The 141,848-nt window shown below is 41.1% G+C and overlaps 10 protein-coding genes across 20 annotated transcripts; 5 read left to right on the forward strand and 5 right to left on the reverse strand.

Moving 5' to 3' along the window:
- Window positions 1-4,362: 4,362 nt before the first annotated feature.
- mpv17l2 (MPV17 mitochondrial inner membrane protein like 2) lies at window positions 4,363-7,640 on the reverse strand. 3 transcript variants are annotated; one of them, XM_031563318.2, is made up of 6 exons: window positions 7,509-7,640; window positions 6,865-7,127; window positions 6,526-6,687; window positions 6,094-6,170; window positions 5,873-5,999; window positions 4,363-5,362 (listed from the first exon to the last, which is right to left on the reverse strand). In XM_031563318.2, the coding sequence occupies exons 2-6, from the start codon at window positions 7,052-7,054 to the stop codon at window positions 5,265-5,267; spliced, it is 654 nt and encodes a 217-aa protein (XP_031419178.1). In that variant the 5' UTR covers window positions 7,055-7,127; window positions 7,509-7,640; the 3' UTR covers window positions 4,363-5,264. The 3 variants fall into 3 exon arrangements, with proteins under 3 accessions (XP_031419178.1, XP_031419176.1, XP_012683398.2); XM_031563316.2 differs by having other exon boundaries at window positions 7,301-7,640; XM_012827944.3 differs by having other exon boundaries at window positions 7,295-7,640.
- A 1,173-nt stretch (window positions 7,641-8,813) lies between these two features.
- On the reverse strand, window positions 8,814-10,999 carry ifi30 (IFI30 lysosomal thiol reductase). The gene is made up of 7 exons (XM_012827943.3): window positions 10,794-10,999; window positions 10,240-10,422; window positions 9,965-10,039; window positions 9,758-9,850; window positions 9,479-9,631; window positions 9,323-9,391; window positions 8,814-9,211 (listed from the first exon to the last, which is right to left on the reverse strand). Exons 1-7 carry the CDS (start codon window positions 10,914-10,916, stop codon window positions 9,146-9,148), a joined length of 762 nt encoding a protein of 253 aa, XP_012683397.1. The 5' UTR covers window positions 10,917-10,999; the 3' UTR covers window positions 8,814-9,145.
- A 1,258-nt stretch (window positions 11,000-12,257) lies between these two features.
- On the reverse strand, window positions 12,258-35,949 carry pik3r2 (phosphoinositide-3-kinase, regulatory subunit 2 (beta)). 5 transcript variants are annotated; one of them, XM_012827942.3, is made up of 16 exons: window positions 35,752-35,949; window positions 30,562-31,327; window positions 23,837-23,929; window positions 23,033-23,116; window positions 22,287-22,427; window positions 21,700-21,898; window positions 21,051-21,136; window positions 20,829-20,934; window positions 20,487-20,585; window positions 20,127-20,307; window positions 19,675-19,800; window positions 19,173-19,315; window positions 18,758-18,934; window positions 18,280-18,351; window positions 17,392-17,565; window positions 12,258-15,328 (listed from the first exon to the last, which is right to left on the reverse strand). In XM_012827942.3, the coding sequence occupies exons 2-16, from the start codon at window positions 30,884-30,886 to the stop codon at window positions 15,139-15,141; spliced, it is 2,196 nt and encodes a 731-aa protein (XP_012683396.1). In that variant the 5' UTR covers window positions 30,887-31,327; window positions 35,752-35,949; the 3' UTR covers window positions 12,258-15,138. The 5 variants fall into 5 exon arrangements, with proteins under 5 accessions (XP_012683396.1, XP_012683393.1, XP_031418743.1 ...); XM_012827939.3 differs by having other exon boundaries at window positions 22,287-22,499; XM_031562883.2 differs by lacking the exon at window positions 35,752-35,949 and adding an exon at window positions 32,404-33,396 and having other exon boundaries at window positions 22,287-22,499.
- Window positions 35,950-37,532: 1,583 nt separating this feature from the next.
- Window positions 37,533-61,069, reverse strand: mast3a (microtubule associated serine/threonine kinase 3a). 3 transcript variants are annotated; one of them, XM_031563006.2, is made up of 28 exons: window positions 60,833-61,068; window positions 58,918-58,949; window positions 57,485-57,851; window positions 56,106-56,188; window positions 55,807-55,879; window positions 53,244-53,319; window positions 52,177-52,328; window positions 51,578-51,653; window positions 50,975-51,184; window positions 48,641-48,742; window positions 48,410-48,542; window positions 47,996-48,060; window positions 47,734-47,819; window positions 47,175-47,383; window positions 46,891-47,029; window positions 46,646-46,778; window positions 46,360-46,525; window positions 46,090-46,191; window positions 45,818-45,940; window positions 45,590-45,708; window positions 45,133-45,311; window positions 44,362-44,483; window positions 42,662-42,859; window positions 41,759-41,979; window positions 41,487-41,609; window positions 41,233-41,369; window positions 40,897-41,084; window positions 37,533-40,365 (listed from the first exon to the last, which is right to left on the reverse strand). In XM_031563006.2, exons 3-28 carry the CDS (start codon window positions 57,565-57,567, stop codon window positions 39,566-39,568), a joined length of 4,098 nt encoding a protein of 1,365 aa, XP_031418866.1. In that variant the 5' UTR covers window positions 57,568-57,851; window positions 58,918-58,949; window positions 60,833-61,068; the 3' UTR covers window positions 37,533-39,565. The 3 variants fall into 3 exon arrangements, with proteins under 3 accessions (XP_031418866.1, XP_031418868.1, XP_031418867.1); XM_031563008.2 differs by lacking the exon at window positions 57,485-57,851 and having other exon boundaries at window positions 60,833-61,069; XM_031563007.2 differs by lacking the exons at window positions 58,918-58,949; window positions 60,833-61,068 and having other exon boundaries at window positions 57,485-58,291.
- A 3,333-nt stretch (window positions 61,070-64,402) lies between these two features.
- Window positions 64,403-66,153, forward strand: LOC105900456 (inhibin beta C chain). The gene is made up of 2 exons (XM_031562797.2): window positions 64,403-64,835; window positions 65,231-66,153. The coding sequence occupies exons 1-2, from the start codon at window positions 64,439-64,441 to the stop codon at window positions 66,019-66,021; spliced, it is 1,188 nt and encodes a 395-aa protein (XP_031418657.2). The 5' UTR covers window positions 64,403-64,438; the 3' UTR covers window positions 66,022-66,153.
- Window positions 66,154-70,082: 3,929 nt separating this feature from the next.
- crtc1a (CREB regulated transcription coactivator 1a) lies at window positions 70,083-83,707 on the forward strand. 3 transcript variants are annotated; one of them, XM_031563081.2, is made up of 14 exons: window positions 70,083-70,322; window positions 73,344-73,460; window positions 73,702-73,839; window positions 74,011-74,072; window positions 74,545-74,639; window positions 74,854-74,939; window positions 75,023-75,066; window positions 75,653-75,858; window positions 77,079-77,218; window positions 77,508-77,738; window positions 78,458-78,562; window positions 80,036-80,122; window positions 82,190-82,370; window positions 82,524-83,707. In XM_031563081.2, exons 1-14 carry the CDS (start codon window positions 70,197-70,199, stop codon window positions 82,739-82,741), a joined length of 1,836 nt encoding a protein of 611 aa, XP_031418941.1. In that variant the 5' UTR covers window positions 70,083-70,196; the 3' UTR covers window positions 82,742-83,707. The 3 variants fall into 3 exon arrangements, with proteins under 3 accessions (XP_031418941.1, XP_031418942.1, XP_031418943.1); XM_031563082.2 differs by having other exon boundaries at window positions 82,551-83,707; XM_031563083.2 differs by lacking the exon at window positions 78,458-78,562 and having other exon boundaries at window positions 70,085-70,322.
- Window positions 83,708-92,410: 8,703 nt separating this feature from the next.
- Window positions 92,411-105,575, forward strand: crsp7 (cofactor required for Sp1 transcriptional activation, subunit 7). The gene is made up of 3 exons (XM_012827909.3): window positions 92,411-92,732; window positions 103,252-103,326; window positions 103,417-105,575. The coding sequence occupies exons 1-3, from the start codon at window positions 92,661-92,663 to the stop codon at window positions 105,100-105,102; spliced, it is 1,833 nt and encodes a 610-aa protein (XP_012683363.1). The 5' UTR covers window positions 92,411-92,660; the 3' UTR covers window positions 105,103-105,575.
- Window positions 105,576-108,023: 2,448 nt separating this feature from the next.
- On the forward strand, window positions 108,024-110,832 carry cnn2 (calponin 2). Its single transcript, XM_012827910.3, has 7 exons — window positions 108,024-108,205; window positions 109,176-109,297; window positions 109,386-109,452; window positions 109,623-109,760; window positions 109,919-110,035; window positions 110,145-110,291; window positions 110,450-110,832. Exons 1-7 carry the CDS (start codon window positions 108,143-108,145, stop codon window positions 110,726-110,728), a joined length of 933 nt encoding a protein of 310 aa, XP_012683364.1. The 5' UTR covers window positions 108,024-108,142; the 3' UTR covers window positions 110,729-110,832.
- A 2,276-nt stretch (window positions 110,833-113,108) lies between these two features.
- Window positions 113,109-118,807, forward strand: LOC105900583 (NADH-quinone oxidoreductase subunit B 2-like). The gene is made up of 8 exons (XM_012827911.3): window positions 113,109-113,181; window positions 113,618-113,651; window positions 113,741-113,797; window positions 113,884-114,001; window positions 116,631-116,810; window positions 117,022-117,068; window positions 118,393-118,481; window positions 118,595-118,807. Exons 1-8 carry the CDS (start codon window positions 113,169-113,171, stop codon window positions 118,690-118,692), a joined length of 636 nt encoding a protein of 211 aa, XP_012683365.1. The 5' UTR covers window positions 113,109-113,168; the 3' UTR covers window positions 118,693-118,807.
- Window positions 118,808-121,732: 2,925 nt separating this feature from the next.
- angptl4 (angiopoietin-like 4) lies at window positions 121,733-127,990 on the reverse strand. Its single transcript, XM_012827988.3, has 7 exons — window positions 127,411-127,990; window positions 126,592-126,702; window positions 126,395-126,482; window positions 124,149-124,262; window positions 123,884-123,979; window positions 123,195-123,476; window positions 121,733-123,068 (listed from the first exon to the last, which is right to left on the reverse strand). Exons 1-7 carry the CDS (start codon window positions 127,915-127,917, stop codon window positions 122,884-122,886), a joined length of 1,383 nt encoding a protein of 460 aa, XP_012683442.2. The 5' UTR covers window positions 127,918-127,990; the 3' UTR covers window positions 121,733-122,883.
- Window positions 127,991-141,848: the final 13,858 nt, after the last annotated feature.

Here is a 141,848-nt window from a genome sequence, read left to right on the forward strand (position 1 = left end):
ATATAGTTATAGAATTGGATCTTGGATCAAAGGAACATTTTATCTTATTTTGATCAATTTTCAATAAAAAAAAAATCATCTCTAACGCTATGTGTTTTTGCTCATGAGAGGATGAAAGTTGTCACACCCACCCCAAACACCACATTGCAAAGACTGAGACGCTCATATAACCTGTTACCTATTCGATAGTCTTTCTAAAACATTGTTTCTGCATTTGAGCAGTCAAACATTTTCAATTTCATTTAATTTAATCAGTTACACTTAAATATTTTATCAGATCAGAGCTCTTGTTTTAAACGGATCAAATCTGATTAGATCCAAAATGATTTTATGGTTGGCTGTGTATCAGTCCATTCTTTAGATCGGTTCATGTTGGGCACATGTCTGTTGTTTTAATAGACTAGCCATACCTTCTAACATATCGGCTTAACCATATAATGACCATATAATATAAGTACAAATTAGTTTATAAACTCACCACCAGGTCAGTTAGTTACAGGCTATTCTGCTGTAGAGCACTGCCATACTTAATCTGAACAGACGTAGGTTGTTTTGGGGTCTTGTTCCGTTTTTCGCCCTCGCCCCTTGCTCTAATTCAGGGGTTTAGTGAAATGAAAGCAAAATGTTTTTCAAGGATAACAATGTCACTCCTCAGCGACATCCCATCTGTCTCATAATTTAGCCAGTAAACATTTGACATGAAAGCATTATAAATGTTAAAAAAACGAATATGAGGGACTGACTTTTCTGAATCGCAGAAACAAGACTTGTGTCTTTCTCTCCAGAAAGAAGAAGAAAAAAGTGTTACACCTACTAACACAGATGGTAGATGATCCATCCCACCAAATCATAAGGGAATTCTGTCTGCTGTCCCTCTACCAGGAGAAGGCTTATCATACCCTACTGAAATCCTTCATGACTAGTGGTGATGAGTGTATGTTTTGAATGAGAACACCCCAGATTATATGGCTGGTGCGCCGACAACACCTTTTAAATCGAGTCACTTAAACGAATGTGAGTTGTATAAAGAGACTTCTAGTCGCTTAAACGAATGTGAGTTGTATAAAGAGACTTCTAGTCACTTAAACGAATGTGAGTTGTATAAAGAGACTTGGGACGTGTGTCCTTGATGTACCCTGATGATGACTGATGGCTTACCATGGGTCCTGTGGACAGTCTGTGCAGGTGTCCTGGCCCTCTTCTACCGCAATGTAGAAGGTTGGTGTACAGGACAGTGCCTTTAGTAGACCCTCCAGTCTGTTCTTAGCATACTGTGCAGTGGTTCGGCAGGTCAGACGAGGAAGCTGCAGGGGTCCAGAGAAGGTTCTCCTCACCTCACATCGCTGGTTGGGCTCGATATGGCACCTCTCTTTAGAATCCCATTGCCTCTGGATCAGACAGGACACAGACTGAGCTGAGCCAAGGGCCTGCTGGCAGCCGCTCTCCAACTGTGTATGTTTGTTTAGTGAATTGTCGAGTTGCACAACCATTCATCTGAATCAAATGTCACCCGAAGTTACATAGGAGAAGCAGATCTAATGTGTTACTGATTAAATATACTGAGGTTCCATCATACCACTATTCAGGATAAGATTGTGGTTTGTAAGAATGAGCCAGCAAAAATGTACCTTTGGCCACACAATGACACTGGGTAATGTCTTCGGTGCCATTGGGCAACATGCTACTGTTTGCTGATAGTGGATATCTAAACCAGCGATCTGTTGAAGGATGATCATACTTCATTCCTAAGATTGTTCAGTGACAACACACAGCTAGTCTGTCACAATGGTTCCTTTCCATATGGGCTGAAGTAAAAACCAAAGATGGCTGACATCTAAGGGCTAATCTACCCTCTTACATTTTTATTTTATTTAAATTTTTTGGTTGCAAGACAAAATCAATTATGCAGGCAGTTATGTTTGCCTTTGGATTTTGTTATGGTGGGGAACTTCTTTAAATAAAAGTATACAACAGTTACCTTTCTCTTTGAAATTTGAAATACGTTTTACAACAACCTATGGTTACCACCACAATAAATCCTACTCTAGTAATTGTACTGCTCACAACCTTAAATGTGACTATTTTGGCAACAGTATATTTCTCTTGGGCTTGGCCTTGTTATGACTTTGTCATTACTTTAATAATTAAATAATTACAGAATGAGGAGTTATGACATATTCTGTTACCCAAAAGAAATACCTTGTAAAAGCACAATTTAGCCTTTAGTATAATAGTCCTTACCTCTTTGACAGATTCCTTCTCAGGTCAGAAAAAAAAATGAATTGGATTCAAGTCGGGCAACATACCTGACCAGGTCACCTATTGCACTCATTCAGCTCAATAAACATCACACTCCCACCTCCATGCTTCACTGTCAGGACTATGCATTCCCTGCGGTAGTCCTGGCCAGGTTCACGCCAAACACGCTGGACCCCATCTGAGCTGAACACATTTATCTTGGTCTCATTTGACCAAAGAATATACGCTCCAGAAATTCATCAGGCTTCTTTTCATGTTCTTTAGCAAAGTTTAATCTTGCCGTTTTGTGCTGAAGAGCTGTTTGGCTCAGATGGGGTCAAACATGTTTGCCGTGACTACCAGAGTGAATGCAACAGTGAAGCACGGAGGTGGGAGTGTGAGGATACGGGGCTGCATGAGTGCACACATTTGTATAGATGGCACCATGAATGCCTGTGGAGATAGTGGCTGACAAGATGACTTCCAGTCTCCAGGAGGCTGGTAGAACAGGAATATACCAGCATGACGACAATTAAAAGCACACTGCCAAAATCACGCAAGAGTTTTTAAAAGAAGGAAAAAGTGAAAACTATGGCCTGGCCAAGTATGTTTCCTGACCTGAATCCAATAGAACACCTTTGGGGTATCTTAAAGAGAAGGCTAGCGCAACACAACCCCTCCAGCAAAGAGCATCTGTTTCTGAAGAGACATTCTACAAATAACCTACTGTTCAACTTAGAATGCAATTACTGCAAGGTGATACCATTTTGAATCATTTGACATTGCATAGGGGTGTACTCATGTCTGGCGTATACTGTATATCACCATTAAAGATGACTCAACTCTGACAATGACAACCAATTGATTACAATGCATTACACTGTACCTCTGCAACCCCAAAGAGTTTTGATAGAGAACAGCTTTGCTTCATCTTCCTGGACTCAGATGTGATCCTGTCTGAAATAAACATTCACATGAAATACAGACCGACTATGACAGGACATGGACCATTTACATTTTACAACAACTTATGGTTACCACCACAATAAATCCTACTATAGTATTTGTACTGCTCACAACCTTAAATGTGACTATTTTGGCAACAGTATATTTCTCTTGGGCTTGGACTTGTTATGACTGTCATTACTTTAATACATTTACATTTACATTTAGTCATTTAGCAGACGCTTTTGTCCAAAGCGACGTACAAGGGAGAGAACAGTCAAGCTAAGAGCAATAAAAAAGCATGGTGTAACAATAAATACTACTTTACATGAGAATTAGAAAAACAACAACCTAGAAAAGAGGAAAAAGAAGTGCAGGAATGTAACTGCTGAAGTGCAAGTTAAGCGCTAGTCAGGTGCCAGTTAGGAGGGGAGGTGCTCTCTGAAGAGTTGGGTCTTCAAAAGCTTCTTGAAGGTAGAGAGGGACGCCCCTGCTCTGGTAGTACTAGGCAGTTCGTTCCACCAACGTGGAACTATAAATGAAAATAGTCTGGATTGCCGTGCTTGCACGGACGGCAGTGCCAAACGACGCTCACTAGACGAGCGCAGCGTCCTGGGTGTAACATTTGCCCTTACAAGAGCATTTAGGTAGGTGGGAGCAGAACCAGTAAGCACTCTGTAGGCAAGCATAATAATGAAATAACTGAAGAATAAGGAGTTATGACCTATTCTGTTACCCAAAAGAAATACCTTGTAAAAGTACAATTTAGCCTTTAGTATAATAGTCCTTACCTCTTTGACAGATTCCTCCTCAGGTCAGAAAAAAAATGACAAATGAAATCCTGAAAGCAGTTAATGAAATACCCACACATACGGCATACACATACGGTCAGCACAACTCCCAAAGAAATTGCTGATGTACCAAAAGAACTTCTCTCACGGTCTGCTGTGGTGGCAGGTCTACACATGAGTAAACTGTGTATCTTTACATACCGAGAGCAACAGTGTCAGCTCACCTAACAGGCTCGACAAGAGACAATCGGTCATGAGTAGCCTACGTCTATAAAGTTCAGAGCAATGCAAGATGGAGCATTCTAAGTAAACACAACACTTTCAGTTCATATTGTTTTTTGTTTTATCACACTAAAAAAAAAGAAGGAACACCAAAGGGCAGCATGAAAACATTTTCCTGAGTTTTTTTTTTCAGTTTGTTCATTAAAAACAAAACACTTCATATGCTTGAAGAACTCATTTACAACTTGGTCACGGAGTGTTTAATTGGTAATAAGGCAATCATTGGCTATCAAGCAGTGGTTTACACAGGATGGTACAATTCATTCTCAACATTTCAATAGGTGCTAATACATTTCACAAGGTGGAGAAAACTGGAGTCATTTTAATAAAATAATTTCTTGGAGCTCATTGAAAAATATTAAAATCTTCTAAATCACACAGTTACCTGTCACATCATTAATAAATTAGGAAATAAATACAAAATTACAAATAAATAATAAACCTAAAGTTATATTAAAAATAAGACTGATGAATGTCAACACTGTTGTTCTTTCTGGAGCGATGCATAGGAGTGAGGGACTTTGATAAAACACTGCATCAGACATTCATCTACATCAGAGGTAGCCAACACGGTGCCTACGGGCACCTGGTCGCCCGCAGGGACCACGTGAGTCGCCCGCAAGGCATGATTTAAAAACACTAATCGCAGATGATAACACCAAGAAGCACTTCTTTAACAACTAGGCCTAACCCAACAGCTTTAAACAAAGACTCTTTCAGCTTCTCATCATCTAATTTGAGACTAATCGAATAGTGATCTGTGCAACTTTTTTATTCAGGAAATTTGTATCAAACAAGTAGCCCTTCATACTACTCAGTACCCTTGAAGGAGCTCTCAGTTTCAAAAAGGTTGGTGACCCCTGATCTACATTATGGAGGGTTGAAACATTGAAACACAAACTGAAATACAGACACACAGAGAATGTCATACTTTGCAGCGATAACATTCTACCCGCAAGGAAATGTTTGCCGAACTTCATAACTGATAAGAAACACTACTAGGTCCAGCTAAAGCTCTTCAGGTTTCACAGGAGACAAAGAGCCGTCATCCACTGTCCTCTCTTGTGTCTCCTCACTTGTATCTAAAGCTGCTGGGACCGAGTCTCCTGAAAAAGAACACACCAGGAATTTGTTCGTGTTGGCACTCTGCACAGTATGTTTGCCAATATTCTAAATTCAAGTCAATCCTAGTGGCATCTACATTCAGCTGTTTTAGAGATGCTTCCCAAATGCTGGACAGACTTTGAAGAAATGTTGTGCAATTTCACAATAAATATGGGACTTTGATATCTAAACTGGACAGCTGCGTCGATAGCACTCCACCATCTTGCAACATTAACAATCTTTATGGTTGTCTGGCTGACTTATTCCTTCACAAGTTCAACTGCATTTTTGGTGATAATCAGAATAATGAACTCAATCATCACTTCAGTCAATATAAACTGACTCATATCTTATCTTGTTTTGTGGTATTCAGAATTACGTGTGACTGATGTACTGATTCTCTGCATCTACTGGGAGTTCTTGTCAAGTTAACATGAGTGTACTAACCACAGCAGTGAATACCATAATCTGTTGCACCAAATGAGAGAGGAAGTTAGGGTAAAAGAACTTACTATGTTTCAGGTAAGAAAGGTAGGTGTCCCATCCCAGTGTCAGAATGTTTACGTAGACCACACGGTATTTAGGAGGCAGGAAGTAGAAATTTATCATCTGAGCAGCTGGCCAAACACACCAATCTGCCTTTGAAGCAAAAAAGGACACTGTCATGCATATTATAGTTTATAATGCAAAAGATGTATACATTTAGAGGGGGTGCTTTCAGTGTGTCACTAACCTTGTAGAACTCCCAGAACTTCCCTTTGAATTCTTTTAATCCCTCTAACGGAGTATGACCCTCCATCACTCCCATACCTGAAAATTAAGATTAGAGAGAGTTCAATGCACAACAAACAGTTGATGATAGAGGTAGTTATCCTATAGGAGCCTCAAAAGGGTCATGGTGATGATTTTTTTCTGATCTACATTTGCGTTCCCTCTCAATAGTTTTGCGTTCCCTCGCAATACTTTGAATGCAAAAATCACCACCATGAACCTTAGGCAGCTCCGTTTTAGCACAATAATTCAACCTAACATATTTTGAAACCCACCCATTTATCACCCATTATCTGACAAGAAAACCGATCTCAGCTTGCCCTTTAAAAAAATATTTCAACTGTAACCTACCAAGGTTACGTCGGACTTTATTCCTTATATAATATTGTCTTACCTACAAAATACCATAAACCCATAGTAGGGGATGCCACCAGCTGGTCGGTCAGAACTTTCTTGATGACAGCGGGTAAAGCGTTGCCCACGAAGACCTTGTCTAACCACCCGTACCAGAAATGCAAGAACGGTCCCATCGAGCATCCCACCGCAAACATACAACCTGTGTGTGTGTGTGTAGGGGGGATTTGAAAACTGGGTAAACATTCGTAACAAATAGGCCTACACTAGACATATAAATGTTAGCACTCGTATTACGTTCGCTGATCATGCTCACTTCCAGAGGTATGATCATGAGGGCTCATGGCTCACTGAACTAAGTTCGATGGTGTGTTCTCACCAGTGCGAGTCCAGTCGCGAGGTCTGTCAGGGATCCCCCTTCTTTCCCTTGATTGTTGAATGAAGTCCCCAGCACCGAGCATTGCCCCACAGCTCACTGTGTTGGTAACTATGAGAAATCTGCCTTTGAAAAGAGGTTTCCAATACCCGGCGATCCGGATAAGGAATTGCCTACTGGACTGGTAGATCATAGTCACTTAACTAACTAGCTTCTCCACGAACAATGTTGACCCGTGGGCTGAAAGTAGATTCTGTGTACATCAGCTGGAAATGAAAGTTACATTGGGGAATTAGATTTAATTTAGTTGATTGAGAAGGCTAACGTTAGCGATTCTGCTAACATTGGCTGGATACAATTCTAGACATGTTTCCTTGACATATGACAACGTCAGTTTTGAATTTGAGCCTTCCAGTAGGTTTTTCAAACTTACCCATACCATGAATAAATCCAACGTTATGTATTTTATCCATGCCCTGTCATTGAAACCAATGCTGTCATAGCCGGTACGTACGTAGCTGACTAGGCTGTGTTAAAATCGTCACTGATGCTGTAAACTGCGCAGAAAACTGAATGCGAATGAAAGAACCAAGTCAGTGGATACTCATGTCTACTGTCAGAAATAAAATCACTGGAGAATAACTTACAGTACACAAAGTTAGATAATCTCCCGTCCTCGACAGTTGGTAGTACCGGTCTTTAAACGATTAATGGCCAGATGATGATGTGGCATACACGATGTCATCATAAACCTAGTGTCAAAGGTCATTTTTAATGATGATATTAGACCAAGGGGGTAAATGTGTAAACTAATTTGTTTCATCCTGTCTGGAGTTCCTCACGTCAGTGTAAAGGTTGGATTTCATGTGTGCAAACACAGTGAGAGAATGTCCTTAGTAGCCTATGTTGAAAAAGGAAGGAATAATGAGAAGTAGTGGTGGTGATTCTAGATAAACCGGATCATGTACAGACGGTACTTTCAAGATGACTGAGCTACAGTTTCAGTATCCTAAAAAAAACTACAGAGCACTCCAACTTCCCTAATGTTTGTCATTATCAGGAAAATGGTCTAAGCCCAGTGTTCCTCTTTCATACTGCAGGGGCAACCCCAGAACTGCATGTTATCACCTTGATTCACCTCTTTTGTTAAAGCAGCAATACGGAGTTCTGTTGCAAAACTCGTAAGCTAACTACCTAAAAGGCATGCAAAAACCTTGCTAACACCACCAACAGCCCTGCTGACACTGACAGAAGCTTGCCAACACACTAACTTGTGTCTTTTGGCAGTATCCTATAGCTTGCAATGTCATGCGTGGGAAAGCTTTTCTTCCATTTTTGCAAGGGGTTCCAGCCCGTTACACAGAACTACAATGGGCATGTCTTTGGGTGTTTAGTGGGGAAGAGCACCTTCACATGACCATATGCTATCAAAATGAATTTGAGGATGGTACCAAAACTAGTTGTCTATAAAACCATAACTCAAAATAGTGTAACATTTTTGCAGTGTTACTTTAACATACCTGGATGAACTTTTGATTAGACTTCTGATGTAGCGATGAAGAAGCATTACGCCATGTATTTAAATAGGGATGGGTGAGTCGGGAAAACGTGAAACACAGAGCAAAGCTTTGAGAAGGATCGGGAAACACTATCTGACTACAACTGATAAGGGGTTGATTATTCTCCTACAAGACCAGCAAAACCAATGTTCAGCACAAACACACACAGTGAACGGTTGAGCACCTAATACTTCACCACTGTTTCAGAGGCAGTTCCTCTGGATATCTGAGGACCTAAGGTAGTAACAGGTAATGCAATTTCCAAACAATACTGACCTAACATGAATGATTACAGACATGTATACACCATTCCAGTTCCTTTTCATTTAAATTATGTATTTTATATATTTTTCAAAGTCTTTAACAAGGTGAAACTCAATGAATTACACCATATGTATGAAAACTTTATTTATTGTTATTTTCAATGGTATAAAAACACCCAAATTATCAGCATAACAAATTGTTCAAATGTCATTACTAGTGTTTCAAAAACTGATGCAATGGTTTGCGACAGTGTAGCAATCAGAAAATATCAATACAGTGTCCTGTGCGCCTTTAATACAATTCATTTAGCCACCGCCACCATTTAAACAGTGTTTAACTAAAAAACATGGGAAGTAATTAAAATATTCAGAATATCTTCCTGGTAGACATTTAAAAAAAACGTGCGAAATGTGTACATATATGTGTGACACAGTACTTCATAATCAAGTCTCACAACCGGACTAGTTGAAACAGTAACTTCTGCTTTTGTCCTTCGCTGCCAGGGTACAGGCCGGTGGCTTCTCGCCCTAAAGACACAAGGGGGGGAAACATGAAGAGAGTGAATCAAACGTGGCTGTTGAGGTTTTGGTTTGTGTCAGCAAATCACACCATATCCTAGACCACAGACTGTGACTGACCTTGTACAGGCTGCAAACCAGATTGAAAAGGGATTGCATTGCCGTTTCCTGCATGGCATCAGTGTGCTCCTGAAAACAAGCAAGCCCATTAGAGAATAACCATCAAAGAAATGTTCAGTCAAAGATCGCATCATTACGGCTTTATTTCATGCTTACTCCATTGATGGTCACCCAGGGCACGTATTCATGAGGTGGTTTCAGTGCGCCAGTCTTGAGCGCATTCTCATGCATCAGCTTGTTCCCTTCGTCTCCCTTCACACAGGTCATGATGGTCTCCCATTTTACTGATGGAGCGTGCAGCTCGACACACTGACATGCAGGAAGGAGAAACATGGAGGATTACACTGCTATGTTCATTTACGGTTCACTAGAGTTGCTCTTGTCTTACACAAGCCTCAAACACTACAGAATGGTCTTACTGAATAAAATACTTACCGCCTGGCCAGCTTTCACCACATCAGCAGAGGCCTCCATGCAGAAGAGTATAAGAAAAGCATTTGCAGGGGGCACTCCATTCAGTATGCATGTCTAGGAGAATAAGGAATGCAACAGTCTCAAGTCTTGGGAATTCCAAACATTAAGAAGTTATTACTGTATTTTGCCATTTCAGCAGAGTGAGGCAGTCAATGACCTCAATCTTACCTCAATCATGTTGCCAAGGCACTCTTTCTCCCCATGTTGGCAAGTGAACTTATACTGCTTTCCATCATAGGACTCCTGAGATTTTATTTAAGGAAAAAAAAAAAATAACATAACAACAAAGTCCAGAACCAAGTAATTGACCGATTCAGCAAAATGTACCTGTGCCCTGAAAACATAACCTACACGTTCCACTGCAAGCCAAAGTTACTGCACACATAACATAATTGAATTTAAATAATAATAATAAAAAAAGACTAAGCATGTTTTCACCATACCTGTGCATTCCCATAAGGGACAAGTGTAACGTTCATGATGTCGCTTAACATGACCCATGTGGGAAACAGCTGACTAGTTAGGAACTGTCTGCAACCAGGGCACAGAGATTCATAGTAAAGAGCCACTCCCACTGAAGATGGGTCTGACTTTGTGTTATTGAAGTCCGGACACTGCCGAAGAACCTGGAATATGAGGGGAGAAAAAAATGATTTGCCTATATCCGTGCACTGATTTAAAATAACCATAATATAATTGACATAACGCTAAATCTTGGGGAGACTTGTCAGACTCCATGCAGACTAAAAAAAAAAGTAGCCTACTACTTCCTGTGTGATCACAATCTAATCCTGGTATCATTGTGTCGGTAAAACAAGATAATTGGGAGTCTCTAAAATAAATACGTTTTAAGCCTAATACATACGTCATTCTTACTCGATTCGGGGCCATCGGGAAAAAGCACACACCGGCATAACTAACTGCGTTATCATTAGTCATACTGTAGACAACGTTAGTGCTAAGTTACATACATCAATGTAACATTATGGTCACTTACCCCACATTCAGTCGCAATTTCAAGTGAAGAGCACCAAACGGATGGCGGATACTTGCAGGATAAGCTAAAACTTGCTCCGACCGCCAAGCAGGCAGCGAAAATCAATAGCGTAACTCCCTTCATGATTGACCGAAATACCGACAGTGCACTGATGGACCGGTATGGAACTTAAATGAGTCAGTTCATGCTCTTCCTACAAATTTATTCGGAAATATTTGTTTTGGAGGTCTATTTTATGATTGGGCGAGAAACCACGTGACATGTCTAGCGTCATTAAAATCCGGCAAGATCGTGCTTTCTTGTAGTCACTCATCACGAGCTTTAGAAATTATTACATGATCATAAGATATATCTCCCTGTGAAAAAACAGGTGTTCCCGGGAAGTTTTGTTCTCTTTTAGCAGATTCTGTAGATGTTACATTGTAGGCTAAGGTACGAGTAGGAGATCATTAGCTTTCTGTTCATTTCAATATACTATTTGCAAATTGATCCAAAAATCCTTTAATGAAGTCTTTATAATTGCATCTGCTGATTAAGTAAACGTCGTGCGGTTAGGCACAGTCCTGGTATATATATTTAGCTCCTTTAATACAGCATACCCAACTACACACGGGTAAATAAAACGTGGTTGGCCTGTACCTACTTTAAGGAAGCATTTTTCACAAATCCTGATTTACTTCGTACTAACTGTATTTGTTATAGGCCTAGTTAAATGACAAAGTGAAGATCACTAGAATACACCACGTGGGCCTATTCAGATTTACTCATGGGCCACCAGGCCCTCCTTTTAAGAGACAGGTGTTTATGCCTGAAGCATGTGACTACACAGTTTCCCATCGGCAGTCATATGAGCACTCATACACACAATACATGCTGACTGTTCCCTTTTTTAGCAGCGTTGCCACGATTGTTCGAACCCTTGCACTGTGACTGATGCAATATCAACTTCCAGCTATTGTGAGGGTTATATCCGCAGATTCAACTTTTTCAGACAGGTAGACCAACAAAATCTCACAATCTCTGAAAGGAGTCAGGTCATAGGCACGACTTGACTGATGTTCAAGTGCAGTATCAAGTATCAAGACCAGTAAAAATACTAAAACTTAAAATAATTAAAAAAGACCTCAATACAAGACAAAAATGGCCAAAAACATAAAAACAACTGGCAGAAATATAAAGATTGTGGTTACCCCACAGAGCCACGCGAGATTCACTGGTCCTCGGGATTAGCTCGGATATCAAGCTGGCCCAATAATAATATATATATATATATTTTTAAATCTCATAAAGACAATACATTAGAATGTAGGTGTGCATTAGTCAACATTATTGAGTGCATTAGTCAACATTATTGAGTGCATACTTCATAATTATTGAGTGCATACTTCTTGCACAGTTCTCAACTCAGTTATAGTCAGTTTTCAGGTAAGGACACTTGCAAGAAACAAATCACAGACCACTTTGCCCGGATAGTTTGTTGTTTAATTTTGTTGTTTCACTTTATAAGTTCATACAGACACATCAGTTCTTTTTTCCAATGTTTTACTATGCCAAAGGGTGGCATCACGGGAACACTGAGAACACAGACAAGATTAAAAAAAGAAAGTTCAAGTTTAATAAAACAAAGACACCAGAATCGTCAAACAATTTGTATCTCAACAGGTAAACTGACTTTGAAACACATCTGCTATTTGGTTCTTTAGATGTAAACATTTTGTAATTGTACAAGTGGGAGAAAAAAACATATCAAGCTAGCTTATTTTAGGATCTGTAGAGATTTCAGTAAAACACAGATGTAAGAAGCTGACTTTTCCATTTGAGATCCTTCCTGGTGCCATCCACGGAGAAAAAAAAAACTATTCTGATATATTCATCTTATGATAAAGAGCTGTTGGTTAGCCAAACCACCTAAATGTGTCTCTCAAGGATACTGAGCATGTTATACTGTACATATAAGTAAAAAAGAAACCTCTACACTTCAGTTAGTTAAAACTGTGCTTTGTAGTGCATTCAAAGGATTCACTGCTTAAACTCTTTCCAAGTACAAATCAACAACCTTCCAAAACGATTTCCTTTCAAATCACACATGCAGAAAGAGTGAGAGGCTTACTGTAGATTCCTTACCAATGCTTAAGTGCTTTCCTATTCTTTTAGCAAGGCAGCTGTATTCTGTTTTATGTTAAAACAAAAATGAATTGCTTTTATTGCTTAAATTTCTATTATTTTAATAATTATAGGTTATAAGGAAAGGGAATATTAGTGTGGTTAGGTATATGTATTTGGCTTCATATATGCTTGTGAACAACCATGTGTGCCCTGTATAAGTCTCCTGATTGTTTCAAATAGGCTTTGAATTCCATCAAAAATATATGTTTACATTTATAGTAATAAGGCTTTGGGTCGTTAGTTCACATTTATAGTTTTTCAGGAGGATGTTTTCATGAAGGAAACTGATCATGGTGATTAAGTCAGCCATGCCAATCCCATGACATTAGCTCATGTCTTCCGCAATATGAAGGGCAACTTGGTACTGTCAGTAATGAGTAACAGTGACCATAGCAACACCAATATCACACCAAAATCCCTTCAGAAATCTCTGAAACAAAATCCACATACAAAGTCATGATCTACGCCTCTTAGACTGTCCAAAGGCTCAAGGCACTTTTAGAATATCTCACGTTCACTCAGCACAACTCACTTGCTCAGGCCTCCAGGCTACTAAAATGACCAAATTCTGTTTGAAGTTCAGTCTGTTTATTACCATCATACTAAATTAAATGGCCATTTATTTACCAAAAGTGCTGCAATGTTTCAGAATAAATCTTAAAATGAACAGATTTAGCATACATTTTAGAGGGCAAGCATTTCTAACACATGTCCTGTATTAAGTATGGTCATTAGATGACAGATTTTCTATCCAAACTTTCACATATCACTTATATGAACCTTAATGAATCCATATATTGATGTTCTCTATTTTTATATAATTAAACATTTAGATAAATATATCTACTGCAACAGTACGTCAAGACCAACCTATGTGGTGTACCCTCTTTGTGAGAGCGAAACTACACTTTCCTGGCCGCAATAATAAAGGTGCTACTTATGGATGCTTACTCAAAATACTGTATACAACCGTTTTCAACTATCTATTGCCTAAGGTGAACACAAATGCACTCCGAGGAGATTGGATAACATCTGAAAATAGGCACAGCACGCTTTCTTTCAGGGAGTCTTTGACCACAGTGGTAATGCTTATTGTCCTTCTGCAAAACGGGGAAAAAAAGATCAACTCCTGAAGACAGCAGGGTTTAGAACAATTTCCTTTGTGCGGGACAATGATGGCCGTTTCTTGTGCCCGCTAAACAGGTTTCAGCAGGCGGCTTTTAGATTTTCAGTTTTAGAGAGCTTAATGTATCAGTGGCCCCGGACAGGATGATACTACCCATGATGTTTCAAAGACTGCCTGTGGTCATGAAAAGCTACTAGGCGGTAGACCTAAAGGATTGAAAAACTATCCTCTGTGACTATAAAAACACATACATGAATGGACATCTACAAAATATGGCAGCATCTCTTCTGAGTAGCACTCGATTACACGCATATAAAAAAGAAAGGGGGGGGGGGGGGGGGGGTTGTTGGTCGAGACTATGCTCCACATGTGAAACTGCCATCATTCATTCTTTTCACATCTTCAGAAAATCACATGAAAGGAGTCCACCAATCAGGTGAACTAAAATACATCACATGGTATCAACTTGTGCGCACACATACATGCGCACGCAAGAACCCACAGCAGTGTCAGAGTTCAAATATACATTTCATTCTAAAGCTGCAGCATTCTCTTCTCCACCGTCTCATCCGTTCACCAAACTCTCCCATTCCTATCCATTCAATTCACATAGGAAGTCAAGTCTAGCTTAATGGCACTTAATCAAGCTTTTGCGGAATAGGAAAAACAAAAATTGCTCCACGACAGAGCACAAAAGACATAAAAACTCTCTCTGTCTTTTGGAAGTAACATACTGCATCACTACAGTTTCCTCTCTGTAAGAAAAACAAATGCCTGCAACTGTATTTTCTATGACACAACAGAGTACCTCAGCCAGGACACTTGCAGCTGTGGCTGATTTTGTCTAATATAGAACACGTTGGGCTGGAATAAAAGCCACACATTTATCTTCACATTCTTTCACTCTCTCTTTCTGTCTACAGATAACCTATATCAGCTTTTTTGTGCTTTGTCACTTTTTTTTTCTTCTTCTTCTAACATAAACAAGAGATTTTGCTACAACTAGAACTGGTGAATGATGTGGGCCATCTCCACAGCTGCTGGGTACCGCGTTCATCTTGGCTGCTGAGCAAGCACCGGGTAGGCGAGGGTTACATTCAGCGAGTCGTTGTGCTGGACAAGGGAGGTGTGCCGGTAGTGAAGCACCAAGGTTCGGAGGGAGCTGTAAAGGTTGTAAGGCTCTGCGAACCCATAGCCTGTGGCGGTCTTGAAAATCACGCAGTGCTTCACCTCGCCATCCATCCTGCAGGAGGGAAAGCAAACATTGCAGGGTCAGCTCAGGTCAGGTCATGCATTTGTGTGTGTGTGTGTACATACGCTTGAGGGGTGGTGCAGTCTCTGGCCAGACTGGTTGCATTTCTCTGATTGTCAGCCGTGTTCAAGCAGCAAAATGTGTTACATTTCTATTGGCTTCCTGGTGGAATTCCCCTCAATTGCACCAGGAAGTGTAATCTTGGGTATGAATCTTGAAAACCCAAAAGTAGTGTGGTTTGTGCCCGAAGTACTAGGGACCAGGGAAGTTTAATAAAGTACCGTCAGAGGTGGAAACTCCCGGCTTCAGAAAGTAAAAGTCCTACCGTGTATTGGTTCTGCCTGTGCACCGTTTCATTAATGAGCTCATCTACCTGGCTAAAGAGTTGTGCTAAGAATCAGCTGGTTTAGTAAATGGATGGAACAAAGTGGTAGGACTTTTACTTTCTGAAGCCGGGAGTTTCTACCTGTGGTTGTGCCCAACAACTCCATTAATCTCCACTTGTATTATAAGCCGATGCCACTGTGACATTGCGTTTAATATGACCCGAAGAAGTGCGGTCGGTCCGACAAACCTCACTCTGCCATATATATGATTGTTGTAAAATTGTGTCATTTTAGCAATAATTTCATCATAGTCTGAGAGATGAGTCACAATCAGGCCATTTCTAAGAAATCCCACCCAGTTGCAGCTATTGGAAGTAAGCTTTCCCAAAAAAAAACAGGATACAAAGAGGGCCGGAATCCTATAGTTCTTCTGATTGGTAATATAGAGGTAAAAGCTTTAGGAAAAGCAATCCAATAGGGGTTATCATTTTCTATGCATGCGGAGAAGAGGGTCATATCGCAGGACACTGCCAAGACAGAAGGGGGAGAGGAACTGTCTGTCATTCATGTGGAGAAGAGGGACACATAACAAAGAATTGCAAGGACAACAGATCAGAAAAGAAGAACTTTGTTTGTTTTTCATGTGGAAAGGGGGGACACAAAGCTAGAAGGTGTAACTTGGCTCTTGGCTCTCAGCTCGTTCCTAGCACTACCAGAGCAGGGGCGTCCCTCTCTACCTTTAAGAAGCTCTGGAAGACCCAACTTTTCAGAGAGCACCTCCTTTCCTAACTTGCACTTCCTCTCAATAGAGAGACACACTCAATAGAGTGCATGGACAAAAGACCAAGAGAGAATCAGTGAGCAACCTCTAGGGGATTTAAGGAAGTGATTCCCCCAGAGACATATATGCATATCCACAACCGGTGTACACACCCTAACCCACACAAACCAACTGTCAAACACACACACACACACACACACATAATGTGTCAGGGCTGAAACATGGAACACACACATGGATGGATGAAAAGAAGATGCATGCTCTGATGTTCTATGACAATTATGGCCCATTTTTATTTACTTATGTTTTAGATGTCAGATGCCCTTATGTTTCAATTATCTCAGACTGTCTCCTTGGCTGTGCTGGTTCTCAAATGCTTCTCCCAAACCTGGGAAAATGTATCAAATTACAGAGGGACCCTATATAGAGGCCAGTATATATGAGTTGGAGATTTTTGTGGTTCAGATACACACCACTGAATCCAATCCAGCTGAATCGCAAAACACGGTTCGCAGGGGATGTTTGACGAAATAGAGAACACGGAGGATGGGCCCTATGAGGGGACTGGGTCCCGGTTCGAGAATTTGCTTTGATCAACAAAAGTGATTCCTAGACTCACACTGCCATGTATATGATTGTGATTCATCTCTCAGACTACGATGAAATTATTGCTACACAATATTACAATAATCAGGCCACTTCTAAGAGATCCCACCCAGTTGCAGCTTTATGAAGTAAACTTTCCCAACAAAAACAGGAGACAAAGAGGGCCGGAATCCGCTGAGTAAGACTGATTGCTGTATCAAACACAAGACAAACATAATTTTTCCTACAATCTTGGGTACAACAATACATTTTTTTTTTTTTAAAGTGATCGCCATAAATCCCCTGATCAGATCCGTTTATAGATCAAATAATTGACAGGTGTGTTTTGGTGCTCGACTTACACAACTGAGCAAGCGAGCGAGCCCTTCTGCGTTTGACTCTCGCGGATCAGAAAGGTTCCGTCACATTTGTCCCGCAGCAGCTCCTCGGCATGCGAGCGCTTGATGTTGCCCACATACCAGGTGCGCTCGTCCTGGTGAGGCTGGTCCTCCTCGTCATCCACCAATGAGTAAAAGCTGAGAGCACAACAAGGAGAAGGGGTTAGCTGATCATGTGTGTCAACCAACCTGACAATAATTAAGCAATATGACGTCAGTGAGAGTGGTCCTGGTTAAGGATATCCCAACGGTAAAGGTTTCCCTTACTCTTACTATACATTTTTCAACCAGAACTGTTGCATAATGTTCATGTCAGACGACCGCGACCATTGCTAAGCACTGTTTTGAAGTTTCTAGTGTTGATGTTCTCAGGTTTGCTAATGTCCTCAATATTGCAGCTTATAATGGAAACAGAAGACCGAGGCTGTTCACCGGTGCTTAAAGCAGCACAAACCTAGCGAAACCTGTTGAAATTTGCTTACTTTGACACTATGACAAACTAGTGAGTCAACAACTTTCCTAACACAGTCAAATATCAAGCAAGTGCAACACAAGACAAAGCAAGACGGCAAATAAGTTACTTACTAGTCCGACAGAGAGTAGTACTCAGGCGGCTTCCAGAAACTTACATATCTAAGTAATATGCCTACGGACCCTGGTATGGCAATGGCACAGAGGCCATTCTCCATATTAAACGTCATTGTAGCGCCCCACTTTTTTTAAGCTGTTATTTTAAGGTAAAATTGCAAATCCTAACCCTAAAGTACAATTGCTACATAATGTTACTTTAAGCCTGAGAGAAAGCCTCGGGTTGGTGCCGGGCAAAAGCCAACAGAGCGAAAAGGCACTTACTCCTCAGTTTCATTCTTGATCCCAAGCCACTCGTTGATCCTCCTCTGTCTCGCACCTTTCTGCGTGAGCCAACTATGAGACCAAAAGAACAGTATCAGCATCCATAGGAAATTATCTAACCTGTACATGTAGACCAACTCGTAAAGCTTGTGCAACGATAGGGTCATGCTATATGCTATGCATGCATGCTAGGGTCATGCTATATGCTATGCATGCATGCTAGGGTCATGCTATATGCTATGCATGCATGGTAGGGTCATGATATATGCTATGTATACATGCTAGGGTTATACTATGCTATGCATACATGCATACATTCAATTCCTATAAGGTTTGCATACTGAGCCCATTGGTTGCTCTGAAAATAGCTTTAAAAAGGTCTGGTAAATGGTTTATATGAATATACATGAATCTCAGATTGCCCCCCCATTTACATCGCTCTGTCAGGGTGAGGGTCAAAAGGTGAAGTTCATCTTACACCAGGTACTGGTCCCTCAGCTTCCTCAGCTGCATCAGGTCAGGCTTCAGGCTGTTCATCTTCTTGTCAATCTCTCGGTTGTCCGTCGCCTGTAGCTTCAGGTCCTGCTCCATCTTCTTCTTGCTCTCGTGAATCTCCGTCACTCGTGACTTCAGCTTTTCAGAGTTGCTCTGAATTCTGAACAAAAAACAACAATGTTCCTAAAACTTTACCTGAGGGGTATATGACAGCAAACAATTGGTGTTTGTAAGATACGCAAATCCAATGGGAACCCAGAGGCACACATACAACGCAGTGTCACTAGCTTCTGTCAAGAAGATGAACTCAATTGAAAGTGTTGTATTGTAACAGGCCAGTGCACCATTATTATTATTATTATTATTATTAATATATCAATAATATTAGTTGAGCCCACCTTTGGATCTCCTTGTCGTTGCCCTCACACTTCAGCTTCTCGATGGTCTCTCTGCTAAAGCGCTCTTGAGTCTCACACTGTTCCTCAAAGATTTTGATGGTTTCGTTGAAGGCCTCAATGGCTGTGCGCTTCATCTGAAGCTCCTGGAGGAAGGAGATGAACAGCGTCCCGTTACTCCCTCTGTGTTCAGTGTCCAATGTCTTATTTTGCCATCTACGTTTAACCTGCTATTCCTGTTTTTTAAACTAATGATTAAGACGGGCTCATTTGGCCCTACATGGGAGCAAAACATAGACTCATATTGACTCTCTGAGCTCAGGGTTTGTATATCATACACTGAATTTCTAAGGCCAGGTCTTTGACATTCATTTCCTCTCCATGTCTTGGTTGTAAATGTGTGTGTGTGTGTGTGTGTGTGTGTGTGTGTGTGTGTGTGTGTGTGTGTGTGTGTGTGTGTGTGTGTGTGTGTGTGTGTGTGTGTGAGTGTGTGTGCGTGCAGTACCTGTGAGGTGCGTGTGTATTCCTCATACAGCCCGTCGTACTCGCGGCTCTTCTCCTGATACTGCTCATGATACACCTTCAGCTGCTCGCCCACGGCCTCCACGCTGTCCTCCTTCACTAACTGCTCCTGAGAAACAAGGCAAGCCTGGCCTCAACGTCATTCACCACACATCCACATGGGGGCAGTGTTTTACACACTCACTCAGCTTTAACAGCGTTATGGAAGGCTACTCATGGAGTAAAATGTAGCATGTGACAAAACCGGTTTATTTATTTATAAAAAAATATATATATAAAAAAGGAGAAAACTTTCGGAACTTTCATTTAAATTGTGAATTTAAATAAAGATTACTTCCAGTCCTATATTTTAGGGTTAATTGAACTGTTTATCAACAAGCCAAAAAAACTGTAGAAAAAGCAGACGAAGAGGACCACATGAGCTGTTTGGCATACCTGCTGGTATTTTGATATGGGAAATAGCAGCCGTGAATCCAGTTTGGCATTGTACTGAGCTAGAGACTCGTGGCGATAGTGGTTGATGAGTTCCCCCACTGAGTTGAAGGTGAGTGGCTCAGAAAAGCCGTACTTCCCTGCTCGGTGGAATATCTTGATCAGCTTATTGTTTCCCCCTTTCCTGCAAGACCCCAAAAAATTGACTCACTAATTCTGTGAATGAGTTTAAAATTCAGATACTGAATAATGAGTTAAAAAGTATATGGTATATAGCAGGTATATTTTTTGGCAGTAACTAAGCAATTGGTTTGATTCAGAGCCACAAAACTTTTGCTGATTGAGTTCAGAACCATCCCTCACCTTAGGGTAAGCGTGTATTCTCCTTTCACTTTGCTCGATGCATCTCGAACTAAAAACGTACCATCAGGAGTGTCTCTCATCGTGTCGTTCACCTCCTCCCTGAAGGACAGCAACAGAATGAAAAGGCGTCTTTCAAAACACAATGTCCATTTTTTTTTTTTTTTTTACCTTACAATTATTTGACTTTTTTAATCTAATGTTTTGTACATAACAAAAACTAAATCAGGTAATCACTTTGTTTTGAAATGTATGGCACTATGGCATTCATTGTTGGACTGTACAGGCTTTTAGTTGTCTTGGCTTTCATTATGACAAATGCTGAACTTGCAACAAAATATCTACCTGGAGATGTCTCCCCAGTACCATTCGGCATCACCTAAAGAAATGTTGTTTCCATTTACAACAGGGGTAGAGGCACTTTTGGCTTTGGCAGGTTTGGGGGGAAGAGCTGTTCATAGAAGACACCAAATCAATATGTTGTTGTTTTAAAAAATATATATTATTATATAAGAAGAACAAAGTTCTGTGCAGACTGAAACCAAAACTACAGGTAGACATGCGTACCTGGGGGAAGTGGCTCCTGCTCCCAAACTCCCTCCAAAAGAAGTCTCTCCAGCACCAGTGCAAAGAGTTCTGGGTCTGTGTCCGGCCTGCCAATCCAAGTACAAGCAGTAGGACATTACTTGCACACAGAACTTGTTAAGGGTTAAATGCATTTACTGACAATTAGCATTTCCCCAGAATTCCGTTTATGATAATTGATTTAATAAGTAGAAAGCTAATATAATGCTTACTAGAGATCACTGCTTTGAAATGTTTCTTAATATAACATACCCTTAACACTAATTGTGTGACTGCATTTCCCCCATATATTCATTATTTTGCTGAATATACATGCACACATATGTCAATTCAGTTGCAGAAATACAGTGCTCTGAGCCTACAGCAAATGCCCATGTAAGGAATGCATTTGAGGGGAATGTAAGGGAAATTCCTGCACGGTTTTGCATCAAGGAAAATTCCAAAGAGCAAGCCAAGTTCCGGGGATGAGCCCTTTAAGCGTGAAAAATTCAGTGATTGCGGAAAACCGAAAAGCTCCACCTAGTCATTAGACCAGGGGCAATTTCATTCAAGACTCGCTTTTATACCAAAATGTACACATACCGTTTCTCAAAAAAGACAAAAATTTGAAGACAAAAAAAGCACTACTCACAGAATGTCTGAACCTCTGATGAGCAGAGGGCCGAAGATCTGGCCAAGCGTGTGAGGACCTAGACCGTTGCTTTCGGAGAACTGGCCAACCTTCTCCAGGTGCCGGAGCAGATAGTGCAGAGTCAAGCGGTTCTGCAGGGGGACCGATGGGCCTCCCAAAACCTCCCTCAATGGCCCCCTCCCCTCTGCTGAAGCGGTGTCTGTGAAAGGGGGATTTCGTCACTGACAGATGTGTCAAGAGGTACTGTGGCGCACACACACATACCAACACACGCACGCGCACACACACACACAAAGAGACGCATGCACACACACACAAACGCATGCACACACAGGCATGCACACACAAACGAATGCACACACACACAAACGAATGCACTCACACACACACACACACACACACACACACACACAACTAGCCATTTATCCAAAGGCCTTACGCAGCCTGTTAAGTGATTTATCGCAGTAATTGTGTTTACTTTCTGGAGCCTCTGCACTAAAGTGTGAGAATGTGAGTGAGGATGAATGACTGCGAGAAAAGGGAGTGCGGTTGAGATGACGCAAGTGAGGCAGTGACACACGCCATACCTGCTCCAGGCTGCACCGCTGCCAGAAGCTCAGCGTGGACCGCCGAGGGCACGACCGGGGACGGAAGCTCCTGCAGGTACCGAATCACAGCCGCCGAGAGAGCATCCGTGTCCCACTGCCCCATGTCCAACTCCAGCGACTCTGCAGGGACAGAGAGTGTAGAGTCACAGAGAGCACCCGTGTCCCACTGTCCCATGTCCAACTCCAGCGACTCTGCAGGGACAGAAAGTCTAGAGTCAGACCACTGTCCCTCCCTCCCTCACGCTGGGGCAAATGCCAAAAATGCCTTGCTGGGCAGCAGGGTGTTGGTGCTTGCAGCGTCTTAGCTGCACAGTAGTTCACTGTTGTTATATTTTGCCAGTGTTTATTTCACACCTTGACTGACGACTAAGTTGCAGACTGAGGGTGTTACACAAGCAGTGTGACACAAGCAGCAACAGTGAATACTTTATGGTCAGACACTAGTACTGAAGATAGAGCATTCTAAATACACGAGATCCAACCGTGAATTAGTCTACTAGAGATATTACAACATTTGCATGCAATGAAATACAGCACAAACCCCTGTCCTACAGCATCCTAGTCAACACTGAGGTTACAATAAGCACCACGTGCAAGACAGGGTATCATCTCTAGGGAAGGATTCCAGCTCTAGTGACAAATACAATTTTCTGTTTTGTTTATGGTGCATGATTGATCACATGTTGCCTTAGGAGCTGTGGCAACTGGAGCTGATGAGCACTTACCACTGGTGAGGCTGGCCGTAGGAGCGGACTGGCTGTCGGGGGTCGAAGAAGTTGAAGTCCTGTACAGTGTCTTGCAGTCCAAACCTGTGAGGCAAATCAAGGCATTAAAGGTGCAGTCCGCGATTCCATTTTGTGGAAGGTTGTTGATATTTGGGCTCAACAGCTTATCAAATTATGCCCTTACATGCTCCCAAAGCACGTGTTGATTGGCTACGATTGTTTACGGCTTGGTCCGAGCCACTATGTCTGTTTCCCATTTACAGAGCCAGCACTGTGTACGAACACCAGAGTCTTTTTGACCGCAGGCACAAAATGGAAAGCTAGAGGACTGTGACAAGCAAAAGCAAATAGTCCCCCCCCCTCTCCACATGCAAGCTTAGATAAACCGAGCGGTCACATCTAAAACATTAAAAGCAGTGTGTCTGTCAATATTACTACCCGCAGACGCGCTAAACACAGAGCTGGACATCCACATCAAGTCACCCATGCCACCGGAGTCCATGCGCCCTGATTTAGACTGCTGACTGTGTGAAAGGTTCCCATGTGCTGGGACGGACGGATGGAGTCTCACTGAGCACGGGGGTGGGGGAGTGCAGCTGAGACGGGCATGCAAGGGGAGCTTTCTGCACCAGGAAATGAGAATGTCCCCACACATCTGTCCCATCCCACCTGGTGGAATGTACGAGACTGTACCCAGATGACATTATCCATTATCCGACAGCTCATCTCACATGCCTTGAGGTGGACGACACAGGGTTTACACAGTGAAGGTAACATGCTGTATAGAGAATAAAATCTTCTTACCTGTCCTTTCGATGGCTTCCACCAGCTTTATTAGAATGGGAGGAGCAATGTCTGGAGGTGCAAACTGTCCAGTCAAGTCTTGTGTAGGGGGCGCTGCATAGAGAAAAAGATTTTACATGTCAGTTTAAGTTTTTGCACATGATTACGGAGAAGTCTGCAAATGAAGTAACTTGATCACGACATTTTGAATGCAATCGAGAGTTGGCTCCAACCTGATGCAAATATAGAGCTGGATGATATTCAAAGAGCCATAACTGTCTACTTGAAGGAGCGGTGTTGTGAAGACCGTATTGTTAAATAGTTTTAGAACTAGTTTAAGAAGTGCATCTGCTACAATGTTTTAAAAACGTAATCCTAACCTGCTGATTCTCGATCACTCCTCTGCAGAGCTGGTCTTTTTGCAGGGAGATTTGTTGTTCTCTGTGCACTGAAACTCGCCCTAGAGTTCTTGGCACGTCTCAGACAGTGCACTGTTTGCTTTGCTGGGTTAAGTGCTGCCTTGAGAGCTGGTTGATCTCAGATTCTTGGGATTTCACTGCTGAAGGGAGTTTTCTCTCTCTCTCTCTCTCTCTCTCTCTCTCTCTCTCTCTCTCTCTCTCTCTCTCTCTCTCTCTCTCTCTCTCTCTCTCTCTCTCTCTCTCTCTCTCTCTCTCTCTCTCTCTCTCTCTCTCTCTCTCTCTCTCAACTCCATGCTGGCTTTTGGGGAGGCATCTGTGCCTCTCTCTTTAGTGAGCACAAACTAGAATGAAGTTGTCCAAACCTTTCTCTCACTATTTAAAAAGCAACAACAGTATCTGGGGGAGGAAAAAAAAGACGACAACACATCTTGTTGCATGTTTAGAAATTCTTCAGCAGAAAAGTGCCTCGTATCCTTCCAGTCCTTTGGTCTCAGCTGCAGGAGCAGGAGCTGCAGCCGAGATCGCCCCAGCCCCTTGCGTGAGCGGAACACAATAAAGGATTTAATAAAAAATCCTGAACAAGCAAAAAGCCCTGATGGCTGTGTGCCAAGGCCTCCTTTTCAGGCTCACCACAAAGAGCCCAGGGCTTGGCAGCCAGAAGCCTCCTAGCAGTGCAAGGCTAAACCGCGTCTGATTATTAATTTTGGAGTTCAGACGAAAAGCCTCGTCAGCACATTCTACTTTTCCACTGCACATTAAACATGGAAACTTTGCTTGCTTTTTCTGCCTTGACACAAACACAAACCCAGTCTCTTCCGCTGCCTTTCCCCCCCCGGCTTCATGCTGTGCACTCATCACTGGTCTATACAGTGTGCATTTGCTTTTCCAGGGTGTAATTCAGGAACTAGCTTCCAAAAGAGGATCAAATCGTTGAGCAAAAAAGTTAAAATTATTGGCATCAGATAGACCAAATCAATAACTATTTTTATTCCAGATTTATTTATTCAATATTTTGTGTACATTTTGCCCACACAAACACATGCCTGCCTAGCTGGGAAAACTTGCAAGTTGAGAGACAGATGGGGACATTGACGTACACATTTTGTAATGGCACAACAGAACAGCCTTTACTCTCTAATAATCTGTAATATTGCATTTAACAGGAACCATCAAGAACAATCATATCTCTAAACTGTGTTGCTATGCTGGTACATTTTACTGGTAAACAACAGAAAAAGAGTTCAATATACACCCTGCAGAGTTAACATACATGAAGTGTTCTACTGAATTCTGTGTAATTACCTTTACTGGCTGTATAACATTTAGCCGCTAAACAAATACATATCAGATGGGACTATTCTAGAAGCGTTTTTCCATTTCAGGAAGACACCCTGTCTCAACACGCGAACACACCAAATGTGGGAGCAGGCTTTCGTGCAAAGGAATAAACTTTTGGGAAAAACAGCTGTGGCCCTGAAGTCATCCCTAGTTTTTTGGAGAGAGAACCAACTAATCATTACCCAATTATGGCTGCCTCGGCAGACTGCATCTTGGCTGGCCTGCAACTGTGCATGCCCTGGGAAGAAACAACTATGGGCATTATAATCATGTGATCACGGCAGTAAACTCTATTCCCAGAGAGCCAGGCTGTCTGTGGGGGTTTATAGGTCGGAGGCCTGGCTGGGCTAAATCAGTCAGACAGAAGAACACTCCTGATATCGAAGCATATATGCAATACTTTTCAAAAAGGCTCAACTTGAGTCCAAATTCTAATTGCATTCAATGCTACTAGGGCAGTCTTTTCTCTAATGTTACTAAGGTTCTCTAATGATCTCTAAGGTTCCTTTTAACATTCCCACAAATGGCTCGTACCGAGATTACACCCAGACATAAAACAAAACATGAATCAAGATTCATTGCAACCAATAAAAAGACAGATGTGTGGTAACTGTGATTTAGCCTAATTCAATAAATAGTTTTGTCTTGGTATGACAAAGTATTTTAAAGTCACTGGTATTTACTCATGTGGAGCCAATGTTGACAAATTGATTTACACTGAAACTATTTTTATTGGTTCATGATACAAATCTCTATTCCAATGTAAATTACTTTATTTGGTTTAACTGTCACTTATTCTTGTTCATTTCATCTTGCAGTCAACTTGATCTAAAGCTAAGGACATGTCCAAATACAGCATCATCTGATGTTCAAACAAGTGTGGATGACAAGCGACTGCTAACTACAAATCCTTGGCACCTCGTTAGCTAGCTTTTTTATTTTTGTTTGGCTTATTTGCACTGCCATTACCACACCAAGATAATGCAATTGAGGCAGCAATGCTCACTTGTGTTGAGTGGAAAACATACATGACAATTCTGGTTAGTGCTGTATACCAACACAAAGTTATTCAAGAAGCTAAATAACCGGAATCATAGCCCTGCTTAATTTAAAGAGAAACTATGATGACAGTATTTTTATAGTCTCAACCCTTTTTTGAAGCCCTGTGTCCTTTGCTTCGCTTACATCTCTATTCACAGTAAGTTGAAAACTTTTTTGGGCCTAATATCATTTCTTCACGTGTCCATATAGTCTACACCAAGATGAGTGGCCAGGTGCATCATGGCTCACTTGTGAGCTCTTAGTGGCCTCCCAGTGAGTACATTATTCCAGTAGGTTCTTCAAATGCTGTTATTTAAATTTGTTCAGATGCACTAAAAATCAAATAATAAAATGACATATGGTAGAAAATGTTGTTGTTAGTCAGCTACTAACATAAATTAAAAATATATATTTTAAGATTATTTTGCACAGCAATCTAAACTCCAGGTGGTAATGTGCATACAAATCATTGCTACACACACTTGTAGTATACACCCGAAAAACAAGACACAACCTAAATATTAGGGGTGGGAATCTCTTGGCACCTCACGATTCGATTCGATTCCGATTCAGAGGTCAATGATTCGATTCTAAACCGATTCTCGATTCTAAACCGATTATCGATTCTAAACCGATTATCGATTATCAATTCTAAACCGATAAAAACGATTATCGATGCATCTCGATTTTTAAAACATTTGAGTTTGCTACTCAGTCTCAAATCACTTCCTACTTTGTGATAATTAAAGAAAATCAACAGATCTATTTTTTTATTAGAGAAAAAGTGTGTCCTTGTCACAATTATGACTTTCTATGAACAATGCAATAATCGATGCAGCTTGCATTTCAACACAAAATGAATGTGTAAAAAAAAAAAAAAAAAAAAAAAAAAAAAATATTATTTTTTTATTTTATTAAAAAATCGATTATGAACTTTTCTGAATCGAGACAGAATCGTTCTAGAGAGAATCGAGAGAAATCGAAAAATCTATTTTTCCCCCCACCCCTACTAAATATGTCAATAACAAAAGTAAGCCTGAAAATAGTCTGGAGGAGCTGGAAAGGCCAGAGCCCTAGCATAGTGTCCAACAAATTCTGTGAATGCAGCTTCCCAGTAAAGGAACAAATTCAAGAGGCCTCTCCTTTCTGAGAACTCCAGCGAGTGGATAGTTTATAGCTGCCTGGAGACAGTATCAGAAGTGCATGTGAAACAGACGAGGAGGAGGAGGAGGAGGAGGAGGAGGAGGAGTGGAAGTAGAGGAAGGCAGGGGAGGGGTTTAAAAAATGCCAAGGCATGGTTCACTTCAGGCAGTAAAAGGAAGGCTAGAAAAGGAGGGGAGAAAACACAGTTCTTCTGGCTTTTCTGCTGCAGGCTATGACACCTCTTTTTTTACTTGTTTCAATATCTGAGCAAGTCTGTCATCATCTCTGAATCTCACCACTTAAGCAGTAATATAAGTGTGTGTGTGTGTGTGTGTGTGTGTGTGTGTGTGTGTGTGTGTGTGTGTGAACACATCTGTCCTTAAACAAAAAGAATAAAGCATAATGTACACAGTGCCACAGGAGCAAACAGCAAGTTAGCTTAGAACTTTAAAATTATCCATTACGCTTGACATAATGGTGCCTAGAAAAGGCAAACAAAAACCCTTGGTTAACTTTATCTTAATTTTTCCTGCTTGCAATCTGGAGCTGGAACTGGAACAGCAACTGGAAGCTTACTGCAATAACTTTGACAAACTGCTGATCATACAAAGGAGGCAATGGATGCACTGCTGCTCAGACTAGTCAGTTGAGCTAGCAATAAAGAGTCCCTTTTAGCACGCTCAGAAACTTTAGAGCCTCACTCTTTGACCACATTCGTTCCTATCATTCAGTAGAAGTAGGGGTTGCTGTAAAGCTTTTTCCTCCCACTTTCAACAGGGAGGGAGAATTACTTATCAGACCCATTCCTCAATTCTATGATTCATGACTCGGAGAAATAGGTAGTTGTGCTCTAAACAAATTCAACAAATACAAAAGCGTATTCTCAAGTATGGGTGAATGAATAGGTGAATCAATCCAAATGTCAAGAACAAGGATGGTGCTGATTCCTCATACCTTGTCCGTTTTTCCCAGAAGCTGTAAAACACTTGGTGATTAAGTCCAACAGTGCAACATCAGACCATCGTTGAGCCATAAAGTCAATAGCTTTGATGACTGATGATAGTGGATAATTTGACCAAGGTAAATATACTTTGGAGAAAGAAGGAAAATTTACTGCGAAAATTAACACCCACCAAGCGAAAATGGTGTGTAGATTTCTGTGTTGGCGGGTGAATGATGGCAGTTACTGCGATCATCTTGGAAAAACACTTTGTTTTGTCAGTAACACTAGCTACGAGTTCTAACATTTTGCATAACATGGAGGTTTATTCCTGGAGTGACGCCTCTCCCTGAATTCAAAGAACTTCTGCTACAGCTACCATGGATGTTGTCGATCACAGCAGATTAAGATTTTTTAACCTGGGCCCTATTGTCCCATCTTGTTTGGGTCCAAATTTTTACTAGGGACAAAAAACGATCAAAATCAGTCCAGTACTGAGTTAGAACACTAAAACCGGCAACTGCAAAATGGCTATACAATGTAATCCTGTGGGGCAAGCCTCCACATCAAAGGAACACGGAGAGGCTCATAATTTAATTCTGACTACACGAAAAGAGCACAGAGATAGACCTGTGTCTGTTTACTGCAATAACTGGACAGAACCTATAGAAAAACGACTGTTTCTACAGTCTCTAATTTAATTTCTGTTTCTTTAGTTATTGAGGTAAACAGGCACAAGTCTATTTCTGTAGGGATCCTTTCCATGTTGTCATGGAAATGGACCCCTGTCGGCGTGCCTCAGTGACATTCAAATTACTGACCACAATCAATTAAATACCAGTGGGGAAGAACGGGAAGCAAACCCTGGACTCCTGTTCGGAAGTCAGCAGCGCCATTCACTGTGCCACCAATGCTGAGGTCATAATAGGGTGCCTTCTATTAAGGAACTCCTGAAGATTCGTAGGAGTAGTGCCAATCTTATCACCAAGGAATTCCGTACCATTAGTCATTTCATATTTATTCCTGAAGTATACATAGTGCACAGAATGGCACTATAGTAATGAATACTTACGTACCCTGTCTATTCCCATCATTCAAATTTCCCATCATAAAAATCCTGGTGCAGGGATTTCCCATCATTAAAATCCCGGGACTACTCAGCATTTAAAGCAGAAGATTTATGAAGTATTATGAAGAATAATGCAATAAGAGCACTTCACTAGCATTCGAATATAATTTGGATATAAGAGCACCCGAGACTACAACTTTCTCTTATTAAGAAAACAGTGCATCTTTCCATATCATGGAAAAAAGCTTCTTTTGTAGGCAAGTTCAGTTTGCAGTTCACAGTACTTAACGAACAGCTAGACTGAGAGATCATCTTGTATAATAACACTTTCCAAAGGCTAGCATCATGTGAGCCAAGCTGCTAAGGAGCATTAAAAGAGCTTTTTATTCAGTGGAACCTGTTCGTGAGTCATTGCATAACGCAGCCAATGTGACACACTTGATTCAGCTGAACCGGGAGCAGTGCAGCTAGTGTTAACACATTGAGAAGGAATCCTAATGTGTAGTGCATGCAACAGGCCTTAATAACCTAGTGTTGGATAAGAATCGATAAGATTGATTTGGTTTTTGTGATAAATATTACAATATTTGGGGAAAGACACACACAGAGAGTGTCATATTTCCTGAAATGGAGCGAATTTCCATTTAGTTGCCTAGGCTAGGCCTAGTTCAGCATTCTACCTAAATCCATTCTCACACTCTTACAACCAGTAGCTAAATTATGCACATTTTGTACAAAATATTCATTTCAGCAGGCACCATAGAACACTGTTCAAGTCTGCCCACTTGAGCCTTACCTGGTGGTGTGTGGTGTGGCTCAGGTGTGGGGGCAGGTGGGAGAGGCCTCTGGGAGCGTGGATGGCTGGGGGGCAGAGTCACCTTCACAGGTCCGTCGTACTGCACATAGGTCCCGGGGAAATCCCCTCTCTGCTTGGTGCGCTCGTTGTACCCCAGGATCCAGCCGATCCCCTCGGGATGCTGTTCATCGCCCTCTTGGACGCCGAGCGACAGCAGAGAGGCCTTGTCCACAGTCAGGATGTCACCGGGCTCCAGCTCAATGTCTTCTTCCCGCTCTTTCTTGTACATGTACAGACAACGGTACTGGATCCCATCTGCCTCCATTTTGTTTTCACCGTGTGGGCTTGCTTGCGTTTGTTAAATACAACAACTTATCAAAACAACCAACGTGACAAAACAATGGCAAAGGCACAGGAGCCACAGGAGCCCGAGCTCTTGAGCTGTAGGTGATGGTGATGCAGTCTGGCGGTGTTTTCCTATCAGCCGAAGCTCAGGAGCATTGTGGCCGGTGCTGAGGCAGGGCGGGCGGCTAGCAGGAAGCAACTAGTTTAGATCTGGCCAGTGTTGGCAACGCAAAGGACTTTCCTCAGCTTGAAACCCCGGTTCAACCAAATGATGGAGCAGAGAGACAGAAATGGAAACATGCTCGTTTAAGCAGGAAACAAAAAAAAGAAAAAGAAAAAAAAAGGAAAAGAGGAGTCCTGAACACACGTCTGAAAAGGCCGGTCTTGTCCTGTTGGCAGCTCCTTTTCAACGCAGCATAACCTGGAGTGGAAATAAAAGTAAGAGATCTCAGAGATCTATACGTAGTTACATGATAAAACATTCCATGATGAGGGTGAATCATCCTCGGTCCTGTGTGCATTGCTAAGTACCCGTCATCTATTATTCCTGCATCAGAAATCAGCTAGGTACAACACGGAGGGAGAAGTGCCATAACAACACTAGAAGAATTACATGACAAGTGTTTAGATAATCCAGAGCTAATGCTGCAAAACATTTTGTGTATTCAACTAAAAGCCACGGCCTCACTGCGAAACCAGGTTTAGGTTTTTAAATGTGCTTCTGCAGTAAATCAAGGACAAATGTTTATGCACTAGTTGGATGTTTATAGCAACTACATTGTTGTTAGTGTACTGTTACAAGATGCCAAACCATTAGGTCACCACTTACGTGCAGGAGCACCACAAATGCATGAACAGTTTTTGCTTTTTCTGCAGTGGCTATAGCTAAACGGCTATGCTACCCGAGAGAGAGTTCACATTTGACATCAAGCCTCACAAAATTTTCGTCAGTTAGGGTTTATATACGCCATCACCCATTTAAAGATTACAAGCCATCACAGTAGATAAAATGGTTGCATTTCAGAGCAAGGATACCCTTAAAACTGAGGAAAGTAAAAATACTGACTACTTACAGAACAGTATTTTCAAATAATATTAGGCCAAATCTCAATGTCAATAAACTTAATCCCCACAAATCATGCTTACGTATCCCTCCACCCCCTAGATGGCATTAGAAGATACTGGAATTTTCCACAAATTTGAGGCTTTGGACGGACAGCAGCGGCTTAACTGGTATTGCGTATTTCAGAATGACAAAAAAATACACCTATTCATCTAACTGGATACAGAACAGTGTCACATCGCCTGGGCTACATTACAATAAATAAAAATCAGTAAAGGACTGTCAATGGTTAAGAAAGTATTAGCCATACCCTTGCGACTCAAACAGCGCTCAGCAATTGAGGTTGGCTCAAAACTCATCACTAGCAGTAGAAAAAAATGTATCAACTGGTCATCACAGCAGGGTAACACATCACAGGGCAGCACTCACCCCACCTTTGGCCCGGGGAACTGAACAGGCACACCAGGCTCTCAATTCCACATTCTCTGTGCGAACAGCAGCTCTGCCAACGTGGATACGGGCATACCCAACCACAGCCCGCAATCCTCACACCACCCAAACAACCCCCCACCCTGCAAGCTCCCGCCCCCATCTTCTCCTGCACACCACCCTCTCATCCGCTGCCAAAAAAATTAAATATCCTCCTTTTCCGTCTCATAAAAAGTATCAGGATGCCAGTTTGCAGCAGTAGTCATACTTCTACGCAGTTGTGTTTAAGTCCTAAGAATGATAAGTGTATTCCAAGTGTGAAAAAGTGTGCGAAAAAAAGAAAAGATTAGTCATAGTCGCCGTCCCAAACGGAAGAATACTGAGCCTCTTTTTTTTTGTGTGGAGGCAGCTGGCGAGCTAACAGACGCCGGGAGCATCCTCTCTCCAGCTACTCTTTTATTCCGTCTGAATCTGAGCCCTTTGCTTGCTGTCTGCAACACCAAACCAGCAAAGAGAGACCACAGAAATAATTAATGAAGGAGTGCAGGAAAGGTCGCTGTTGCTACAGAGGGGAAAGGTAATCCTGCATTCCTATTGGGCGGCCTTCAGCCACGTGCTTAAGAATCACCAGAGAAGCTGGGGCAAATCAAGATATCCTTCTAATATTAGTAAATGTATCTAGGCAGTGATCAAGACAGTGACCCTTTTCACTTAACCTCCATTAAAATATCGAGAAAATCTCGTATTTCTTCCCATGTAATTTGCAAATCCCAAAACCGAGAAAAGCATTATTAATTGAAAATAATGCTTTAGATTATGTTGTGAAATAAGAAACCCACAAAAAAGAAGTTTCCTTCATTTCTACACAGATTAAAAGGTGGAAATATTAAATACAAAAAATACAACACTGGTTTTCATCTTAACAACATCACTATTGCATTTTCTTTGCACACTACATTTGTCAGATCCTGAATAGACAGTGGTGGTGCTAGGACCGAGATGAATGTCACTGCTTAATAAACGGGCTCATTCAGTTCCACACTGAACGAACACCAGCATAAGAACTAAACTAAAAAGTTTGGAAATTTGTGTTTGGTCGATTATTTCTCTGTTGTTACAATGCTAATTGTATATGGTTGTAAAGCCTGTTTATATACCTTTACAATGATGTCCAACTTGTAAGGATCATGCATTTGTGTGATGAGCAGCACAGCTGATTATGTGGGTAGCGCCCAAGTAAAATTTGCCAAAATGTTAACGTTATAACAGCAAGTTAACTCCAGACCTTAGCAAATAAACATGATTCTCAAAAAGACAGAAGGCAAGTAAGACCAGCTACGATATCTTTATGATTGTGAAATTAATCTCTGGTTTCGTCCAACGCACTTGCAGTGGTGTTTATTGTAGGCAATACCTTTTTATTGCTATCTGGGGACAAAACGAAAGCAATCTAGTGCTTGTCTACTGCATATTCTGTCAGTGGTTGGGTGAATTAGTGTTGGACGGCAGATTATAATCACATTGGGTTATATTTACATATCTTTTTCACAGTATACTATATCACTTGGTGGTACTGTCAAGAGATTTTCTTCTTTCTGCTCTTTCTGAAAATGTTGCCCTCTTCGAGGAAGATACGATATATATTGTGTACCGGTATTCAGCATAAAAATACCAGGATATGATTTTTGGCCTACATCACCAGGCCCTACTTACTACGCCGAATGCACTATTGCATTGCACTTCAATGTACTTACAATGGCCACTGACCTACCAAACCAATAATTCCAATTTAATGGTTGATTTCCGACATAATCTGTCATATGATCAGTATTGCTAAACAATACTGTGATTTATTGACTTTACTGGCTACCAAGTATGTCCCCAAACCAATGCATTTGACACTTGAGTACATCTGTCAATACTATGACAAATCCCCATCCCCCACCCTTCGCTAGAGCTAATGCAATATTAAGTAAATATCAGCTTAAGTAAATATGCATACTTTTACATAGCACAGCACATCTAGTACCAAGATGCTCCAAGATATGCCATATATAATGCCATATCATATATCATATATTAACCTCTTTTGAGCTGCTCCTGAAGCTATTTCCCTGGCACATTTAAGATGACAATTCTGATGTGGATAGAAGGTTTGTCTTATTGATAAGATGATATGCCACATACTTCTTTCAGCTCTTTATGAATGGATTAGTGGTTGACATATCTCAGACGTTTTTGGTAACAGGAGGGGATTGTCTTACCATACAGAGTCCTAAAGAAAATATATTGTATGGGCCTCTCTACCCGTTTGGAGTAATCACAAAATATGTGTCAGTCTAGGCATACTATATCCAAAGTTTCGCGTTACAGAAACCTTTAAACTTTAGGCCAACAACTTTTAGCATTGCTGTATCAGCTGTCTTGAACATGTTAAGACAACAATTTCTCTCTGAAAACACTGGTGAAAAAAACTCAATGAATTCAAAAGTTACAACTAGCAATGTAAGTAACAACATCTCGAAACTGCAAATCAAGTTCTCTTAACATTGATTTTATCACTGGCGTATCGAAGAGAAGTCACAAGTCTCACAAAAAACATAACTACGAAATATGAAGTTGGAATTGTGAGATATGAACACGACTGCAAAATAGTTCAATTCACGGTGACGGTAATTTCACTTGCTACCAACGTTAATGTCTTCATATATTAATGTCTGTCAAATTATATTTGGCCAATAATGTTTTGTGGTATCTTGTCACACTGTTGAACCCAACATGCAAACCCAACACGTTCTGGGACTAGTTAACGTTAACCTCCCACATGTTAACCGAGACTTAACAACCACTGTAAAAATGTAATCACTGACCAGTGATAAAATAAACAATACAAGATGCTAAATACGTTTGCGCATGCAGTCGTGTGAAAACTCAGTAACTTAATGCTTGCCAGTTTCTGATTTTAATTAACTTCGTGTCGTGCGCAATATGCAGCCTCACTGCAACGTTCACGTTAGCTTGCAGGCTAAGCAATATCTCTCCGCTCGAGCCAGGTAAAGATACTAACAAAATCCTTGTCGCACTTTGAGTGAACATTAACTATTTCTGCAATGCCTTCTGTAATTTAGGCTCAAGTTACCCATTACATTTCTATTTTTTCCATTACATCATAAACTGCCTAAAGCACTAAATGTTGTTAATATGCAAGAGTCGGAGAACACCACTGCAACTGAGGATAGCCATGTTGAATGCGTGGAACACATATTTAAGTCTGCAGTAGTCTCAGATGATAGCTACAGTAACATTACTGTAGCTATCATTAGCTAGTTTTGAGAGGACCAGGCTAAACTTACCCGTGTACAATCTGCTCTCTGTTAAATTTTGACTACTTGTTGTTTTTCTCTGATGCCAGTACTTAAGGTCCCTTGGTGGTAAGCTTACTACTAGCAAAGTCGTTATTTCTACACACTTTGAGTCTAACTTTTCCCTTTCCCCAGCGCAGCACACTTTCCCAACCCTACCAACGGCACTGTCCGCCGCTCTGCAGGGAGAGGATCTGTAAAGTGATCACTCAGTAGCCTACTGGAAGTCGTTTCAAAATAAAAGTCACAGTTTACAGTTCCACCCAAAGTTAATCTTTAAAACTTAAACGAGAATTCAGGCTATGAAACCTATATATAATTTGATATAAACTGGGTGGTTTAAAAGAATAAACTGTGGGTTACAAAATAATTTGATAGAATGTCTGGCACCACCAGTCTTAAACAAACACACACATATATACACATATCCACACAAACAAATGTAGCTGATTATGGGGACCTCAAGTTAGACAAGAGCCTGGACATGGCAGACTCCAGAGTAATCATACTTTGGAAAGTTGTATTAGTTTAAGTTAATTGATTAGGTTATGTCTGTTCCCACTGTGCGCTGTTTTCTATTTTGTTGCACCTTGCTGATTATGTTGTTAAACTCAACTATATCAACAAAACCCACATCAAACACATCTCTGCATGCACTTTCTAGATGGACCCCCTGCGCCTGAGAGATATGCAACATACTGAATCTTGGTCTAAAACTACGGGGTGCGGCACTGAGTTAACCTGTTCCCACATCCATTTTCATCCATTGAAATGTACCTGTCTCAAAAGTCCTGTAAAAGCATTGAGGAAGAGCTTTTATAAACCAGTGCTGCCCAGGATGCTGCCCATCTTGGCTCACCCTTTCAGATATGCCCCTGGTCTCAGTCTAAGACAGCCTGCCCACAATATGCCACACAACATCAGATGGCATACAAATCACTCACAAAACTGGCATCACTGAATATGCTAGTCCCATTCAGTATAGCAGGAGTGTCTGCGTATGAGCAATTGAACCAAGTTAAGGCACAGTAGGCCTGACTTCGTGCTAATAGACCAAAGTCTGACTTATGAGATCAGCACAAAGGTGTATTAGAGCCACAGGGACAACTGTAATGTGTTGACAGTGAGAAAAAGACTAGAGAAATACTTCATTATCATATTCCATAAGTTATGCCTTTTCTTTGCACACTGAGGTATATTTAGTGTCCAGTCTATAGGTAGCCCTGTTTGGGAAGCCTTGTGTTTTATGTTGAACTTCTTTGGTCATTTATCAAAAAAAGAACATGAATCTTTGAGATCCTGTTGTTTTAGTTTGGTTTCAAATAGTAAGATAGTACCATGCAATAACGACAAAATGTTTTACATTTCAATGTACTTCCTAATACCATGTAGTGGTTTGCGAAAACAACCATCAGGTTCAAAGGTATAAAATGCAGTAACATTCAGGGATCATGTCACAACACTAAGCGTGGTCCTCCTGCATGTGAGAGTCTCAGATTGAACCGGAGTGACAAAATAGCACAAGTTAGGAGACCAAGTTTCCAGTATGCCTTCCTTCCCTTGCGGGTTTTGATTGATCATGATTTGATCATCATCATTTGATTGATTGAGCAATTGATCATCCACGCTGCTGTATACTAAACAAACTTCAGTTACAATATACATTTCGATTATTGTTTATTGCAGAGAGCAAAACAAGGCGATGGAGGTGGGGTATTTCAGAAAACTGGCTGCTCTGCATTGTAAATAAAGTGAATAGTAGAGGAATGATCTTGGGGTAGTTTGTTTATTGTCAGCGCTGTTCAGACGAGGGGACAGGGGATCACATCACCTTTCATCAGGGCACAAAAAACCTACAAAGGCTAGAGTATGAGACTGACGTAAACATTATACAAATCTACTAGTGGTGGATAAATATTTCACACAGGAGCAGGTGAGCCTGGTTGCTATAACCATAGTCAGACAGAGTGTACTGCAGTACTTGAAGCATTAACAACAGTATGTGTAAAAACCATTTCCATTTGTGAATCGTAACAAACCCAGAACCTACAGACATGATATACAACTTAAAGGTGATTAAACCAACATTCATTGTTCACTCGACTGACCCCAGAATTACATTAGGCATACTTCTATATGGTGACACTACGTCTGTGTATGTTTTCTAGAATGTTCCAAACAGTGAACCACAGAAAGTGGAGTCTTCACCACTACACTTAACAACATGGGTAACCCAAATCTGCAGAGTGAAATAGTTACTGCCAAACAAAACATACTAGTTCTATATTCCATTTCCAGATGGACAGAAATGACAGAAAATGGGAGTGTCTGATATTTTCAAATCGTAGCCTTATAAATAATGCATAGTTCTCACACAGGCAGTGAATCCATTCTAATGCTGGTGGATCAGTTCTGCATGTCCTACTCAGTCCTAAGATCTGTAGATAAGTGGACATTTTTCTAGTGAACAAAATTGCAAAAAAAACCTCAGAGGGCATCAATAAATGCATCAACACATTTGCTTTAAAAAAAAAGAGCAGAGTGCATATTCAGGTCACAAATTCAATGACCTTGCCCAATAATAAACATAATTATTTCATACCCTATCCCCTAAAATAGTTTTGTTACGTATTCTTCATGTTAAGCAAAACCATTTAAAATACCCTTAAAAATAAAAATAAACATTAAGTCCTTGCTAACATTTTCAAGGTAAAATTATTAGCATCACATTTTACACTAGAATGTAAACATTTACTGACACCCAGTTGTTAAATAGCTAAAAGGACAGTCATGCATGTCTTGTTCTAAATCGCTAGATGCAGAGGGAAGATGCGTTGAAACATGGGAGATCATTAAATGACAGATATCATCACTACAGCAAACAGAAAGTGAGTTTTATCTTCCATTTTGCCACCTAGAATTTTTGATGGCCACGACAATGTTCTCGAAACTGTGTTTGTGCCAACAAAACATTTGCGAGTTATAAAGCACATCTGATTGAATGAATCATATGCTGAGGGACTGGTGATGTCATGTTGGGTTTGGCTCAGACATGGAATTTCTTGTTCTTCATTTTCACCTAATTTAACATTCTGGTACATTTGGAGCATTTTGTATGGGCAGACATCACAATATCACACCATATTTAAGAGGCACTGGATTTAACAGTTAGAGATGAGATGCATACAGAAAACCTACAAAAAAAAAGAAATGTTAACAGCAACACTAGGAGGGTAGACAGTTTATTTTCTAACGCATACCACCATAATAAGAGTGGAAATGGATGGAAGACATACCTTCAAACCAAGCTATTGGTATTAAGTCGAAAAACCTTTCCTTTGTGTTTTGTTGTTCCTGTCGTTTCGATGAAAGTTAATGTTAAAGACAGAATGCACATGTCAACATCATAACAAGCTAATGTAGTCATGAAAACATGAATCGAGTGACCTATCAGCAGGACCATGGGCATGTGTGTGCAAAATTATCAACAAGAGATCCACATCACTTTCATTTCCCTCCTTTAACGAGCAGATATTAAAGAGAGTAATAAATAAATTCTGTTTTTTTTTTCTAAAGTAGGGAAATACAAAAACTATGTGCTACACTTGTACTAATCCAAACAAAGAGAACCCAATTATGGCACATCTTCCATTCACTGTGTTGTAACGAACGTTCATAATGACCCCTTCCTCCCTAGTATCGCCTCAAACTAGGCTTTCATCGACAGTTCTAATCTAATGTGGAAGCCCCTGATTTAGTGTGTGTGTGCGAATCTCTCTGTGGGGTGTCCCCCACGCTCTGAGCTCTACCGTCCATCCTCCTTTTGTCCCTTTATTACACCCTTTTGGAGTTTTGTACCACGGTTTGGGATTTTCTCTTTACTGGTTTCTACAGGTGGGCCTGAGGTGATCCATGCTGCCGCGTACCGGGGCAGACTGCTTGGAAGGGTGGAGGGCGTAGTGATCATTTCTTCTTCTTCCTCTTCCTCATTGGGGTAGTCGTAGCAGACCTCCCGAACAGCCTCCTGTTTCTTAAAGGAGTCCCGGCGATCGGACAGGTTCAGTTTTTTCATGACCACCACGTCACTGGAGCGCAGCCTCTGGCCGCCCAGGAATCCTCCCTGTCGGGCGTGGTCCCCCACGCAGACGAACCCGGAGGCCACGTCGCCACCGCAGTCACTCAGGCTGTCGCCATCCATAGTGTGGCGCCGCGTGGAGTAGGCCTTCTTGTCTCCATAGTAAGCACCGGAGAGTTTCTCAGCCGACTGAACCCTGTTGAGCAGCGGCGAGCGGGGGGGCTCCGCGCTGCGAGGCCGCACCGACTGCCTGGGGATGGTTGGTGGGGAGAGGGTCTTTCCGTGGTAGGAGTGGAGACTTTTGGGGAGCCCCGGGAGAGACGACGGAGAGCACTGAGGGGAGGGAGGCTGCGTGGCCGCTGGGTTGCAGGCCAACGGTGACGGGGGGATGCTGCTGGTTGATTTGCAGCGGCCAGCTTTGGAGAAGCGGATCTTGGAGCCGAGGACATGCAGGGAGCTCGGCCGGTTCTGAGGTATTGGTGAGTTGGGGGAGCTGGAGCCCGGAGAGGAGCTCTGAGGAGAATTGGAGTCTGCAAGAGAACCAGAAACAACACTGGCACTCAGAACCACAGACAACACTGACACTCAGAACCACAGACAACAATGAGACTCAGAACCACAGACAACAATGACACTCAGAACCACAGACAACACTGGCACTCAGAACCACAGACAACAATGACACTCAGAACCACAGACAACAATGACACTCAGAACCACAGACAACACTGGCACTCAGAACCACAGACAACACTGGCACTCAGAACCACAGACAACACTGGCACTCAGAACCACAGACAACACTGGCACTCAGAACCACATGCTGAATACTGGCAGACTAACTTTGTAGTCACACAAACATTCAATGCACACAGTGAAACTCAACATAACATAAATCAAATACAACAGTTGAGGGACTCTGGCAAATGACTACACCACTATAGAAACTGCTACACTGCTGCTTTTTTTTTTTTTTCAACGTGTACTCTTTTCCCACCACATTAGTCATACTTGCACACTCCACATCTAATGCAGCACCTCAAGATCTGTCATCCTCTTACCAGCTGAGTAGTCAGGTGCTGGACTCCTGCAGGGTGTATTGGGTCCCGGAGACAGGCTTTGCGTGGGAGAGTCCGACATGCTGTCGCTGGGTGACGCAGAGTGATGGAGACCAAAGGAGAAGCTGCGGCTGTTCTGAAGGGTGGGGTTGTTGTGTTTTGGGAGCTTTTTCAAGAGGCTCCGGCGTTTGCTAACCCACACACACACACACACACAGAAAAAAAACAGGTGCGTTAATAAAATGTTAAATACATTCTGCATGAATGATTAACGATCATTTCACAGAGCTATGATTGCAAAAGATAGCAAGGAAAATGTGAAGGCATTCTTAAAAGTACCTTTCTTTATCTTCCTTCCGCTTACTCTTCTTGCTGCGCCTCGCCATCTTGCCTTTGTAGCTGGCCTTTCTGGCTGGTCCGACCTTGATTGAGGTGTTCTCCAGAGCAGTCGTCTGCAGGGCAACTCTACTCCCACTCTGCATCCAGATAAGTAAAGATGTTTTTTTTTGTGCTAATGCTTCACAGAACCAGTCAGTTGAATTATGTCAGTCAAGTCAGGCTACACTTTCGTTGTGGATACTTAGCTCACTCACCTTCAGCAGAAGCTCCACCACATCCGTATGCACCAGACCTTGGATGCATTCCCCATTCACATGGGTAATGAGGTCCCCAGCCTTCAGTCCCGCTTCGTGGGCTGGGCTGCCTTCTTCCACACTCTGTGGCACCACAATGCAGAAAAAGCAAGACACAACCTCAGGCGGGGGGGGACTAAAATATACCCAGTTGAAAAAGAACACATTGTACGGGATGCATCTTCCCCAACAATAGCGGCGTTGTTCCCCCGCTGCACTCTGAGGACACTCACCCAGACCATGTGGTGGACTGTGTACACATCAGAGTCTCCCATGTAGACCCGGATGGCCCGCAGAGCGAAGCCATACTTCCTGCCGGAGCTGTGGATGATGATGGGCGGGCGGAGGCAGGCGGCACTCAGGTCCCTGCTGGGAGAGGAGTCCCGTGACGAGGGGTTGGAGGACAGCGAGTGGGAGGACATGGGGCTCTTCTGGAGGCCACCTGCTGTGTCGTCTGAGGGGAGAAGCGGGACACAAGAAGAGCATGAATAACATGAGCAGATGGGTCCAACCTTACAGCGGGACTGCATGCCAACATTACATTTTTTACATTTACATTTAGTCATTTAGCAGACGCTTTTATCCAAAGCGACTTACATATGTGTGACTTACAATGTATACACATTTTACATTTACACTGATGGCACACTGCACATCAGGAGCAATTAGGGGTTCAGTGTCTTGCTCAAGGACGCTTCAACAGGGAATCGAACTAGCAACCTTCTGATTACTAAACGACTTCTCTACCACTGTACCACTGTCGCCCCCGTCACATCCCGACAGACACCAGAGACAGAGATCAGGAAGGCAAGCATAGTCTGACTCACGGTCACCATTTTTGTGTTTTTGTTTTTATTTTACATCACTTGATAGCAGTGTTAAATTTAATGCATTTATACATACATCACACCTTCGCTTGCTTTGTTTTGTTTCTCTTTGGTGCGTTTTCATTCCATGCACAACCATTCTGAGACATAAATCCATGTGGTGCAAAGCTCATTCACTAAACCCTAAACATCCGTACCAGTGATGCTTTTAGTTGCTATAGTACTTAGCCTCAGTGGTGGGACCCAGCTCCTATGCCTGAGACCCGGGTTAATGCCCAGGGGAGCATGTGACACAAACAACATGCCTACCTGGTGTGACAATGAGAGAGAGGCCAGATGCTGAAGCTGACTTGGGAAGTTTGCATCCAGGAGGGAGTCTTGGTTTTTCAGGGGTCTCCAGTTGCTGGCCGAGGCGACGAGGGCCCCTATTGTCTCTACGAGGTGGGGGCCTAGTACCGGTTGAATTGCTACGTAGACGGATGCGGCGTAGGTTGGTGACAAGACCCTCTGGTAGACAAAACACAAACATACACAAGACAAAAAGGAAAAACCAAGACCATTATACAGTGGCTGGACTGGGCAAAACAAATCAGACTGTTTCCTGGGGGTAACCATGTTAACCATGTTTTGTCCACTTCGTGGAAACCATTTTAGCCAGTTGGACTGCTTTTGTTATTCCTGTGGGAAGTGTTTACATTTTTTTTTTTTTTAAAGAGACTGACCAGATGGAAGAACGAGATGCAAATATGGTTTTCCGTCACAAACTCCATTCACTTTACCCCCGCAAAACAGTTTGAGTGAGAAAAAGGTCAGCAACAAGCACTTCCTATGTATTGTACCTATCCTTTCCGTTTTATTCACCACTCATTTTGTTTCTGGAGTGGTAAAAGCTTTCACAAATGTTAATTTGTTTTGCCCTTCTGGGACACCGTACTATTAGCATGTCAGGCTAATAACACCAGAAGCACTCTACCACTTTATGATGCACGAGGATGATTTTTTATGACACTCCAGCCTGTCTCACTTTGACTTGCATCACTTGAGGCATAGACACAACTATTTTAAATTTTACCAAACATTTCCAAACATTTGGAATTACAAGGCTAACCTAGCAACAACTGTGCTGTCAGCTACATCCAATCAGACCAATCAGACTCAGCTAAAATCACAGTCCTGCAGAACCATTCGATTGTAAAATCTGTTGTGTAAGAATTCAGCTGTAACTAAATCCTGTGAAGGGGCGATTGTGAGGGGGAGGGGGTTCCCACTGCTGCACACACACACACACACACACCATATTACTTCAGGCTCCATGCAGACAGGCACAGCTTATATAATCCCTCTCTCCCTCTCCCTCATCTAGATTTTGGTCAGTTAAGTGACTTACAATGAACATTTAGTCTGTTAAGACTATGCACCTGTCTACAGTGCTGGTGCATGCTCTTTTTATGGGGAAACCAGAATTGGAACAGGAAAGGTAGCTTCTGCTAATTAGACTTGCTCCACAACTTTTAAAAAAGTGAGAACATTTGAACACTTTGCCTTATGAAGAAGAACCACACGTAATCTATTCTTTTCATGATAAAGACACCATTAAACAGTATCCATTTGGCATGTTTCTTAGTGAAACAAAGTAAGGTAAGGTGAGGGCAAGACTTGGTTTTATCCATCAGGTTAATTCAATCAAATTATATTATTTTTCATCATTTGTTGCGCTTTGGTTGTGCAATCTATGTATGAGAGATGAAAAACATTTTGATGAATAATGGATTACTTTTGATAACTTCGTAATAATAAAAAAAACAGCAGGTCATCTGCAGAATCAAGCATGAAATGTCCAGGACCATACAGTAAATCAGTAATGAAGTAACATTTTCCATTTATGTTATCTTTACAGTAGCATAAAACCAAATGTGTAAGCAAATACTGGCACCTCAGAATAGGCCACGCCTGTGCACACTTCAAGTAAATATTGTTCACACTGTATAGTAGAGATACTGGACTCTGACCTTCATCCTCAGTTGAAAGGGCCAGGCGTGGCATGGTCTCCAGACTCTGAGTGCTGTTCATCACCTGTGGACTGCCACTCCTCTCTGACGGAGAGGAACTCGACGACGCTCTGGGACGAGGGCTGACGAGACAGGTGGGATGTACGCAAAAGCAAACGGTTTGTGAAAACGTAACATTCAAATGCAACCGTTTTAAAATGGTGAAGGGACAAAAGACTCATTCCGACTGCTAGTGTGGACAAACAAAACATTGTATACCTCTGTGTGACGGTCGGGGTGCAACCATACATGAAAGTGTACACATTTATGTACCCCCCTTTTCTCGTAAATGGTGCTGGCCACCTTCCTATATGTTCACTTGTCCTGTCTAGTGGGGGAGTCTTTTGTCAGGTATGTACATGTGAGTGGACCCTGAGGCTGCTGCATTTTGTCCTCTGTTAATTAGAGGCTTAGCAGACTTTTTGAATTGGTATTTTTCCTTTATACCTTTTTTGTACTGGATCTTTAATGTGGGTTCCCTAATCTGCATTTTTATGGATTATGGTTTGCTTGATCCTTTTCAAGCGTTAATAAACCCGTACGACTTTGAACCCTCACTATAGACGGTAACCCGACACTCCGGCCGTCACACTCTCTACTTCTGTGGCCATTACAAACCCATATCTACTAGCGAATCTAGAATCAGAATTGCAGTAGAAAATCAGAATGCGAGCGATTGTATAAATCCTTCATAACCTTGAGCTCTTGAGATCCCTGTGGTGTAGCCCTTACCTTCCTGCTTTGGCTCCACCCTGATAGGGGTCACTGGAGTGGCCCAGCAGAGACGCGTCCCCTCTGTAAGGAGAGGGGTGGCCATCCCACCGGTCTTCCTTTTCCTCACTGCAGCTGCGCTCAGAGGAGGACAGGCTCAGGTTGGATGGGGAGGCCAGGTACTCCGAGCTGCTGTACACCTGAGAAACACACACACACACACACACACACACACACACACACACACACACACACACACACACACACACACACACACACACACACACACACACCACACACACACACAGTCGAGTTACAGCTATGGCTCAGAACTCACAAAACATGCTCGCTGAGCTGTGTGGACTCAAAGCACCAGCTGAATTGCAAACTGAAAATAATAGTGGTTCTGTCATTGAGGAATAATTATGTGGAATGGTGACGACCAGGATGAGAGACTGGTGTGTCGCAGATGACTCACCTTGAAGCGATGGGAACATGAGGAGAACTTCTTGATCTCCTGGGAGGACTCTTCGTCATTGGTTTCATCATCGTCGTCATCGTCGTCTGAGCCTGTGTGCTGGTACCGATCAGAGCGAGCTGTGGAATGGCACAGGCAAACAGTGTTACTCAAGCTAGAAGCAATTCCACAGCACCTACAACTGCTCACACACTCACACACAACTGAATGCTGAATAGCGCCACCTACTGTCAAAGTAGCTCGTGTCGTCTTCGGTCTCTAGCTGTGGAACAAACTCCGCTTTCTGCCGCAGCAGTCCGTTCCAGTCCAGACCCCGGAAGAATATGTGATGCTTCACCTCCACTGCTCCGCCTGCCGGCCACACACAGACACACAGGACGCTCAATCAGGAGCCACACACACACACACACACACACACACACACACTGACGTGCGGACACACCACTGTGGCATTCAAGTGTAGTCTGTGGGGGCTGCCGACTTCGACAGTGAAAACTCACTGGTTCCCAGGCGATCCAGGGGGCTCTGCTTAAGCAGTTTGGTGATCAGATCTTGGGAGTCGGCGAGAAGAGCATCGTCTCCTTCTGGCCACATGATGTCATCTGTGTGCAAAAGACGGCACAGCGATAACTGCATCTAGGTCACTGGTAGAAGCCTTGACCATAATCAGGTTAACAACATGACCGCCAATGTGAGGGTGGGGAGGTTGGCGGTGGGATGGTTGGTGAATGGGGTTTACGATGGAATATTAGAATGTAGGTAACACTCACCACTGACAACCTGTCCAAACAGTTCCTCTGGTGTGTCCCCGAAGAAAGGGACACAGCCCACCAGGAACTCATACAAGATAATGCCCATTGCCCACCAGTCCACTGGCTTGCCGTAGCCTTGTCTAAGAATCACCTCGGGAGCAATGTACTCTGGAGTGCCACAGACCTGCCGTGTTTACGCAGGGAGAGAGAGAGAGAGAGAGAAAAAGAGAGAGAGAGCACGATCAGACACACTTTTCTCCGCTGTGTTTCTGAAACACTGAGCAGGCACAAGGCAGAATCTCACCTGTTTATCAATGAACTCCCTCGTGTCCTTCTCGATATGTCCTTCATACAGGTTTGTGGTCATGTTCATCAGACCAATTTTTGACAAACCAAAGTCAGTAAGCTTGATGTGCCCCATCGACGTGATCAGGCAGCTGAGAACAGAGGGCCGAGGCATCAGTGAAGAGCACAAATAGCATCACAAACAAAACAAAACTGTAGCTATAATCTGCCACGGCCATGTCACAGGATCAGCTCAGAACTCACTTGTCAGGTTTTAGGTCTCTGTGCACTATGCCATAGTTGTGAAGATATTCCAGGGCTAGAACAGTCTCCGCAAAGTACATTCTAGCCATGTCCACAGGCAGAGGCCCCATGTTCTTCAGCAGATTGGCACAGTCCCCGCCTGCAAACGCACGGAGACAACATGACAACATGAGGGACAAAGCAATTGAAAGTAAAACAAAATCACTGAACTTGTACCCCTGAGACGGCACAGAGAAAGGGTGACGTGAGGTTGCCACTGAGGAGAACGAAACCCCTCGACTTGCCTTCCACATACTCCATGACCAGGCAGAGGTGGCGCCGCGTCTCAAAGGAGCAGAACATGCTGACCACGAACGGGTTCTCGGCGAACGTCAGGATGTCTCGCTCCACAAACACCTGCTGGATCTGGTTCCTCAGGATCAGGTTCTGCCGGTTGATTTTCTTCATGGCGAACCTCTGCCGGGTCTCCCGGTGCCGCACCAAGTACACAGCCCTGTTAAAAGAAAAAAAATATTCCAGACACCAGCTCGTTTTTCAGAGAGTAGAGAGAAAATATTCATCATAAGAGAGCACAAGTGAGGGCAAAAGGAATTGAATCCAAAGGATGGAACAGGTGAAGTGCTACACACACCGCATAGGTTATTCATATTTTTGTGATAAACATTTCGACTGTAAGCAGCCCTACATAGAACACTGCTTTGTGCGCTCTTGATACTTTGCATCAATGTATTGCATCAAGAAGCTTTATTCAAATCTTTATTCTTTATTCAAAACAAGATTTAGAACAGTGCTAGCCGTTTCTGGATTTCCATTAGGCACGCATGTACAGTATTGTCTTCCTACCCGTAGGCCCCGTTACTGATGAGCTTTATGGTCTCAAAGTCCCTCTCCAGCGGTTTTCTTCTGGGAGGGGTACAGCCAAGCCGGTTCTGAGGCGCCAAACAGGAAACAAAAGAGCCCCTTATAGTGAGTGGTGCATCACTACAAATAGCCTGGCCTACAAATAGCCTGATATCTGAACAAGAGTCTGTCTTCATGTTGAGTCTTTGCCTGTCATTCTGAATTTCAGACACATGACTCATGTCTTTGTGACTGCTCCCCTTACCTCCGCGGTGTCACTGGACTCTTTCACAGCGCCCCCTGCAGTGCTCTGTTGAAGCTGCACCATGTCTAGAACAAGACCAACAGCACATCATGAGGAAAGTGCACCTGCTTCACATTGAGGGGTAGAAGTCACCACAAACCTCATGATTCGATATATAACTGTAATCTTGATTCTTACTCTCCGACTCTCCAAAACACCAAATCAAGATTAAATTATATATATATATATATATAGATTCAAAAATGAATAGGTGGCCCTTCGTGAAACTGCTGACTGTCATGACAGTTTCAAAAAGGGTTCCCTGCAGATCAGAAACACTAATAATTAAATAATACAACACGGACTCTTGGAGTCTGGCTGTAAATAAACAGTCATATCAGGCATGACGGCGTGCTAGGAGAGAAACCCCTCTACCTTCCAGCGGGTCCCTGTTCAGCCCAAGCTGGCTGATGATGTAGCGGGGGATGTCTGTCTTTACACCCTGGCCCTCTTTGGCATGGTCTTCAGCAGCCTCCAGACGCTGGTAGAACTCTTCCGGGTCAAACTCCTGTCAGAGAGTGGGTTAAATGATGTCACAATATCGTACACAACTGACAAACAAATCCACAGTGGATGTGATGACACCTTCAGACCATTTTCACCTACCAGACACTCTAATAATCTTGCAGGTCTCGATATGATGATGAGAATCTTCTTCACAAGTTTGCTAATGATGGCCACCTCTTCACTTTCAGAACGTTCATATGCCTGATGAGAAACAGGAAAAATCCAGACAATCAGCTCTAAACCATGTTGAATGCTTAAGGATTTGTAATTCAGTAACTTAACTCATTGTGTCCAGATAAACCATAAAGAAGTTCTTGAACAGTGACGTCAATCTACATAAATCCAGGGTTTATGTTTTGACTTCTTTACCGCAGTCACAACATGAGTTACCATGAGAAATTACAGATTTAAATACAAAGAAACCTGTCTGTATGTCAGTTGACTTGAAAGACCGCTTTTACCAGATACCATGAACTTAACTGCCACCCTTCTTGCAAACACTACAAGAACTTTAAAAGGAAGTTACATTCAAGAGAAGTTGAAGAGTTACTAACAAGACTGACAGGAAACAATTAAGGATATAGTTCTCTCAGGAAACTACAATAAGGGGGGGCATTCCAAAGTAAACATTTGAAAACAACAAAGTATGTCTGGATATGTGAATCTGCCTTAAAGCTGCAGTAGGGAACCCTTATAAAAATAAGTTGTCGTATTTGCTAAAACTGTCACTATGTCCTGACAGTAGTACACGAGAGATGAAATCAGGCTCCTCTGGCTGCACCCTGCACTCCTAATGGCGTTTGCAAAAATCCACGGCAACCGAATTAAAACAACCAATCAGAGTCAGGAGGAGTGTCAATCACTGCCTGTGCACAAGCTTCAGGCAGTCCCCCTCGACATATGCTCTCATTTGGTCAAGTTCAATATCTTCAGTAAGCAGCTGCAGGGACCTACAGGACCTGAAAGGAATCAAAACTGATGCAGATTTCTGCTGACAGGTAGATACCCCTGCTTGATTTATGTTTGATTTGATTTTCAGAAAGAAACATCATGTAAATACGAAGCTGCACAGGCACCCAGAGGGTTTCTCCCTATCGCTGCTTTTTAACCATCTTCACCATCTCGTGCTTAGGGAACTATCTTCACAGTTGGCAGCTGCTAGCGTGTTTTAATATGAACTCATGTTAATATAAACTTGTGTTAAGGGTTTCTACCATTCCTATTATAGGAGGAGACTGTAACATCAGCTAGATAACTAGCCATCATGTCATGCAAATGGTCTCTGCCACTAAAACAGTTTTAAGGTTATTTCAAAGTTTCCTTAGCTAGTAAAGTAACTAGGCAACCATAGCTATCAAGTAAGACCATTTGCTGCATAACCTAAAGCAAAGTTTAATTTCTCAAAATCAGCATGAAAATGTAAAACATTTTTTATAATAAATAAAGAAATTCACAGCACATAATCACCAACTATATCGTCAAAAGACATGAGTTAACAGGCTACTACAGAACTACTTACAGCTGCTTTAAATCCTGAATTAATCAGGACACAAATGTGTCAAATGTAAAGACCACTTTTATCTTTAAGGGCAGCTTAATATAATTCAAAATAATACACCCATCCAACACACCCTCCCAGATGTACTAACAAACACTCACACACACACAAAGACAGGCAGATCCAAAGCCTTCCCTGACCATTCACAGTGACAATGCTTTCTTTGAGAACCATCTTCACAGTAACTCATGTTAATATAAACTCGTGTTAAAAGCTGCACATGCACCCTGAGGGTTTCTATTATAGGAGGAGACTAACATCAGCTAGATAACTAGCCATCGTGTCATGCAAATGGACTCTGCCACTTAAACCGTTTTAAGGTTATATAAAAGTTTCCTTAAGCTAGTTAGCTAGTATAGTAACTAGGCAAAAATAGCAACCAAGTAACACTGTTTGCTGCATAAACTAAAGCAAAGTTTAATTTCTCAAAATCAGCATGAAAACGTAAAAAATAAAAAAGAGAAATTACAGCATATAAATCACCAACTATATCGTCAAAAGACATGATTTAACAGGCTACTACAGAACTACTTACAGCTGCTTTAAATCCTGAATTAATCAGGACACAAATGTGTCCAATGTAAAGACCACTTTTATCTTTAAGGCCAGCTTAATATAATTTAAAATAATACACACATCCAACACACCCTCCCAGATGTACTAACACACACACACACACACACACACACACACACACACACACACACACACACACACACACACACACACACACACACACACACACACACACACACACACACACACACACACACACACACACACACACACACAGCCTTCCCTGACCATTGACAGTGACAATGCTTTCTTTGAGAATGTCAATCCCCTGCAGGGGGGAATCGGGCAGGCTCACCCACCTCATGCAAGAGCCTCTCCAGCTTCTCCTGCAGCTCCACGAAGTAGCTAGAGGTGATGAGCGCCTCCTGGGACTTCTGCAGGCAGTCCCTCACCAGCTCCACCAGCTGGTGCTGAATGAAGCCCAGCACGCCGTCGGCCAGGGGCAGAGAGCTGTCTGGGCAGCAGTCTGCGATGACGGCCAGCAGGCGACCCTCCATCTGAGCAGTGGCCTGAGGGAGAGGGACCGCACTCATGTGAGAACATCATGCTGCAGTCCCACCAATTACACAACAGCACCACCAACAACAACAACAACAACAACAACTACTACTCATGTGCTAGGCATGAGTGTACATGTAAACTGGATCATTAAAACTATACTGCTATTCTGCATTCATCCAAAATAATCCCTTTAACAATTATAATATTGCAGAAATGTAGCTGACCCATCACATTGCCACAGATTATATGCATCTACTCTTACTTTTGCATTTTGAATTTAAACCTTTACCAGGGCACTTTCAGCTTTAGATTGTTGATTAGAATGGGGAATTAACCAATTAATGAATTGGTCAGGGTACAACATTTCCCCTCACAACCATTCTGGTGTGGTAGCCCTTTACCTTTGGGAAGCGCTCCTTGTAAACATGATTCATCATGACGATCTCATTATCAAAAGACCCGCATGTGCGTCCAGGGCTGCAGGGAAGACAAAAACATTTCAAGCAGGAAACAACTCAATATAATTCTGAAATGATGTACAGGAGGAGCAACATCTGCTTGTTTATTTCCTTCTCAGGTGTGTTAACCTACACGTAATAATAATAATAAAAAAGGGTATTAGGTTAAGAGGAGGTGGCCTTAGGCTTGTTGTGATGGATGTGTGTGTGTGTGCTTCTCAAACAGAAATGTTGGTAGAAATAACTAGTCAATACTCCTCACCACACCTCCTCCTACACCACACTGTGGCCTCATCTCTCATTTATCAAATCACAGGTGCAGGCAAAAACAATCTAACCTATCAGAAACCTTTTTAAAAGTTTTTTTCCCCCAGTTCTGACTATCCTCCAGGTGCTGTTACTGCAAGAAAGCAGGACGCCTGCGAAATCATGCTGAACCTGATATTCCTGATGTAATACGCCAATACCAACAAACTATGTGTGCCTACCCGTATATGGTACGTTTTTCTATCGAAAGTTACCATGTCCCTGAACACACCAACCTGAGACTGCGGGAGCGGCGCAAGGGAGGGGGGTGCGGAGCCTCCTCATCGGCCACACTCTCATTACTGAAGTGCTTGGAGAGGAAGCGCAGCTCATCCAGAGTGGGCTGAGAAGGGAACTGGTGCAGCAGTTCCTGTGAGGAAGACAGGGACTGGAAGAGAAGAAAGAGGGGTGGGGTGTGGGGGGGTAGAATGCATCAATAACGGCAACCACTCTTGTCAAATTTCGTTTCACGAAACTATGATGCCTCCAGAGAGTTTGCTAAGCCCTTGGAGGCATTGGATGCTTGACTGCTTTTGAGATGTGTCATTGAATGGTTACAGAAACCCACATTCAGTCAGAGTTCTTTTGTGTTATTTGCGGAGAACCATTTGGCACCAGAACAATTTTTAAATAACTTGGCAACTTTAAGGTCTTCATTGCTGTGTTTCATTAACAAGTCTAAAGAGGCAGACATGGCCGAGCTTAAAACATAGTTGCAACACGCTAAACCTTCCCCTGTATAGATGGTTATTGTTTTGTGGGAACAGCGACTCAATACGCCTGAGATCATAGTTCTATCCATAACTGCCTCAGGTCCCATGAGACGCCTGTTACATAGACTGGAATTTCAAAACAACTTCTCAGACCCAAGCTCAGATATCAGCAGAGGAGAATGAGAGGCAGTGCATATGACAGGAGAACAGCTTGAAGGAGGAAACTAGAGAAGCTTCTGTGCTTCCCGCTACATAAAGACTTTACTGACAACAGCTCAATGGCACATTGTTGAGAGATGGTGACCTCATTGTGGGCTCCATGCATTGCGATATAAAACAGCAAAGAGAAAGCGCTTGTTTTCGGTCAACTTTCGCTACACTGTGAACCATCACATTTCACTGCTGTTTAGCATATGGGTCTTTGTTTCAGCTGGAAAATTGAGAGGAAAAAAAAAAATAAAAAAAAGTTCTGAATTCATCCTAATAGTAAACAGTCTAAGAGTAAGGGGGACTATTCCACAATATGTCTCACAAACACAGAGATCATGGAATAGGAATCATGGAATTCCTCATGGAATGATTCCACTCACAGAAACAGAGGAGTTGGTGGGGTTAGTTCCATAACCCGAGGACAGGGAGGCCACTGACCATCTCCTCGCGTCCGCTCTATAAGAAACCACATAAAGAAAAAAAAAAAAAAAAGTTCAGCCTTCAAGCACTGGGCCTTATGGTCAACTTGAGAAACTTTAACATCGCCAACAAAAGACAACCGAACAAATACACATTCAAACAGAGGAAAATCCACTTTAATAGAAAACTTGCTAGTTGGTTATTATTAATGGGTCAGAGAACAGGAAAGACCAGTCTGAGTCACCTAAATGGAAGTGAACAATTATGGTGAACCACTTAAAAAAAAAAAAAAAAAAGACACGCCTTTCTGTTAGCATAGTACATGTGGACAAAGTACAATAAAAAGACACAAAGGAGGTGAGAAAGAAAGAAAAACAGGGAAAGATAATAATTATTCAGTGAGTCATGGCAAACAGAGCACACCTGTGTACCCTCTAATCTTTGTTGTGTGCCAAGAACAGTGTTTTCCTACAGGCAGCGTCCATGCTAATGGATTTGTGGTTACGTTCCTCTAATGCACCCTATTTAGTTAAAGTGTGGACGGTAAGTGGCATGCATCCCGCAACAGTGGCATGTGTAATATATTCAGAAGTGATACTTCCCACTAACATTTCTACAATAAAATGAAAGATAATGAATTCAGTATAAGTAGAAAAGATAAGCTTCTGTACCAGTTATGTAACGTCATTGACATAAAAGGACAGTTTAACATTACTTGTGTCCAATGTACAGTGGCAAGCAAAGGTTTGGGGACTCCTGGTCAAAATGCATGTTACTATGAATAGTTAAACAAGTAGAAGATTAAACTGATCTCCAAAAAAACATTATTTTCAACATTTTAAACAGCATTAGTGTATTATTATTGTTTTGTACAGTTTTAGAGTGGAAAAAAGGAAAGGAGCATGCAAACATCTCAGATAACTTTCACCAACATCTCAGACCTTAATTAGCTTCTTATGGCAATGGCTTACAAACAGCAATCGCTACGAACGGCCAGGCGATGCAAATGTCTAAGCTTTATAAATATCCAGACTCCTCAAACCATGTCCCAACGATCAGAAGCCCTGGGCTCCTCTAAGAAGCTGCCTAGCGCTCTGGAAATGAAAATAATAGATGCCCACAGAGCAGGAGAGGCTATAAGATGATATCAAAGCGATTGCAGGCCCTTTCCTCAGTTAGTAATGCAATCAAGTAATGGCAGTTAACGGTGAAGGTCAACTTGAGGTGTGAAAGACTAAGAAAACTTTCAGAGATAACCACTCGTAGCAAATCAAAATCCCTGTTTGAGTGTAAAAGACCTTCAGGAAGATTTAGCAGACTCTAGAGTGGTGGTGCACTGTTCTACTGTGCAGCGACACATGCACAAATATGACCTTCATGGAAAAGCCATCAGAAAGAAATCTTTCTTGCATCCTCACCACAAAATTCAGCCCCAGAAGTATGCAAAGGTACATCTAAACAAGCATGATGCGTTTTTTGAAACAAGTCATGTGCACTGTTTAAGTTCAAATACAACTTTTTTTGGCCGCAATGAGCAAAGGTAAGTTTGGAGAAAAAAAGGATGCAGAATTGTACTGTTAATAAGCACGGGGGGTGAATTGCTTATGCTTTGGGCTTGTTTAAAAAGCAGACAAATAAAAATACGGAGCAGTCAAAACATTGTCTGCATTCCTTCTGTCAATCTAACAGGAAAGAAATGCATGACAGATATCGGCAGTCCAGGAGTATTTCCTTATAAACAAAATGGAACTCAGGTTGCCATTTATTTAGAGGCACAAAGTCAGATAGATTCAATACCATCAACAAATATGTAGACTTTTCTCTCATCTAGTTCTTGACCATTTGCATCGCTGTGTTGTAGTACCAAAACGTGTCTTGTTTTCTATGGAGATTTAGCATTTAATTTGTGTTGTATAATCACAAAGCCTTCATTACGTGCTAGTTATGCTGTGGTCCAACATTTCTTGAGCGGTTATGTTTGTATATTGACAGGTTAGGGGATTAACCAACCTCAAATCTCAGTGATCTTTGACAGCAAGAGCCTGAGGACTGCTGCAGTTTCCCGTTACATGGAACTGATAAGAAGTCCTCGTCCCATAATCACTGCAGCCTTGAGTAAGTAGGCTGTGCACGGATTTCTGGGTAATTGCTACAACAAATATCAAGTCCCTAGGTCCTCAGGGTAACGCAGTGGCCTGCTTCAGTTTAAGATGCAAAAATTAAAAGAGAGGATGTTCCTGTTGCCCTGCTGACCTTCAGAAAAGAGCAGCACACACCTCAGGATAATGCCACACTTACCGTGAGGGGAAAGGCCTCCTCGAAAATGCACACTGTAGTCCTAACAGCACGTCACGTTGGGCGATTGTGGACATTTAACATCAGTATGAAATAATTCATTTTAAGCGAGAGCAATAGTACAACAAGGAAGGACTCAAACACAGAAAACAAAAAGAAAAGTAAAAAAAATGTCAGGCGCAGCCCAATCATCAAGCGCAATTAGTATTTAGTAAAAACACATCTTACTTCCGTATGAAGGGGAAGTTGACTGAAGCGCTGCTGGAAACATTTCTGGGACTCTCCGATGGACTACCACCAGCTGGGGGAAAATAACACACACACATTCTGTGAACAATGCACTTACAGATTCACACTTCTTTTGTGAGCCTAATTTGTTCCTTGTCATGTCTGAGACAGTTGCAATGATCAGTTAAAGGCGCGCACACACACACACACACACACACACCTCAATTTTAAAACATTTCAGTGAAAGAATTCCAGTGTCTTACTTTCCATCCTGACTGAGAAGCATGATCATTACATACCCGTTTGGAAAGGTAGAGGAGATAGCGGCCGTGAAAGCGTTGGAGAAGGGGTCCCAACTGCCAGGCTTTTCCTCTTGTTCTTACTGTTGGACCATAAAAGTACACACTTTAGGATAGCTTGTAATGTCTTACATGTCTATGTCTAATCCCAGATATGTGCAAATTATACAGATTACGGGGAGTCGCTGTAGAAAATCTGTACACTGTGCTGAGCAATCTTTTGAAACATGCAAGTAATATCAAAGGGAAGGACATAAGACAGGGAATAGGAGATCTGACACAGCTTGACATTTTTAGGTCGGCATAAAACATACCAAACAAGCAAACTCTGCTAAAGAAGTCTAAAATCATCCTGAAATGGGGGAGCTTGGAATAGGATTTGAAGATCTCAAACTAATAGCCTGGCTAGTGAGCTATTAAATGGACTGATTAGAAATCGACAATATATGTGGTTAATATAGCCTACTTGGTGCAAGTCTACAAAACGTATGAGCAGCATGAACCAAAGGAAAGACAGGGATACTGGGAAGATTAGAAAACAATTCCAAGAAGCCCCTTCTTATGGTATGACTATGATGAATACAGCTAGGTAGGCTACTACACCGATTTTAAACATCTGCTTTCTCTTGCCATGTAAAACAGTGGCAGGACAGACATTTTCGCTCATCCAAGATGATCCTAGAGCTCTGTAATGACAAGCCAACAAAATATTGCTCCGAAAGAAATATACCAGAAAGGATGTTTTAAGTGCGGTGTAGCCTACAACATAAGGCAAAGGCAAAATGATCAATCAATAAAGCAAAATCAATAGAGCAAAATAAAGTCATCATCAGTATTTAGATAAGGTATGAACTCCCTGTTCAGCATTAGAGGCGCATTCAAAATCATTCTTACGTGCAGTGAGGGCGGCCTACGAGCTTGTCAGATACAAACTACCATAAGAAGCGTTGAAATTGAGCATTTGGTTTATTAACTCTTTAGAATAAACGTGAAGCTGTTTTTTTTGAGGAAGGGGGAGAAATTTGCCACCCCAAGACGATGCACACAAAAGCGCGTGTGGTTTGCAATGGCCACGTTTACTCTTTCGGAAACAAAACAGGGCGGATGTAAAAGAGCCCTTGGCATAGCGCACAAAGAACGTCCACTCGATGAGAAAATTGTTGTTTCAACTTACATTTGCGATGAATAAACATCATCTCGTCAGTACAAACTTTGGTCAGCAATTGTCCTAATCTACTTTGTTTTCTACCAAGAACAAACTTTATGGTCTAAACGCTAGCTAGCCTGCATAGCTAAAAGCAAAATCAACCTTTCAGTTCTCAGAATAGAATGACTGGTAGCCTACATGGTATTAAACTAATAAAATGTTGATGAATTACCCTTTATTCCGTTTAAGTAACGCTCCCGTCACAAGCTGACTTTTATAACTGGAACACACTGTCCAATAATTTCGATCGGACATGCTGTCGACTGGGAAGAAGCGACACTTCTTCCAACGATTTCATAAAAAATGCAATTAAGTATCCAGGTCTAAGATGATTAAATCCAGACAGAAGAAAAGAGTTTCGTGGTCGGAGTTCCAGAACTCGGGCGAGTAGACTCCATCACGCAGGAAATTTGAGTCGATAGGCGACTTGTGGCAAGAGATGCCATCATCGCGTTATTTCTTTCCAGTGACACATAGAAACCATCCTCCAAAAGAAGTCCTAAATGGTTTGTCGCCCGTCTGTCGCTCTAAAAAGAATCCTGTGAAAAGTTATTGAAAACTGTATTACGTTTGGCAGCCACAACATTGCTGCATGACTATTACTGTACAAACGAGACCATTTAACCAGCTAACACTAGACAAACATGTAGGAGGAAGTTGTCACCGAAGGATGTGACTGTTGCCTTTGAAAGGAGATCGTAGAGTTCATTCGGATAGCCCTACGTCACATGCCAAATTTCTGCATGCTCTTATTCTATCAGTATCACTAATGTTGTTGTTTGGACTATGTGCATGCTGGTTCCGTAGCCTATTGTGTCAAGAGTCAATGCTTTTTCTACTTTTTGAATTTAATTTTCCATGTGTTCCCTGTGACTATTTCAGATAGTAAGACAGAATAAATACAATTTTAAATGATCAGTTGTACACACAGACACACACAGACACACAGACACACACACACACACACACACACACACACACACACACAGTATGTAGTTAGTTGTTATTGTTACTGTGTAAGACATAAATACTGACAAGCGTGTGTGGTTTGCAATGGGCAGATTTACTCTTTTGGAAACAATACCATGCAGATGTAAAAGAGCCATGTGTATGCTCAGTATTTACATGGCATATCTCACCCTAGAAATGCAACCATAAACAAATCACATGGTTTCACCCTCTATAAAAATTTGAACTTGCTTTCAAATTCGCATTGTCTATTTGGGGTTTATCCATTACACTCTGCTAAGACCTACCACTAATACCTTGTGACTCTGTAGTTAGCATACATGCAACTGCAATTCAAGGTTGAAAATAAAAATGGTACTCTTACAGAAAACAGGATGTCTAGGCTAGTCCCTATAGGCCCCTTTATGGTCGTACAGGCAATGCTTAGAGGTTCCTCAAGGGGTTTTGTAGCCTGAGAAGACTTCAAGGGTTAATTATAGAAATAAATATGAAGACCCCCTAATAGGTCTAGTTCACACTTTTAAAAGGTGTTTTGGAATACCTTGTCCTAACCCTGATGGCCAAAGGGATTTTTCACACAGCCCATCATCGGAGGGACCTTAGTAAGACAATTTATACATAATGTAATGTACTTACATATTTCCTCTTCGTGGGAGACTTAACTCCTTCTGAAATGATAAGAAACATGAATTGAACCCATTATTTTCCCTACATAATGTCAAACAAATAATAATAAACAGATCTAGAATTGTTATGCTTTGTCTCTTAACAATTCAGTGGAAGAAATATATTGTGAGTACATATTTGCATGTTATTTTTCTTGTTTTTTTGCCTATGTGGGGTATGTATATACTGAGCAGCTGCCAAACAGGGAGCATATCTGAAACTTGTTCTATTCTAAATTCAATAGTCAAAAGTCAATTGCCAGTTGTACAAATCATGTTGAGCCAGATACTAGGCCAAGCTGATTGCATTATTAAGTTTATGTGCAGCTAATCCTGTCCAACTTCATTTTCTGTAAATAACACCTCCTCAAAATGTTCAGTCAAAGATGCCTTTAGAAGATCAACATAGGTGAGCAGTACAGGAAGTGACCTTCTCTTTATAAAGTACAGGCAGTGATACAGCCAAAGATAGTGTTGCAAACATGATCCCAACCTCTCAATGACATTAGTAAATGGTGCCTAGAGCCAATTACCTCAATCACCCATTAGTCCATATTAAAGTTGAAGCTTAATTATTCATATTGTGGTGTTACAGTGGTGTTTGTCTACTTTCTATCACAATGGAATCAGAAACAATCAACAGACTGACATGATTAGCCCACTGCATTAAAATCGTGCACTATCAATGTATTTGTGAACCAGACAGGTAGCTTTTGGAAACTACAGGTGGTTGTTTCTTGCAAATTAATGCACAATAGAACAGGGTGGTATTCCTCAGAGTAAGTAGTAAACCTCCTAATAAAAGAGCCCCATGGCTTAATTTTCCTAGCAAAACAAAGCCATAGGGGTCTTCATGTAGGAGGCTTACCTTTTACTCAGAGTCAACAACAACAACAACAACAACAACACAGAGATACACAGTGACTAAGTGACTAAGTAAGTGAGCTATACACAGAGAGAGACTGAGAGTGCGTGTGTGTGTGTGTGTTTTGAATTTCTCACTACAGGTAGTTTAAACACCTTAATAGGCGGCGACTCTCCTGCATTATTCAAGTCCTTGCGACATTTGGTTCTTGAAGCCTACTTTCTGTTCATTTCTGCATTTCAAAAATGAACATTACCATTGTGAACATCTCACCAACAGGAGGCTATAGGCTCCAAAGGGCAAAATAGGTAGGTTAATCAGATGGGAGGACCATACATAAAAAAACAATCTCCGTTCATTTAAATAAGATGCCGTAGGTTATCTAGCCTAGTTAATAAAAATCTAACTCAGACAAAACAAGTCTGCAAATGAAAAGGGGACAAAAATTCCCATATCACCATGGCAACTGGAAATGGGAACATAGGCTATAATTTGTGAACAAACTGTCCTACATGTGCGATTTGTAGGTCAATCTTATGAATCATCTAAGTCAATCGCTCAAGAGGTATACATATTTTAATTGAATTAATTGTGTGTTCCCGAACGTAGCCTACCTAGTCTGCCCGCTGACACATCACATCGAATTGGCTCCTTGTTGCCGCCGCCTTGCGCTTGTCTATGAGTAGGCTATCAGTAGCCTAGAATTTCATTAGCTGGGGCCATAATATGAGAGACAATCTGAAATATTGCTCAGTTACACAGACCAGAATTCCACAAAGAAGCCCCGATGCATCTGCGCTTGTATTATTTCTGTAGATGAAGCAGCCTAGTCTATCCTCCTAGACACAGTGGCCAACAGCGTTAACAAGCAACAGAGGGTGGAGGCTGGCAGCAACATCTTAAGGAGCAAAACATTATTATAAGCAGGGGTCTAAAGATCGCGATGTTAAATGGTAGCAACCTGCGGTAAAAATGATTTAAAGGCCGTTTAACCACAATTGGGCGAATGTTTGTCACCTACCTGGAGTCCACGGCGTCTGAGTATATTTGGTTCGTCCATTGTGAAAGGCAACCAATATTTGTCTCCATTCAAAATTTAGTCCATTGTCTTAAATGTTCCTCATCAATTTGGCTAAAAGCGATTCACAGTTCACTGCACAGCATCTCTAGGCTACCTAACGAAGAGGTTGTCGTTATTTCGAACATGCCGGAGTCACCTGACCTGATGAGGATTTAAGCAATTGGTAGACCCATTCAGACAATTCGTCCAATAGCGACCAAGCAAAATGATTTGTGCAATGGTGTATTGAGCATGAACATGCATACAATGTAGGCCTAATGCACATCTTATTAACAGTGAATTGTTGTACGTCAGGGTGTGTGTTATGCTCGAAGGGAACCTGTCATATAACCACGGTCACCCTAACTGCTAACTGGGGCATTGCATTTGGTATCTCTGTTTCCCAAAATATACTCTGTGACATTCTGTGACATTATTCAGCTGCTGTCACTACAAATAGACATTCCATAGACGTTTTCTTATTTATTTTTATTTTTTACTAAGGCAGACTTAACGACATACGTAATTTTTTTTATGACGTGAATGTAGTCCTATAGAAAAGAGGCCAGTGCCTTTGGAGATGTTTTGATTTAAAGGAATGGCATCTCATTTGTTCGTTTTATTCATTCTTATCTTGTTGCAGACGTTTGTCTTTCATATAAAATACATCAACAAAGCCGTATAGAGACCAGAAACCGGTCACATGATGTAAACAATGGCCTGGTACTGATAGTCATGGGGCAGAATGGCCCAATTGATTATTGCTTGTCTCCAAGTGGCACCACAACGCTTTGATGTAACAATGGAACATTGATTTAGCAACATTGTAACACTGAAATGAGCCTCTGGCTTTGTCTCTCTCAAGTTTAGACTGCTGTTTTGAAACCATTCCGAACCTGCTTCCATCTCTGTATGTACACACACAGTTGAGGAAGGGAGACTAAACCTTAGTGAATGAACAGTGTGTTTTATTCTGTCATTAAAGAATCTCTGTTATGTTCTTCACACGGTTTAGTCTAGTGCCAATATTTTTTTTCTCTCTCACACATACAAACAATCCATCCACCATACCACCCCCTTGATCTGATTATGTATATTGGATTACTGAGTATTGAGGAATGCATAAATCACAGTTCACTGCATTTTAGACCTCTTGTGTTATGCGCTGTGAGTTGCTCCAGGGCTGACCCAGTAGAGTACGAACAGCACTGTTAACATGGATCACTTGAGTATGAAAACTGTAGCTGAAGTGTTTGCTATTCTGCAGTGTATTCCCTCTGTATATATATATACTCTCTTAGGGAAGTGAGAGTAGGGGATTCACCTAAATTCTTTCCATCCTCTCAGTGCCATTAAGACTGTTTTGCACAAATTAACACCAACAAGAAATACATGCTGAAACTTGCAAGACAATACAGCCGTGCATCGAAAGCTGGAACTCAGCCGGGAATTATTCCCATTTTAATGAAGTGTTTTGTATGCACTCTAGATGTATTTGTTGGAAATGAAAGCATCTACTTAACCCTTCAGCGGTTATGTCACACCCGTGTGTTAGAATGCTGTAAAATGAACATTCTATAGAATATCTGTGATGTCTGCAGAAACATCCAAGATATCATGGAGTTTTGATGAATGCAGTTTTTTAATGGGATGTTCAAAAGTAAAACCGCTGAAGTGGGACGACTTGAAAGGGCTGCAAAGCGATAAAAAATGTACAAGCATTTATCGTGTACCACTAGGGGGACCTACATGGCCACTGTACCAGAGCAAACATGCAGGCAGCTGCCCCAAGTACATGGGGTTTTTCCTACGATTCTAATCCTAAGTAACAGATAGTTGGCAGTTGGCACATTCAGATAAATCCAGTTTAGCCATTGAACATGGCTGTATAAAGCTTAGAAAAATAGGATAGGGGAAACACCAGTAATATTTCCTGTCGGCAAGCATACATATGATTAATGTAATTTGGAGCAATGAATGCCACAAATGGCAAAGACATGTGTTGAGGTATGTGATAGGTGAAAATTCACCCTAGTTACCTCAGGACTCCGGAGCTGCATATAAGTATATTTATTAGACAGACAACAATTGCAATCGGGCTCACTCCCAGCACAAGGCTGAAAGTGAAGCAATGATAAACACATCGCACAAGGTTTATATAGACAGAAGTTGAGCGTTCAGCAGGGATAATCACGTGGTGGATTTCTCACGTCCGAGGCAAGGATGGAAGTTTTGCAAGCTTGGAAGAAGCACAGTTCGACCCTTCTTATCACTTCTGGTCTAAACATGCTCTTGTACATATGCAGACTAAGTGGCACCTAATAATCTTAGTTACACACACACACAGAAAAGCCATTTCATAAGCACATGATTCATACATTCTTAAGTAATTAACAGTGTTTGCAAATTATCTCCATCAGTATGTGTTAGGAAAGTTGTACAAGAGTGTGACACTGACTGCAGGCTTTGTTTGCACCCCAAAAGAATTCCTCATGGGTGTGGTTAGCACTTTATCTTTTGTCATGTGATAATTTTTTTCAAAGTTAGCTTGAGGCTTTAAATTGTCATTCTGACAAAGCCAGTTTACTCAGTATGTCCTGTCATAATAGTGAAAAACAAAAGGTCACATTCAGGCTTGAAGTGAATCATCACACTGTACCTTTGACACACTCTCACTTAGGATTCTCGTGGTCATTATTTGATGACTCATACTTGTACTGACAATTATATACAGGCCTTCCAGGATTGTCTTTGAACAATGATATGGGAAGGGACAGGGTTTTCCCTATACTTAGGTGTTATAATGAGGCTGAGATCAAGTTAGGGAAATATCTTTAATATTTGTAAGGGGCAGTAATTAATAGCCCTGCTACAAGCAATAGAAACTATCAGGAAAATTCTATTGGTCTTAGTGGTGATAATGGGAATTGTATTTGTCTCTGTAATGGTCTCTGTTGATCTCTTTTATAAGGGGTTTGGTATTTCATACATAGTGGATACAATTAACATTGTCAAGGGAAACCAATGGACTAGCTTTTTATGGTATTTTTCCAGTCAAGGTGAAGGTCTGCTTTTTTATCAGTCTACTGAAGGTTAGGAAAACCCGAGTGAATCACCAGCACCACTCCAGGAGTGATGTCAAAGATTGCAATTGTATGGGTGGAGACACCAAATTCCTGTAATATTGCACCATACTTACATAAAAGGAAGAATGAGAACAGCAACTAGATACAATTATTCAAAAGTCAGCTTTACATGTTATAATAATGCTACAGTACTATTAGAAAAAGTATGGTCAGATTGTATTTATACTATACATTTTTCAATCTCATACGGTATGTGTGTGCTGACCCTGGACCCCATCCTTGGTGTGATAGCTGGTCAGTGTTTACACACAGGTGCCTGCCTGCTACTTACTGACCTCTGGGCATGAAGATGTTAGTATTCTAGTTAGGAAACGAGCCCAGAATAGATTCATTCAGGAGAGCAAACACCTTGTGGCCACTGTGGTTTGGTAAGCAGGTGAAAAAAAACAACAGTCAAAAGGGGTGTGTCCAGCACCTATAAATGAAAAAGCATGCGTGGAATTTCATTTATACTCCCAGCACACACACAGAGAGAGCCACACGCGACAACCCTGCCATGCTCAGCTCAGCAACCCAGTACATCCTGTTATCCCTTGGAACCCTCACTCTCTGTTTTGGCCTGGTTGAGTGCGGGGCCCACAGGCAGCTTGGAGACACACACAGGGCCCTGCGGCTAGATGCTCTGAAGGCCAGTATCCTTAGCTACCTGGGAATGGACCGGCCGCCAGAGCTCATGGCCAGAAAGTCTGAGCAGGAGCTGGACAGGATGTCTCAGCAGTACAGAAAGATGCTGCAGCAGCTCAGGGGCAACTCCACTCAAGAGGAGAAACTCACGCAGGGCACACAGAGAGTCTCAGTGACCATCCTTCCCGTCTCTGGTAAGCTTTATTTGCCAGTGAAGTAGTGTCGGTAGGATCTGTTCTGAGTCTCGTTTACTGTTCTCTGGTTTTTTTTTGTGTGTGATTCCATGATTTTTTTTTCAAGGTTTAATAATTGGTATAATATCCTGTGCATCACATGTAAACTATCTAAATCAAATAATTGAAAAATCCTCAGTGTAGTTATGTGCACATGTAACATGAATATTACTAATTGGGAAACTCACCTTGATGGGTTATTTATTTATTTTCTTACAAGCTGGTACATTATTCTTTCAAATTCAGGGCCATAGACTGTGGATTTGCAGTATTTTCTGACAATTTTCAAGGAATGGCCATGTGAGGGATCATTACTTAATTACTTGAAACATAAAAATGCCAAATTCATTTCAAAACTTTCTGTTTTCTTCCAGTGGTGCCAGTAAGTGTGCAGAAGAGTGAACATCACATACATCCCACGGCTCACTGGTACAGGGCAGAATTCCACAGAGCCTCCTCTATGGGACCAGAGCAGGCACTGGTTCAGGCCCAACTGAAGCTTCACAGCGCTGACCCTGGTGGCTCACGCACCAATCAGAAGATTCAGATCGACATATATGAATCTCGAGGAGGAAACATACTGCTCCACCACGTGGAAAAATTTGTTATAAAAAGGCGATTTTCCAGCAAAAATGTGACACTGGACATAAGAGCTGCGGTTGAGAAATGGAGGGTGAGGTCTGGTAATAGCACTTTAACCATTGATGTCGGTTTTAGCATGGGAGAGAGGACAGATCAGACTATCCCTAAGATAACCTTAGAGCTGGACATAATATCACACGATGGAGAGGGAAAACCAAGGCAGGTCCGGTCCACGAAGGAAGAAGGCTGCGAAGAAGGAAACAAGTGCTGCCGAAAGTCGTTGAATGTGTCTTTCAAAGAGATAGGCTGGTCTGACTGGGTTGTGGCACCCAGCAGTTACAACATGTACTTCTGTGATGGCTCCTGCCCCCACAACTACAAGCCGGCTAGCATGCACACGCAGGTGAAGTCACGCATGCATCACATGACCAAAGGGGCCACACCCCGGCCTTGCTGTGTGCCGGCAGCCTATGAACCTATGATCCTCATGCACTATGACAGTCGAGGAAAGCTGAAGCTCTCACCCTTCAATGATTTGATCGTTAGCAAATGCCACTGTGCCTGACCCACTTTGACTGAACAAGACTGAGAGAAAAAAATTAGTATTTATTATAGCAGTTTAACCCCTTAAATGGGTGGCTTTCTTTTTTTTTAACAATAGATGAAGAAAAAACAATGTAACCAGTTTGGTAACATTCCATTTTTTTTATTTTGTGTTGTTATAGTTGATATGGTAAAATATCATTGTCAACATACTTGCAAACTGCTATAAGCCATTGATGTTCAAACATCTTTAAAGGATAGATATGAATTATTTATTGTTAATTTATTGCATTAACCTATTTCCTGTAATATTTGCTGTGTTAACTCTGTTACAAAAGAACATATAATTTATATTTACAAACTTTAGGGTAACTAAGGTATTGTTTGTCCCTTGTCATTTCAAAATTATAATGTGTATATTAAAATGACATTGTATATAGTCTGCTTTAATAAAAAATAACATTTTGCAATATGTTCTTGTCTTACATGCGTATTAACATGTGCTTAATGACATAAATGTAAAGGCCTTTTCAAATGACAACTAACAACGCTGCACACATTTTTCTTTAGTTACCCTCGTGGGACATGACAGAACTTAGTCAAATATATATTTCACAGTCCTGGACTGCAAATTGCCATAAATTACGATATCATATTTCAAAGAGGACATACTGAAATGAAACATGTGGATGAATTAACTACAATTACAATAAAGAACTTGGCTCAAATTCACAACAGAATTCAAATTTCGGTTCGGTTCCTTAAAAATCTTAGAGATTCAACCTTGACACATTTAATGCATATTGTAGTCATTTCATAACTTTACAGACCTCCCAAAAATGTCAGGTTGGGTCAGTTTTTTCCCTTTTGAGCAATAAACCATATACTCTGATAAGGTATTTCAAGGTCAGGGTGTACCGCCACGCACTACCTAAAGATACAATAGATATGAGAGTCTCTGTCTCAATACAGCAGCCTTGAAACAATTAATACTCTGGCCTTGACTAGAAGATGAACGGCCTGCAGGGCACTCAACTAACTAACAATTTCAATGTCCTAGAATGCCAACTTTGAATTCATAGTTCCTAGTATTCTTAACAGGCACTATAGTGAACTATGTTATTGCTATAAAAGGCAGGCATGACACAAACCCTATAAAGCTGGAATGGTATCTAGTGACTAGCAGGATCTTCACCTGTGGGCAAGAATAAAGTTCACAGACAAAACTGAACACTCAAAAACATATCATAACTCTTGGCAGATACGACAAAGGGTGTGACAAATTTGCAGAGTCCAGGAAACAATCAATCAATATGTTGGCACATACAAATAAGAAATTCAGCCATCCTCATGAAAGTACAGTTATGTCCGGCACCTCCCTAACCTCACTTGGGTATACACAAATGTACATCCTCTGTGTCACCAGATCGTAGTGACGATGGAAATGCCCTTAATCTTCAGCTTTGAAAGGCCCCGTTACCACCCAAAGTATACAATTGGATGTTAAGGTCAAATCATCAAGCAATATTAATCTGTTTTAAATAGGTTTAAGTGGGAGAGAGCCAACATGAACGAGTTATCAGGTACAAAAGATGGCTTTGGAAAAAGGGTAAAATGTTTTTTTACCCACAGCACATTTTGATAGTTGTGAATAGATTGTCACTTGTTTTACATTTTGTGGAGATTTTGGATGAGTTCAGCCTCTGAAAAGAAGCTGCAGTGGTATTATGAGCTGTCTCTGTTAAGTTTCATAAGGATGCCAAAGAACATGGTTTCACCTCCTTCAGGAAAGAAGAAGTGAAATTCATCTCTTCAGCTATTTTTAACAGACCCAAATAATAAAAAAAAAATACATTCCTTCACCTATATGAAAATATATTGTGGTACAAAAAAGATTTCTCTCTTGCTTTCAGAACTACCACTCAAGGAGGAAAGGAAACACAGGATTGAGAAAAAAGAATGAGAGTAAAAGGAATAGGAGGGAAGAAAACATTTTGATATCTCTCTGAAAAATAACCCTTGAATAGCCATTTTTCAACCATGTGGCACAATGTAAACATCTTCCTCTGTGTTGTCTGGCTGACCGCAGTAACTGAAGGAGGGATCGTTGCTATAGATTGCGTCATGTTCTGGATCACACTGCACGTAAAGGTCACAAGGTTCAGCAGGGCTGCTGGGAGAAAGGGGATAGTCAGCATGGGTTACTCAGGGTCTTCCGATCACAACCCTTATAATGCAACATTGGCAGATCCGTCAGTCATGTGGTCATTCACTAAATACATGCCAACTGAATATGGGGAATGTGGGCAAACCCCAGATGAGTGTACTGGGCATTCCACATGTGGCAACATAGATAAGACATAATTAAACTTTAAAATAAGCTCTTATATTGCATCACAAAATGAAAGCAGTCATCAAATCATTGCCGTGTCATTGCTACAATAAAAACGTGTTGATTATAACTGTGAAACGAAAGTATGTACAGCATGATTTGTCATGGTGATATAGCAAAACAAAACTCTTTTTACCTGTGTGAAGCCAAGTCCATGTTGCTGTGTTGATCTGTTGCAATGATATCTGAAGGCCTCTTACTAAAGTTTTCATATACTGGGCTTTCTGAGATCTGACGAGAGCTTCCAATCAATCCAGGGTTCTGGGATCCCGCAGGTTTAGAGTGTCGACCCTCCAGGGTTTCACGTTTCGATTTCCTTTGCCGAAAGTAGAAATAAGCCATGCTTCCTATGACGACTGCCGATACCACAAAAAACAATGGCAATCCCACAGCAAGGCCACTCGACTGGGATCCATTGGGATAAAGATTTGTAGAATTGTTCGATGTGTCATTTGAGGCCATCATCTGTACGTGGGGTAGGGGGAAACACTTACTTCCAGTCTCACAAAACAAGTTTAATTTGAAAATGCCTTCTGTACTGATATGACCTTATGTGAGTTTTTAAATTACACGATTTATCACATCAAGTATATTTAAGACAAGGCTCTCTCTAACATTCTGTGAGACAGTTTACACTACTAAAAAGTACTAAAAGTAAGCAAAAAGGTACATTTGCCACTTACCATATCAGGCATGCATGTGGAATCCTTGTGAGATATTAAGGGACTGTGAGAGACTTTGAGGGTAGAGGAGGGGGGGAAACATTTGCGGAAATGTCCCCAATTATGCAAACAGCTCTCAAGTTCCCTTTTATATATATTTATAAAAAAAAAATATGTGTGTAGTGGATTCCAGCCAAATGAACAATACACTTACATATTTACTGATCACTGTGGCCATACCTTGAAATCGTTGGCAGCTATCATGCAAGCATTTCATTAAAAATGTACATTTAGAAGAAAGTGTATAAGATATTCATGATGAAAGTGAAACTGTCTCAACACATCATCTAGAATCCCACACAGGAAGTCTTGTGAAGTTGTGATGACCTCAACAAAACTGGGACCTCATTTCTTAAAAAAAAAGACACACAAAGCAACGGTTTTCATATAGTTTTATGATGAGGGCTCTGAAACCCAGCAGAACTGTGGAAGCCATTCTGACAATAGTCAAAACTGATCATATACCCCCCCCTGCTGTTTCTAGCTATTAAGAGTGAGCTGATGAACCCACATTAGGGGACTTGACACTGGATAATAGCCTACCCATTATTTTGTCTTATAGGCTACTGTAGGCAATGTGAATAGGCACGGTAGTAGGAAGTTGTCACATCAAAACCAACTGCTGCTGTTGGTAGATTTCGTGACGATAACCACGTACTCGTCATGTCAGGCATTTCAGAAATCCACATAGAAACGTAGTGCATTATGTACATACGCCCCTGGTTCGTGTTGCTGGCCAATCAATAATATGTTGTACACAGAGGTTGCGAAATCAAATTGACTGATAAGAAATTATCTCAACAATGTTGACCATCCTTGTGATTATTTGAATGCTGTGCCCAAGCATACAAAACCTAGATTGGAAATGAATGGTAACTGGAAAGATATGCTTTAGGTATAGGTTAATTCAAGATTCAACAAAAGTGACAGGGCCAGCATCACAAAAGGTAGCTCCCGTGTTTTAACCTGAGGTGAGAGTGATGGGGAATGCGGACTCTCCAGATGTGCGTGTTAACTACGCCCACGCGCAAGGACGTGGGCACGCTGTGGTCATTGAAGGAAAGCTGAGTAGAAGAGTGGAATATGGCGACCTCAAACAATCCGCGCAAATTCAGCGAGAAAATCGCTTTACACAACCAGAAGCAAGCGGAAGAAACAGCGGCATTCGAAGAGGTGATGAAAGACCTGAGTATTACCAGGGCAGCAAGGGTAAGGGTGCATAATTTCTCTTTTACGACAGCCAGTTAGCCATGGCTAGCAGGCTGTCAACTGTGCAGTTAATGAACGATAGGCTGCCGCTGAAGCTAGCCTGGCCGAGGGTAAACAATAACAAACGTCCGTCTTATGATCGCGGATGCTCGGTAGTGATGTTAACATTCAGTGTGAACAGAACATTTGCATAGTATTTAAATGATCCCGGGTCGTTAACACAGATTGTATTTCCACCATGCGTACGTAGTGATGGATCTGCCACTAAATCCCAAACCAGTCTCGCTAAGGATGGTGCACGGATGATTGACAGGCGTCATTTGATGTGTTTTTTTTTTTTCTTATTCTGCAAATGGGCTAGACAGCAGTCGGATTTACGGCGTGCCGCATAATCTGTTGTCTGCAACAACGAATCTAGGAAAGCCTATATGCTATGCTAGTCTACACAATCATGGCATGTAGCTATAGCTCACTATATTTGCACATCGCTGCCAATTCAACCAACGGGCAAGTTTGTGACAATATTTTTCAAGGATGTCAGTCTAATTATTGGTCAGAGTCGGCATAGCTTCCCCACACAGCAACCAAGGTGTGTCCAGATTAATTTTTGTGGCCTAAAACTAATCCTCAATTGTAGCAATCAGCTAACTTTACGCCACCACATATTTTAGCCACACTTGCAGTGTATATGCTGTATAAAATAACATAGCATGTTTCAATAAACATCAACTATGTATTTTTTATTTTTGTAAAGAAATTCATTTGTTCAATTCCCTTAAATTCCTAAGGCTTTTTTGATTAATAATATCACTACTGGAAAACCTATTTTACTTTTTCTAAATGTTTGCACGTTTTAAAAAGTAGGCAAGTGGCCTCAGAAGGTGATTCTTTGATGGAAATAAAGCAGGGTGCACATGACAAGTGTTCAGCAAGGATATGCATATATCCTTCTATTCTATTTGAATATCATTGCAATGGTCACTCGTAAGTGAAAATGGATCAGTATTTACATGTCACTGTTATCCAGAAGGCACAGTAGACACTTGTGAGAGACTGCTTTACAGTATTTTCTTTTTATAGTCTGTGTTTGCCACTTGGATCTCCCCCCCCCCCCCCCCCTAGAGTTTAACCATGAAAAATCTTAAGACATTTAACCAAACTGAGCTGCGCACCATTAGGCCCAATTTGAAAATGGTGACCTTTAGACTATTCATGAAACAAAACTCACATGCCCAGTTCTCATAATACAGCCATTGCACTAAAAGCTGATAGAAAATCTGTGGTATATTCTGATGACATCCTTGCCGTCCTGATATGCTTTTTTTATGGACTGGTGAAATAAGCAACTATAAGTTATACTCTCCATTTGTCAATTATAATTGCTTGACTTAACAGTGGCAATGGCATAAGAGGCTTGTATCTTACTTCATAACCGACTTGTTTAATTAACGCAGCCTTTTAGAATGGTCAAAATGTATACATTTTGTGTGATGGCAGTATCATTTGCTAAATGACGTGCAGAAACATCAGGGTGAGCCATTATTCATCATCATTTTCAGATAGTGACTGTTTTAATTTATGCCGTGACTGTAGTTAGTCTTGTGATCAGAACTATTTGTGGAGTGTCAGGTCTAGCTTTTGAAATGATCATGTGTTTCTGTGTTAATTTTGTTTCTTTCGATATCTTTGTTTCTTTGTCAAGTCTAGCTTTTGAAATGATCATGTGTTTCTGTGTTAATTTTGTTTCTTTCGATATCTTTGTTTCTTTGTCAAGTCTAGCTTTTGAAATGATCATGTGTTTCTGTGTTAATTTATTTTCTTTTGATATCTTTCTGCAGTAAATAGCCTATATTATTTTGATGCTACAGTCACTTAGCTAGAAGTTAAAATAGGTGAGGCCTAATTGATTTAATACAGGTGTTATTCTGGCTATTATACTGGATTGCAAGCCCAAAAATAGGAGAGGACCATTTTGTTCAGAATTTTCCATGTACAAAATTAGCCAAACCATTTGAAAGACTCTGTAAGAGGGCTGGCAGTGGGCACTTCCTGTCTCTAGAAGGTGTTCCATTGACAAGGTGAAGACACACGAAAATATGATTCATTTTGTGGAGATTTTTTTTGTGAACACAGCTGTAGCAATCTGCATGGTGGAGACCATTGCCACTTCTATTCTGGTGTGACATTCACAACTTCATCAGTGTGCTTTGATTGGCAGGGCTACACACGTGGCTTTAATGACACAGATACATTTTTTGCTGTAGTTCATGTGTCATGACTCTCTGCTGGTTTACAAAAATGTAAAGCGATTCTGACACGTTATATACAGTCCAAATCTTGCCGGTCTGTAGACTCCTCATGCATGTAGACCTTGTTGTTGTGGAACTTTTACTGGTTCATTTTTGGTAGGCTTACATCATTTCTTGTGAAAATCTAGACAGAAGAAAAGCTACAGCCACGTTAAGGAGGCCATTAATAGACTACTTAAACAAAGAACAATTGACTCTGTACCTTGAATAAAGCTTCATAATAATGTCACACTTATGTGAAGCTGTGGGGTAGCGTAGAGCTAGCAGTTATGAAGTGGTCGCTCTGATAACCCTAGCATCCAGCCACCATAATCTCCAGCAGCCTCCAGCAATCTTACACCAAAAATCACAGAATACAGCTTTAATAAATGACATGTAATCTACGAAGAACACACCCTCCAAAAACACAGCTGTCATGTGACGCCGATACTTTGATCGCAGTACAAAAGGAAACAAGGAAAAAGCAGCATGTGAGTTTAAAAAAATGACTCGATGCTCACGTGGATCTGCAGGTTCAGTGTGTGTGCTTCAAATAATGCATTTTTATTTCACTTTTTATGTGCTGTGGTCTCTGATTTTACGCGAGAAAACCCTCTATTAAATAGTACAATTTGCCCTAGAGCAGATGTGCACAGGGGCACCGTGCCTCAGGGGTGTGCTGAAGTGGTTGATTTACCCTTAGTCTTACTCTTACCCTTACTTACCCTTGCAGTTACAGTTGCAGAAAACACAGTATTTGCAGCTTGGACAGAATCGAGGGCAATACTATGGAGGATCGTTGCCAAACGTGAACCAGATTGGAAACACCACCGTTGATCTGCCATTTCAGGTGATCTCACAGTGGTAATTAAAGGTTTTAGTCTTGTAGTGTTTTTGTTAGACATGTAGGTTTTTTCAAAGGCACACTGTAGATTTTCCTGCCTGCTTACTTCTGTATCGCCTGCATGTATGGATTTTCCTTCAATATAGATACGCTAAAATCATGCATGTTTTTTTTTTAATAAACCTTTTGTATTCTGCTGATTTTGCAAATGTGATGTGTAGTTAGAATGCTTTATTGGTCTTTACAGACGGCATTCCCAGGTTCAGGATTGGATACAAGCCGGACTAACAGACACCATGGCCTTGTAGACCGGGTTTACCGAGACAGGAACCGAATTACCTCCCCACACCATAGACCCCTCTCAGTTGACAAACATGGCAGACAGATATCCTTTTTGAAAGTTAAACAAAAAAAATGAATGTAATGGTATAGGGCCATCGTCATTTGCTTGCTTTCATTGTGGTGTTCTATTTAATGGTAGGCTGTCTTACTTTTCATTACCATTAAAACTGTCAATCCACGTTTTTGCTGGTGTTCCCTTAACCTGACCCCTCACATCGGAAGCTGCCCTTATAGTGCTGTTTACCTGTCACCCCCACCAGACACCAGCTGGAGAAGGTGAAGACACAGAGTCAGCCAACGATCAGATACCATATCACATAACCGTTACTATCTCTGTTTACTGAAGGGGGTAGTTTGCCAGCATCACATAATGCATGATTCCCACCTGCCTAAGATGAAGTTGAGCAGCCCACAATGCTGTTAACTCCTTGCAGCTGTAGCCTGTGGATTTAGTAGATGTTCCCGATTAGTATGGCTTTATTGTGTTTATCAGTTCATATTATTATATTTATATGGATATACAATTTTTTTCATATTGAATATAGAGCTGGAAGACTTGAATCTATGTCTAAAACATAACTGATTGTATCTGAAATGAATAGTGCTCGAATGGTGTGCCTGCAATGTTATGGAACATGCGTAAAAGAAGCAGTCTCACTTGCAAACATCAAAGCCCAAGAGAAAGTGAATTCATCTAATGGGTGTCTCACCACTCTGCTGACACGCATGATCATTTCTTCTGTTGAAGGACGAACTCAGACTCGGCTCTGCACCAAAGCACTTTGAGCCCTGCTTCACAAGACAAGTTTGCCGGAGGATCACAAGACTTACAGCCAAAACAAGGTTCATAAAATATGGATGGATTTTTTTTTTAATACGACTCTTTTTATTTCTGGTCTCAAAGACCTTGATTTCGTCTATGTAAGATGTATCCACCATACAAAGGGGTACCGATGGTCATAATCATGTGTTAGTCCTTCAGATATTAATTATGACCAGCTTGTCGGTGTCTCTGTATGTGTTTCCTTCATCACTTCCCATCACTTTTCTCTCTCAGTGCTCCTTCTGACCGTGCCAGGGACAGAAATGACAGAAGATGATATGGAGAACGATGAACAGAACAATATATGGGATAGCAAAAAGGTAATTTTGCCTAAAAAAATAAGATGACCTTTACTTTTGTTTTGAGATGTTTCACGTGTTCATTGTTCTTTCATGCAACCTAGAATGTTTCCTCGAGGCCGAAGCACTGCAAAGTCCCTGGGATCAAGTAAGTCAAAATGAATGGCCTTGCCAACGGCAACTCTGCCGTCAGTTTTTTGCTGTTGTTTTTGCCAGATGTAATATATCTGGCACTTAAGCATTCACTGCACAGTAAATTATTCCATACAGAGATCTGCGTGAAACTTGTAAGATGAGATATAAATTAAATGTTGGGTAAAAGAAACGGCCAGTGATTTAGCATGATGGTCTTGTGTGTTGTGAAGAGTGAGGCAGCACATGTAGGGTCTCATACAGACAGACAGCCTGCCTGCTCTCAGAGACCTGCTCTCCTGCTGGTGCTCACAGCGCTGCAGCAGCTCAGGCTATGGAGCAGATCAAAGGCTCAGGGGTCAGCAGCTGTGGCCTCCCCCAGAGCAGAGCACTGACTGAGGCAGCATGGGGAGCTAATCACGTGGCACATGGCGTTTCACTAGTGATGTTATGAGAAATAATAGTAAAAATAATATTAATAATACACATATGTTATATATATATATATATATATATATATATATATATATATATATATATATATACGTGTTTGTACGTATTTCTGGGACAATTAATAATTTCTTTCTTTCTTTTATTCTCAGCATATTTCCATCTCCAGACCAAGAGATTAACAACTCTCTCATCCCTGCCACACACAACACTGGTGGTTCATTGCCTGACCTGACAAACATCCAGTTTCCCTCTCCCCTGCCCACTCCCCTGGACCCCGAAGACTCGGCGTCTGGCCTCAGTGCCTCCAGCAGCACGGGCAATCTCACCCTGGGCTCCCACACCTCCACCAACCCAGGTACACGAGACGCATGTCTCACAGCGCCTCTTTCTCTCACCCTGGGCTCCCACTCTAATGTGGGTCTTACCTCCACCAGCCCAGGTACACGACAAACATGTCTCACAGCGCCTCTCTTTCTCTCTCCCAGGCTGCACTACCGCTGCTGCTGCTGCTAAAGGTTTTCACCCATCACATTTCAAGTGTCTTGGAAGAATGGGTGCAGGGATATAGCACCCAGATAGCACCTTGGACAGGTTGTGTGGGTCAAGGTTGATCTCTTTCAGACATTGTATTCCCTAGATTTAAACAGATTAGCAGAGGTTCATACATTTCGGCAGGTGTAAATTCAGAAATCTGGATGCATTAGAATCCAGAGCCCTCAATGACACAAAAACTTTGATTCGAACCTACATGTTACCTGGCATGGGCCAGATCATAAATATGCGTACTGTGGCGCCCCCTCGTGGCAGGTGGAAATCATTGCACTTGCTTTAGTGGTGAGTGGCAATAAGTGTGGCGCTTATAGTCCTTATAATTATTTATTGCTAGTTTTAGGTAAGAAAAACATAAATACTAATCAGATAGAAATCAAATACAGAAGGGTTTCAGCTGGCTCTCTGCTTAAATTGCGCATAACAAATACTCCTTATTTTCTAATAGCCTTAAACAGAAACATCAGCATAGGAATACACTGTTCTGCACTGTTCTTAAGTTGCAGTCATTTGAATTCTTCATAGCCTTACTCTTAACGGTCAGCATGACACTGCACTGCTCTGAAACAATCACATTAACATGATCTCCTTAGCTTTGCTTTAATCTAATGCATGCATCTACCAGCACATCTTGCTCTTAGGGAAAATGAATGTCTGACCTTTTCATAGTTCGACAGATTAACTTTCACTACTACTCTAGACAGCTCCAATTCATTAAGTTAGGTCTATTCTCGTCTCTGTGACAGTAGCCGTCCTCATATGTGCACTAAATGCAAAGTGCACGTGGCAGCAGCAGCAGCAGCAGGCTTCCCCAGCGTGAAAAACATTGCTCCAGGGTTTGGAGTTATGCCGATTTTGAGGCTGCGCTTTCTCAGTGTGTGTGTGTGTGTGTCAGTGTGTCAGTGTGTGTGTGTGTCAGTGTGTGTGTGTGTGTGTGTGTGTGGCTTCAGTCGACACCAGTCTGCCTCCTTTTTGTTCACGAGCTGCTGTCCCTCAATAGTCGTGTCTGCTTCCGTCCCTCCCCAGGCGTCACCTCCTCGCAGCCCATGACGGTGAATGTCCAGGGGCAGCGGGAGGGCGTGGTCCCCCTCATCCTGAACACAGACCCCAACCAGCAGCCGGCTCTCCAACAGCTCTCCCCAACACTGTCGCCCACATTCGTTCAGGTCACACACATAATAATAATAATACTTTAATTTTATATAGCGCTTTTCTAGGTACTCAAAGACGCTTTATATACATACATGACTCTGGGTGTTCCTCATTAATAAGCTTCTTATTAAGATGTGGAGCCCTCATTAATCATTTCTTAATAGTTTCTGTCTGAGCAACCTGAGGTGGTAGTCAGTTAAAGTGTAATGTACAGTTGAAATGTATACTGAATGTTACACATAGTGTAATGTAAGGTAAAGTTATGAACGTGCTTGTGACTCTGTCGTCTGCCTTCCCTGACAGGCAATGACAATAGACGCTGTGATGCTGGAACAGCACCTGGCCCAGTACACGTTCTTCAACCAGTCGCAGATACAGCTGGTGAGTGGCCAGCAGCAGCAGCAGCAGCAGCAGCAGCAGCAGAATGCAGGGCTGACCAGGCTGGTCCAACTACCACCTCTCTCTGTAAACGCCACCCTAACACAGCAAACCTTAGGCCAGACATCGCCCTCTGGTGGCGTGGACCTCAGTTCAGTGAGTTCGCAAACATTAAACATTTTTTGTTTCAGCCTGTGTTGCTTGCGATTAACTACTTCTCTCCTCCAAGATGTCTTCCATTTCAGTGCCCCATATGACAGAACTTATTCCTGAACTGCTTTGATTCTATTTAGGTGTGAGTGTATTGCGAGTGATTGTGTCAAAGGGTGTGTGACATCCTAAAGCTAAATGTATGATTTTGCTGTGAGAATAAATTGATTCACAGTGCAGATGTGTCTAAACTTCAAATGAGTTTAGTATAGATAATTACCACTGAAGCGCCTACTGATCACAGAGAGAAAATAAGTATTCTTTTTCTTTAGATCTTTCAAAAATGGAAGTTCAAACAAAATCCCTTGGATGAAGTTATTCCCTTGGAATAAGTCCTTCATGCCTTACAAACGGTGATTTTTGTTATCATTTCAAGCAATGGTCTTAAACGTTAATTGTGAACTATGGAGGCTGGATATCGAATGCGGTGCAGGTCAGGTTAGTGTGCTTTGTTCCGTGGCGCCACTGGTGTATATCTTACTGCACTGTTACCATAGCAAGGAGGATGATGAGGAGGAAGATGATGAGGAAGATGATGATGAGGAGGAGGAGAAGGAGCACAAAAATGCATATGTCAGGAGGACGTGCCACGTGACCCTCGAGTGACCTCACAGGCTCCGCCTTGTGGGGCTCCGTCAGTCTAACTGTCATATTATCCCGTATAGGCTTCCACCCTCCATCAGTACCGCAGTAGGATGGGTTCTTCGTCCAATCAGTCGCCAACCTCCCCCATCTCCAACCAAGGCTTCTCTCCTGGGGCCTCGCCTCAAGTAAGGGCGGCTCCACCTCCACCCCCAGCCTCATTGTGCTCCGTTGTTTTGTGCCGAGCCGGGCTTGGCTGCTCTCTGTCCAGCTGCTCTGTGTCAAATCTCCCCATCATGTCTCTGCGTCTGACTGATCGCGTCTGACTTCTTCGCTGTCTGTGTCCCTTTGTAGTGTACTGGTTCCTGGCAGTGTTTTGTGAAGGGATCCTGTCTGGGGTTGGCATCCATATTTAAGACAGACATAGTGTTCACCAAGTATTTGAATAAAATATATTTATAAAAGTGATACAAATAGATTTTTTTTTTTAGTTAACTGAGTTATGCTGCTTAGTTTTTTACTTGACTGCCCATGGTCCTCTGTGAGCTCTCATGCAGTGGCTTTCTTCAGACCATTTGTTTAATATACTAGTGCATTTAATTGTGAAATACATTCTTCCTGCTTCAAGTCATGAGTTATATGGCAGTGTGCTACGGTCTATGCCATTTTGTGCCTTTTCTGTTTGACGATCTTGGTGAGTTTGCCTAAGAAGTCCAACCAAACTCAAGAACCAAACTCAGCCCATACTTACTCCGGAAGGTAGTCCAGAATAGTTCATGTTGAGATTCTGGTTAAGGCACAAATATGGCAAATTTGAGTAACTTTTAGATGCATACAAAGTACCCTGGACCAAACCATAATGCCATACCTGCTGTTGCACTGAGAGTAAGGCCCATAGATATAATATATCGTAACCGTAACGGTCACAGCGGCATGCGTGTGTTATTGGCTACGTTCGCGTTGTCATGTTAATCTATTATTAAACTTTTTAACAAACTGGCCGATAACCGACGTAGCTACGCTATACTACAAGTACTCAGACCATAACACTGCCAAGCAAATGTATGTGACATACAGATGTGCTAACAATGCCTTTTTTGAGAACTACGTTTGATTCTGTGCTTAGTTTGTGATATTGAAATAATTTCATCTGCCTCCTTAAATCTCTGGGACATACATTGTTGTCTTTCCTTTATAGGGATATACTCCACAGTCCAACTCCAGAGCAGCCTGTGGCAGATAGCACTGTAGGACATCTTTAGGAGTATTTATTACAGGAACAGTATAATATGTAGTATGCTTACCCTCATTGTGTAACCAAAGCTATTGTGAAGGCGCACACCAGAGTGTTCTTTTCCACTTCCTCTTTTGATGATGCACTAAAAGATTCCACTGTTATTTGCCTGAATCAGATCTGTGTTTGTTTATTTATGTGTTGCTTCTGTAAAAGGTGATCGTGAATGTTTTGAGCTGTGGACCCATGTGGAGACATGTTTCACCAAATATTTCTGTGTTTGCCAGCAGTGAATCATTGTACAGTGATTTGGAAATCATCGCTCATCTCACCCCGTGTCTTCCCTTTTGTGAATGGGGTTCCCTTTTCATACCATAATTTGGAACGTTTGCTGGCAAGTCTCGTGATGATCATGTTTTTGTTGTAGCACTCCTCCATCCTGGGAAGTGTCTTTGGCGATTCCTTCTACGACCAGCAGATGGCCTCCAGGCAGACAAGCGCTCTCTCTCAGCAGGTCAGTTGAGAAACATTCAAACTGGATTTTTGTTGTAACACTCATGCAACCTGCAAGCTGATGCCAATGCCATTGTTTTATCTTCAGACACATTTTGTTGTGGTATTCTGGTCTGCTCTAGTCTCTGAGTGTTGTGATATGAGATATCTTTAGGGGTCAGGCTAAACCTCTTCTTTCCTCCTCTCCACTGGAAGATTTGCTGAGCTGCGTTTCAACTATCGGGCCAAATAGAGCTGGAGTGTGCCAAGGCTAGTTGCGTTTCCATTGTCACTTCTGGGGCTTGATAGAGCTTCATCAGGGCCTCTTCAGGGCCTCATCAGGGCCTCATCAGGGCCTCTTCAGGGCCTCATCAGGGCTTCCTCAGGGCCTCATCAGGGCCTCCTCAGGGCTTCCTCAGAGCTTCCCCAGGGCCAGCAGCATGGGGCTTTTGGGCTGCCATTTACTGTAGCCAACTTGTATGGTGTAATGGTGAAAGGTGGGGTTAGAAGAGCCAGGTAAGAGAGGGTTGGCAGCAAAACAACAAGATATGTATATGATATATGCTTAACATATAACTAAAAATGGAGAATCGTTGGAGCTGGTCAGCACGCAAAATCATAGATTCATATTTGGGCTGATAAAAAAAGTGCAATGGTAGCTTGATCAAGTCGGGGAGAACAACCAACATGATTGTAATACTTTTGATAGGCTTAATGATTCAATTGATTGGCATGAACGCTGAGAAGTTTGAAGTAACATAACTGTCAGGGTACTAAGGCTATCAATTAAAATGTATGGTTAGAAATGACCAAACAAAAACCTGATGATGTTACAAACATGAAGCAGGTAGATTATAGAAACAGTGTAGAACTATTGTGCACTCATGGATATAATTTAAACACATTTCAATACTAAACACAGCTGGCTCAAATGACCACAATATGTATGGATGTGTAACATGAAATTCAGATTGTATGATGGTTAAAGCTAATCTATTGCAAGGAATGATTAGCATTAGCATGCTATGCTAACCCATGGTGTTCTTTAAAGAGAGGCCCTTGCTGAGGGCCCATATCCAGGGGTTGCAGAACAGTACTGGTTTGTGTGGATATACACTGGACTCAACTCACAACCTCAGACAAGGGCGGTGCTAGTAAGGAGGTTAGCACGTCTCTTATGGTGTTAAGGAGTGAGGTTTACTCACTGCACCAAGGTTAATATAGTTTTCTGTTTTCAAACGTGTCCAGGCCCAGGGGCCCATGGTTTCATAATCCGTCCATGCCTTGGATGGATACGCCTTTCACCGTCTTGAAATGACAATGACAATTCTTTTTTTTTTCTTTTCTTTTTTTTTTCATTCGTTTTTTAGCAATCATTCTTAGTTAACTTTACTTTTTTACACTACACTGTCTTCAGGTCAGTTATTTTATTTCATGAAAATGTCTCAAAACCATTAGTTTTCATCTTAGTTTTAGTTTACGTTAATAACCCTGGCTACTGTTGCTACTGTTACAGCTGCGTCTTCATGCTACCTGTGTTGTGGATGGCTAAATAAACTTCTATTCCAGTACAGTTTTAAGCAATAAGAGTCTGATGTCTGTTAACGTTATGTATTGTTACACTTTATTAAAGTGTTGCTGTGCATCTATCTAACCATTTGCTCGGTGGCACTTGACAAAACACTAGCAGTTTAAAATGTCTCTGTAAAGCGGCCTATCTTGAATTAATTCTTGTTTGTAAAAGGGGTGGGATATGACAACATAATTTGGGTGGGTTTTAGGGCAATACTACGGAGTAGGAGAGCAAATGTTTTTTATTCTTGTGGCTTGAGGCTCCAGGCTATTAGCCCTGGTTGGCACGGAGATAGCCCTGGCGCTATTGTGTGTGTAGTGTGTCACAATCATATTTGGTCAAGGCTTTTGTATACGTTCTCTTATTTAAGAAGTACCATGGAACAAAGGCAGGAGAGTTATTTCTACTGGCTGCATTACCCAGATGAAAAGGCAGAGCTCCTCTAGGATGTGTTGCAATGGGTACTCCTACAGTGCGGTGCAGTGACACGTGATGCGGCTCTTGCTTCATTCCCAGTTGGAGCAGTTCAACATGATGGACAGCTCGCTGAGCTCCAGTGGTTTGTACGGACCAGGCTCCACTCTCAGCAGCTCCCAGGCTGCCCTCCTGGGCCTCTCGGGAAGCCACGGCAGCCTGCAGGACTCCCAGCACCTGGGCTACAGCAGCCATGGCAGCATTCCCAACATTATCCTTACAGGTAATTCCCTCCCTGGCATTTCCCACAACACACTGCAATGATGATGAAATGATAAAGTAATGACGATGATGGGAATAATATTTGTTTTGATTTTTGGGTTGCCAGATGTTTTAGTGTAGTTAATATTCCCCTATGTACCTCTGCTGTTTGCAGGTGACATCTCCATGTCTTCATTGACAGGTGAGGCTCTGTCCAAGGAGCTGGAAAACTCCCTAACGTGCGACGACAGCTTCGACGCAGACTCTCAGTTCCCCTTAGATGAGCTCAAGATAGACCCTCTCACGCTGGATGGCTTGCACATGCTCAACGACCCAGATATGGTGCTCACTGATCCAGCCACCGAGGATGCTTTTCGGCTGGACAGGTTGTAGCTAAGTGTGTGCTTTTCGGATGGGATTGAAGGGTTGGTCAGGGGTCCATTTTGCAGGTGTGGGACAGGAATACAAAAATCTTCTTGGCTTAGTCAATTACAGCAGCCTCCTCTGCCCTCCTCCTGTCCCTGATGATACGTAGTAAATGTGCACTGGGAGTCTGTTGTCGCAGAGATGGTTGGCCTTCGAAATGGTTGGCTGCAGAGGTAGTAGGGCAGAGCTGTTGGATTTGAGATTTTGGTCTTTTGAATATTCACACTCCCCTAAATGAGGTTTGTTTTTTGTGCATCTTAAAGGTGGAAAAACACTACATGGTAATGCCTCATTTCAGTTTTTTTTTTTTTTTTTGTCACAGAAAAGACCTGTTTCATATTATTACGTTATAGTGTCTTTTTTTTGGGCTGGTGCTTCGTGTTTCGTTTTGCTCGTTTGCTGACCGTCTAATGGCAGAAATGTACGTTTTTTGACAATGTGTTTTTGTTTTAGCTTTCTACATTTTTATACTTGTTTTTTTTATTATTTGAAAATACGACTTATGTGGCAGCATCACTGCTTAAGGAGTACTAACCCTTCCCATGTTTCTGTTTGTGTGCAGGTGTATTCTTTCAATAATCGAAGTATTCTTTGATCTGTCGGTACTTGTTGCCGGAATGTCATAGTAGAAAGATCCTTCATGCTATGTTGGTAACAGTATAATGACTTGGCATTTCATTGTTGTAGTCGATGTATATGCTTTAGTGGAAACCTGGCCTCGCTGTGCTGTAGGTGAAACATTGTAAAGTGTTTGTACGAAGATCTAAATACATGCATCTGCTCATTTAGGAAAATTGTTTCTAATCGACCGTATTAACGTTCAATTTACACAATGTCTGATGGGTCATCGGGGGGGGGGGGGGGGGGGGGGAGGTTGCAACTGTGTTCATCATGAAAATTCTCGTTCCAGTCCACAAACATGTTTTGTCAAAACAAAAGAGATTACGAACTGTCACAACTGTCAGTAGTAAGACACAAGAAGTGCAACCCCTTTATCATCAAGGACAACTGAATGTTAGAGTGGCATGAAGTCCTCAAAGGAGTTCACAGAGAATAGCATATTCTCTTGATTGATATCTATGGAAAATACACAAAAGGAAATCTTTTTCACTTTGTCACTGTGATTACCATACTCTGCCTTATTTCAGCAAGATGCAGTTGTTCCCGCTATATTTTGTGATATTGTCTGTGTTTGAAAGGTCTCTAATGTGTGTCATACATTTATATTTTTTAAAAAGTATATTTGTTCATGTTTACATATACTTAAAGATGGAAAATCTAATACTGAAAAAAACTGTGTCTGTTGTAATATGGATAGAGAGTGATGGGGAGGGTTATTACTCTTGCAGGATAATCATTTCCATATTTTTACATGTTTAGTTGTGGGAAATTAAATATTGCATACTGTATTTGTGGCATTTGGAGTAATTTATTATGTTTTATGTGTTTTGTGATCTTTTTGTAGTATCTATGCAAAGCTTATCAAATCCGTGTAGATAAGCCTATTTGAAAGCTTAAGAAACAAAAAATCATGCAGCTTAACAAAAAAGGTTTTCGAACAAACCAAAAAGCATCCTTTATTGCATGCAGTGTCCCCCAAGGTCCCCTTTTTAGTGTATATAGTTAGACAGAGACATTCTTCTTTTTAGTATAAGCCCACAGTGCTTGGTTGAAGTGCACATTGGAAATCTTACTTAATGTAATATATTCCTCAAGGACCATATTATATACACATAGGACCAAAACCTCTCCATTGTCAAGTTGATTTTTGTTCACCCATATAAACCATTTTATGTTAGCCAATTCTGCTTGGCAAATTCATCTTTTCCTTCTTCCTAATTTTAATAAGAATTCCAAGCAGTCATGTTTAATGGTGAAAAGATCACATTGTGCATGTTCTTTTGCACTTCAATCATAACTCAATGGCACTTAGTGCTTCTCCCCCATCCCCCCCCCCCCCCCCCGATGGACTGTTGTGGATGTAGGGTCCATAATCCACTTGTATTTGGTCAAATCTGCCTTCAGAAAACATATTTTATTATATAAATACATCTTTATTGATATCTACATCTATATATAGATATATATCTAAATATAAAATGTGCATATAGACTGTTGAGAGATGTTTTACCTGATCAGCAAGACTTTTGTCTGACTTTTTGTCTGACTTTTCTTTTTAATCCTGAAAATCCAAATCTGTGGAAAAGAACAATTAGTAGCGTGTTGTATTAGCCAGAACTGTTGATTTTCTCCATGTGAACTTGTCTGTAAGGACTGACTCTATCCTGCAGGGGAATGAAAGACTGTTAGCTGGTGATCCCCTTTACCAGGCTAGTTTTAGCTAATGTTACAACAAACTTAGCTGATGAACAGCTTTTCCTCACGTTAATACGTGTGTTTTTGAATTATCATGCCTTTATCAGATATTCTGTACCCCTTTTTTGTATATAAATCATTCATTTTCTTTGCTCCACCTCATTATTGTATGGCTACTGAGTGTGCATTCAGGAAAAAGTATGTGACACAATTTCATCTTGCCATATCTTGGCCGTCTTACATGTTCTTTCAGCTTGTTTTTTGTGTGTAATACCAGTGCATGTTGATAGATTCATTTGTTTTGTAGATGTTCATTTGAGTCAGTCTCAACACTAAAAATCATTCAAATAACTGTGTAGTCTGAGCATCATTCACAGCCGAGTGATTTCCTATAGAAAACGACTAAAACAGAGCACGCATGTTTTTAATACATTTGAAAATATGTAGACATATTTGCTTTCAGGGAGTTGCTATTTGCAAATTTTTAAACATAATGCTGTATGTTATTATTGGTGGGAGCCCTCTGTTTCTTATTTATTCCTAATGTAAATGTTTATTTGTTTGTGCGTATAAGTGCTGTGGAATTTTCAACTGCATGCATTATATTGCTTTCAGTACCTCATTGTCTTGTCTGTGTAGCATTTTTTAAATCAGTTCAACTTACTTGATATTTGTCCAAACGAAATCTCTGTCTTGTCCTTTTGGTTCAGAGCAATGGGGTGCTTTCCTTACATGTAGGAACATAACTGACCTTCTGCACATAGTCATGCAAGTTAGCTAATTTGCTGATTTTTCTTTTTTCTGTTGAATTTATACCCATTGTTCTTTTTGCTTGATGAAGATGAATATAGATTTTTTGGTATGTAATGTTTTTGTGCTTTTTTGGTATGATGTCAAAGTGAAAAAGTCGCACACGCACTGAAAACGTAAATGCAATGTATCATTGTGGTGATGTGATGTGGGCTCTGATTAAGAGGTGAAAGTTCACTTCATAAATTGGCTCAACTTTAAAATGTATAGGACGCATGCTCACGTATGTTAGTCTTACCAGCTATATTTTTTCAGATGATTTTGTAATGCATAAATTCTTAATATTTTATCAAAGAAAACCTATGTCAAAACTCTAAATGTGATTAAACTAACCACTTCTATACAAACAGAAACCACAGTTGTTAAATAGAGCAACAGTATTATGAAGGTGTATTAAACACGGCAAGTGGTCTGAATTTTCTATTGGGGAATTCTATTCTTTTTAAAGTATTTTAAAGGTGAATTTAAAATTGGTACTATATCTGATGTGTATCAGAATGGAATGGAAGCCAAGTCAGTATCATTCTCATAAGACATTTTACCCCAAATTATTGAGGGTTGTGCGACTATTTTATCACAACCATATCGGTTCAAAGTCGGCAAGGAATTATAATAAGACCTGATAGTACAAGACCATTGTGGTTTTGTATTTTTCCTTTCCAGAGAAGTAGTATTGTAGGTGTTTTTTTTTTTCTACCTGCAATATTTGATCAGCAGATGAGCCATTTGCAAACACCAAAGTTAAAAATATAGTATCCCTTTACTTTTGAGTCAGTGCTTTGGAAACACTTGTAATTTGTTATGTCTTTTGTTATGGCGATGTTTGTTAATGTTTATGAATTATGGTTGTGATGTTTGGCCATAGCGCGGCTGTTTATAATTATTCTGTATGTGTTATGCTTAAATCTGTCAACCAACAATGTGGGAATATGATGAAGTGTTTACACTTAAAAGATTAAGAATGAATCTCTACTCTCTGGCAAAACTTGCAATCTTGTGCAGAATATCAAAGGGGCATCTGCATGGAACTGAATAATAAAAAAAAACTCATACTCTAAAGCCTTTGTGTGACATATTCAGCTTTCAGTTTGTATCTAGCTGTACCAATACTTCATAGCAGGTGTCTATATGTGATTGAAGGCATTTTGCCACTTAGTTTTCCTTACTTCATAGTATTTGGCTTGGCATTGAATCCATAGTCAAAATATGGTATAATTGTCCATCTTAACAACAGTAGGAGTAGGGTAGTTGATTGAGGCGATGACAGACATGTCCTACGGCTGATCATGTCATCTCTCCATAACAAACCAACCGTAAACCTTCTGATACAGCATGTGCATTTAATGACGATTAACTGTTGATGGTTCATTTCTCTACAATGGCAGCTAATTTGTTATATGATATTTACTGTGTGTGATGCACAGCAAGGCCTGACTATCACACTTCCTTTGTACAGATACGGGACATGCATATGCTCACCAAATATGCAAGACTAGCATTTGGCAACACGCTTTGCAATCCTGTCATTTTGTTGTGATAACCCTTTAAAATGAGCCAATGTTTTTTTTTTGTTTGTTTGTTTGTTTTTCTTTTTATACAAAATAAAAAGGATATTTGGGCTGTATATGTGTGCAAATTACTGAGAATTGCTTTAATTTAAGTGTTCCCTAATATCTCTCTGGTGTGGAGGCTTTTGTCTTTGTAACTTTGCATTACTATTTGTACATTATATTGAATAAAATCTTAAACATGTGACTCTCACTATTTTGTTGGCTATTGATAGATTAAAATATCTTGCATTTTATGTGAAGTTGACTGGCCGTTTGAAGAATGTAGCCGCGGGGACACTTGGCCATGATCTTTGACTTAGGTATTGGGATTAATGACTCATACGCCGTGCACGTATATTTGTAAAGCATGTTTTAAAAAACACACATACGCACATTGACCAAAGTTCACATTGCACAACAATATGGAAAGTATGAGTAACTCAATATATAAGAAGGAAAAAGGAAAGTAGCACATTATAAAAAGCATGCAAATGCAGTCATAATATACTGTATGTACAGGTGCATCTCAATAAATTAGAATATCATCAAAAAGTTGATTTATTTCAGTAATTCGATTAAAAAAGTGAAACTCATATATTATATAGATTCATTACACACAGACTGATATATTTCAAGTGTTCATTTCTTGTCATTTTGATGATTATAACTGACAGCTAATGAAAACCCCAAATTCAGTATCTCAGAAAATTTGAATATTGTGAAAAAGTTCAATATTGAATACTCATGGTGTCTCACTCTAATCAGCTAATTAACTCAAAACACCTTCAAAGGTGTCCTGAGCCTTTAAATGGTCTCTCAGTCTGGTTCAGTAGGCTACACAATCATGGGGAAGACTGCTGACTTGACAGTTGTCCAAAAGACGATCATTGGCACCATGCACAAGGAGGGTAAGACACAAAAGGTCATTGCTAAAGAAGTTGGCTGTTCACAAAGTGCTGTATCCAAGCAGAACGTTTGGAAAGTTGAATGGAAGGAAAAAATGTGGTAGAAAAAGGTGCACAAGCAACTGGGATAACTGCAGCCTTGAGAGGATTGTGAAACGAAGCCCATTCAAGAATTTTGGGGAGATTCACAGGGAGTGGACTGCAGCTGGAGTCAGTGCTTCAAGAGCCACCACGCACAGACGTGTCCAGGACATGGGCTTCAACTGTCGCATTCCTTGTGTCAAGCCATTCTTGAACCAGAGACAACATCAGAGGCATCTTACCTGGGATAAGGACAAAAAGGACTGGACTGTTTTTCAGTGGTCCAAAGTTCTCTTCTCAGATGAAGAGAGGCACAGAATCCAAGTTGCTTGAGGTCCAATGTAAAGTTTCCACAGTCAGTGATGGTTTGGGGTGCCATGTCATCTGCTGGTGTTGGTGAACTGTGTTTTCTCAGGTGCAAGGTCAGCGCAGCCGTCTACCAGGACGTTTTAGAGCACTTCATGCTTCCCTCTGCTGACCAGCTTTATGGAGATGCGGATTTCATTTACCAGCAGGACTTGGCACCCGCACACACTGCCAAAGGTACCAGTACCTGGTTTAAGGACCATGGTATCCCTGTGCTTGATTGGCCAGCAAACTCGCCTGACTGATGGGGTAATGTGAAGAGGAAGATGCGAGACACCAGACCCAACAACGCAGAAGAGCTAAAGGCCGCTATCAGAGCAACCTGGGCTTCCATAACACCTCAGCAGTGCCACAGACTGATCGCCTCCACGCCACGCCGCATTTCTGCAGTAATTCAGGCAAAAGGAGTCCAGACCAAGTATTGAGTGCTGTACATGTTAATACTTTTCAGTAGTCCAACATTTCTGCGTTAAAAATCCTGTTTTTTAATTGGTCTTAAGTAATATTCTAATTTTCTGAGATACTGAATTTTGAGTTTTCTTTAGCTGTCAGTTATAATCATCAAAATTAAAAGAAATAAACACTTGAAATATATCAGTCTGTGTGTAATGAATCCATATAATATATGAGTTTCACTTTTTTAATCGAATTACTGAAATAAATCAACTTTTTGATGATATTCTAATTTATTGAGATGCACCTGTACATACAGTATAGGTGTGTGTGTGTGTGTGTGTGTGTAGACAGATTTACAGATTTGACAGATTACTTTATCCCCATATAGGGAAATTTCAGGGTTGCAGCAGCAATTTACATACGTGGCAAAAAACACAACATACAAAAACACATCATTATGACTAACGAATCATGATGACTAATGTTTTGGGCACAAGAAAATGCGAATGTGATGATGCCGTAGCGGCGCTGGGCTGTTGCACTCTGTAAACTGTGCAGTTCCATGGATGCTAACACTTTGCCCATGCAAGAAAGGTTTGGCTCTCCTTCCTTGAATGGGCAATATACATAATATAACAAGGCGTAGTGCAGTAGTTCTCTAACACCAATGACCCACTGACATTCTGGCACACAACACACATTCTGCTATTAAAATATCACATATTAAAACTCGTTTGTCATAATGTATTTGTTTTTGTATCTAGCTACGATCTGATACATCATGGTTATAAGCATTTAGTTGTATTGTGCATAATGCTTTGGTTGTTCATATTTTTTCAAATGTATTGTGTAGGTCACTCTGGACAGCAACGTCCGCTAAATACCATAATATTTTCATCCTTTGTGTCTCAACAGCACAGTTGATATTAATTAAATAATACACACAGTTTTTGAAGACTTGAGGGCCAACTGTATTCTTGTAGATTTTGTGAAACACAAACTATGTGTACGCATGTGTGTATTCTGTAGATAAATGAAAATGACAGCAATATTATTACAGGGAAACAGTGAGCCAGTTCAATTGAGTTGACATGTGAGCTGTCTAACATCACTGTAAAGAACAGCTTAGCAAATTCAAAACTGATTTGGGCTTAAAACTATCTCCCTTTTTTTTTTACCTGAAGTTGAGAATTGTAACGCTATGCAAGAAAATGCTATGTGTGATTGCTCAGCAATAGTAGAGGTGCACAGGAAATAGTGACAAGATTGCTGATTACAAACTTTACAAGAGCACACAAATATCGATGAATAGACACATCCCTATCATTACATGACATTAGTCAACAAGGGTGGAGTCATATCACATAAATGTGCATTCTCTGTCTCCAAAACACAGTTAGTTTTTGTTCATCAATATATTTTATATAGGTATAAGAGCAATCTTTTGGTGTATTATTGTATATTCTGTTAATCAAAGTATATGTGTGCTTTTGGTTTAAATACAGGGGGCAATAAAGGCAGTATTTATACAGGGGAACTGCCAGTTAAACAATAGTAAGCACTCATAACAAAGCCACCTGCCGTCGCTTTTTTTAATGCATCATAATATTATTGTTTCACACTTTTTACAGCAGGCCTGTGTGCAGAGACGAGTGTCATGTAAGGTCAGGCACAAAGGCCTGTGTGCAGAGACGAGTGTCATGTAAGGTCAGGCAGAAAGGCCCGTGTGCAGGGACCAGCGTCATGTAAGGTCAGGCGGAAAGGCCTGTGTGCAGGGACGAGTGTCATGTAAGATCAAGCACAAAGGCCTGTTTTCGAAAACCATGACAGTGCAGTTTCTACAGGTGCAGGCTGTCAGGGACAGCCAAGTTAAAGGGTCTCTGTATAGAGGATGCAGACTAGTCAAGGACAAAACCTACCGATAAGTTGTGAACAGGGTCTTAGAAACATACACAAGGTCACACACTTGCTCTCACAAGCCACCATTGTCTGTTTTTCGGCAATAAGTGAGCAGAATATTCTGATTGGCTCAAGTTTGATAAGGGTTTAGTTTTCGATTGGAAAAGCATAGTGACGGAAATTGAAAAGTTAGTGCACTGATTTTTGACAGAGATGCTTGTCGCTACACAATGGTAGTCCTTTGGGGGATCGTAGTCCCTCACATTGCGCATGCTCAGACACAAACGGTTTACGGCATAAGGCTCACCATCAACATCAACATATCTGGCTTGTCTTAACGCATAATGTAGGTTTATTTAACGTAATATTTAATAATGTTGTAAACGGTTTAAACGTCAACATGTGGGGCTTGTCTTAACGCATAGCCTACTGTGGGTATATTTAATGTTATATTTAATTATGTTGTAAACGGCTAACAGCATAAGGCTCTACGTCAACATATGAAACGAAACTGGAGAGAGACTTTTTGATCCTCCACCTCATCTGTTTTGTCCACTGTGACATCTTCTTTGTTTTTAAATAAATGGTCATGTTTTCAAAAAACTGGCTTTCGTCGCTTTTCTCCATGATTGAAAACGGATCTGTCGTTGTGATGCATGCGCGCGCGGCTTCGCTGTCGACAGTGTCGCAAAATAACGCATGCGCAATGTGAGGGACTACGATCCCCCAAAGGACTACCATCGTGTAGCGACAATGCTCCATGGACCACCAGTCAAATTGGCTGGAAGTCTGCCAGATTGAATAAACTTCCGTTCATCGCATTCGGTCGTCTGCCTCTCATTGAGGAAGCAACTTTAGAATTTGAAGAAATGAGTTCGCTACATTAGCTTGCTAGCTTGTTTGAGCTTGTGTTACACGTTAAAATCTCAAATGTGTGTGATTACAATCCAAAACGGCAGTGAGAAGTGTCTGCCAAATACTTTCAACTTGAAATAGTTAACATTACTCTGAGATGCAGCGTTCTGAGAAGAGACTCAACCCCCAAACCAAATCTAGTTCAGAAATAATATATTCTTGAGGTATTTTGTTATTTGATATGTGAAATATTCTTCAACTGTTTCAGATTGTTTTACCCCTCTAACCAAGTATTACGTTTCCCTCCAATGAATCTATTCAATCCTGCTTGCACTCTTTTCAGTGGACCTAAAATTTGTTTTCACTACTCTGATGTCGCAGCGTACTTACGCTGCATAACAGGTGTAGACGTCAGTCTACGCACAAATTATGACGTCTATTTTTTCCCATAATGCTTTGAGGAAACAGTTCTGATCCAGTTTATTCCATGAAATCAGACTGGTGGTGAGCGCTATGAGGCAGTGAGATCACATTGAATTTCGATTTTGTTGCTTAATACGTTTATAAACCCACAACCGAACAGTCACATCAGAAACATGTGGTTCAGGTTTCGTTTTCATCTTCCGAAAGGTGTGTGACTTTCATCAAGCCTTTCACCCGTCAATTCGGAGGATTCCTCCCCGTCCGTCGATTCGTTTCGACCAGGCAATGACAACGGCCCCAGCAACCCCGCAGCAGATGAGAGACCGGCTGCTGCAGGCCATCGATAGCCAGAGCAATGTAAGTATTAAGAAAATATGACCGTCATAGACATTACTTTGAAATGTAAGTTGTTACAATACCAACCAAATGTCAAGATGGCATGCTCTACCAAGTAAGCATTATGGGTGTTAGCTTTGCGTTTACACGTCCAACAAACAAGCTACCATTAGCTGTCTCGAATTAGCTAGCTAAGAACTTGATGGCTAACTAGCCAATGGAAGCTAAGTGGTTCAGCATTGTCAAATGTGTAGCTAGCTAGCTCTACCCAGGTAGCTAACAGACTTTCTCTTGCCTCAGGAACTCTGGCGTCAGCTAGCTCTTCTATAAGCATCAGGGTTTGTTAGACAACTTAGACCATTGGCGTTTGAGTCACCTTGGTTGAAGTCACTTTAGCGTTGGGTTTGTGTGCTTCCTTGGGTGTAGTTTGTGATGTGTGGCTGACCTGCGGACCATCCGTTTCTTGCAAAGAAGAAAAAATACACACTGTCTAACAGGCTAGCTGGCTAGTAGTTGTAGCTAGCCGGCTAGCAGCAACAGCAGAAGTAGTAGCTAGCCAGCTAATGTCAACTAGCGTTTTAGTTTTCACATTCCGCCAAATCAACAATGTGGCTGATGTTAAGCCAGTCAGGGTCTGGATCAGTCAGCAAAACGCTGTTAGCAAATAATATAACCGATACCGTCATCGCGTGTAACTTAGTTAGCTTAACTGTAAAACCATTAATGAAAACAACAGCAAAATACAAACGTCAACATTAGCTCCCTGTTTCGTTTTTTAAAGATGGAAGGCTAAGGGCTAAATTTCAACAAGAGGTGTTAGTGTCAAACAACGTTAATGGTAATGTTTGATAGTTGGCGAACTAGCTTAGCCAAACCTAAAACTTACATATCCAAGTTTAAGCGTGACGTTTCCTGGGAGAATTGATTGCGTTTGTGGAGAGAACGTAAACGCTATCTATTATACCTGCAAAGCAATGTTTTTGGTGGGATTCAAAAAACCACCAGCTATCGCGCTACTCAAATGTCTAGCTAAATCTGATCGGTGGCTTACCAGTAGAAAGTCCTGTCAAGTAGTTCCTGGGTGATTGTTAATTTACATCGAATATGTCTATGTTACCTCCATCTGTATTTATCTTGATATCTCCAATGTCACTGTAATTTAGCTTGTCAGTCAGTTGACTTTGATTTTTGCACTTTTCTGCGCATAATTAAAGACATGGTGCCCAAAGTTTCTCAGCCTCAAACTTGAATCAATTAAAAGTGAAGCTTGAACTCAGGTCTTCAGTAAGGAATCCATCTCATCAGCATGTGCCATTATGAAGCACATGCCACCGGTAGGAGGAGGTGCATGCCAATTGGCAGTTAGCAATAAGGGGTGCATGACACTGCCAGGGGGAATGACGGGGTCCCCCACCAATCACCGCTCGCCACTGCTTCTAACAACTCCATCCAAATAGTCAGAACAGCGACGTGATCGACCCAGTGCTAACAGTTTCATTATTTACATCAAAGATATGACATGTCAAAGATTACTCTGTGATGCACAGATTTCATATTCTTTTTAGCTTGGGTGACTATGATATCTGTAACTGTAGTGTGTGCCATTAATTCATGCACCTTGGTTTGTGCCATTGTTTTGGTAGACTGGTGACATGTCTGAGCTATGTTATGTAAAATCCAGGTAGTAATCAGGCTGATTAGCTGGAGACCGTAACCTGCCAGCCTGGATAACAAAACATGACATTAGTCAGCTAGCGAGATGTTATAATGGTAGGCCTGAACGTTAAGTTTTGCTTGCGATGTGTGATAGGGAAATAATGTCAAGAATATATCCCTCCACGCACATTACAGACAATTTGTCTGCTCTTTGATAAAACAGGGAAAAGTCAGAGGAATGTTATACATACTGAAACAATATGATTCAGAACACTAAGTCTACTATACAGTTAATAGCTTGTAGCTAAATAATATTTTGACTTTGAACAATAATTTAATCTTATAAAAACAATTGATATTTACTTGCAAGTCTTCAAAAGGATATTAGGCTAAACTGTCGATGCTGCTGTACCCCCTAGCAGTGGCGTGTACTTCTGTATGCCACATCCCAATTCAAGATTGAACTTCTTATCCAGGTCTTGAGTGATGATGCATATCAGTCGAGAATGAAAATGCTGCTGAGGGGTAGGGGGAAACCGAGGTAGAGGTGAAAGAAACCATGAGTTTTTTTTTTTAATGTGGTATCAACATATGTTGAACCTCTGTATGCTTTCAATGATCAGAAACCTATGGTATTTGTAGACAATAGTTACTACATCTTCTGTCCTTAACCTGTCAGCTAAAGTTCTGTTTTGAAACATGAGTTTTCTGCCAGATGTTTTTTCAATGAAAGGTAATAGTTCAGGTGCTCAGAAGTAGCCAGCCTTGGCCCCAAGTTGTTTATGAATTAATGCAGTTTGAGTTGGCTAGCCTACGTTAGCTTGATGTCTCTTGTTGAGGTTGTCACAACATTTTTCGGATATTTTGGGTGGATAGGACTGGGTATGCCTAAATTTATCTTTGTCCTGACCTTTTGAGTCAACAAAACATACCTAGCTACTCCAGTCTGCAGCAACTGTGTTTTCCCAAAGATACTCAAACAAGCACATAATCATTTATAGCTTTACTCATACATAGTGGCACGTGTCGTTTTTTGCAATTGTCTTAAAGCAACACTATGCAACAATTTGACACTTTTTGAGGTATGGTTTTATAGGCAACCAGTTTTGGTACCATCCTCAAACTTTGATAGCATATGGTCATGTGAAGGACAGATAAACACCTGTCTTTCCCACTAGCCATTCAGCATATGCACTTTGTAGTTCTGTGTTCCGGGCTGGACCACCCAGCAAAAATGGAAGAAAAGCTTTCACAGCATGACATTGCCAGCTATACTGGCAAAAGACACCAGTTAGGGTGTTAGCAAGCTTCTATCAGTGCCAACTGGGCTGTTGGTGGTGTTTGCAAGGTTTTTGCATGCCTTTTAGGTAGTTAGCTTGTTAGTTTTGGAACAGAACTGTCATTGTTGCTTTAAGGAAATGCCATTGTAGAGTTACATTTTGAGGTAAGGATGATTTGCCAGCACAGGATTCTGCTATTTTGCCAAGCATCAAGTCATATCACATCTATCTAGTTAGGCCAATAAGTTATCGATGGCTGACGAAATGGAATTAAAAAGTTCCCGGTGATTCATACCCCTGCTAAAATGCCTGTTAGAAACCCATTGCCTTTTTATGGATCAGTCATTCAATATACATTAGTTTTGGTAAATTATAGGCTAGATGTTATTGTGTCCTTTATCTGTAAGTAGAAGTAAGTATTTTTGAGTGTTTGTAATAGTGTTGTGATTTTTAGAATACAAGTTGGGAATGTGACCGTATCAATCTTCACTTTCTGTACGATTGATTCTATCCAAATCAGACACACTTTCCTATCTCCCACTTATTAGCAATGTAATACAGAGTCTCACTGTGTTTTCAAAGCTGTTTCTCTAAATCATTGCTCTAATTATATTAGTTGGAAGTGGTGTGTACTGCCCAAAAAGGTCTTTGTATCTGGTATTTGTGTAGGTCTGTGTGTATATAGAACCAAGTGGAAGAACTAACACAATTTTAGACTCAAAATGTTAGCGGAAGAGTTTCACATAGGTTATATTTTGTTGGGAAGAAATGGGGCTCAATAGACTCTAAGTTTAGGCCTGTTATTGGTTAAAATGCACAGGTCGGTGAACACCATCACCTTTGAATGTGAGATAATGTCAGGTTTTTTATTAAGTGGTTAATGAGTACAGAATCAAAATGCATAGAGGGCAGTGGAAAAGCTAGCTAGCTCACAGATCGAAGTAAACCAGCGTTATGGAGTTTTGGTCTAGAGCAGTGGTCACCAACCTTTTTTGGCCAAAGATCACAACCTCTGCCTTGGTGACAGGCAAGATCTACCTATTGAGGCGTTGAGAAAAAAAGACTGTCCAGACTCCAGACTGTACTTACAACTAGGGATGCACCGATACCGATACCAGTATCGGTATCGGTGCCGATACTTCGTTAAAATACTCGTACTCGTACTCGTTTTGAATTGCCGATACCAAGCACCGATACCACTCATCAGTATTTCACTGCATCAAACTGGCCAGGCTATGCTGACACAAAATGTGATTTATTGTCCTACCTGTCCTACCACTCTCTGCCAGACTAGTAAGTAGCTTATTTGCCGTCTTGTGTTGCATTTGCTTGATGTTTGACTGTGTTAGGAAAGTTTGTCATAGTGTCAAAGTATTTCAGTATACAGGTTTCGCTAAATTTAGCTGCTAGCATCTCGTTAGCGATTAGCAATTCTGTTATGCTGCCTTAACGGCGATTTGGGCTCATTTTAAGATAAATGACGACGACAGGAGTAAGGCACAGTGTAAGATCTGCACTGCTACGGTGTCGAGGGGCGGAAAGGAAAGTACTTTGTTTAACACAAGCAATTTGATTAAACTCCTGAAGACACACCATAGTGCTAAGTACACAGAGTTCACTGATGCTAGTGGCGCAAGACCGAAGTAACCAATCTTAACTGACGTCTTGCAAAAGAAAAAAACGCGCACGCACACACAGAGAGAGAGAGGTAGAGAGAAAGACTGTGCCACATAGGTTAAGTGATTGTTTGTGTACTTGAGCAGGAGATTCTTCTGATCCTTTTGTAACTGAAATGTGCTCTTGTGCTAATCCAGTAATAGTTCTGTTCACTTTTTGTTAAGCAGACTGTGTTGTTAACTATGCAGCAAATTGAATTGCCTTTATCTGGTTATATTTGCATTTTGTCTAATGTGATGATATTGTCTGTTTGAAGGCTTTTTTTGTGTGTTAAAACCAGAAAGCTCTGTTTATTTTTGGCTTGGGATAGCCTTCTGTTAATTTTGTACCATAGGCTTGACATAATCTGCAGAGGATAAAATAAAATCTGCCTCCAAATTAATTGCACTTTCATGGAGACCAAATCTAAGAAGTATCGGTATCGGTACTCGGTATCGGCAAGTACACAAATAAAAATACTCGTACTCGTATCGGTTTGTAAAAAAGTGGTATCGGTGCATCCCTACTTACAACTTAACTTTTTATTTAGCCTAATTGTAATTGAATGAAATTAAACACTTTGGTCCAGCTTTCAAATTGATGTGGCCAAGAACACACTAAATCATTTAATTTCAGTGCAACATAAAAAGGAAAATATTTGTTAACCGCACACAATATGAACAAGAAAAAACACATTTGCAATGAGCAGGCTGGATATGAACTGCTTTATTTATCAACTGAAGTTACAACACAACCACACAACACTGACCATCTTTGTTTTCAGATCATTTGACGGTTGTTTTGAGGCCCCCATGTTGCCACTCTTTAGAGGAGAATCAAGGAGAAGCACATCTTGCAATTGGCTACCTTAGATAGTTTTTCTAATGATTGAATGCACCTTTCTATGGAATTAAAGGCTTAACAAGCTAATCAGACTAATTATGTGTTGCAATTATTCAGTATTGAGTAGTTACAGGTATTCAAATCATGAAAATGATTAGGGTGCCTAAATATTTGCACAGCCTATTTTACGACGACAGTACGACAATATGCATGCATATTAATATTTCGAAAACCAACGAGGTAATTGGAATGAAGTGGGAGTGGCCGATAACTAACATAAGCGCAAACGTACTCATGTAACGTGTCACCTTTAACATTAATATTTAGAAACACGTTGCAGTGTTAAACGAGTCGTAGAAGTTAAAATAGACAAATATCTGCCTGGAAAACCGTTCGTTTGGGTAAGCTAATCTATAAATAGACTTATGATATCGTTTTTTTTTAACAAACTGGCTGATAACCAACATAACAATGACATCCAAGAGAGCTCGAGGATGTTATGCACGCGAGTTGAGCCTAGTTGCGAGCTGTCAGACGAGCTGTCAGAATGATGGAAATCTCTCTACATTGGCCAGACATTCTGCAACTTTACCCAATCCGACAGTACCCGACAATGACCACTGCCGCACGCTGACCCAACTGTTGGTGTTTGTTGGAGAATGTTGGCGTTTGTCGGGGCAGTGTGCAAGCTGCTTTAGAAGGGGCATTTACTGGGAAGGGCTAAATTTGTGAGAAATCGTTGGTGATTACATTCACATCAACTCTATGGACATCCTCGGATTTAAATAGCTGGCGTTCATGAATCAGGCGGAGATCTTTTCTGACTTCCGAAGTCCGTAAGAAAACATTTCAGAAGACACTTCAGAAAATGTTCAATTTTTTTTTTTCTGTATTTCAAAAAATAATAATTTTGGAGATCGACAGGGAAGGTCTTCGATCGCGATCGACGGGTTGGCGACCTCTGGTCTAGAGCTAGCAAGCAAACTACCTAAAAAGCATGAAGAAGCCTTGCAAACACCATCAACAGCCCAGTTGGCACTGATAAAAGCTTGCTAATATTAGGGTTGGGTACCGAGAACCGGTACCAATATGGAACCGGTTCCAATACAACCGGTACCTACCCGGACCGAAATGCAACGCAGATTTCGGTGCTTCATTTCGGTGCCTGAGCCAATTGAACACGGTCGCTAGGCAGATTCTGTGGGGCACATGTAAAACTGCCCCAGCTCCCAATGTAAACTTTGTCCTGTGTCGCTCACGCTCATTGGTGTTTTCATAGCAACAGTCTTATCTGATAAATGCCGAAATGAAGCACCGAAATCTGCGTTGCATTTCGGTCCGGGTAGGTACCGGTTGTATTGGAACCGGTTCTGATATGACAGTGAAGAGCAGGCAAGCACAAACAAAACTAGCCATCAACCTTTTAACAGAGAAAATACCGAAAGGTAAACGGTCAAAAGTGTGGCTGTATTTCGCACAAAAAGATTCAAACATCGCGACGTGCAGCAAATGCAACAAAATAATTGCGTGAAAAGAGGGGAGAGAAGGCAAGAGTCAACGGCAGATCAGCAACCGAAGACTGAAAAATATACGGAGATGACAGCTAAACTACCAACGGTAGTCTCTTAAAGGGGCAGTACACATTTTCTAGTACTCAGTGTGTTCAAGTAACAAGAGTAACTATAAACAAGATTAACTATAAACAAGATAGAAAAGATAGGTATAATAAACAAATCATAAAATGGTGAAATTTCATGAAATAAAGGCAAACAAAATAATACATTTTTGACTCCAAAGGCCAATATGCTCATATTTTTGCAAAAGAAGTTTGAAGCTGTTTTTTGTATTTATTTATATTTATTTAAGTATACTATAAACTGTTGTTTACAGTTAATATAATGTTCATAGTTTGAAGCTGTAGTTGGAAGCCAAGTGTTTTGTATGTATTTATATTTATAATATACTTTAAACAGTTCATATATTGTTCAATTTGAAGAAAAAAAAAATTGCCTTGGCAATAAAAAAAGCCTTTCTTTAATGTCGTCAATCGTCGCTTTGTGCTTTAAAAAAAAAAAGTAGCGGTTCAGGCACCGGTATCGTTTTAAAAGTATCGGTTTAGCACCAGTATCGGAAAAAACCCAAACGATACCCATCCCTAATTGTGTACTTTCAGATACATATCTGTGTGTACAGGCCTCATCGACAGCATCGGAGAGGGTTTTCTCCTGTGCAGGTCATGCTATTAGTCAGGAAAGGTGTCGCATTTTGTCGGAGAAGGCAAATATGCTGATATTTCTACAAAAGAATTGCTGAAGTATTGAAGCTGTAGTGTGTGTACAGAGTCAGCGTCGGAAATACACGAGGGCAAAGGGCAAAACTGCCCCTAAGAAATATAATTTTGCCCCTGATATGACTAGGAGAGGGGCAAAAAATGCCCCCATAATTTTCTGTAATAATAATTTAATGAACTTGTCAAAAACATCGTAGCCTATGACCCGGTCCAGTTGCCATTAAATGTTTTGATTTTCGCCTTGACTGATTGTTGCGTGTGCGTAAAGAACCGAACGTTCTAACAAACAATATTTGGAGCGCTTCTTAATCAGACCTGTGACTGCGAGAGTGAGGAGAAATGAGGATGAGCAAACACAGTCTCTGTCACCATCTCAGGTTCTAAAAGATAAAATTCACACACCCAGCGACCGTCGAAAACTGGAAGCTAGATTGACTCGGGGTGGAGGATGACGACGAAAAAAAGACCTGAATTTTTTTTTGAAGGCATGTCGGACTTGTGGGCAACGAGTTGCCAAAGTCGTTGTCAATCCAGCACGGGCAAATTCTTCTGCTGACTTCATCAAGGGGAGCGAAAACATACAGAAATACATGGCCTTTCGTCACCAGGCGCCAAGCAACACACCATCGCCTACGGTGAATGATAACTAGTAACAATAATTTTAGAAATGATTTAGTTCGGTTTAGCTAGTTTAATGATAGTTAGCTAACGTGAGCTAGCTCTGATAGTGCGTTAGCTACAAAGGCTTGCTTGCAAGCTAGCTAACCAGTCCTATCTGTATTTCCTGTAGGCCTACTATGGTAGGTACAACATGATTAAAGGTAACACAAAAATCCATTAATACAATACGTTATTATTATAAAAAAAAGAGAGAAAAAACTATTGTTTATAGTTAAATAGTTAAAAATGTAATAATAACAATAAATAACCACAAAGAAATAAGAATAAAATTGAATATGATTGTCTGATTTATGTTTTTTTTTTTTTTCAAAAAATCTAAGAAAACACTTTGAATTCGTAGACTACTGCCTAATAGTCTTATTATTGCCATTTGATGACAATTGCCCATATACTGTAAGCCTAAATAAGTGTGTTTATTATTTTGAACAAAGGTTAAATGTTATTTCACAAGTTTCTAAAAGTGCCCCAAATTTTTTGTTAAATGCCCCTGGATTTCAGTAAGTGGGGGCAAAAATTGCCCCCCAAAAAATATGTAAATTTCCTACCCTGTACAGAGTGTGTGTGTGTGTGTGTGTGTGTGTGTTTTGTATTTATTTGTATTTATTTAAGTATAGTCTAAACTTTTGTTAACAGTTCATATATTATTTAAGTTTTAAGTTAAAAAGTGTTTTGTATTTATTTATATATATAATCTACTTTAAACAGTTCATATATTTGGCAATAAAAAAAGCCTTTCTTAAATGTCGTCAATCGTAATTTTTTTTATTTTTTATAAAAGTATCGGTTCCGGCACCGTTTAGGCACCGGTATCGTTTTAAAAGTATCGGTTATGTACCGGTATCGGATAAAAACCAAACGATACCCATCCCTAGCTAACATGCTAACTCGCATCTTCAGGCATATAGTTAGCGGTGTCGCGCTGTGAAGGCTTTTCTTACTGTAGCGCCTGTAGCCCTAACCAGGGGTACTAGTAGAGGCACTAACATCCACCTAGGTTCGTGGGAGTGGTATGCCTTGACTAACTCACTCAAGGAGTTGATGGTGATGAGTTGAACAGATGGCACTTTATTGCCTCACAACTGCAATGTTATATACACAGTACTGAACTTGAAAATTAAATAAAACAAAATACAGCTGTTAAAATAACAAATAAATGGGAAATACACAGAAATCTCTCTCAAGCAACTCTCAATGAGTGTTCCTCAAATGTAGGAGCTGAGGTCCAGCAGGTCAGTTCCTGGTCCTGGTCCTTGTGCGTGCGTATGGGTCCAAAGCGTTCAGTTTCTTAGTCAGTGTGTGCATACTCTCCCTTTGATTCTTTCTATTCGTTCAATTATGTGACCTCATTAACTTCTTTTCTTAATGTACATTTAAAATTCATTCATACAGTATTACCAATAACTAAGGATAAGGATACACTTAGATTATGAGATTAATTGCCACATATTGCATCAACAGTGAGCATTTTAGCATTAACAAATTACTTACACCCCCCCCCCCCACACACACACACACACTCTTGTCTTATAACGTATCCCCTTTTATAGACATTCAAAATACATATTTACAGAAAATCAAATCAGTTTAAACACTATAGATGTATTATAAGCATTAAGGTACCGAATGGCTTAAATAGCAAAAGCGTCACTAATGCTGAATGCTGAAAACACTGTTCTTAGCTGCTCTGCTAACCAAGCGAGCACGTAGCGCTAACTAGCTATTGGCTTGAGCTCTCTTTTATAAATATTAATGTAATGACACAATATGTGCCAAAGCATGTTGGAAACATTAAACATTCTAATAATTATGATGCCACATGTACCAAAGTAGATTGCAAACATTAGTCACATCAAAATGTCACATAAAAAACTACATACATGTCAAACCTGGAACAAGATGTAAATTAACAAATGGGGGGCCTCAATGACTCCTTTTATATAATATTGATAGGTCCATGACTTTAATAACTTGCAGGCCTAAGATGATTGTGTGTGTTTATTGTGTGACTGAGGTCCTCTGCGAAGTGCTTTAGTTTCATCATCGAAAATGTCTGTATTGTGACGACTGGTCTGCAAAGCTTTAAAAGCAGTGTGGATTTGATGTTGAGCTCATGTGGATATTGTTGTGCCATCAGATCTGCAACATGGTGGCAGTATTGGATGTGATCACCAATTTGGAGAAATTCCCCATCACCAAAGAAGCACTTGAGGTATGATATCCCCAGCTGCCCCCCCCCAAATATTTCGTCTTACTCTGTATACAGTATATCATTTGTGTGATCATCTTTCTCATCATACAGGAAACTCGACTAGGAAAACTGATCAATGATTTAAGGAAGAAAACAAAAAATGAAGATTTAGCGAAACGTGCCAAGAAACTTTTGCGCACCTGGCAGAAGCTTATCGAGCCGGGCCAGAATGACACGCCTACTCGGTCAGCACCGGGAACCCCGGGCTCTGCCAACGGCGGTGCCCACTCATGCAGAACAGACATCATGCCACCGACTGTGCCGCCGCCAGGCAAGATGGGCCCCGAGCTCAAAAATCGACACGACATCCACAACACCTACTCCCCCAAAGCAGAGAAGTCGAGCAGCCGCAAGCGCAAGGAGGAGCACAGGGACGCTCTCCACCCGCCTGCTAAAATGTCCAAAACCTCTGCTGTGTACGAGCAGATGTCTTCCTGTACCCCACCGCCAACCAACGGAATCGGAGGCAGTCCAGAGACTCAGCCAGAGAGGGACACCCTGCAGCCCTCTGACAGGAACCGCACTGAGCACCTTGAGAATGACAGACACTGCAAAATTCCCGTCAACGCTGTTAGGCCTCACTCTAGCTCCCCGGGGCTAACCAAACTACCTAGCACTTCGTCCCTGATCAAGACTGCTGTCCTACAGCAGCATGCCCAAATGGAAGGTGGCGGTATCGGTGGTGGAGGACCGCATCAGCCCAAAAGCCCTCGCTACTCCTCTCACAGTCCCCGCAGCGCAACACAAGAGATACTCTCCAAAAGGTCCTCAACTTCCGCCCCTAAGGAGAGTCTCTCAAGCCCATCGCAAAGCTCTGCCCAAGTGCCCTCTCCCTCGCCCCTCTTGCAGTCGTCACTGTCCCCAGCCACAGAATGTTTTGTTGAGGAGCACTCTCCTGCACGACATAAACCCTCCCTGCACTTGCACAGCTCCTCAGAGCCGGCCTTCCCTCCCCAACACAGCACTGTAACGCGAGAGCCTCACACGGGCTCTTTGCTTGCCTCGCATATTCACAAAACCGAAGCCTCCGACACTCACAGACACAGCCTTCCTGCGGAGCCAGGTGCAGCCGAGTGTGAAGGTGTGACCTCAGGTCCCGAGGGCAAAAGGATAAAAAAGTACAGGTCTAGAGACTACGTGGTGAACCTTCAAGGGCAGCCTTTAGATGACAAGACAAAGCCAGTGCGCTTAAAAGAGCGACGGTTGACTTTTGACCCCGTGACGGGTCAGATTAAACCCCTCACCCCAAAGGAGTCCCACCACGAGGAGGAGATCCCATTGCCGCCTCCTGTCCGAGTCGAGTCCCAGCCGCAAAACCCCCCCGCGGCCCCTGCTCCCAACCCCTACTCCCAACAGACAAACTGGAAAGAGCTGTCCAGGAACGAGATTATCCAGTCGTACCTTAACATTCAGAGCAATGTGCTGACCTCCTCTGGGGCGCAGACCCACGGAGCCCACTTTTTCATGTCGGAATATTTGAAACGAGAGGAGCATGACACGAGGGAACCCCGAAAGACCCACGTGTTGATGCCCAGCGACTCTCAAACAGACCTGCCTGGTGTAACCAGAGAGGTGTCTGAGGAGGACCTCCACAGAGTGCACACAAATCATTGGCACGGGGTTAATGGTTGTAATGATACCATGGGCGCCTGGTTTGATTGGACAGAGTGCATACCCTTGGATCCGCACGGAGACGAGGGTAAATTGAACATCTTGCCATATGTCTGCCTAGACTGAGAGAACTGGGCTGTTGCCTAGACTGAGAGAACTGTTTCTTGTGTTTTTTTTGTTTTTTGTTTTTTTTTGTCTTCATGAAAAAGTGACAAGTCATTGATTGTATTTACTGTGATCTGGAAATACCACAACTTCAGTTGGTTCCCTCTTGCCTCCCTTGTGTTTGTCAATCAGAACGGTGGAATCAGGGGCTCAGTGTGTAGAGGTGGCAGGTTGTGATTTTCCACACATGGTTTTGCAAAGGCACTCCATTACAAAGTGCTGCTAGAATTACAGGCAAAGGGGTCTATAGAAATACAGATTGGGTTTAGTTGGCCAGTTATTGCACGGGTGCCTGGGACAGCAGTCAAGGTTTATGACAAGCACAGGTAAGGATGGAAGTGTCCAGCAAGCCGGAAAGAATTTAACTTGTTTGGAAGTTACAAGAAGCTTTATGTGACTTAAAAAAAAATAATAAATTATAATTTTTCTTATCATGTATGCATCTATTTATTTGACCTTTTTATTTAGATTTTATTAGCTGTGTGCAGCTCTCCCAATAAGATTATTGTTTTCTTTTTTTTCTCCCATATGCATCCCAATCGGTGATGCCAGTGAGTCATACAGCATAAATATGGTTCACATTCACCCATATGAACACACCAACTTATGACTACATTCCAAGCTTCCCCTTCTCCGTGGATCTGTTTCAGGGCGGTGACCTTTTGTTGTGATTAAACTGTGCTGCAGAAAAGCCACACTTTTTTTGAGGTTATTTGAACATTATAACAAAAAGCCCTTGTTATTTGGCTTTAGTATGGATTTATGTCCTTTGATAAAATTGGATGGGGGAATCAGAGGGTGCTACTGCATTTCATCCATTGGGCAGGAATAGCAGGAAAAAGACAATATGCTGGAACTGTACTTGTTACCATTCCTTCATATATTGTTTGCCTTATGTGAAATCACTGTTCAAGGATCCTCACTGAATGTACGGTGGTCAGACGGCTGTCTTTTAGTTGGTACTGAAGGGAACATTTATATTTTTGTCATTCAAACAATTACCATATGTGTTTTGAAATGCAAACGGATTGAAGTTCGGGATTTTTGTACATACATTTTACTCTGTTAACTTGTTAATATTTCTCACCTCAAATGCTTTTAAATCTGAAAATTCTTTGAGCCATTGAGCCATGGTTTGTGAGATTAAGCTACCACTAAAAAAAACACACACTTGAATCAAAGAATTGGTGTAATTATACATCTGTAAAGTTTTCAACATGAAAACTCCTTACAAACGTGGTCCCCCCCCCCCCCCCCCCCCATCCTTGTATTTGTGTTTTTCATGCCAGCTTTCCGGAAAAACATGTAAGTGGCTGAAATTTTATCTGCTGCCGATTTGCGAACACTGTGCTCCGCTGCCTTCTTCCCTACCAATGTGCCTTTTGATGAGAATTGCTTAGTTCATTGATTTGAGTAATTACCCCTTCCCTCCGGTGGTCCATGTTAAGGCTGTCACTGAACTGGTCATTGTTTATAGTGAATACATATGGAGAAATACAGCTTGCAATAAAACAAGCCGGTAGATTTTTTTTTTCTTTTTCCATCTGATCGTTTTTGGATCAAGGACTTCTTTAAGTATTTAACATCACTCATCTGTTTGAAAATAAACAAAAAACCATCAAAACGTTGCATTACTGTTATTATTTAAATCTAAAACATAAAATAGTACACGTGTTTATTTGAATTACAGCACATTTTCAAATGTTCCCTATGAATAAATAGGTTTTGCCATGTGAGGTAGATATTCTTGATGTTTTTTTTTTTTTTTTAAATGAACCAGGAAGTTGTTTGCTTCCCTATCCATGTTGAAGATGTTTGAATGTGTGTGAAACATTAAGACCATGCAAACGCAAAGCAAGCCACACCATAGTGTTTAAATTGGAGTTGACAATAAGTTTGTGTAAAGGCAAGTCAAGTGGTTTCAATGTGTTTAGTTCAGTCAAATTCCTATGTGCCCGGAGTGCTTTGCCATCTCTCATTCATTTTAGTGGTGCTTGGTATATTCATGGCCACAAACAAATTCAGACTTGTGCTCTTTGGCATTTGTGTTCGTGAAAAAGGGTATTATACAAATGCAATTGTGCCCCCCAGTTGTTACATGAAGAATATTCGCCTTATGTTGGGGAACAGAGCTATAAATAAAGATATGTATTATTTAGAGCTCTGGTGGCGATTGCACGTGACTGCCATCTAGTGATGATGTTCCAATAGGCCTTGGTTCCCAACCTGAGATCCGGGCCCCCCTTAAGAGGTTGTCAAAATTAGATTAGCACATGTTCAATAAAATAACACACTCATTGGATAATCAAAAGTGGTTATAACTATTTGAAAAGGTCCTCACTCAAAAATGAACAGGCTTTAGTAGGCCACACTTCTGTGACTCGCGCTCTCAGTTTAGGCAGGTCAGCTAGCTGACTAGCTCATCCCGGCTCATCCTCGTTTTACCTACTGTCACGAGCATCACTTACATGACTTTATGAATGAAACGTAAAAGGGCTGATGACTCCTCAGTATCTAAAAAGAAAGTAAGTATAACATCTACTTAAATTCGCATGTGCGCATTCTTATGTCATCATTTGCAGTGACCTTTTAGCAGACCATGCACTGGTGGGCTGATTTGGGAAATATTCAGAGTGTTGGTTACGTCAGCACAGCTTTTTTACTCCAAATGTGACAACATTCCTCGACTACTGCACGTCTGGCACGCGGAGGGATACTCCCTCCTTAGAGGAATTTGGGACTTCCACTCCATATATGGACTTTTTGATATCAATCACAGCCAGGAGAAAAGAAGGGAGGAGCCTTTATCGATTTACGGGGCGATTTAACTTTCCATACGAGACCTGTGATTGGAAGTCAGAAAGTAAAGGAGGTACCTGGAGTTTCATAGGAATTTGGAGTTGGATATAGTTACTAGAGCGACAGATGACTTGCATCCTTTCTGTGGGCATACAGTCAACGATTTCACTTTTTGAGCTATTGAACATTTCACTGAGATAAAATGACTAGCTCTCAGTTCAACAAAGGTCCAGCATATGGATTATCAGCGGAAGTCAAAAATAGGGTATGTATCAGTAGGAATTTGAACTTGTGGTCTTAGGTCTTGTGATGAGTAGGTAGCGGCAGGCAACATCGGTAAACCTGACAAAGAAGTAGGCCTACTAGTCTAGACCTTGTAAGAAACACTTAAATTGATTTGTAAAACTAAATAAAGTTGTTTTTACATGATCGAGGGTAGTTTAATGTAATTAGTTAATTAATGGTAAATCGGTAGCCTGCCTTGTCACTGGGTATAGCTTATTTTATCTGCCTAGGTATTTAATTTCCCTTTAACAGTAGTGTACTTTGCAGAGGTTTCTATTGAAAAGCAGGGGTGTTGGCTTTCATTATGCTCAAAAATCCTAAACTCGTGTATAACACGAATCATTCAAATTATTACAATTTGCTCTCCAAAACTCAGCATCAACTGTGACAGTTTTTCGGCTGTGACAGTTTTGTAAATGTCGAAATGCAATTGAATAAATTTAATGTAAAGATCATGCACACGAAATGTAATTGAGCAACAGTCCTGTAAAAGTTATGTCCTAACTACACAAACTAACGCCGATTCGTCTGTCTCCAGTTTTCAACTTGGGTTGTGCTTAGTTTACGTCATTTAGGCTATTGATGCTACCTGGTTTGAGATTAAATTTAACAAATCGAAAGATCGCTTCTTCTTTAATAGCGGCTGCGTAACAGAGTTCAACGATTGCGTTTTATACAGTCTTTAAACCATGACCGTAAAATGCAAAATGACCTAAATACGAAGTTCAGTAGCCTATTTCTATGGCGAACGTTGCAGGAATTCTTGTTCGCTATAGACCTTCTCATTTAGTAGGTTAACTCAGAGCCTCAGACGCCACATTCCTATGTTTCCTTCAGCTGAGAGATGTTGGTAACTGTTTTGAACGTGATCAGCCGTTTTTCAATGGAATGATCTTTGGTTGTACAATTGCCTCTGTTATGCTCCTCCCATCGGCTTCTTTCCCCTCTAGATTGCACAAAAGTATGACCCCCAGAGAGAAGAGGAGTTGCGGACTTGGATTGAGGATGTAACTGGATGTTCCATTGGGGAGGACTTTCAGAAGGGCCTGAAAAGCGGTGTCATATTATGCGAGTGAGTATCATAATTTTTGAAGGATGATGTGCTGAAAGTGAGCTTTCTTTTACCGTCCTCATAATTCCTAAATTGTTCTTGCATCTAGACTTATCAACAAGCTCCAGCCTGGATCTGTGAAAAAGGTCAATCCGTCAACTCAGAACTGGCATCAGGTAAGAGGGTGTAACTTTCCCCTTTTGATCAGTATCAGGAGGCAATTGCCTCCACCATTGTCTGGCGACTAATACATGTCCACTTGAAAGTATACGACATTAGACATCTGTTTTAAAATCTTGACCTTTACAATTTAAACTCAGTTCACATTTTTCATGTTTTATTGCAGCTTGAGAACTTGACCAACTTCATCAAATCGATTACAGTGTACGGACTGAAGCCTCATGATATATTTGAAGCCAATGATATATTTGAGAATGGAAACATGACCCAAGTTCAGACAACTCTCCTAGCTCTGGCTGGCATGGTAAAATCTCTTCCATGACCGTTTTTATCTATTTAAAATGCAGTAACTTTGAAAGTGTTGGAATTGTTTGCTCTTGTTTATCAAGCTTACAATGTCACTTTATTTCATTTACATTTCAACATTGTCAATTGTCCAATTACATTTATATGCTGTTTTAGGCCAAGACAAAGGGAGTACAAACCTCTATGGATATTGGGGTAAAGTATGCAGACAAACATGAGCGAGAATTTGATGAAGAAAAGATGAAGGCTGGTCATTGTGTCATCGGACTGCAGGTATACGATGAGCTCTCTGTCTGCATGCCTTAGAATCAACCCATTTAGAAACTGTTAATTTGCGATAATAATGTTGTATTAACCAATCCTATTTGGTCTGTGGTTCCAGATGGGGACGAACAAGTGTGCTAGCCAAGCTGGTATGAATGCTTATGGCACCAGGAGACATTTGTATGACCCAAAATCTCATATTCTTCCACCTATGGACAATTCAACTATCAGCTTGCAAATGGGAACAAACAAAATGGCCAGCCAGGTAAGCTCCTTTCCTTCATAGCAGAAGTATTAATAGAAACACTGAATGTCCGCTGGAATATCAGTGCAGATGTTTAAAAGCATCTGGGTTGTTTTGACCTTTCCCTTCCTGTTGTGCGAAGGACAATGACATCAGTAGCTGTTTTTATCTGTTTGCAGGCTGGAATGACAGCCCCGGGAACCCGTCGTGCCATCTATGACCAGAAGATGGGCACTGACAAGTGTGACAACTCAACTATGTCTCTGCAGATGGGCTATGCCCAAGGGGCCAATCAAAGTGGGCAGAACTTTGGCTTGGGCCGACAGATCTACAATCCCAAGTACTGTCCCAAAAGTGGGGAAAACAAGGAGCTGAATGGAGAAGAAGCTGAAGGTCATATTCCGGAATTCCAAGATGAGGGATACCAAGGGTACCAAGAGGAAGGACAGGATTACTAGTGGAATTGTGTGTCTTTCGGGTTTTGCTAACTGTTCAGTTATTTACCTTAAGTGCCTTACTTAGTCACCAGTATATTAACCATCGATTAAATGGAATAATGTTTTAAAAAAAAAAAAAGTAGGCTATTAAGTGTTTCTGTCAGAATGTGCTTAATTGCACAAATCAGACAAACCAAGCTGCTTAAAGTTAGATACTATATCGTAACTGTGTTAATTATCAGACGGCGTGTGTTATCTGCAAACGTTCGCGTTGTCATGTTAATCCATTATTAAACTGAAGTTAAAGATTGTCATTCCATTATTAAACTTAGCATTTTGATTGTTTAACAGAATGGCCGATGTTTGACACACCATTCTGTTAAACGCTATCATACAGTATGGCTGTGAAGTTTATGGAATTCAACATCATTGGTGTTGTGAAGTTAGATACTATATCATACAGTAGGGCTGTGAAGTTTATGGAATTCGACATCATTGGTGTTGTGAAGTTCCAGATTTTTATTTTCTTTTTCCATGAACTGTTGAATTGTCTTGTTACAGTGTGTATGACTGTTTGAATTTGTGTCCTGAAAAGCTTTTCCAGTGTGTAATAGTATGTCATGCTTAGTGCATCAAGGCAGATTCCCAGTGTATGTTATTAGCACTAAATGTACTTAAAAATGAAAACCAAATATGGGAAGGAATTCTTTATGTAATTTGCATCTAAACATTCCAAGAATATTTACATGAAAAGGGATTTTCTTTTTTAATGATTTATTTGTCAGTCTTGGAGTTATACACCATTTGTCAGTGTATTCTTTTTATTGTTGTTGTTGTTACACATGTCCTTGTGACATGCAAAAATAATGTTGAATTGGTTGTGATAAACCAACCATTTAAGTCAGAAGGCATATTCACTTATTAAATTACCAACATATGAAGATGTTGACATCTTTTCCTATATAGACTTTTTACTTTTTGTGGTGTTCATAATTAATAGTTAAATATTTCTGCTGTTTATGTAACCAGTGCATATGGAGGCATGCTTGTGTTTGGTTGTGATTGATTTTGAGGAGCTTGAGAAGCAGTTAGGGATGGGGTATGAGGTTAACAGAAATACTCCATGCTTCTCCTCTCTAAATTATATTAAGATTTGTAGGTAATATCTCTGCCTCCTTAGGATATAGCTTACAATTCATAGTTGCCTAGCCAGAGGTGGTAGAGAAAGGTGAACTCAAGTAAAAGTGTTGTTGGTTTATAATAATAGTGACTCAAATGAAAGTAAAAGTACCCATCAAAACAATAACACAAAACAAATGTTAATGCACACAATTAAAGCAAACAAATCGCCTATACCATACAGTCTATAGATATTCTCTTCTTTATTTAGTTGAAATTGCAAATAATATATTTGGCTCATCCTTAGATTCTTTGCTTACCGTGCATCTGTTTTGAAATATCCAGTTAAAATGTTGCCAACTCGATGCTGGTTGATGATGTATTGATTGTATATCTTAAAGTCGATTGTCACTTTAAGATATTTGGTTTAGGCTACGTTCTCATATTCAGATTTTTTACCAAGATGATAAATGGGATTGTTGAAAATAAATCCCAAAACGAACATACGTTAACCCAATCAGTTGAACAATTTGCAACATTCTGAGGAGCGTATAATAATCAGTCTAAGAATAAACCACACACTAACGAACTTAAATGCTGTTGGGTTTTTGCCCCATACGCTAGGCTTGTAACATTACATGTAGCCTAGCCCATAGGATCTTAAGCTTTCTAACATCAGCTATTTAAACTTGGACGTTTCTTGCCATGTCTAGATCCAGTGATACGATGTGTATATCTCCACGGAGCCCGATTTCCACTCAGAGACTAATATTTTGGGATTGATTTCCACTGTCAAGTGCCCTTGCTGCGCCGTTGACGTATATGTTTATGTAGCCAAAGCCGTCGACGTCGCAGGCTGTGCGTGTGGGGATAAAAATAAATCAATATAAAAATAGCGATAATTGTGTAGCCTACTGTGACGGAGTATAAGAACATTTATTTATCGTAAATATACTCGAGTAAGAGTAAAAGGAATTCTGCATTAAATGTACTTACTTTAAAGTACAATTTATTGGGACTACCCACCTGCGCTACTACCCACCTCTGTTCTTAGCACACCAGAGTGAAGTGGTTAACAAGTTAATAACTGACCAAATAAATAATAACAAAAATACTGGTTTAATCCCACCTCTTATAATCATCTTACTGACTGATTATACCACAAATAATGGTCATACACCAACGCAGGCGAATTCGTTTGAAGAATGTGTTTGTTTTGAATTGCCAACCATCTAAACGAGCAGTTCGCGCAGACCTATCTGTTTTACCATAATGAACACAACCAGGCTGTAAACGTTTCGTAAAACCGGATGTTACGTATTCACTTCCAGCATACACCAACATGGAGGCGCTTGGTAAGGGGACATCAACAGTCTAACCTGCAATGCATATGTTATCGACATTGTAGACGTATTTGCATAGATAAATGTCTGTATGAAAACCTATTGTAAAGAAGTTATTACCAGTTGGTATTTAAGAAGCGCATCTCTTAGCCCAGTGTTGTTTTGAAGCGTGACCTTGTATCATATAACGTTATGCTAGTTCACAGGTAGCTAATGTTAGCGGTTTTTGCCCCCGTTTACCTTCAACCTGAATAACTGCCTTGAGTTTGCTATCTGTATTTTGACGTAAACCTAATATTAAAAATGTCGTGGTCATACTTGGACCTATTTTATTTCGCTAAAGGGGATAGTTACCGATAGTTAATGTAACTCTAGCGTTATCAAAGCTAACATTGTAAATATCAAGCAGTTAAGTAACGCCAAGTGCAATTTGCTCTGTTTATTGCAGCGTTTCGTCTCTGTAGGTTGGGGACCTTCTCAAGGTAAGAGATACAAATGTCTTTTAGTACATTGAAGATTTAAGTTTTTCCTAATGTGAATGTAACGCTAATGTCATTTTCTCTTCGCATAGGTCGTCTAACCTTACGATTTTCTGTGGCCACAACAAACACATTTTACCCCAGGCCAGGTAAAAATCCATGTTATGAATTTTCGAGTTGTTACGATGAATGACATGGCATTTCACAATTACATTATGAACTCCTTCCTGTTTAGTTTGGTTCCAGCGAGGGAGAAAAGCACAGCTTTGGCAGCCAAGCCAGCTTCGGCACTCAGCAACAAGGGGGAGTATGTTATCACCAAGCTGGATGACTTGGTCAACTGGGCTCGCAGGGTGAGGATGCATGACAGTGATTATGATTGCAGCAGAATTCACTGTCTGTCTCTAGGGTTGCAAAATTCCGGGAATATTCAAAGTTGGAAACTTTCCATGGGAGTAAACTGGACATTTTGGAGTTATTTATACTAACTGTATTTACCTTGTCATATATGACAAAGGAATGCACTGCACGTGTGATGGAGGAATGCACAGTGCAGGGTTGAAATTCAACTGAATTTGCATAAAATCTGGTTGTTTTAACCAATGTCATGCTGCAAGATCTAGAATTGCTAACGTTAGCCACGGTGCGCGGCGCGGCGTGGCCACCGACACAAACGCTTAAAGGAATCATGGTGTTCATGTGTTTCTTTTAATGACAGCAGTCAATATAACAACTAAACATCGGAACAATTATCCACAAAGTGTGCAGCTTTTGTCGCTGCAGTGGTGTATCTTTCTGGGCTTCTGGAAGAAAATTTTTTGAGATATTTGCGGCCTAAAATTCCTGATTTCGCAGGAGCTTTTCCAAAAAGTTGCGATGAAAGTTTTTATTTTTAGGTTTTTGTTGCAATGAAATTGGCGAAACAAGTGAAAGTTGCGATAAAAAGTTGTGAATTGTCCTCTTTGTAATTATAATTGAGTTATTTGTTGAAAAATAATTGATTAATAAACAAACATTAATTCATCAAGAACAAAACGATTGAGAAATGGTCCTCTTAATAACCTCACCAATATGCCAAACAAAAGATTACCAGGACTACAAAAATGTAGCAAAATAGGCTTTACTTATCCACAACGAAGTGCACATGTTGGCATTATAAAAGGACCAGTACGACTGAATACAATTTTATGAATGTCTCAGCCTTCATATGACGAAAAAAAAAACAGCCTGTGTCACTATGATCTGTCTCGTCATCTGACGTCCTGTCTGTGTTTCAGCCGTTCCCATTGCTTACAATCTGTTTTGCTATCCTTGTTTATTTATTTTATCCGTATAGGTGTTGATGTTCAATTTCATATATTAATTTAAAGTCGTCCAATTTCAAGTCATCCATTCTTCAACACTAGCTGCTACCTTGTCCTCAAACAGAAAGTAACGTTAAATCTCCATGGCAACAGCTCTTGAGGGTTTGGCAAATAATCGGATTTATTGCTTCCTTCATTATTCACAGCAAAATAAATAATTATCGTTACATTTCATAGATTTATTACCAGACTCTATGTAAAAAGGGCCACGCGCGCATCGCGGCGGAACTCTGCCATGCACGATACAGAGAATTGTAAACGCGCGACCATGTAGAGACAGAAATTACATGCCGTCGTGTAAATAAGATAAATAACATAAGGCTATTTATTTTGTTTAATAAAAGAACAAGCTATAGACCTGTTCTATAGGAAAGGTAACCTTAAATTACTTCCGTTGTGATCTGGCGCTTTATAGAAAATAAAATTGAACAAAATTAACTTGACCTTCCAGGGGGGGCGGGGGGTGCCGTTGGGGGGGCGGGGCGCCCCCCTAATATAACGGTAGGGGAAACACTGATACATACATTAAAATAGAGTTTTGAATGAAGTTTTTATTGCTCAGTCTTTAATTTGCAGTCATTACTTTTATTTTTGCTTTTAAGTCGCCCACCTCGCGCTTTTTTGATGGACCCCAACAGCAACGAATAATCGAGGTGATGGTTTACTTTTGTATGGACATACATACATCCTACTCTCACCGCTGTAAAAAGTTAGCCTACTGTATACAAATTAACTTGGTATTAAAATGAACATGGCTTCAGTGTAACAAGTAATCAATATGCTAGGTAATGAAAAAGACGTTGAAAAACAACAATCAATCAATCAATCAATTTGTTTATTTGATCAAGAGGGATAGTGTACATTCATGAACATTAAAATGTAAATGCACCCAATTATAGCCAAAAGGCTAGTTTCCCCCCAAAAAAGTGAAAAAGAGTGAAAAAGGCTATACAACCTAAAAAAAGGCATTAACGTATATCAAACATAACATTGACAATAAATCAAAAAAATAAAATAAGATACAATCAAATAAAATACAATCCCAATATACAAGTTCTACTGCTTACCCACTAGTGATCACATTTTTGGTTATTTATCAACCATGTTTTGAGATTACTTTTAAAACGGTTGAATGAGGTTGATTCTCTACTGTTCTAAGGGAGATGGTTCCATTCCCGGGCTGACCTAACTGAGTAAACTGACTGTCCAAATACACTTTTTTTTTTGAAGGAATATCACAGTCTCCTCTTGCTGCCCCTCGAGTAGCACTGGTTGCTGCTGTTCTAAACGTGACTAGGCTGCATAGTGGTGGGGGGGCCAGGTTAAACCTGATTTTACAGGAAGTCATAGGTTTACGTTTCTGGCAGACAATGTTCCCAACTAGCTGCATCCAGGGTCCAGCTGAGCTAGGCTTGCCTAGTCTTGTTTTCAACTACATTTAAGTTCCCTGTTATAGGCTAACTTTTGAAAAATATAATTGTCAAAATTCCCGAGCTTAAGTTTCTGAAAATGTTCCGCCTTTTCTCTGTATATGTTTGAGTTTGATGACAATGGGCATCAGGCACGAAACCCAGCTGAAGAATGTAATGCAGCTCAAATGTACATGTATGTCCCACAGAGCTCCTTGTGGCCAATGACCTTTGGCCTGGCATGCTGTGCAGTGGAGATGATGCACATGGCGGCTCCTCGGTATGACATGGATCGTTTTGGAGTGGTGTTCAGAGCCAGCCCCCGGCAGGCTGATGTCATGATCGTTGCAGGGACTCTCACAAATAAAATGGCCCCGGCCTTGCGAAAGGTATTCTTTCTTAGTTTGTCTAAACTCGTAAAGCTGAGGAATGTAACAGAACACGAAACGTGTCTAGTGTCTGGCTCTTTTAACGGATAGCTGGAGTTTGCAAGACCTGGCAACATTACTTGTAGCAGTGTTAACTTTTTGTTGCTGATAGCTGGCGTACACTAATCATTGTTGAACATAATTATTGTGAACATTTGTACTCTGAAAATAGGTGTACGACCAGATGCCAGAGCCCCGATATGTGATCTCAATGGGGAGGTATGATCAAATTCTTGTTTGTCTTCATTTAAATGTTGTTGTATCACAATACAAGTCACTTTTGAAGAAATTTCCCTATAACCTTTTTACTGTGGTAACCAGAATGTTGTATATTCATGTTTTTAATTTCTGGCGGAAGCAAAGCATACATTCATTTATACTTTAGAGACGACTGTTATTAGGTACAGCATCACAGCTTGGCTTGGCTTGGCCTTGCAGTGCAATTTAAGTCCAAATGAATCAGACTTTCGCAGACTGAATGACAGATAATTGGTGTTACACAATGTCCTTCTTGGCAGTTCACCTATGGACGTGCTGGTCCATGCAGATTATAGCTGTTGCTTGCCATGTTTTGCTTAAAGAGTATCAACTGTTGCCATTGGGGAGGAGGTTTAAAGTCCCACACTGTAAGCCCAGAGTATAAAAGCTGCCTCCACGGAATGTTCAGTTCCATGAAAAATGTGTCTGTGCGGACCCTGGGTCAAGAGAAAGAAAAACACATTTACGCTTTTTATTCATTTATAGTTTATTCATTTAGCAGACGCTTGGACTAACAGTACAGATACACATTTTCATCAGTATGTGTCCTTCCTAGGAGTAAAACTACTTTAGGCCCAATGATATATTTAATATTTTGGTTATTTCACTAAGCGAATCATGGCTTAATTAGAAATCGCCACCAGCAATGGAATTTCACATAGGTAGCTAATGCTATTTAGGTAGAGGAGTAATGATTATTAAGGGGCAGAGAAGACCTTTGGAAAAAAAAAACTGAAATCAAAACCAGTCTTTGCAGTAGATTGACACAATGTAGAGATATCTGATCTCACACAGATATCACACATAGAATTGCTGTCTACAGGACCATGAGGACCAATTTGCTGAATTTGACAAAAAGTGTATTACGGACTTTACTTTTAACTGGACGTGTTCTGTGTATACTTATACAAAGTACACACACCAACCGTGTAGCCAGTTAGCTAATTTACTATGCTGAACAACCAAACTGTGTAGCTTTCATACATGAATGTCCCATTACGTTAATCCTCTGCAACACGATGCAGGATTATTCTGTTTGATTCAGCTCCAATAAACAAGAACTTGGCCATCAGCTTCAAACAGTCCTACAGTTACTGATCATAGTTTCAATTCTTCATATATAACCTTTCCAACCAACATATGTTCTTAGATAATTCAGTCCTGCTATCATGGTATTTGTCATATTATCTGGCAATGGTTTAGCAATTTATGAGGAATAGGGCCCTAATACACAAAGTTTCTCTTGTTGTGGTTAAATTATAAAAATATGTTTTATTTCTTGCAGCTGTGCCAATGGAGGTGGCTATTACCATTACTCCTATTCTGTGGTGAGAGGATGTGATCGCATTGTTCCAGTTGATATATATGTTCCAGGTAACTCATAACATCAGTGTTCACTTGGCTGTTTGGGTTTGCATAAGACGCTTGCATATTGCCTTATCCTTGTGGTGTGTTGACTTGTGTTTTTCCCATGGTCTTCATTTCAGGCTGCCCTCCTTCTGCAGAGGCTCTGCTGTATGGCTGCTTGCAGTTGCAGAGGAAGATTAAGCGGGAGAAGAAGATGAGGATCTGGTATCGCAAATAAGAGCCAATGTATAAATAATTTATTCCACTATAGCTGTGTTTTGGCAGTAGACAACAGCAGATGTATTATTTGCCATCACTCTCCACTATGTATCTTCAATAAAATGTTTTCTGAATATCCTTGTATTTTCCTACTAGGATTTTACCTCCAGCTTGAATTATCAATGAAAACTTTAACTGTTGTTGTAATTTTAGAATATTACTCAACAGAGAGTTAGTGGGCTGTGTTTGAATGTGAAATCATTATTCTGATTTTAATAACAATAAACAAACATCAACGTGACTAAATAATGTTCATTTTTATTTTAAAGTGTTTTATACGCAAGTTTCAGAAAGTGAAGATTACTCACTTGTAACTAAAATGGCTCTGATTGACTTTATACTCTTTGCAAGCCTGTAATAATAGAATGATAAAGTATGAATAAGTTATAATAGTAATAGTATGGGATGTATTTCTGCTGCATTTAAACAGAGACCGTATTTTTACGCTTGATGGTAAACTACATATATGCTTTTCCTTCCCTCACTATGGTTTGGCATCCAAGTATTATTCAAGCCTTTACAATCATCTCTTACATTTTGCTCACATATTTTTGGCTGTGGTAATATGCGTTAAGCTTTTCAATGACTGTTATATTTATATTTCAACACAAATAAAGGTTAATGTGCTGTACCACTCTAATAAGGCCTAAAACTGCAGAGCGCCTTTCACAATGGGTGCTGCTGGAAGAGAGGGTGCTACAGGAATCACCCATAGAAATGTTACCTTCTCCATTTTGAATTGATGGTGGTAGTATCCCACTCTTGTCTCATGAGGTCACTGTTGCCCAGCGATGAATCCCCCCATCGGTGAACGTGTTGTGCACATTCTCCCTGAAAGTTGTTTCTTTTAGTGCAGTCCTAATACCAAAGCATCACAGCTCATTATAAGCAGCATACAGTGTAGTTTTAAATAGATTATATTTATAAAAACACGAATGTGCACTTTCATAGTAGTCTTCCAGTTGGGGATGAACCCAGAGATTGTATCCACTCAAACTTGCCCAAGCCATTTCCAGCAGAGAGCAGACCTCATCATTTACTCAGTACTGTGTTTTGACAGTGCTTCCTCACCTTTCACACCAAAGCCCATCCTGTCTGCTGGCCTACTGTCCTGACTTAGACCCCACTAATCTTATTCACCGCTGTTTCGAGTATCCAGCCCACACTCCTGGGCCCCGGTGTTCCCCTTCCTGCCCAGACTTGCCCTTTTACTCTTGTTGGAGCAGGTGACTGATATACAGCAACCGACAGAGAGATTGTTTTATAGGGGCAGTTACCTATTGCTTTATATAATAGCATGCAATTTGATGTTCTTAACATACGGATATGTTTAGCATGCAAACTTTTGCTCTCAGTGTTGTCAGATTTATTTTGAAACTTGTTTCTAGTTTTAAATTGTAATTATTGTGTTATGATTTATATTTAGGCATACAAAGTTAGCATCCAGACATACAGTATTGTGCAAAAGTTACAGGCATTTATCCAGCTATGTTCTATCTTTTGCATTAGTGTGTCAATAGGAAATATCATATTTAGATTTTCAAACATTCTTTTTGAAAATACCGGTAGTGAAACTGCACTTTGCATGCTGTCAATAAATCAGTGAAGACAATTCATATAATTTTGAAAGCATCCTAACTACGGCTTTGTTGCAAATGTGCCTACATTTTTTGCACAGTACTGTATATTATCAAATTATATAAATGTGTAATTCCTTAGGCATGTGGTTTGTAAGGTAGAAATATATCTAAAAATCTGAGTGATATGTTCTCAGGGAACATGAACATTTTTTTTAAGGATTGCGTGTCTTTTACCATCATTGTAACTTGCCCCAGGAGAATTTTTTGTTATGTATGTGTAGAAACATCACCCTGCCATCACTGAGCAGCTATGAATCACATTAGACATTGAATGACTCCTGGCTTGGTCACTTCTACATTTCCTTCAGGCGTTAGTTGCTGTGGTTGCGAAACAAATGTTTGTTTTTGTTTTGATGGTAAACAGAATGACAAATATGTGCTTCATTGAGATAACCCTTTTGATTGCCGTGTGTCCTTGAATTTAAAAACAACCTTGGCTATGAACAGGATTTAATTGTGGTAGGATGATTAATGCTACATTTCATTGTCTTTTTCACTGTGTTTTTACTTTTCTTATGTCATTCATGATTTAATAAGCCCAACGTGAATAACAGCACAGAAAATCTGTCAAATGGCTGTATCTCCACCCTAATCTATTAAATTACGTGAGATATATGTAGAATTGTGTAGTTCAGGGGTAAGCTGATGAAGTGCCCCAGTTCAAAGCTCAATCACATTTTACTCCATGTCCACTTAATTCCACTAGAGGTTATTAAAAACACATTAGCGCTTGGCCTATAAAGAGATTTACTCAAGGTGTGAGACACTGAGGGCGATGGTGGAAAGCTGCTGAACCTCAGTCTCTTATGGACTCTGTGTAAGTTCCATAAGCCGCTAATGCGAAGGAGAGGGAATGGCATGTGCCCTGAAGCCATATGGTACTCCGAAGCCTCACGGACACATAAGGTCACCGCAAAGGCTTCTGAGCTCAGGTTCTCTTATTTGGAGGTAAAAGCTAATTCTGTAATATAGGAAAACGAATGCATTTCTGCAGTAGATGATAAAAATGACGTATGACAGTAATTGTTATACTGTAAACTAATTGTTCAATTAAAGTTAAATGCTTGTGTTTTCTACAGAGGTCAAAACATCATGAAGTGCAACTGTGTAGAATGCAGATCTGATCTGTCTATAACCGGTCATAAACTCTGAGTTCACTGGTTCTGGAGTCAGGCAAGCAGAAGCAAGACAGGTATTTCACTTATCACCTGCAAGCTAGCTGCCACTTGACAGAAGTCCCAGCTGCGGTCGATTTTTCATCTTTGACTCTGGGAGATCATACTGATACGACAGATGTTTAAAATCTGCACACTACTTAAATGATTGGCATGCAACATATAAATGCTGACAGACAGAACATTTTAAAATACATTTTTTAAATCCTCTTTATTGGCCCACTGAATGGACAAATGACTTAAAGATCAGTTCGTCTTCGTTGTGTAAAAAAGAAAGAGAAAACAATAGCAAAGGTTTTCATACTTTTGGAAAATAATGTATGAAATATAAATAATTAACAAAAAGGTAAAAGTACACAGTGATTCTTTACAGCACTTAAATAGAAAAAATAAGAACACCGACATCAACATAAACTGAGAATGTTACAAATGTAGCGCAACTAAATGAGTTTACATTTCAGGATTGTAAAGGTTCAGTCGACATAAAATCTGCTTGGTATTTACAGGCAGTGGAGAAAACTTCAGGAATAAAATGCAGTCAATATGACTGAAGGGCAAACCAACTCCACTGAAATTAGTGAAGGAGTTGTAACTGAAATACAAAGAGACAGTAGGCAACACTTACAGCTATATATTTTTAAGGACCGGAAAAAGCAATGTGTGCACAATTGAACAACTAGAAAGCTATCTTACTCTCTTATATACTGTATCTGTTGATTAGCTGCATTGCTGTATTGTTCTACATTGTCTTTTGATAATGCCATCAGATAACTAATGCCTCTAAGATAGGTCTCACAGTCTCTAACTGATTGTGTTAGTATTTGGTCCATAAGATTGGGTCCTTGAACGGCCCTTGTTATATAGCTCCTTTCTGAAAATGGATAGCCATCAATCAGTGCAGGGAGCCTTTCATAGCACCCCTCATACCAGATCCGTCTTAACATGTGGAAATTGTTAAAAGATGCTTGCAATATGCAAACATGTCGATACATGCTTAACTCTGGGACATCCAGAACTCTTTAACCTGGATGGCTCTCTCCTCAGAGATAGTAATCTGATACCGTTTCTATGTTAGCTCTTCCACCATTTTCTTGCTTCCAACATTTCAAATGAAAATGTCTATCTGAACTGTTTCACTGTGAAATGGTGTGGACACTCAACACTAATCTCTGAATTTGTTAAGCACCATTATTTGTTAAGAACCAATATTTGGCATTTTGGCTGACTTAACTATTTGGATCACTGTAAAAACTTGACTTATTTTAAACTCTTTTTTTTCAGCAGTTCACGACTCTTGTGTTCAACGTCTCTCGCTCCAAGCAACACCACACACTCTTAAGACTTGTTCTGAATCTCAGAGGGTGCAATCATCATGGTAGTGGTTTTCAGGGGATAGTAGCGACCGCGCCAAGTCTTCCAGAACACTCCCTGCTTCCTCTGGTGCCTCTGCTTGGGTGGCGGGGTAAGGAAGTACCGACCGTTGAGGTTTGAATGACCACAGTTGCTAAACCACCAGCCACCTGGAATGAAACACATGATCATTACATTTGTGTTGGGACACACACGGCTAGACATTTTGAAAATACACGGTGAACTGAAACTAAAACAACGAAACACAGGAACGTTTTCATCCATCGAAAGCTTACCAGAGAGGTGCTTGGCGCAGTTGATGTCGCTTTTCTGGTCGTTGTCTTTGTCTCGGGTGGAGAAGGGCAAACCGGCGGCGGCGTCGGTGGCAAGAGCACTCTCCAGGTTCCTGGAGGCATTGTCCAGGATGTGCAGGGAGTAGTCGCTCTCTTCCCCGCTCAGACGGAAGGGGTACTTGATGCTCTCGGCCTCATCGCGCCAGTCGCTGAGCTGAACATTGAGGATGTAGTTTCCGTCTTTTGACAACGAATGGATCTTCTCTAGACCAAGCCAGAATTCACCTGAGAAAGACATTATAAAAATATATCAGGGGTGTTGACTTACGCTAAGCTGTTAAACGCTAATTTAGATGAGGTTAATCCTTTAAATGAATTCAGGGAACAGGCGATTAAATCCTTCAATAACATTAGGCATTGGGATTTGGCAGCAATGTCTGCCAAACCCACTCTACTGGGATTGGCCTGATCCTCATCTCCTAATGCCTGATGTAGGAGATCCACAGCTTAAACAACAGTGTAAACAACTATTTCTTATTCAAACTTCACAGATGAAAGCCTTCAAAACATGTACTTGGCATGGGGTTAGCGTGGGATGACCTTTCTGGGTCACTTGTTTCACTGTAGCTACCTAGCTACTGGCATTTTTCTTTGTTTTGTTTTTGTTTTAAAAATCCCCATTTGACACTTACCATTCAGGTTTCCAAAGCCACTTTGGTATGCCTGCCAGAGCTGGTCAAAATCTACAGAGCCATCCTGGCGCCTCTGGATGACTGTCCATCCCCCATCTATGGGACAGAACAAACAGGCAAGGGGATTAGTCAAGAGTTACTTTCAGTTCACTGTCATAGTTAAGTTCAGTAAAGGCGTGTCTCCTAATATATGACAATCTTCAGTGCGATGTAGTAGGGTGCAGTTTGTATAAGGTAAAGTTTGGTAGTCATTTCCAGGACGCACCTGCTCTCATTTCACAGAAAACATCAAAAGGTTCGGACTGCAAAGGCTTGATTGTGTATACACCGGTGCTTGTCTCCCCTCTCAGGAAAAGTTCGTGACAGTCAGAGGCCATATCTGTAAGACAGAAGAAACAAAAACATTTGTTTTAAAAAACACTATTTAAAAAGTGTTATTATCCAAAGACACCAGTGTATGTGCATTTAGACTGGCACTACTTGACTTAAATTGATTAAATCGATGCCTGTTTTTTATAGTCATATGGAATACATTTATGATTGTTTTGCTTTTGGGGCTTTTTTAAGGTTTCTAGACACAGCCAGCATTCACTACCACTGTGTGGAAAAGTGCTGAAGTGCTGATAAGTCATTTTGTTTTCCCTTCCATGGAAAAAGTAACATAGTATGGGAGTGTATTGGCTTAAAGGTAAGTAGATGATAGTGTTTTCATTTTGGTTATCTTATCAGTTAGGCCGTCTAAACACCACATAAACGATTCATGCAGTGCCTCAGTGAGATAAACAGAGATGTTTTTGGAGGAAACTAAACCGACTGATAACCTGTCCGGCCTGTTCTATTGAGCCCAGTCTGACTTGGTGAGTCACTTTTTTTTTCTCCTGATGAACAAAAGCAATTCTGCCAGAGGGAGTCAATTCTGGCTGTAAACATGACCTTTCTCCCAGTTCCCAAGACTGGCCTCAGCTGCTATTGATTACTCAGTCTCAGCAAACACCCTCCTCTCTCTCCGTCTCCCTGCCCCCACAAAGGACTCAAGCCTGCCTCACGTGCACAGCATGCAGACCCTCATGCTGGGGTGGATGCTCATGGCACGTTCACAGAATGCTGCTACTGCCATCCAAGGTGCACCACAAGCCCTCAAGGCAAAATGGTTGTCTTGTGCCAAATGAGGCTCTCCAAGTGCCTCTGAGTACACAAAGGAGGGGAACTCTAAGTGTGTGGTGAGAAGCTGAGACCGAACACGTACCAAATGTTCTCGGCACTGTACTCTACAGAGAGCTATTCGCTGATTCCTGTTTTTTTTAAGCTGCTGTGAGGGATCAGTGTACATCCAAATACTGGGGTATTTTCGATGGCAAACGTATTTGCTTTTTGAGCCCTAACAATGAAGGTGCTTTTTTCTATGAGTGTTGACTTGTATCTGAAAGACTAAACAAATATACATTGTTTAGAATATCTGGGTTGGTTTCCTTGCCTGAGGGTCTGTCCTCCTCAACTTTAGCACACTTCACAGTCACTGAGAGGAGGAGGGTGGGGGGGATGTATGCTCGGAGACAGAGGTGGGCGGAGGGACGTCTGCCTCTGACAGATCTAGGTTAAAGGTTGTGAATTCTTCAAGGATGTGACAGTGCTTTTCTTTGTGAGGTTATTACAGCTGTCTTAAACAGCAAACAAATATGTCTGTACAAAGTTCACATTCCTGAAATAGGGCATTTGCCTCTCTCTGAGGTTAACTGGCTTTGAGCCAGAGAAAAAAAATATATAATCTGTGGAACACAGCATTCTAGATTGAGAGGGTCCCTTCCCCCATCCTCCGTCAGATTTACAACAAATCCTTCTGTTCTTTGGGTCTGTTTGTGACCCTGATTTAACACTGTTCAAGACGGATGAACTGTTACCCAGTTGGAAAGCGTCCAGGGAGACTGTTTCTCTTGCAATTTTTTTTTTACCCAGTAATGTCAAAACTTGCCAAGAGGGGCTAAACTGTGTTCTGCTTGATGACTGTTCAGTTTTCTCGTTAGAACTCAGTTCAGACCGGGGTTACCTTTCACCTACTTCTGACCAACTGTTTAGGGGATGAGAATTTCTGCTTTTTCGGACACCCATTCAAACACAATTTTGTGGTAGATTGTGCGTAAACTGAGTGTCTACATAGATGTGTCTGTATATATTTTTGATCTCGCTATATATTACATAGTACCTTTTTAGCAGAAAAGACAAAAAAGTAGCTATAGTCAGTCTGAACGTTTTCCTAGTTGGATATCACACCCCAAACCGTAGCAGCATTATAGCCTATGAAGTAAACTTGCCAGAATAGTTTACTCTTGCACTTAAGTATGTGACAGTGCAACGCAACATTTACAAGATGGAAACAGCAGCTTGAGGACGTATTTAGATCCAAATTCGTTTGAATGTTAAAGAATAAAATAATAATACCACACACACGATGACCTGACCCCCAAGCTAATATGACCATGTCTGCTGCAGATTTAAACAGGCAGACCTACTTACCAAGTGGTGAATCGCGTTGTTCGATACTGCCGTTTTGAGGGAGGACCTCGTCTTTTCGCTTGAGAACCGACTGCAAATTAATCTGTATCTGAAGAAAAATAAAGTTTTAGAACTCTTAAAAAACAGCACTTTGGCACACATGATAGGCGATGTGACAAGAATTTAGGAAGTCTAACTGTATCCGTGTCGTAGGCTACCTGATTCTGAAGAGTTCGAATACGGATGTTCTGCTTGTCCAGTTTTTCCTGCTGTTGCCTTATTCTGTCCACGAGTTCATCTATCCGCCGGTTCTGAGCCTCCATCATCCACTGGAACAAACAGTGAAACGTGTAAGGCAACATACATTTGTGTAGGTCATAATCGCTTACATGTACCTAATATACTTCTGTAATATGATATTCAGTGAGAAGTCTATACACCCCTCTTTTTCCAGACACTTTTTTCCAACAGAAGAATAAATAGGTTACCCCAGGGCCCAGTTACATAACACGGGGCATATAAAACCAGTGTACCAGAACAACATAAGTAGGACAGTCGCCATTTCTTTATTCCAAAGTATAAGACGAAACTGAACTGAAATGAATAGGAATGTGTAGGCCACCTTACTATGCCCAAACGGGTTCAATAGACTAACTTGAACCTCAGCACATGTTACACATTCGTTCCGTTCTTTGTCTGGCGGTAAGTGACAGCAGCCTTGCACGTACACCTCGTCTCTAGCACAATGCATGTTGCAACACACCCACCGAGATGCTTTTTATATGCTGCTATTCTCTGTGAGGCCAGTGTAACTTGATACCAGTACTTTCAGTAGACCTTTAAATATGTAAAGCTATCCCATACCTAAGCTAATTTTAAACAAGGCACTTTAAAAGCACTTAAAAAAAGATGGATAACTACTGATGCAATCACAGTGTGGGCATGACTTGAGATATTCAGAATTAATACCAACAGCTAACCATGAAATCTTTAGCCAGAAACATTTATTAAGTGAAAAAAAAAGCCTCTTGACCTACCTGGATGGTCCGTGCATCACTGAAGTTGCCACTGGTGCCCTGCTTCCCCTCTCCTTGCAGCGCGCCGTTCACCTTCTCCTCCAGCTTGTTCATCCTTTCGTGGACCCTCTGTCTCTCCGTCAGCAGCTCTTCAGCCTTCTCTCGCAGCTCAGACGAGACATTGAGGACCTGGCTCTCTCTTTCCTCCAGACCGTCGGTCCTGGCTTTCAGCACTTTGTTGTCCTCCTGCAGCCGTAAGGTCAGCTTGCCCAGGTCAGTCACGGTGCTGTTGGAAGACTTCAGCTTGGCGGTGATGTCTCTCACCTGGACCTTCGTCTTGTCCACGTGCTCTTTGAGCCCCTGGCCCAGCTGCAGTAGCCCGTGGGCCAGCACGTTCACGTCGTCCCATGCGGCATACTGGACCCTCTTCTCCTTTCCAGACGACCCCTTCCTCTCGAATGGGAAGCCTGCCCCTGTAGTTGCCAGGAGTGCCGTGCAGAGCATCAAGGTGGCGACTGTGACCTTCATCTTCTGTTCTTGCCGCTTGTCTTTGGTGTGTAGTAGATGTTAGAGATTCAAGAGAGCCAGCTCGAACAGTGAATGGACACGCACCCTATATATAGGGTTGGGAGCTGCAACAGGGCCATTTGATTGGTTCCCACCCAACAAGGGGTGTGTTAAATACTCAGGTTTCTCTCCCCTACTGCCATTGACTCTCCAAGCACTACTGAGCAGGGACAATGATGCAACAATGAGACACGTTTTAATCACCTAATAACCCTAATGATAGAGGTGGTGTTGATAAGCCAATGTATTATTACAATTATATGACATATTTGAGTATGACAAGACCAGCTGTCAATAAATGCCAAATCTGAGGTTTTGTACAGGCTAAACTTAATACATTTAATTACTTTGTATAAGAGAAGGTTTTCTTTTTTAACTACACGTGTTTATTTTAACTTTGCTTTAAAAACCATATAATAGGGATGTAACCGTGCATTTAATGTGATTCTGTGATTTATTTGAGTTTCAGGTTTGAGTTGAATTTGAACAATTTTAGGTCTATAGATCAAAAGATGGCTTTTGACCAAAACACACCTGCAAAAACCATCCTCATGTGATTGTTGGAGGTGGTTGTTTTGTAAAGTTGCTGTAAGAAAGCCCTGCCGTGAGCGACGAGGAAAACGTGACCAGGCTGAATGCTTTGGCCTGAAGTGATCTGTTCTAGCCCAGAGTGAGGAACACTGTGAGAATTAGGGGAAAGTTCACAGCTCTCTCTCTCTCTCTCTCTCTCTCTCTCTCTCTCTCTCTCTGCAGCACTTCCCAAAAAGCAGCAAACTTACCACACTTTGGAATGAGTATGATGGGTACAGCAAGACTGGGAAGAAAAACATGACATGATGGATAGGTAAACCTTTTTTGAAGTGAGAATTTTTTTTTGATAGTATTTCACTCTGATAGTCAGTAGTTCCTGAACCTTACATAAAAAGACAAATTGCACAGTTTTAAAGAAATGGGTAGCCCTTGGAAACATCTTTGCCCCTTTGCATGTTTATGTATACAAAACATTAGTAGATAAAGCACTATTTAATGATCAAACAATAATTCCTGTGTTTTGTCGAAACATGAATTCTGTATGTCCCACTCCCACCCTTGCCATTTAGAGGAAGAGAAAGATGTTTCACTTCTATATCACTGTGTGGTTATGGAAGAAAAATGAATGTGGGGTCCTCTGTGAAATAGATGCGCCTTAAGAGGGGGTAGGGGACCTGAAGATCAGAGGTCTAGGACATTATGTGCTGTTGTGGGGGTGGCAGTGGTCCCTCTGCATCCCTCCGCATCTGTGAAGAACTCCTTTTCCCCACAGGGATTAGTGCACTGATCTTCCACGTTGGCCTGGGAGCCACATGTGAAATAGTTTAAAGCTCTCTGCAGTGAAACGTACTCTAAAACTGGTCTGTGATGATGTTTGGAGTGAAGAAGTGGTCCTGAAGCCTTGTCTAAACACGTGCTCCCCAATTACCACTTGCCGATTGAAGCCTACACGTGAATGACTTCATCTGTATGCTATTGACCTGTGATGTTCCTCTTAGTACTTTTCCGGTGGAAGCTGAGAGCTGAGCTACCCACTAACGTCATTAGGAGTTAAAACTTTCATATGTATCTTAAAATATATGAATGATATGTTTTAACTGATACATTTCAATAAAGTACATGTATTTCTGTGTAAAGGGGTTTTCTATCTTCACAGATCTTTAAATGTAACATGACTGGTATGTCAGTAAATACATGACATTTGATCTTCTAATATCATTCAAATCTGGACTCAGTCACCAGCATTTCATTTTCTTAATGGATCTAGCAGAATCAAGTTACATTTCTGTCTTCTTTCTCTAGTGGAAATTTCCATTGATTGATTTCTTTCTCCTCAGTTTTCTGGCGAGTTATGAATTCTTCTATCTTTAGAATCCAAAACCATTTTACATTGCCAGCATCGTCACTCCTGAAGAACGGAGAGGCTTATTACTGGAACCAAAGAAACAGCTGTATTCTCATCTCAGACGTGTGCGTGGGTTTCCCAGCAGAGTGACCTTTTACCTACATTCTCAATGCATAACATCTGCATCGCTCAGTATAGCCCTAAGTGGTGCAGAAACAATGGCTTTAACGTCACAAATACACGTGAAATACAGTAGTTCCCCTTTTTACCCTCCCCTCAGGCGCACTGTTCTCAGTGTGTCTGTAAGCCACTTTAATGCTGCATTACTTCTCCTTACACAATGACGTTTAATCTAAAGATTGAGTATGGAATGTTTTGAAAAGTGTTTGACTGTGGTGATTTTCTGACTTTCAGATGGTCTTAAAGTTTTTTTTTTGTTTCTGTTCTTTTAAAGGGCTTTATGAGTAATGAAAAGGGTCTTGCCAAACCAGAGGATGCCTCAGTGCCCAATTTGTGTGGGCTCATGTTCCGTAGAAGAGGAATGATTTGTCTCTGGATAATGTGGTCCCTCAGGCGGGAACGGGACTGTTCTGTCTGGCTGGCTTAAACAGCTAAATGGACCTTGTGATCTTGTGATGAAACAATCTGATCTGTGGAAGCGGACCAGGAACATGGGAGGCCTCATCTATAAAAATTATGTTTTTTTTTTTTCAAAGGTTTTACAGCTCATTTTGACACTACTGAATACAGTTGGTTAACGGTTTATTACAATCTCTCGAAACATGCTAGGCACGCCACACTTCTCATAGGGTGACTGAAGTATTACACCTCGGTTATTTCAGTGGTGCTCATAACTTTGTAAGGTGAAAAATACAGTATTTGAAAAGGCTGTAAAGAAAAGATGCCAACCACTCCATATCTATCCAATTAACGCATCTATCACATGCAAACTTTAACGTTTTTTCTCTGTGTTACAAAATGTGGTATTTCAGCTTGGAAAAGGTATCAGCTTTCCAGACCATAGTGGTTGGGGAACATCAGCCAGTGGAGACCCTGCATATGGGAACGAAAAGGCTCTCTACTGCCACCTTGTGGCCATAAAGAGAAGGACGTCTGTGTTGCAATGTAGTTCAGTGCGGCCCCCCTGAAGGCTCATCAGTGTGCATCCCCCTGAATTAGCCCCAAGGTCCACATTCCACACCAACGGATCTAATTAGTTCATGTCTCCTCTCAGAGCATGCAGGGGTTTGTAGGGGCAGAATTTCCTGTAGGGGCAGAACAGCGCCAGTGCAACACTGGTGGAAATGGCCTGGATTCCTTTATGTAGTGGATGGCTCCTAAGAGAGTCTTTCTGGGGTGTGACTTAATGATACTATTGTCCTGTGTTTCCTTTCTGCTTGTACGTACGCAAGCACTCGCCCACTTTCTCTTCGTCCCGTGTTTAACATTCTGCTTTTGCGGCAGCGAAACTTAAATAACGACGAGACCATGCTAACATTTAACCACAGGCACATCGTCTCCCTATATTATTTCTATATAGAGATATGTTTAAAAAAAAAAAAAAAACCTATTTGCTGTACGAGAATGCCACTTTAGCTGTGATGCATTTCCTCTCTATAATTCATAGAAAGTATGCTGAACTACTCATGCGGCAAAAAATGTGTTTACTGCTGGTACCTCCTGCTTACATTAGAGACTGGCCTTGCTTACAACCTGCTCTGGCTACAGTAAGCCGACGTGAACTTTCCCTTCCAGGATGCCTAACGTGATTGTGACATTCTGATTGATAAACCATAGACACTTGATGGTCTCAGGATGTTGGCAGCAGCCAAATAATTCAGAGTTATATCAGGGAAGTAGGGCAACAGCTGCTAGTTCACTTGTAGTTGTCTGGGGTACAGGTTTTGAACAAATCATATGTTTCCTTTTATTTCGTTCGTTGGTTCGTTTCATTGTTTCAGATTGTAGTTGCACTGAGATGAGAGATCGTTGGTAGATCAGGGACCACAAACTTCAGCACACAATAGCAGGTACTTAAAGTCTGCCACCTTACCTAATGCTCCTACGTGCATTGCGAAAATGCGTGGCATATTTTTGCTGATGCATAATGAATGGATGCTTAAAACTCACTAGTACCACAATCTCTTTATTCTCAGAACACTCTAAACCTAAGTTACAAAAAAACTGAAATAATGTCAATAGCATGTTTGCAAATACCCAACAGCAAAATTCTCAGCTGAATAGTAATCACCCCATGGGACAAAATGCATAAATGTTCCATAAAGTATTTATCCATCTGTTTAGCTCGTTTGCAATAAATCTCAGTTTTTTAAACATTCCATACGTCTGGGGATTCACCCGCAACACGCAGACAGTGTTCATCTTATGTGTGTGCATTTTGAACTAGAGCCTTCACTTGCACTCACAGAGGTCCTGTCAGCAGGTGACTGCTAGGACAGGCATCTCCTTCAGAATTCTACCTAGGGCCTACCTGTGATGCCTGCTGCTTCTGAGGAGACTCTACCCCAGCATCTACCAGGATCTGCATTCCTCTTCCTCAACATGTTTCTGCAGATCCACGGTCACATAGCACATAGAATGACTTTTGACAGGGAGCGTACTTCCTCCCTAAATACGCCTGGGAGTATGTGGAACCACAGCTGTACACACAAGCATACAGCAGGTCATCCACATAAAGCTCGTTTTTTTTTCTCTCTCTCTCTCTCTCTCTCTCTCTCTCTCTCTCTCTCTCTGACACACACACACACACACACACGAGAGAGAGAGAGTGTGACTCCACTTGGGTACTGTGTGGCTGAGGTCTAATCAGATTAAATGAGTCCTTCATTTATTTACCACTGTTCATATGAAGAGATGCTGCAGTCACCAGGTCCCTCGAGATTTGAGCTGTCAATCATTGAATGGTTGTGATCCCCTAGGCCTACTGTTCAGAGAGACTGTGACCTCTGACCTGTACCCTTGGCTGAAGTTTAGACGAAGTTTCTGTGTTTCAAAGTTTCAAAGTGTATAACCGCCAATAAAAATAGTAAATGATAAAATCTACTTGTTGTAGTAGATACTGTATGTAATAACTTGACTACACTTAGCATACACTTAAAGGTACCGTTTGTGATTCTGGCGAAAGGTTGTTAATATTTGAGTTTAACAGCCAGTCAAATTACACCCCTCTCTTCCGTACTCCCAAAGCAAAGTGTTGATTGGCTGGAATAGTGCATGACTCAATCCGAGCCATTGTATTTATTTCCCATTTACACAACCAGGACTGTGAACGAACACAGTTTTCTTTTTCACACAGAACGTACAGCAAGAGGACCATGAGGAACAATTTCACTGAATTTGACAGAAAGTGTCTAAGGGACTGCACCTTTAATCCAGCGTACTTTCATTGTTCATTTGAACTGTATATGTAATCATGTCTCCAATAAACATGTTTTTCAGCTTTATCTAAGATGAACAACAAGCGAATGAGGAGGACGGGAAAATAGCTGTCTGTTACTCTCAGAACTCACAATAGCTGAGGAAAACAGAAGAGGATTCACACAGAGTTCTGAAAACATTCACACATTACCACTACCCTATTGTCCCTTTAAAACCCCAAAACATTCACACCTTATTACCACTACCTTATTTTCCCTTTAAAACTCCAAATATGGCCAGATAATACACTCCAAAACTTTCATGTTACACATATTTTCAGTCTGGTGCAATTAACCTTGTCTCCAGTGGCAATACACAATTGAGAAATAACTACAGACAAAAACAAAACAACAGAAAACATAGGAATGTGAAGGTCAGTAGGAAAACAGCTCCCTGGCCCAGGTCTCTTGTCTAAAAAACAATCTTCTTTCTCTCATGATGCCTCTCTTCTCCTGTCCTTTGTAGATCCAGACAGAGCTCAACGCCACAGTGTCAGCAGACACGCAAAAATATGCTGTTCGTATGAGACAGAAGCCACATTTCACAGAGCCTTGGGATCTCTGCCATTGTAAATACTCTTCCAGACTTACATAAACAAGACTCTTTGTATCACTCACATGACCTGTCCTCACAGCTGCAACTGAGTGGCACTGTTCACACAACATTTGACAGTGACAATCAATGACATAGTAAGTATTAATTAACTTGGCATGTACCTGTGAGGGACCGAGGCGGTCACCCCACGTTTTAGATGACTGGAGTTGGTGGTGAAGATGGGAAGAAAAAAAACCCGGTGCAGGAGAGGGTGGTTTCATATTAAAATAGATAGAATAGACTCCCTCCACGAACCCCAAAACATATATACACAAAATAAACAAACATAAATAAAAAAACACACACAGTACTCAAGGTACAAATACTAGGCAACATTCTGGGCACCAAAAGTAGGAAACATTCTAGCCACCAAAACTAGGCAACATTCTAAGCACCGAAACTAAGCAACATTCTAGGCACCAAAACTAGGCAACATTCTAGGCACCAAAACTAGGCACACAGTGTTCACACATCTTAACACCATTTTCACTTCACCTCACAGCAGGTAAGTGTTTTCTCATGCCTCCAATCTTACACAATGGTCTTCGATTTTGGAATGAGGCACCCTTTAAATAGTGTTGCCACTTGGGCTAAATTGGTCCAATCAGTTCTCGTTGGACTCAACCATTGTCGTGGGGGAGCCTGGACCCAACCATTGTACTATGGGAGGCCAAGTCTCGTGCAGGGAAACCTGAGTCAAACGCCTTTTTTGGTACCACGGTGAGAAGGGGGATTTCACCTTTTCACATTTCCCTCCCCCTCTGGAGTCTTGCCACAAGGGTGGGGGACAAGTCAGCCATACTGTTCTGAGTCACCGCTGGCTGGAAATCTGCATGCTGAGGCACAGGTGGAGATGAAGGCGGGATCTCTGGTTGTCGTTGCCACTCCCTCCTCCTCTCTGCCTCCAACTCATCGCGGAACTTAAGCTGGTCACTCCTTCGGCGCTGCTCCTGGCTAGCCACCGGTAGGCCATCTCCTACCGTTGGCGGTCTCGTTTTCTGCCCTTCTTCCCCAGTGTCTCTATCGGCACACTATCCCACCGCTGCCACCAAATGTGAGGGACCGAGGCGGTCACCCCACGTTTTGGGATGTAGGCGACTGGAGTTGGTGGTGAAGATGGGAAAAAAAAACCCGGTGCAGGAGATGGTGTTTTCATATAAAAATAAATATCTATTTATTTACAAGGGGACTCTTTCCAGTAACCCCAAAACATATATACACATACCCGGACCCAACCATTGTAGTAGGGGAGACCAAGTCTCTTGTAGGGAAACATAAGTCAAGCGCCTTTTTGGTGCCACGGTGAGAAGGGGCAATTTTCACCTTTTCACAGTACCATATATAAATCATGAGTGATTCAGATATCAATATGTCCTCTAAATGTGATTACAAATGTCCAAAACCTTTTACCATCACAGGTACACGTACTTTGAATGGTAGATGCAAGATGCACCAAACTGAGTTTGTCTACTACTTGTTATACACACCAAAAAACTGAAGCAAATCTTGACCTTCCTGATGTTTAACTACGTTGCTAATGAATAATAATGTAAATGCTTCACTAGGAGGCCCACAATCCCTGGACATGGAGGCGCTTGCTGTGAAGTGACTTGGTGAACGTCCGATAGTAACCCCTGTGAATGACTCCCTAAGGACTCACATCTCTACTCAGAGGTCAATCACAAGGCCACAGCCAGTAAATCAGTGGCTAGTCTCTCACAGCACTCCCACTCAAATATATTCCCTGCAGGGGAAGAGGAAGCCTAAGAAAAGCCAAAATCCTGAGGGGGTTCAAATGGTCTTTTGTGTAAGCTGCAAATTAGTGCCCCAGTGGCACAGTGCTCCAATTGAGGATGCGGATGTGGACTGCAGAGACAGCTGGCACACTGAATTACATAATATGGAGGACAAGGGTCATTTTGGAGACAGCACTTGGCTTCGACAGTAAGCCCAGTCCAAACATCTAATATTGTATGCGGTGTTGTGTCATTTGTAATCAGTGTATAATTGTGGGATTCTAATACTAATCAAACCTGAAAGATGGCAAAATACTACCTTTTAAATGATCACACTTCAAATACGAGATTTGGGCATTTTACCTTCACCTCAGGTACTGTGACTCTGAGCAATGTCATGAAATATAGGTGCCTACTCCAAACACTTCCAAAAGTGCCAAATGTCTATTTTCAGAAATTAGGAACAGGCTATTTATAGATACTGAGGGGTGATCATGTTGTTCAGATTAGCTCCCTTTGATGGTGAGTCACATGCATTCACAGCGCTGCATGTGTAGGACTGTACCCCCAGAAGCTCTGGTGCCCTCTGACTTGATGAGGTTCTCATTGGACCTTACTCCAAGCTTTGCTTATATGAGGTACAATAACACAAGCTGTGAATCTACGCATGTATAAAAGATTGGATTTTAGCAGAGGGTTAATCCAAAGCAATTTACATAGGCAGCCTGCAGTAGACAGGGCTTGACGCCAGGTTGACTGCTTAGAGGGCAGCGGTGCTAACCACTGTTACCTTCTTAATCTGTGCAATGGCTTAATAATATCACTACACACATTAAACACATATGATCTGACACTGCGATGCCCAGGGAAACTTTCAAGATGCTAATGTATCTGTTATCCCTATGGTTCAAGACCTGAGCAACCTGGAAGAGATTAGCATTGCTGAAGATGATGACAGAACCAGAATGATACTATCTTTGCCAGTCTTTTCTCCCTAGATGCTAGGTTAACTGTTGCTAGGTTGCTAGGTAGATGCTAGGTTAACATGTTCCATGGCACTGATGGCTCTGGAGTTGGCTCAGATGTCATCTGTGATGGTTCCTCCAACTGTAGTGTTGCTGATATCATCTTCTTTAGTCATCTTCTTGATTGACCTTTCAGATTTTCTGGATGACTGCTGCTGCACGCACTGACCTATACACGCCACTGGATCATTTCTCGCTGCTTCCTGTCTCAGTTAACTGTTGAACTGTTGAACTTGAACTGTTGAAACCTCAGCAACAATGTTTCCGTTCTACATTCAAAGCCCTTGAGATCTCTGTCTGTCTGTGACTTTCCATCCTGGTGCAGGTCAGCAATTATACACATACAGGATGGTTTAAAAAGAATATCTAGGCCCCCAGCTTTTACCATCCTTAAAAGTTAATTTGGACAACATAGAAAAGGAACATCTTGTCAATGCACAAGGTGAGGTGGTTCACCCTGTATGTTTTATTGTTTGTTGTTAAGGCTGTGAATGGTCTCCATGACGATCGCCATCTTAGATTTCAAATCTACTGATCCCTTATGCTCCTTAGGCTTTGACTGGTTTTACCTCGGTCTCATTTCGGTCTAAATCTAAAGGGGATTGTGCTTTCACTGTTGTTGGTCCTAAATTATGGATTAGTCTCCCATTAGATCTGCTCCCCGCATAGAGACTTTTACACCTTGTGCATTTCAATCCAGTCTAAGTCTGCTTTTATTTGTGCTTTTAGTTTAGTCTGATGTTCTCTGGTTTTGGTCAAGTCTATTCTTAATCTTGTTAGTCTGTGTTGTGTTTTACTCTAGTAGTGTTTTTATGTGCTTAATTTATGTATTTTTATGGTGGTATTTACATTCCATTCGATCTCATTCTAACTTCCTGGTCTTTTTATTGTGCTTTGCTATTTACTCCTTTCCCTCATACATCATGTTTTAATTCTGTTATTTTATGACACATTCACTTCTGTTTTCTTAAAGCAGCAATAAGTAGTTCTGTTCCAAAACTAGCAGGCTAATTACCTAAAACACACACAAATACCTTGCAAACACCACCAACAGCCCAGTTGGCACTGATAGAAGCTTGCCAACACACTATCTTATGTATTTTGGCTGTATAGCTGGAAATGTCATGCTGTGAAAGTTTTTCTTCTTTGCAGGGTGTACCAGCCCAGAACACAGAACTACAGTACATAGGGCATAGCCTGGATGGCTAGTGGGAAAGACACAGGTTTTTATTTGTCCTTCACATGTTTCCGTATGCTATCAAAATAAATTTCAGGATGGTACCAAAACTAGTTGCCTATAAAACCATACCTCAAAAAATGTCAAAATGTTACATAGTGTTAATTTAAGCTTTTATTCCTTTTACTTTTATTTATTTGTATTTCCTTTAATTTGTGTCTACATTTATAATAAATCTATTCACCTTGACTGCTAAGCACTTTGGTACAACTCCTGTTGTTTTAAAATGTGCTGTACAAAAGTTATAATTAAACTGCCTGACATTAAGTTTAACAAACAAAATGAACATGACATGGGTATAAAGCTTGCCTGTCATTTGATCAAGACATTGTGATTATATTAATATGCAAATGACAAATGTCCCTCAAATTAGACTTTGTACTTCCTCAAGCGCAACACAAGAACGAACGTGAATGTCCTTGATCTTAGAACCATCCGTTAACTTCTTGAAGATGACGCGCCTCTCAAGCTTCTCTTGACCCACAACTGGCCAGAAGTGGGTTAGACTTATATAGGGGAGAGGGGGGATGAGGGGAGCAACGAAACCGAACTTGCGGTAGCCAATGACTGTCAGGGCATTAGCTGTGCATCTGCAGCCCATGCGTCTCTATGGAACTCTGGGATCACCCGATTGGGTGACCTCCCTGTGGACCCCAGGTCGCGTGAGTGGCCTGCACAACGGGGTGCACAGCTGGATGCCGCTGGTGTAGGCAGCCTTTTGAACATTTGTTAAACCAACTTCTCCAATAAGACCACACCAAGTCACTAAGGAAATGACCGTGTCATAGTTAGTCCTACCACTCCCATGCTTTTAAATGTTTGCCTGATATATCAGAGAAGAAAAGAGAATCAGGTGAAAGGAGGCGGAGACATGCATGTATTCATCAGCTCTGTGACATGGACCAACGCTGGTTTTGCTCACTGGACCAGCACCATGTCGCTCAAGTGCTTGTGAGTTTAAGGTGTAAAAATGTACATGGATAATGCTGATGTACACAATTAATGTTATTCAAACTTAGCAGCTATTTATGCTCTCCACCAAAGTGTCAATTGTTCACGTGTAGTACCCATATGCACAGTATATTCTGGGAGATATAATTAAGCATTGGGTTGATTTTTAGTCCACTAGTAATTTGGCTGCTTTCACATGAGTTGAAATTTAAGTGTGCATCAATCCTGTACAATATCTTAGTACTAATAAGAGTTATGCAGTGTGCATATTTGCACAAACTAAGTGTTTATGAATGGGTTGTTTGACGAGAAAAAAACTTTCAAAGCATGCATCAGGGCAAAGTGTTAAATTCAGAGTCGTGCTGAAGACAGAGCTCTGCACTATTCTTCCAAGGTTGTTTTTCACAAAGTGGGTGTGTTTCACAAGCATTGCAGGAATATGTCCTATGGTAACCTCAGCTTGTTTTCCCCAGAAGTTTAATGAAGGGAGGGGGGAGGGAAATCTGAATTAGAAGTAAGACTGGTTCAGGCTAGCCACAGCTGCTGATATAAACACATGGTATGGGCTCCAATGGTCTGTCTGCAGTTGGTGGAAGCAGATATAAATCCAACTTTAGTCTGAAATTCCACATGGGTAATAATGTGTGGCACTAATGGTTGTTTTCATCAAACTGATGTTTTGGAGCAAGATAGCTGGGCTCTGTGCCATAAATCTCACCGTACCAGTTCCAAATACCTTCCCAAACATGCAAAAACGAAATGTTACAGACACACAGGATCAATTACAGGGATCTTGTCTTGTAAAATTAGTAGCTGTTAACCTAGTTACATTTGTGAAATGTTACAGATGTAAGGTGTAATATCTTTGTGTCACTAGTCGTGGGATTGAATGAAAAGCACTGAAGAAGGAACAAAGTCACTGCAACTGGTAAATGGACAGCATGAGACTTTGACACTTTGCATGAAAAACGACTTCTGACAAAGCTTGGTAAAACGTTCCCAACTATAAAAACATGTACCAGCTGAAAGCACAGGAATACTTCTGAAGACAGCAAGACGTCTTTTTTTGCCTTTTATGGAATAGAGACACCCTCTTGTGGACATAAAGGGAATCATCATATTATCAGTACCATGATGGGCAGGGGCATAGAACTGATGTGTGAAAAAACAGAGACACACTTAAAGGGCTCATTTTCAATGTTCATAACTTTATTTTTGGGGTGTCCTAGAGTAGATTTCCATGCTTCAATAACCTAAAATCACATTTTATTATATATAACACACTAAAGGGGGGAAGCATAATAGGTCCGCTTTAAAGTGTAACTGCACTTCGAAACATGCGCTGTAAACAAAATTATATGACAGAATTTTGATAGACCACATCAATGCTGGTGTTAATATTGATGAGATCTGACATTTTCACGGGGTGTTCCGACCCAATCAACAAAACAGGCAGAGCCTTGACGGCTAGTGGGAACGGCAGGTGTGTATCTTTCATTCACATGACCATATCATTAAAATCTGAATTAACTTTAGATCATGCTGGAAGATAAAGCAATTAATGATCCTAAGGAAGTTTGTAATGCTTTCAATAATCATTTTATCCAATGCGGCACTTTGTTTGACCTTTCTAATTTCCCTGATGTACCGGATGGAGTGCTAGATAACTTCACTGTTGATGCCAGGTCACTGGGAACTGACCCAACCACATCCTTCTCTTTTAGACCAATACAACAGCATGAAGTCCTCTCTGCTCTTCGTAATTCTAAATGTATGAAGAGCTCAGTGGGTGCAGACCAGTTAGACCCACGTCTCTTGAAGCTGCCCCCATTATAGCCAGACCCCTGACCCACATTTTTAATCTATCACTTTTGGCTATTCTGGCTACATTCCTAGCATCTGGAAATCTGCATTAGTGGTGCCCCTTCATAAAGGGGGAGACCCAAATGATATGAACAATTATAGGCCGATCTCCAAGCTCCCATGCCTAGCCAAAATGTTGGAATCCTTTGTAAATGAGCAAATTAGCTCTTTTCTATCTTTAAACTCAATTTTATGCCCCTTTCAATCAGGTTTCAGAGCTGGCCACAGTACCATTACTGCAACAACCCTTGTGGTAAATGACATAGCCTCTGCTGTAGACAAGAAACAATGTTGTGCCGCTTTATTTATTGACCTGTCGAAAGCTTTTGATACAGTAAACCATGAGATACTTTTTGGCAAACTGAACTCCCTGGGATTTGATAATGTCTCCCTCAGATGGTTCAAAAACTACTTCACGGGTAGAACACAATGTATAGATGTTGCAGGCCTTACATCTGAGGCCCTAGTTATTAATTCTGGTGTCCCTCAGGGCTCTATTTTAGGCCCGGTATTGTTCTCACTTGACATTAATAATATCTGTGACCATCTAGAACATTGCAAAGTCCATTTTTATGCCGATGATACAATTTTGTATGCCTCAGCGCCCTCTATAGATCAAGCAGTTTCAAACCTTCAACATGCTTTTGATTGTGTACAGGATTCCCTAAAGTCCCTCAAATTGATGCTGAATGAGTCTAAGACTAAATTCATGATTTTCTCCAATGGTAGAAATAATGTCCCCTCCACCCATAGGATATGCACCCGTTCTGGGACTAATATTGAGCAAGTTCCTTGCTATAAATACCTAGGTATCTGGCTAGATGATAGGCTGTCATTTAAATCACATGTTCTTGACCTAGCTAAGAAGGTTAAAATTAAACTGGGTGCTCTTTATAGAATAAGATCTTTTGAAAACCGAATGGAAATAGTGCAATCAACAATTTTGTCAGTTCTTGACTATGGTGACATTGTTTACATGTATGCTGCACCCTCTACCTTAAAACTCCTGGACTCTGTTTACCATAGTGCTATTCGCTTTGTTACAGGAGACGCTTTCAGGACCCACCACTGTAACTTATACAAGAATGTTGGTTGGTCCCCTCTAGCAGACAGGAGGGAAAAACACTGTCTTTTATTTGTTTATAAAGCCTTAGTGGGAAAACTGCCTAATT

The sequence above is a fragment of the Clupea harengus genome, chromosome 25, assembly GCF_900700415.2.
Source record: "Clupea harengus chromosome 25, Ch_v2.0.2, whole genome shotgun sequence".
Lineage (NCBI taxonomy): Eukaryota > Metazoa > Chordata > Actinopteri > Clupeiformes > Clupeidae > Clupea > Clupea harengus.

Excerpts from the sequence above, each read along its gene's own strand:
- cnn2 (XM_012827910.3), top strand. The coding sequence starts at position 108,143 with ATGACTAGCTCTCAGTTCAACAAAGGTCCAGCATATGGATTATCAGCG. Across the intron at positions 108,206-109,175 it reads CAGCGGAAGTCAAAAATAGG|ATTGCACAAAAGTATGACCC; the intron begins GTATGTATCAGT and ends TTTCCCCTCTAG. Across the intron at positions 110,036-110,144 it reads ATTGTGTCATCGGACTGCAG|ATGGGGACGAACAAGTGTGC; the intron begins GTATACGATGAG and ends CTGTGGTTCCAG.
- pik3r2 (XM_012827939.3), bottom strand. The coding sequence starts at position 30,886 with ATGGAGGCAGATGGGATCCAGTACCGTTGTCTGTACATGTACAAGAAA. Across the intron at positions 20,586-20,828 it reads TACTGGGGAGACATCTCCAG|GGAGGAGGTGAACGACACGA; the intron begins GTAGATATTTTG and ends GCTGTCCTTCAG. Across the intron at positions 17,566-18,279 it reads ATCAAGAATGAAACTGAGGA|CTTTTACTCATTGGTGGATG; the intron begins GTAAGTGCCTTT and ends TTGTGCTCTCAG.
- angptl4 (XM_012827988.3), bottom strand. The coding sequence starts at position 127,917 with ATGAAGGTCACAGTCGCCACCTTGATGCTCTGCACGGCACTCCTGGCA. Across the intron at positions 126,703-127,410 it reads GTGATGCACGGACCATCCAG|TGGATGATGGAGGCTCAGAA; the intron begins GTAGGTCAAGAG and ends TGTTTGTTCCAG. Across the intron at positions 123,477-123,883 it reads TGGCTTTGGAAACCTGAATG|GTGAATTCTGGCTTGGTCTA; the intron begins GTAAGTGTCAAA and ends TGTCTTTCTCAG.
- crsp7 (XM_012827909.3), top strand. The coding sequence starts at position 92,661 with ATGACAACGGCCCCAGCAACCCCGCAGCAGATGAGAGACCGGCTGCTG. Across the intron at positions 92,733-103,251 it reads CCATCGATAGCCAGAGCAAT|ATCTGCAACATGGTGGCAGT; the intron begins GTAAGTATTAAG and ends TTGTGCCATCAG. Across the intron at positions 103,327-103,416 it reads TCACCAAAGAAGCACTTGAG|GAAACTCGACTAGGAAAACT; the intron begins GTATGATATCCC and ends CTCATCATACAG.
- ifi30 (XM_012827943.3), bottom strand. The coding sequence starts at position 10,916 with ATGAAGGGAGTTACGCTATTGATTTTCGCTGCCTGCTTGGCGGTCGGA. Across the intron at positions 10,040-10,239 it reads TCCCTTATGGGAATGCACAG|GAGTCCTATGATGGAAAGCA; the intron begins GTATGGTGAAAA and ends ATAAAATCTCAG. Across the intron at positions 9,851-9,964 it reads GCCTTGGCAACATGATTGAG|ACATGCATACTGAATGGAGT; the intron begins GTAAGATTGAGG and ends TTATTCTCCTAG.
- mast3a (XM_031563006.2), bottom strand. The coding sequence starts at position 57,567 with ATGTCCGATCGAAATTATTGGACAGTGTGTTCCAGTTATAAAAGTCAG. Across the intron at positions 48,743-50,974 it reads TGGAGAGGCTCTTGCATGAG|GCATATGAACGTTCTGAAAG; the intron begins GTGGGTGAGCCT and ends GTTTCTCATCAG. Across the intron at positions 46,526-46,645 it reads GGGAGTTCATTGATAAACAG|GTCTGTGGCACTCCAGAGTA; the intron begins GTGAGATTCTGC and ends TAAACACGGCAG.
- crtc1a (XM_031563081.2), top strand. The coding sequence starts at position 70,197 with ATGGCGACCTCAAACAATCCGCGCAAATTCAGCGAGAAAATCGCTTTA. Across the intron at positions 73,840-74,010 it reads TTGACAAACATGGCAGACAG|ATCGGAAGCTGCCCTTATAG; the intron begins ATATCCTTTTTG and ends CTGACCCCTCAC. Across the intron at positions 80,123-82,189 it reads CAAGCGCTCTCTCTCAGCAG|TTGGAGCAGTTCAACATGAT; the intron begins GTCAGTTGAGAA and ends CTTCATTCCCAG.
- mpv17l2 (XM_031563318.2), bottom strand. The coding sequence starts at position 7,054 with ATGATCTACCAGTCCAGTAGGCAATTCCTTATCCGGATCGCCGGGTAT. Across the intron at positions 6,171-6,525 it reads GGGTTTATGGTATTTTGTAG|GTATGGGAGTGATGGAGGGT; the intron begins GTAAGACAATAT and ends CTTAATTTTCAG. Across the intron at positions 5,363-5,872 it reads CCTTTCTTACCTGAAACATA|GAGACTCGGTCCCAGCAGCT; the intron begins GTAAGTTCTTTT and ends GTTCTTTTTCAG.
- LOC105900456 (XM_031562797.2), top strand. The coding sequence starts at position 64,439 with ATGAAAAAGCATGCGTGGAATTTCATTTATACTCCCAGCACACACACA. Across the intron at positions 64,836-65,230 it reads GACCATCCTTCCCGTCTCTG|CTTTCTGTTTTCTTCCAGTG; the intron begins GTAAGCTTTATT and ends TTCATTTCAAAA.
- LOC105900583 (XM_012827911.3), top strand. Across the intron at positions 113,798-113,883 it reads CACATTTTACCCCAGGCCAG|TTTGGTTCCAGCGAGGGAGA; the intron begins GTAAAAATCCAT and ends CTTCCTGTTTAG. Across the intron at positions 116,811-117,021 it reads TGGCCCCGGCCTTGCGAAAG|GTGTACGACCAGATGCCAGA; the intron begins GTATTCTTTCTT and ends CTCTGAAAATAG.